General features: G+C 35.0%; 4 protein-coding genes and 1 long non-coding RNA gene across 6 annotated transcripts; all 5 read left to right on the forward strand.

Annotated features, from left to right (window-relative positions):
• The first annotated feature begins 11,040 nt into the window (after positions 1-11,040).
• LOC105443694 lies at positions 11,041-37,950 on the forward strand. The gene is made up of 13 exons (XM_011677192.2): positions 11,041-11,097; positions 17,877-18,014; positions 19,836-20,045; positions 20,647-20,973; positions 21,715-22,080; positions 22,258-22,374; positions 27,559-27,648; positions 29,682-29,756; positions 30,666-30,842; positions 33,252-33,416; positions 35,003-35,090; positions 35,897-35,967; positions 36,529-37,950. Exons 1-13 carry the CDS (start codon positions 11,076-11,078, stop codon positions 36,792-36,794), a joined length of 2,112 nt encoding a protein of 703 aa, XP_011675494.2. The 5' UTR covers positions 11,041-11,075; the 3' UTR covers positions 36,795-37,950.
• A 2,342-nt stretch (positions 37,951-40,292) lies between these two features.
• LOC105442268 lies at positions 40,293-41,271 on the forward strand. Its single transcript, XM_030983736.1, has 2 exons — positions 40,293-40,508; positions 40,555-41,271. Exons 1-2 carry the CDS (start codon positions 40,293-40,295, stop codon positions 41,269-41,271), a joined length of 933 nt encoding a protein of 310 aa, XP_030839596.1.
• A 7,769-nt stretch (positions 41,272-49,040) lies between these two features.
• On the forward strand, positions 49,041-57,381 carry LOC100893880. 2 transcript variants are annotated; one of them, XM_003723724.3, is made up of 7 exons: positions 49,041-49,369; positions 53,008-53,349; positions 53,770-53,946; positions 54,335-54,499; positions 55,000-55,081; positions 55,623-55,696; positions 55,907-57,381. In XM_003723724.3, exons 2-7 carry the CDS (start codon positions 53,028-53,030, stop codon positions 56,287-56,289), a joined length of 1,203 nt encoding a protein of 400 aa, XP_003723772.1. In that variant the 5' UTR covers positions 49,041-49,369; positions 53,008-53,027; the 3' UTR covers positions 56,290-57,381. The 2 variants fall into 2 exon arrangements, with proteins under 2 accessions (XP_003723772.1, XP_011675493.1); XM_011677191.2 differs by having other exon boundaries at positions 53,012-53,349.
• Positions 57,382-70,355: 12,974 nt separating this feature from the next.
• On the forward strand, positions 70,356-88,964 carry LOC105444508. Its single transcript, XM_030983723.1, has 7 exons — positions 70,356-70,625; positions 79,146-79,462; positions 84,984-85,175; positions 86,533-86,691; positions 87,350-87,440; positions 88,176-88,243; positions 88,516-88,964. Exons 2-7 carry the CDS (start codon positions 79,147-79,149, stop codon positions 88,749-88,751), a joined length of 1,062 nt encoding a protein of 353 aa, XP_030839583.1. The 5' UTR covers positions 70,356-70,625; position 79,146; the 3' UTR covers positions 88,752-88,964.
• Positions 88,965-120,250: 31,286 nt separating this feature from the next.
• On the forward strand, positions 120,251-134,850 carry LOC115923291. Its single transcript, XR_004063839.1, has 3 exons — positions 120,251-120,529; positions 128,955-129,271; positions 134,684-134,850. It is a non-coding gene; the product is annotated as an uncharacterized LOC115923291 (long non-coding RNA).
• The last annotated feature ends 4,287 nt before the right edge of the window (positions 134,851-139,137 follow it).

The following is a 139,137-nucleotide window of genomic DNA, read 5'->3' on the forward strand; positions in this document are numbered from 1 at the left end:
TTGAAACTGAAAGAAAAGATTATTAAACAAGTCTCCTCATTTAACTACCTCGGCAGCATGATCACCGAGGATGCCAGATGTGAGACAGAGATCAAGAGAAGGATAGCTCTCGCTAAGTCTGCATTTTCAAAGTTATGCAAAATTCTGAAAAATCGAACAATGAGTATGAGGACCAGAATAAGAGTTGTTACAGAATAATGAGATGTTACAGAATAATGAGTTGTTACATCTACCCAGTACTTATGTATGGTAGTGAAACATGGACTTTAGCCTCTGATACTAAAAGCGTATGGAAAGTTGCGAAATGTGGTTTTTAAGAAGAATGGTGAATATCCCCTGGACTGACAAATTTCTTACATGAGCTGGAGTGCGAAGGAAAATGATACATGAGATGTTGATTAGGCAGTTGAAGTTCATGGGTCACATACACGTAAAGAAGGCCTAGAGGAATCTTGCTTTGACAGGGAAAATTGTGGGAAGAAGGAGTAGAGGGGAAGAAGGAGGATAATTTGGATGGACAGTCTGTAGACATTGTTGGGAAGAGAGAGGAGTAAAAGAACCGGAAGGTACTAATACAGAAGGATAGGAGCCGAGGGTTGTGGAACAGCATGATCGCCAAAGTCAAACGATATGGCACTTAGAGAGAGAGGGGTCTTATTTCGTTCAAACTTGTACCCGTCGACTTCACTGATTATTTTGCTTTCCTCTTGAAGGATGGATTTCCTTTATTGAAAGGAATCGATTAATTTCAGAACTTGTTACAACAAGCAAAAGTTCGAGAAGAAACAATTTGTAGTGTGTATGAGCAATTCATTAAAACATAATTCAGTACACAAACGTATGCACATTGTTGATTTTTCGATATTGGTTGACAGACTGACCCTCAGTAAAGGAAGGGCTAAGGCTAGATAAACAAATAATTTTGTATTTGTTTTTACAATTTCTATTTGTCATATATGATGTAGGTATATATGTTTTAAAACACCTAAATTCTTTAATGATTCTCTTGATATACATCTTTAGGCTAATATTCAATACTTCACCAGGTTTTTCATACTACAAGGATTCAAAATAAATCGAAATAGATAATTAGAAAGCCATTGAATTAATTTGTTCTTTATAACAAATAGTTGTGTATGTTTCGTTTATGTAGGTCGTGACGCAATGGTTGTCGTCACTCATAAAGGACAACTGTATGGCGCTGCAGAAGCAGATGGAAGCGTGGAAGATGTAGAGCGTTTGATTAAAGATCAAGGTGGTGTTCGCAGGAATTACATATCGACATTCGAAAACTATACTGAAGATTGTCACGCTCACGATGCAATGAAAAGTATTGAATATTTGAAGTTTCTGTCCACGTGCTTGGATATAGGAGAGAGAAATATTAGATTTAAGTTGGAAAAAGATGCTGAGCAGCCAATGAAAAAAGAAAGCTTTTTCCACATCTCGCTGAAGCCTTAGTGCGAGTAGTATGTACAAGTAGTATGCGCCACTGTGCGAGATATTCATCTGTAAATGGATAGAAATATCTGATTTACAATGTCAGATTGCCATGCCTGTTCGTTTTCTATGTCCTTATTAATCCAATGTCATATTTCATTTGAGCATTGTTTGAAAGAGAAACAAAAATTTAAATCTATACCTAAATAGTTGATTTGATTAAGACTTGATAATAAACGTACCCAATGTAGACATGTTCATATTGTAATTGCTCATATAGTAAAACGGGCAATGGCATCTTGGTATACTATTCGGTAATCAAATAATGTTAAGATAATGAAATCACCTGATAAATCATAAACCGTGCATATTGTCTTTCTTGAGTCATGTTAGATCCTACCATTTAGCTGAATGCATTTACTATTTATAGATAACACTCTTCGAAGTACTTTTGGATTTTCCTGAATGTTTACATAGACAAGTAAAGTGTTCTGATTGATGACGGATCCAGGGGCACGGGAGCACATGCCCGGCTAATTCCAATGAAAAATATTGCAAGCATAACCAAAAAATGTGCCCCTCAACTGCTAATACACGTACTACTCCTACTCCAAAAAAGCGCACTCCCTCCCTAAAAATGTAATTATTTTTTTTTGTTGATATGTACTCCAAAGAAATGATTTTTTCTTTGCTTGTCAGAAAATTCAGAGGAGGAACGAGCTTGTTTTAATAATTAGTTTGTTTATGAGAAAATATTCAGAAATGTTCCTATCTGCCCCAAAATCCTGGATCCGCCATTACTGTTGCTATCTATAAGTCAGTTCGTAGATTATATCTTTTCCTGAGCATATAAAGGTAAGTTGTACAGAATTTCCTCCGCAATACAGCAAGCAATTATTTCTTAGTCTCAATTGTATACATTTACTGCATTAAACGTACCCTATTATGTATATTTCTCGTTTGGTAACATTTTAACTGGAATGAATTTGTAAAAAGGAAAGCATTTTTACTTGTATTTGCTGTTATCGTGTAAATAAATGAAATGAAAAGAAATAAAAATGAATTTGCTCTTTATAATATCAAGTAAAATGATTAAATATGATCATAATATGTCAAGCTGTAAATGTATTTATGTATATAGATCCTCACAGAGGATTGGGGAATGGTGATTGTAAAAGAGGTTGTAAACATCAAAATGAATCGTTTTATAGCGCTTCTTACTCAAGAATGGGGTGCTTGGGCAAACAAAAAATTATCACCTTTTTATGATGATTGAGGATGAATTTCGTAGATTGTGCCTGTCATTATGAGATTAAAGATTCATGAATAGACTATATTGGTGTCATTACAATGTTAAATCCAACATTCACGAACCGTCAAAGTGTTGATTAATATGAAACGAAAAACAGATGTGTTATTAACTGAATTAATTGTACGTCAATACCTATCGCAGGGATTTAAAATAAATTACCTGTATATTCTTTTTAATTGTATATATATTGTGTTCTATTAAATCCATTAGAACGAGGAAATATCCTAGGTACTTCATGTTTTTCAGTTTCAGTTTTACAATCAGAAGAGAGCAATATCTTTTTTCCGAGCACATGCCCCCATATAAATCCTATAAGATACATTGCAAGTAAATATCAAGTAAATTTGTGCAAGAAAAAATTATTTGAACTAAATGGACTGCAGTGTTAATACATGTGCATGTATACTGTATACAGCCTCAAATCAGAAAAACGGTCATGCCATATTTACCGTAATGTTTGTGCGTAGTGTTGTCATTGTTCAAATTGTACAAACCGTCTACTCCAGTTACAAAGGGAGTTTTGGGTTTTCCTGAACATCTTACATTTTGAAAAGGCAAGGTGACCTCATAAAACGTTTCTAGTGCAAAATACACAAATATTCGATCTCGAGTTGCAGATTATTTTACTAAAGCTAACGTTTCTTCCTGGTTCCTCAAATTCTTTCAGCACGTTTTGGGGTTTAGAAAAAGATGTGATTAGAATGTTAACATCAGTGCAACATTTCCATGTTACAACAGGAAAGCTGCAAGCAGTAATGCTTCATTGGTGTATTTAAAACTGGAAGGCGAGTCAAAGAGCACATCAAAGCGAATTTGTTTGCATTATTAACAAAAAGCAATGATTGACTCTTGGTAAATTCCAAGCCTTACGGAATGTTATGTCTGGAGAATCTTCTATTTTAAATAAATATATTATTACAGATGATGACATTAAAACAAAATAATGACATAAAATGATAACTATATGCGGTTCTTTCACAACATAGAGGTTTTCCTGTCAACCACTCATCAAGTTACAAAATATTGAATTTTATATAGCTTTGTTACAGAATGGCTTAGAAGATAATTATTTGATAATTGAAGCTCCTTGATTTTAGTTAAGCTAATTTTACTTTAACATTTTACCAACTTGATAGGAAACTCAACTGAAAGTATTTCATACTAAAATATAACTTGTGCCTATTTGATAAAAAAATCTCTTTAATACCGTTTTCTCCAAATTGAAATTTATCTGACATTGTATTCCTTAACGTTTGGAAATAACCTTTTCATTTGGTTTGACAAACTACTACTACTACTAGGAATAATGATGATAATGATATTAATGATAATAATAATTATTATTATAATAATTATGATAGCAATGACAATACTAACACTAACAATTAAGAAATATTCATATATATCTATATAAATACTTTCAAATGCAATTCAAAAACATTAAAACTGTTCCAAACCAATTGGACATTTGTGTTTTCTTTGTTGGTCCACTTGTCGAATTTCTCTCCCATGATTACTTTGCTGTTTAGTGGGTTCTTACTTGCTTTTTTCTTCTAGTATTTAACTTTTTTTCACTGATATTCTATTCGTTTTATTTCTATTTGATAGTAAGCAAATCAACCATTTTCAAAAGTGACATTTTAACATCATTGTACTAAATATTTCTCTGATTGATAAATTATTATCATGAGTCAATCGAACTCTCTTTTTGACAATTTCATAATTTTTATATTTGTCACTAACGCCAGAAAGACACCCACATTCCTTTTAATAGAGTTCCTTTTAATAATACAGTGAAGCAATAAGATATTTTACCTTTGCTTAAACAGCATTAATAAATATTGTTCTACCATTGATAACTTAGCAAAAATGAAAGTAGTTCAATTGTTGGCGAATAATTCCATGATACCTCTTTTCACTAAATGTTTATGAAAAATTGTACATCTTCTTAGAACTGTATTTATATATCTGAATACATATATATAAACTTTATAAGATATAAGATCGTATCGTCACAATAATTTCATGACAAATTCGTGTGCAAAAGTCTATATAATGTAATAGTGTATTATTATTAGTTTTATTATAATGAGAACATTATGCTTTGGCGAAATGTAAGAGGATGTTAAAGGTAATTCTTTGCACCTTTGGCTGCCTTATACGAAGATGACTGTGTGCCCAGAAGAACACTGATTATGAGAAAAGTGAGCAATGACTTATAATGGCGAAATGGGAAAAATAACCGGTTAGTTTTACTCTGATTTCAGGAACTTTTAGATTTACACCGTGGACCGCCACGTGTGACATCCTTTTAAGGCAATGTGACGTCCTTTTAAGGCACTACCGGGCACGGCCCAGTGCCTTAACACGATGTCACACGCGGCAGTCCACGCTCTCGTTGTGTAAATCTAAAAGTCCCTAATGGCACAACTTCTGACGTATATTCATTCTTCTAATTGGCTGCTTAGATCATGAGATGGCGCAATGTTATGTAGCACCAATGCAATTGATAGAGTTTGGCCAACCCGGTGCGAGTTGCGGACAATATGGCGAGTACTGTACACAACAAAAGAACCTACGCCATGTTGTTATCAACTGAAACCATATTGGCCAAACTCTCCGAAACTAGATGGTTCTTTGAAGCCTTGGCACATAATAGGTCTGAATTAAGGTGGCAAAAGACGTAAAACTGATTCTACTGATAATAATATAAATAATTATAATGATAATGGTAATACTGATGATAATAACACCAAAATAATGTATAATTATAATAATAATAAATAATATTTGATATTGTTATAGCGCAAATATCCACCATAAAAGGTGATCAAGGCACTCTAATGTTACCCCGGCTCTACTAGGCGACCTTTTTTGATGCTCATAGCATTCAAGAAATTCGTACCCATTTAACGTCTGTATGGGTGGAAGGTGGAAAGTGTATATTAATGTTGTCTTAAAAAAATATTCTTCAAAATAGCCTGTTTCATTGGTGCAATTAAATTCCTGCCAATCACTCCATATTTTACATAACTTATATTTCTACCGGGATTTAATAGAATGTTATCATAGTATAAGCTGGATATGTTCGCCGCCTTAATGATACCATATATGTGTAAGGGTATTTCCTATTTCGTCATTTACACAAACTGCAGTCTTTGAGACAGTTTCAGGCAAGTTTACCGTCTCCTTTTTTCTGAAGCTTCATTTATATTAAAAATAAAATCAGTAAGTGCCAATGTAGTCGAGTGCTTTTGTCTAAAACCAAATTGCTTTTCATTTAAAATATTGTTTTTGTCTAGAAAACACATAAGCCTATCATTTAAACATTTTTCAAATATCATTGCAAAACATGGCAGTAAAGATATTGGCCTATAATTATTGGGAAATATATTTTGGGGTCCGTTTTTGTGAATTGGAACAGCTTTCGAGATCTTGCAACTTTATGGATCTATGCCCTTTTGAAAACATATATTAATTATATAACACAATGTCTTACAAATATATGACTAACTTTCTTCACAATCTTATTGGTCATTAGATCTTACCCTGGTGGTTTATTATTATCTGATGCAGAGATGATATCAATGATTATTTTCTTGTTTAGTTATTGGTTTAAAAACAATGAGTGTGGATAAGACTCTTTCGTATATGTTTCATAAGATATATTACGAGAAACATTATTGTTTAAAGTGGCAAGATTTTGACCCACAATTACAAAATAATCTTTACAAGCATTTACTACATTGTTTCCGTCAGTCACCAACTCATTACCTACTTTAGAATAAATATTATTATGCATATTCAGATTATTTTTACTATTAAAAAGATTATTTATCAGTTTCCATGTTTGATTCATAATTCCTTTCGCCTTATACAATTTATTTGAGAGAGGGTTTTTTTTCGCTGACTTTACTACATTAACATATTTTTGTTAGCATGTTTACAAACAGATTTTCTATAATTCGTATATAGTCTCCTATACAGTTTTTTTTCTCATCTCCCTTGTATACCAAGGATTAAAATCGTATTCACTTTAAAAAAAATTCATTGGAAAGCAGTCTTCATACATTTCGGTTAGAAACTCCATTAAATTTTATCAGAAAGATTGTCTCCATCTTTTTCTGAATCAACATCAGTTTGGAAATGAAATTCGGCATTGCTAATTTCAAAAACAAATTATTTAGATTTATTTCATTAATTTGCCGCTGATGTTTATAAACAGGAAATGTTTGTAAAGGAAAAGAATAATCACACAGAGCAAATACAGGAAAATGATCAGATACATCGGCAATTATTGAACCAGAGAGTAGGTCACAGTTCTTGTTCACAAAAATATGGTCAATTAATGATTCAGTAGTGTTCGTAATTCATGTTTGTTAATGTGAAAAGAAAAAGGATTGAAATATTTCTAAAAATTCATTTACATATGTAAAAGAGTCAATTTTCTTGAGATCAATGTTGGAGTTCTTTCTTTTCAACACTAACCAATTTTAAATCCAAGTATTTTACTAGGTGGTCTATAAAACACACAAATAATCAAATTTTTTCTACTTTGAGGTATCTCAATGAAAATGACTTTCGCAAGTAACATACATTTTAATCTTGCCTATCTTTAGATTGTAGTTGATTATGTTTACAAAGAACTCCTCCACCTGTCCTATCACTTCTTTCTAATCATGTCCATTGGTAATCATTAGAATTAACATCAGGAGTATTTTCTTTATCTAACCAATCTTCTGAAAAAGCTAATATTTTAAACTTATGATTTAACATTTCTAATAATTTACCTGTCTCATCACCTTTTTTGTTTAAACTTCTGCAGACAGATGATAATTCTTGTGAATATGTTTTTAAGGCTCCAAAAGTTCACCGACCGAAAACTAGTTTAGATTGCTAATCATTATGATGTGAGTACTTTAAATAGAATATAAAGAGTATACATGTGATAGCTTATGAGGATATCTTAAGCACAATAATAGTTTTTAAAAAACATTGCTTGGTTAATGTGAAGATAGGTACCAAAAGAAAAAGCATATAAAGCATCAAGCGCAAACACCACGAGTACGGAATGAACAGAAAACATGTAAAATTGAAAAGAATACAATTCTAAATAATCTAAATGGAACCATCCGAGTTTCATAACAGAATCAATTGGAGAGCAGGATCAATATTCTGTTTGTAAGTGCCATGAAAGTTAAAAACGAATTCCTGATACATTAACTTTTAATTCACAAATAATGTATTATCTTGTACTCACATTTATGATTTAAAGACAATTTGCTCATTTATTTATTCTAAATATTTTTTTAGGACAACACTAAAATCATCAAGTTTTTTACAAGGTGGTGTATAAAACACACCAACAATCAAAGTCTTTCTATTTTGAGGTATCTCAATAAAATGACTTTCGAAAGAATCATTAAATACTTTTAAATCTTGTCTAATTTTAGATTGTAGTTGATTATGTATACAAAGACGAACTCCTTCACCTTTCCTATTATTTCGTCCTGATCATGTAAATTGGTAATCATTAGAATTTCAAATAATTTACCTTTTTCATCACTTTTTTTCTTGGAAGTTCTTAATATTACATGCAGTACAGATAATAAGTCTTTTAAATATGTTTTTGAGGTTCCACTAAGTTCACCTAAATAGAACTAGTTTAGATTACTATTCATTATAATGCGAGTACATTGAATAGAATATGAAGAGTATACATTAATAGCATATGAGGACATCTTGAGCACAATAATAGTCATAAATTCATTGCTTAGTCAAAGTGAAAAAAGGTACAGAAAGACAAAACATATAGAGCATTAAAGGGACTTGGTAACATTGTTCAGATGGGAGAAAATAGGTAGTGACTTTAATGTTAGATGTACAATTAAAGATAATCTGAAAGTTTGAGTGAAAACAGACCATGATTAATGATAAAAATTGGGGGAAAATGATATGATCGATTACTTTATTCTCCCAACTATATTATTACCATTTAATTACATTTTAGATGAATGCAAATCGTCACAAAACAATGATTGGGCTGTATATACCATTCCAGACATGTGTAAGTGTTAAAAGATTTTTAAAAGTCCGTCCCATCTCTTATTTTCATGGAAAAAAACGGTTCGGAAAATACAAAACTGGGTGGGATAATTTACTGTTTAGAGGGTTTCGCACAGTGACACCCTCAAGAAAACCATAAATATCCTTGTGGTTTGATTTTTTTTCAGGATTTTGTTGGCATGTTAGAAGGTTTGTACAGTAAACGGAATATTGATAATAAGTAACATTTCATACAAAAATGACGCAGTTTTTTCATCAACTTTCAACAATTCAATGTTACCGAGTCACTTTAAGCACAAACACCATGACTACAAAATGAACAAAATTAATTGGAGAGCCGAATCTCTGATGGGAGCATACTTTTATGGTTGTACCTGCTCTGATAATAGAATGAAATAAGTGGTACAGTAACATTTAATTTACAAATATTTACTTCTTCGGACTCACATTTGTGATGTCAGGGCAATTTACTCATTTATTTTGATGTGGTTTTAGTCTGCAGAACTGGTTTTGGTTTTGCAATGTTCAGGATGTCTCGTTTGCAGCAGATGAGTATTGTGGATCGTTTCCCGTCTGTAAGGCGATAACTATTACGTCACTTGTCTAGGCTTGGTTACGGATGGCCTGTTGAAAATATTGTTACTTGTTAGGTCATCCATCATGATAATGCCAGTTTTTTTCTTCAAGAAATGGTCAGGGTTGAGTCTGTCATGCTCATAAATAATCTTGTACACCTGAATGATGCCCTCTCTTTATCCTGTACTAAAGGGATGGCAAGTTCAGGCATTTAAGTCTCTCCGTGTAAGTTTTGTGTTTCATTGTGGAGATCATATTTGTTGCTCTCTCCTTCACTCTACTCACTGCCTTTGCATCTAAAAATGCACTATGGTGACCAGATTACATTTCCGTATTAAAGGAGGGGCGAACTATAAACGGCGTGGGAATGGTGGGTGTGTAATCAAATTGAAAGACACGTCTAATGCTAATCAGGTCTTCGTTCAACTGGAGTTGCCACTTTGAGGACTAGTCTGTCAATGAGCACAGGTCAGCTTGGAGAAGTTTGCGTTGGTCGGGAGTAGAGGCGCTGGAGAAAACTTGTGTGTCATCTGCGTAGATTCTCACAGTCGAGTCCAACACCTCAGAAATATCGTTAATGTGTAGAAAAAAAAGTGTCGGACCGAGTACGCTGCCCTAGGGCACACAGTTCTTCACCTTGCACCACTGCGATATGGCATTATTTACCACCACCTTCTGCGTTCGACCATGAAGGAAATCAGCAATCCATTTTTTGACGTTCCCTTGGATCTTGTAAGCATCAAGTTTGATGGGGCACGCTGACAAATGCCTTTGGAAAGTATACGTTGACAAAATCGTCCTTTTATCCTTGATCTAGCTACTCAGTCCATTCCTCAAGAGTGTGGAGCAGTTGTGTAACACATGATCTACATGGGACAAATCCATGCTGAGAATCACTGATAAGATCATAATGCCATCGGATGATCAACTATATTATCTCTGATGAGGGATTCTATGATATTACTGGGGACTGATGTCAGGCTTATTGGGCGGTAGTTGTTAGCATTCAACTTGCTCCCCTTCTTGTGCACAGGGACAACAGGGCTTATTTTCCATGCTGAAGGAAGTTGCCCGTTTTGTACAAGTTCTGGGTGGACTATGCACAGTGTCAATTCAAACTCAGTCGAGTTAAACGCCTACTGGTTGTTTTTATAGCCAGGCAGGGCTTCTCAAGTCAAATGCATACAAAAAGTACTCACTCTAGGGTCTATTAAGATACTTCATATTTGCTATTCAAGTCATTAGGGACTTTTAGATTTGCACGTCGACATAGTGGACTGCTACGTGTGGCATCCTTTTAAGTCAATGTGACGTCCTACTAAGGCACTGGCAGCGCCCGGCAGTGCCTTAAAATGACGTCAAATTGCCTTAAAAGGATGTCACACGTAGCAGTCTACTATGTCGGCGTGTAAATCTAAAAGTCCCTATTCATTCAAGTTCACTCACTGTGGCAAGGACAATTGAGCGTCCCTAGAAGCTTCCAAAATAGTTTCAATACACTCTGGTATTGTCAAACGTATTACGATTTTGTAGAATCGTCCACTTTGCTTGTCGTAATAGTCATTTAAAGCGATTTTCATAAATTCGGATAACTTACTTCTACCAGCAGAACGTCAAGTACTGTCTTGTAGCTATGGCAACGAAATGTTCTAACACCATCATCACATTGTTGGAATTGGTCATGTTGTTGACTTCTATCATGGGTAAGCGTTGACATTATTAACACACGAAAGTAATGGCGGGCACGGGCCCGGTCGAACTGCATTATGCCTTTGTCATGTATCATGAATTACATGTTGATTATGTTCCATGCTTCCTCCAATGTGCCGTTGTTGAAAGAGTCATACAATTGTGCAGAGTTCTACCCCCTAAAATGTCTAGAGAATATATATAACTTTTAAATATCATATTTATATGTGACGAGTAAATTTGTTTATAAAAAATGTTTTATCAAAACAAAAACAAATCTCGTCTCTCCTATTTCTATCTCTCTTTACTTTTACCGTTATCATATTCGTTTTGATTAGTTTGTATAGGTAATCATTTTCGAACAAGATCCTCGTCTTCTATGATTCCGCCCTTTGTTTGTATAATTGAAGATTTCAGGGGGGGGTTAAATGTCACTGAGTTTTAAAAAAAAAGTGGAAATTAAAAAATATGTACTAAACGAAAGTAAATGAAATTAAATATCTTTAATTTGTCCAAATGAATCAAACGGGAAACACCGAATACTGAAAAGAAAAGCGGATATGAGACATCATCTCTCGTAATGAAGCCCGTAAACTTTCCCTGCTGTAGACGGGGAAAGCAACGTTTGGTATATTTCAGGTGGTTGGAGGGGGCATTGGAGCTACGTCAGTGGGCTTTTTCTTTCAGATTATAAGCATTCCGGCAATTGCGGGTCATACAATCGGGCAACAAGAGGATATTTTTGTTAATCAAGGCATGGTCCTGTTGAAATCTTGATTAATATCAAAGGTATTATCAACAACGTCTTTAATTCAACCCTCACTCTTGTTCACATCGTATGTGCTTTAATTGTGTATTATCAACTGTCTTTTGGTAAACTTTTTGTATGAAGACTTTTAGTAAATTTGTATTCATGACAATATTGATCTATATTTCAATTTATGTTATATTTTATGTTTTACTGTTCGAATGGAAATAAATCTTAATTAAATTGAAAATACTCTAAAGTGATTCCACCATCTGAAGGCATCAATATTTCATTTTCTGATTAAGACCGGTACCCAGCCCCCCCCCCCTCCCCCCTCCCCCTCCCCCTCCCTCCTCCTCCCCTTGTCACCTCGATTAATGAAACACGCTTCTGAGTATTTGTCACAGTAAAGTGTCAACAATTTTGCTCACTGAACAGGCAAGCAGTTGGCGACAACCTCCTTCCCCCCCCCCCCCCCCCCCCCCCCCCCCCCCCCTCCTCTTCGTAATCGTTCTTGTATGCCCACGGTTAAAGCTCTATGTGATCAATTCTAACCTAAATAAAGTCATTCAGAAAATTCCATTGGTTTGTAGGCGTTAATCTGGTTCATTTAAAACAAAATGGGAGCTCTAAAACAGTTTATTATATTCAGTGATAGTATTCAATGATATGCATAGGACAGAAATATATATTTTAGCTTCGAATATTTAAATATCCTTTACCTCCAAGAACAAGCTGTTCCATGCTTTAACAGCATATGCCCATTTCAAAACACCTTGGTAAATACATAAGTGGCTCGCAAAAGTATACAAATAACAATCATTCTCATAAATTCCATGCACATGGTGATAAGTATGAAAAAACAAAGTTCGAAGTCCAAAGACTTCCTTTGCATGTGGCCATTAGAACCACGGTTATAATATTTATACAATATGAACACTGTGGAAACGTTATTGTGTGTCCGGAGTGTATTTGACGGGGGTAACAGTCGGCTCATCGACATGAAAAATCCATCGCTTTGAAATCTGTTTTTGGAAGAAAAAAAGTAGTCGGAACGTGTGTCAAGCTAGTTTGACTGAGAACAATGGTTCATTCGCTATTGACGTGGTAGTATATTGTAGTATGATGTAGCGCGGGAAACAGAGTGTAAATAGAATTGAGTCATCTATCAGTACATGTAGGGATCAAAGTTCACCTAAACTTTACAGGGTATCTCTAAAAAAAAAAGGGGGCAATGATATTTTGATTGGCGATAATATGTTATTTTTGTGATGTAACCAAATTTAGACCGAAGTGCCTCGATACGAATTATTTCATTAACCTGGGCCCCGTCTTACAAAGAGTTGATATCAATCGCGACTTATTTGCGATTGATATCAATCGCAACTATTAGACTTACGATTGATTTCGATCAATCGCAAGTCTTTGTAAGACGGGGCCCAGTAATGAATTTTAATATACAGAATGCATATTGCATATATAACGTGTTGTTAGGTGGGGCAGGCCATAATGGATGACCTACCTAGCAACAAATGATGTATGAAATGTGTATTCTGACTTTTGAGATACATTTATTCGTAACAGGTGAATTAAGTTATTCGTATTAAGGCGCTTCACAAAGGCATATGCATAAAATTGGGCAAATTACGAAAATTGCCTAATTAAAAGTACTCAATCGTCCTGAATGAAACTGCATTGCACTGTTAGTTATAGTGTTTGAGTAAATTTCATTAGAAATTTTACTAATATTACAAAGTAATGCTTTTTTTTAGTAAAACGTAGCATTTTTCAATTGTCACATTGATTGCACGTTCAAGAGATCGATGCATAGCTGTTGCTCCCTCATTGTATGACAAACCTTTCCATTGAAGTCTTTTTGACTCGCAATTTTTTGATGAAATCACCACTTACCCATTTTAGATTGATATTACATTCATAAAAATGTTCTGAATATGTTGCATTGAAGTGCGAGAAGAAAAATGAAATAATTAAGGATGCTCTTACTGTAAATTATGATTTACTTACTTCGCGAACTTATATATATATTTCCATCTTGATGACATTATAAAATACCGTAGGAAACGGCCAAAAAATCCTGTAAGAAAAAGAACTGTTTGACTTTTTAAACGCTTAGAATATCAATTTGAATTCGAGCAACAAAAACACCAAACATTATTTTTTTTTTTTTTTGAAAGAGCCACCCTGCCTCTATAAAAAAAATAGTGTCCTATAATTTTGTCTAGTGATAGTAATATTTATATAGGGTTTCCCGGCCAAATTCGCGAGTTTGTCATTCAAATTAATTTGTCTTGCGTTCAAATTCGACGGTTTTAGTGCAGTCAGGTATATCTCGGGTTTATATTCCCTTTTCTAGTTTTCAAATTTATGGAATTTTCGTTAGAATCTACGTATGTTTCATTCAAATTAATGAACAATGTGCTTCTTTCGCTATTTGGTCATTCGATTTGGCGCAACACGATTTTCTGACAACGCGACGGTGTACTTTAAGCATTCTAATTCATTTGTAGCATTCAAATTAGCACTTTGTGCACTTAAATTGATGGTCACTATACATTTCTCGTTTATTACACACTTTTTATAGCTTATTCTTTTTCTTTCAAGATTGTTTTTTCATGTGTATGTCATCATATTTCATTTTCTTGCATTTATACACTTATACTTATTAGATTTATCTGATTGTTAAGAAGAAAAAAAACGACTTGCATCTACGGACCTGATGGTCTCAGTATATTTATAAATGTTCATGTAAGGAAGTTGTTTGTCTGATGTTTCATCATAAATTTTATCATAATTTCATCATAATTTCATTATGGAAGAAGGGTACAATATTGTGACTGGGGTAGGGACTAGAGTCAACAATTTGAACATGATTCATTATTTAGCCATGTCTTTAGCCATCGATCTGCTGGTGGGCAAGTAAACTATGAAACTCTTTAAGAAAAACAGAGGGGTGTGCTGGGTATAAGAGTCGATGTGAATTACTTTTGTCAAATTCCGAGTCTGTAGTAAAAAGGGGCGATTGAGGGTACCCCCACCTTTCCCGGGTATATGAACATGTCCGTGCAGAAATGCCATATCCCATGATTCCGCCCCTTCTTTACTTTATGTCTGACTACACCCATCTGCATTGTCCTTAAAATAAATAAATGGAATAACAGCTTAGACCCCAATGGTAAATCATGCATTTTAACTGCATTATTTAAAAACTGTAAAAGTTTGTTAAAATTCTTCCTCCTAACATTCCTAACTTAAATAAAAAATATTACGAATACGAATGACAGGTGTTAATTTGAATGATACAAATTACGCTTCGACAAGTGAATACTAATTTGAAAGTTAGTTGAGCAGTTTCTAAATTGAATGACAGATCTATGAAACCCTTCGACCAAAATCCTAAATTAAATACAAAAACTAGAAAATTGAATGATAATTGGCATGGCAAAGCCGATCTGCGCTAACTTAAATGCAAAGTAAATGAATTCGAATGACAAATACGCGAATTTGGCCGGGAAATGCTATATTAACACCCAATATGTAACAAGAAGTAAAGTCAATTTGAACTTTGACACAAAGTGAAAAGAAATGGTGTTGTTATCAACTCAAACAAAGGGAAATGCTTACTTCAAGCAGAATATATAATATTCTCTTCGTTATGATGATTACAATCTTGACTACATTCTCATCTCTTGTTTGAGGTAACCCTTCTCAAAATGAATAAAGTTTAATTGGGATGTTATCTTTTTTATGAAAGTGTACTGTAGATTTATGATATACTTATCATCAAAGTGTTCTTGCTTGCATTTGGGTTTCGTAACCGAAACCGGTATTCGATTTAAACACCGTATGCTCTTTACACATTTTAAAGGCGCAGCGGGAGAACTTACATATCATGAGACAATAAATTAATAGGCTGTTTAAATTATAGGATTTCCTGGCCAAATTCGCGAGTTTGTCATTCAAATTAATTTGTCTTGCGTTCAAATTCGACGGTTTTAGTTTTTGGCCGCGAAATCCTATAATAAACAAATTATCGTATGGATTGAAACAAGATACTGTGAAAGCCATGCTACATTGAGTCATTTTAAACAATGAAGCACCAAATCATGAGGCAAAAATTAATTTTTTAACGGATTTAAAACCAAAGAAGCACATGCATATGGCCTGGAGACCCTGGTGTCACTCACCCGTGATAGAAATATTAAGAACAGGGTATCATTTGACAGCAAGATAAGATACTCTCTATCATGAAATACATTTCAAAGTCATATTGGTTATGATTTTTTAGTAAGGAGCTACCAAAGTTGAGTATATTTGTTTTTTGGGTACGCACTGTATTGTGCATGTTTTTTTCAATGCTTATACTTGTGTCGGGAAAAAAAGTAAATAAAAAATGAAAATTAAACAATACAGTCTTTCGTCTTGTGTGTGCATGGCTGTTCGTCAACGAAACAGAGTTAAGTCTTTTGTCAACTCTGTTTGTTGCTACGGCAGGTAGCCAGTGAAAACGAACTCGTTTGATCAAATTATGGAAATGCAAGCCTTACTTTAAACAAACAGAACTTTGTTATTCCTGGGTCATTTTTCCGGATTGAGGTGTCATGTTAATGGGCAGAATTTGAACTTACTAGAAATTTGATTTTCTTTTTAAAATTCAGATACCGCCCGCCAAATGACTTTTTTGTTTCCTCTCTTCAAATTGCTTTTAATCACTTATACGTGAGATATGAGTCACATAAGTTGCATCAAATGAAAGAAGATGATCTAAGTTTTCCAAATATGTGTCATTTGTTAAATATAATTGTGATTAAGTTATAATAAAACATCGATAATTCTCGGTTTCCTTTTTTCTGGGACGCACTGTATAAAAAAATACATGTTGTCAAAAGCTGTTGTTCGCTTTTGCGGTTTTTTTTGTATGATCATTTTTTTGGTAAACAAGTTATGATGTAAAATTGTGGTATGAATATATACGTTCACACATTTGTTTTGCTTTTTGGTGTTTGATCATCTTTTCGTAAACAAATAATTGTTGGTTTGACGATCCACACCTTCCGCATTCCAGTCGGCAGAACTGCAATTCGAATATGTTTTCTCTCTCACTTTTCCTCTCTCTCTCTCTCTTCGTGATCATTCTAGGTCTGTTCACACCTGTGAAGTTTCTTTCCTTTCTTTTTGTCCTTTCCCTTTTTAATGGTATTCTCTTATGAAAGCCATCGGTGGACATACATAAACAAATTTTGTCCGTCTGATCAGCTGATTAAATTTTGCTACTATAAGACTTGAATTAAAATGATTTGAATTTGGTTGAATTTGAATTTATTCTGCACTTTGATAATACAAACATGTAGTACAATTCCACGTTTAGCAGAACCCTGTATGAATATAAAATAACAACAAAATTCGATTTTACAAGAATAAGACACTTATCTGCATTTATCATGTATCAGTTATTTGCCAATGTCACAAATGTGTAAGGAGCACTTAAAGTCTTGATTTGATTCACAATCCATTAGGAAACCTTTAGGATTTTTTTATTTCACTTAAATGTTCAGAGTAAAATATGATACAAGCCCTTCAAATCACAATCAAAACCTTCAAAACGCATCGAGACGTATACAAGTAATGCAATTAGTATTCACTTATGTCTATACGGAACATCGTATGATATACATGTGGAAGTAGTCTTTCCAAGAGGGGGAAACAAAAAGGTATTCATCAAGCACCTCAAACGTTTTGGCAGTAATTTTTCTAAGATACACAATGTGGGACTTTTCTCCATGTTTAAAAGATCTGCACATATTTGGGGTTAATTGTCCAAATGCTATATCCAAAGTGGTCTATTGCTTCCAAGCAGTTTCTTATCAAACGAAACATCGAAACTACATGCAGTACACATCTTCGCAACATTCGCCTTCATCAACATTTTGTTTTTTTTAGATTAAAAGTCATGGCAAGAGCTCTCATATTCAGCTGACTACTTGAGACAAATGTCAAAAATATACTTGATGACCATTCTCGTTTCAGGTAACGTAAATGCTACCGATCAGGTTCCCGACAACCAAGTATGGACCCCTCCAACAGCAACATTCTTCTATGGCCAGCCAAAAGCTAACATCAGCTGCAAATTTCTCGGGACTCCATACGGTGTCTACTGGATGAAAGGTATTTAGTAGTGTATAGAAGGGGGAACACGGGCGTAGAGAGGGGGAGCCTGTGTAATAGTTAAAATTTCAATATTGCAGTGTTATTATCCTTTTGAAAAATGAGAAAACACTGATTTTGTTTGTAATGCATTTGATACTATATCAAAATTTCTCCTTATCCGAGTGAGGAAACTATTGTTGTTCTTTAGACAAACTAGTTATTGACCAAAAGGAATTTGTATCCTTTTATGGTCAATGACTAGTTTGTTTACTACCGAATCGATTCCCCAGTGGTCTACACCCTGCCAGTCTACTATCCGCATAGTCCAATAATCATTTTATCTAATTAATTGGTCTCATAACCATTCAGGCTAATATTCATCTGGTCGCTACCCATTTGGTCAAATCTCCAATAAGTCTGCTACCTATTTGGTATATCACTCATTTGGTCCAAATGCCGGTCGGTCTAATTTCCAGTCAGTCTAATGCCATTTTCGTCGACGATCCATAAGGTCTAATAACCAATTGATGATTTTTATTATTTAAAGGGACTTAATAACATTGTTCAGATGGGAGAAAAAGATGCTAAGGTATTGATTTCAATGCTTTATGTACAATTAAAGATAATCTAAACATTTGAGTGAAAACAGACCATTATTATTGATAAAAATTGGGCAAAAATTATCTGATCGATTCCTTAATTCTCCCAACTATATTATTCCAATCTAATTACATTTACATTACAATGGACTGGCTTGATATACCATTCCAGACACTTAATCGTTGAAAGATTTTTTTAAAGCCTGTTATATGTCTTTCGTTCATGGAAAAACGGTTGGAAAAATTCAAAAATGGTAGATGGAATTTACTGTAAAAGGGTATCGCGAAGTTACTCCTTCAGAGAAAACCATGAATATCTTTGTGGTTAGGGAATTTTTTCAGGATGTTTTGCATGTTAAAGGAGTAGTACAGTAAAGGAAAATAATAAATAACATTACATACACAAATTGAGCAGTGTTTTCATCAACCTTCAACAATGTTACCGAGTCACTTTAAGATTATTATACCATGTGGATAATAGAAGAAACGGCCATTAGACAAACTAGAAATTAGAACGGCTGGCAATTAGACCAAATGGCAATACAAAAAAAACGCGTAGTTAAGAATTGTGCCTCTGCCTCTGGCACAATATCCCTCAAGTGCAATGTTTCTCATCTAACATAACCGTTGACCTGGTGAACCCAAACCTCTTTAGATTGGTCGTTTCTTATGAGGTACATGAAAGGTTAAATAAAACTGTAGTAGATTATTTTTGAGATAATGACTGCAAATGGCAATGAACCTTTGACCTCATCTGCAAAGCTATAGAAAGAGCAGCAAATTGATATTCAAACCTCATACACTATGGTTATATCCTCAACAATAATCTGTTCGGTCGCAACCGTACGCGACCTGGAAAAAAAAACTGATTATGAAGTTAAAGGTAAGATTTGAAAACTAAAGCCCAATATTGCATTTGAACGTTACCACGTGAATTAGAATTACCATAAATATGCACATCAGTAAATCATTCACGGTAAACCAGTCACCAGTCTAAAATTACTATTTAGATTATACGTTTGAAAGATTGCCCCAATTGTGGACTGCTGGCTTTCCTTGCACTCAGATAACTTTGATACCACTATTTCTAGTGACGTTAGTATAAATTAAAAGTAACTAATATCGTAATTTAAAATTTAAAAAACTACAAACTTACAAGAAGTGGACAAAAGCGACATCATTCGCAAACATAAGCATTTTATTGGATTCAATATTTTCATCTATTGTCCTCTACTTTCAGGGAGTAGCCCGGCTACTGCAGACACGCTTCTATCTCTCACCAAAGGGGAAGTATCCGGACCAAAGTTTGACGATGGATCGCTTACTATTACTGAGGACTACTCTCTCGTCTTTAATAATGTTCAAGCTGGTGATGAAGGCAATTACATATGCAGAGTTTCAAATCATAACGGCTATCTGTTCGACAATAACACTGATGTCATGGTCTTAGGTGAGTTAAAATTATCATTTAGTATATTTCAATTTCAAATTAGGCGCCTTCTTTGAGGATCTAAACAAATATCAGCTATAAAAGGCGAATTCCAACAACTAGTTCTTTGTAACGACATGCACGTCACAAAATAATATGTTGAACGTTTTAACGGCGATTCCCTAGCCATGTATCAAATAGGAAAAATGCAGCCCGGTAAAACAATCATATCACCACACAGTTGATTTGGGTGTTTGTTTTTTTTTATATATATTTTTAAAAATAAAAATCATGTCCAGACACATAGGCACCAGCTTTTGATGACTTTATCATTAATATTACCAATAGATTAATGTGCTTTTAATATGCATTTTGTTGTCGTTGTTGTGGCTTAGGGACAACTATGCATTTTTATCATTTTTCTATTACTCTGTATGCTGTAGAATTGTATTACCTTTATACACAGATATACAACTCTGCGGCAACTTCCAACTAAAGTAAATGTTATGTTAATATCGACAGGACTTTCAATTGCTTTGCTATCGAAGTTACTAAATGATTTGTCATACAATGTACAAACAAACTGAATCGGTCCAAATTCTTTCAAATCTTGTACGTGTAGATCCGGCTCAAGTGAGCATTTTTACAGAACCGAGTATTACAGGATGGGCCGGGCATTCGGTCAATCTTCAGTGTGCTTTCAGAGGCACCCCTGAACGAGTCCTCTGGAACAGAGTCCAAGGGGAAGCTGAGTCTAAGAGCGTCGAAACTGTCCTGAGATACACGTCAGGTGGAAATGAGGTGCTGGGAGACAGGAGATATAGTTGGAGCGATAACTACGGACTGATCATAAGGGATCTACGGGTCTTGGACGAAGGGAATTTTACTTGTATGGTTTCCAAGACGGGTGGAACTGAGATTCAAAACACGACAGTCTTGGCCGTGCATGGTGAGGAATATATACCATTCGTTAGCAAACAAAATAAAATAAAAACATAGCTCAAATTCAAAAGCCATGTGCGTCAACTTCTAAAATGTGCAATTATGTAAATGGCATTGTAATGTTGAAATGATTTTCCAAGGTAATTCAAAGAACAGTATTGACATTGCCCTTAAGTTTATTTCTTGAAAGTCTTTGCTGTTCCAGAGGACTCGTTGCGGTAATATGAAGGCGACGATGTGTGATCGTTTTAATGGAATAACTTGAATAATTTATATCTATTCCAAATTTATCCAACCCATAGTATAGACTAGTATGGTGGTGTTTAAAACAGATAAAACTGTGTAATTCGTTACATTTGCTTTAATGTGATATAACATAATCATGCTGATAGATTAAATTATGTTGGGATTTCATTTATATTTTCAATTCATTCTCGTGTGCGTTTTTGAACTATGTTTTCAATTATATAAATGCTCAGGTTCTTTACGCTCTCTCTAAAAAAAATGATATAACTGGATAGCGTGAAAAAATTATATCTATGAAATGGCTTAAATAACATTAATATGTCGTATCCTTTAACCACGGTCACCTCTTTCAGACTTGGCTGAAAAGCCGCACCTCCCTATTTCGTATGATAGTCCCAACCTGGAGCGATTTATGGTAAATGACCTGAATATTATGTATTTACAAGTTTATTTTTGATAATAAATTCCGTAACTCCTTTTAATTTTCTGTTATTTCATTCAGCTCGTGCAGAAAAGCCGTACATCCAAATCGCGCAGTGTAAGTCTCAACCCGAAATAGCTACAAATGGCACAACTCCTGAGCCTTGTCAGTACAATGTGACTGAAGATAAGGATTCCTTTGAGCTGCAATGCTCGGTCATACGAGCCAAGCCACGTGTGGATATTCTCTGGCAGGAGGAGTCGCAGAACCTCACTGCATCGCAGATTGTCACTCAGAGGGGTGATGGTGCCTTTGACGTGACAGCAACCATAAGCAGAAGGACAAACCAATCCGATCAGTTCCATTTCAGGTGCATTGCTTCTGGTCTGGCTGTCAATGGAACCGCAGAACGCACTGTGATTGTTGAAATCATCAAACCTGTTCAAGGTAAATGTTGATTAATGACTGGATAGATCGGACTTATTGTCTCATTATAAATTGCGCATTTCACTATTTGAGAGTAGTTAGTACATATTCGCAAAATAGCATGATCTAATTTTTTTGTTTCCCAAATTCTAGCGCATTGATTGTAATTTGTTTTGTTGTGTTGTCATTTATCTTTAGGATCACTATCAGGATCCCTATCAGGTGGATACATCTTCCTTATTCTCCTTCTTGTCGTGGTTATTTCCGCTTTTTTGATCTTCGTCGTTTGTAGAGGGTGGAAGTATCACAAAACAGGTATTTTCTTCACGCTTTCTTCGGCTATCATGACGGAATAAGTTGTTTGTTTTTCTCCTCAAATTCAATGATTGAAATGCTCTCAAATGCTTTATTCACTAATGTATTTACATTTCATACATGTCCAAATGCCTACATACAAATACTCGAGTCGCTAAAATAATTATTTAAAATTACACCAAAGTTTTGATTCAATTTGAAATAAATAAAGAATAATTCTTTCTTGTAATCGAGTATGTAGTGTATAGTGCAGCGGTTTAGCAAGAAAATTGTGCACTTTTTGACAAAAGCATAAAAACTCTAGCATAGTTAGTTTAGACCATAAGATTTATTTTCAGATGTGGAGGGAAGTCGGATTTGACCTCTGATGACCCTGAGAGGTCAAATCCAAAATGGCCGCCAGTCCGTATGGTCTAATGTACAAACACACTTAACTTTTGAACCAAATAGTCCAGAAAAAACGTTTAAGGTGTCATTTCCAACTAACTTGGGGATGCCAATTCATTTGGTAATACTTTTGAGATCGCCTGAACTCAGGGTTTTGCATTTAGGTCAAGGTCAAGGTCAAAATTGACTTAAAATAGCAAGTTTTGAATGGTTACAAATGAGATTTGTCATTTGTTCTCAATTTTCTTTAGGAATGGTTCCCCTGCATAGTCTACCACCTTAATCATTTTCAGGTAGTTTATTTCACATTTTGTTTTGACCTCTAATGACCCTGAAAGGTCAAATCCAAAATGGCCGCCAGTCCGCATGGTCTAATGTACAAACGCGGTAACTTTTGAACCAAATAGTCCAGAAAAACGTTTAAGGTGTCATTTCCAACTAAATTGGGGATGCCAATTCATTTGGTAATACTTTTGAGATCGCCAGAGCTCAGGGTGTTGCATTTAGGTCAAGGTCAAGGTCGAAATTGACTAAAAAATAGCAAGTTTTGAATGGTTACAAAAACTTTTTCCCATTTATTTGTCATTTGTTCTCAAATCTATTAAGGAATGGTTCCCCTGCAGAGTCCTCCACCTTAACCCTTTTCAGTTAGTTTATTTCACAGTTTGATGTGACCTCCGATGACCATGAGAGGTTTTTAAGAACTGAGAACTTTTGAACCAAATAGTCTAGAAAAACGTTTAAGCTAGGTGTCATTTCCAACTAACTTGGGAATGCCAATTCATTACGCAATACTTTGAGAGCGCCAGAACTCAGGGATTTGCAATAAGGTCAAGTTCAAGGTTATATTAGGCTAACAAAAGTGTTGTTTTCTTTTTTTAAATAAACTTTGCCTCTATTTTGACACTTAAGGGGTCATTATTTAAAAAAATAAAATAAAAAACCCGTGTACCACCACTTTGACTATCCAGGGCCATATTTTATAGAGCTGCTTATCGGCTGGTTCTGTGCTTACGTATGAGTTTCTACTTCATAGCACTGCTAACCGTAAGCACACGAAAATGCATTAACCTAACGCTGCTTACTGGACGAAAATTAATTTTGTAACAATGCAAATCCATTGTGAACGTACAAGGTGGACGCCTTGTTTTCTTGCTAACCAAATTTGTCTGCTACAGTTATAGCACGAAAATTTGATTACCGGTAAGCAGCTTTAAGAAATTGGGCCCAGAAGACCAAAAAAGCTATTCCAAATACGACTAAAACCTGTTCATTACCCAATGAATTTAGCACTATCCACAACTTATGAATTATCCTAATGTAACGATCAAAATCTAACAGTCTCCAGAACAAGAGCACAGTTCAGTGCATCCTTTCTTGCAGCGACAGTGGATTATTCATGGCACAATTTTGATGCTTTCGGGAGAGTGATCCAAAGAGGCTGCCACCCAGTTGTTTCGTTTGTCCAGCCCAAGTCAGATGGCTCTGGCATCTCTGGATTCTTGGCCAATATCTGGTTCCAACAATTGGCCTGGTAGCAAGTGCGCTTGATGTGCTGCTTGAGTGCTGTCTGGGTTGGAGGAAAGTTCTCCACGTTTCTAGACTTCTGTGCGAAGAGCTGTTTCCTGGCATCATTCACTACCATGCTCTTACTGGTTCGGTCGTATCAGCACCACAAATCGCTCTGGCAGTAACATTGATCCTTCACTGACCTCCCTAGGCATGCACAGGAGTTCACTGAAGGAATCATTCACTTCTGGGAAAGACTTCTAAGTTTTTACTCTGGATGCAGAAACAGTCTGACACCCGGTGAACGCATGAAAGATTGGGAGAGTCATACATTTTGTCGGACTCATGGTGGCAACCATCATGATTTTGTGAAAAGCTATGTACCGAAAGCCTGATCTGACACCAAAAGCGATCCACAGCATCAGAAGCTGTCTTGCTGAATGAAGCCACAGCCAGTTCAACCGCATCAGTACCACCAGTACGTATGGTTACCCTTTTACACCCATGGGGCAAGGCCTACCAAGTGTGACTCAGCAGGGGAGCAGAGTACTCCACTTCCATTTGTTGCATATTATACAGTTCCTTGCCCTGTGGTAGAGGAAGATGAACGACATGACATGAAATTCAACAATTCGGGTTTTTTAGCAGCACAGTAGAAAGAGTCACCCTTTTCCTGGGGCCCTTTCCTGCCTTATTGAGGCTTTCAGGCTAGCAGGTAAGTATACACCCTAGCCAAGGTCGATGCGGATGCTTTTCTCGAGTTGAGCAAAGATGTATGGGGCAAACACTCTTTCTCCATACTCTTAAAATGTTCTTGATGTTCCATGATTGAGCATTTGAACCGCATTTGATTCCAGGCAGCGAAGTAGATCTGCTTTAACTCCTAACCGCATTTTCCTCCAGTTAACAAAGCTGGCGGGGCTGCCTGGTTTTCATGAGAGAAGAAATTGTCCATATCTCCATCCCTTGTCTGACACGAGATGTACATCCTCAAAAAGAGACCACAGTCCCTCTTAAGTGCTGCAATCTGTGCCTACTGTTTTAACATAACCTTCGCCGGCTGCCGACTGAAAAATGGCAACTTGTTCGTATAAAGTGTTTGTGTAACAGGTGTCGTACACTACCAATGACTAGTAGGTCTTGACTTTGTTCTAGAAATGGATTCCCCATCTCTTTCAGTACTGTCAGAAGTGCCCATCCCTCAGGAATGCTGCCTGCACTCCAGGTTGCTGGTCATGGTGATGTTGTCTAGTGTAAGGAGAACCGTTATTTTGCTTTATGGCCTGTTCCTTAAACTCTGTAGTGATCCTTTAAATTACTTAGCACCAAATAAAACACAAAGTAACTTAAAAAAAACATCTTACCAGTATTATTGAGCAGTAATGAAAAGGAGCAGTTTTCCTGACTTGAATCAAGGTTTTGCCGTATACTGCCTAGCTGCCCACTAACCATGCTATGCATATGGTCAGTTCCAAGACAAATGGTTTGGTGCTATAATTAGTAAAATAAACTAACTGATAGGGATTACGATGGAGACTATGCAGGGGAACCACTCCTACAGAAATGTGAGAACATTATATAGGGGGACAAATAAATGGAAAAACTGTATGTAACCATTCAAAACTTGCTAATTTTTTTTTCAATTTTGACCTTGACCTTGACTTAATGCAAAGCCCTGAGTTCTGGCGTACTCAAATGTATTCCCAATTAAAAAAGCATCCCCAAATTAGTTTGAAATGACACCTAAAACGTTTTTCTAGACTATTTGGTTCAAGAGTTATGCACGTTTGTACAATTATTAGACCATGCGGCGGACTGGCGGCCATTTTCTATTTGACCTCTCAGGGTCATCAGAGGTCAAATCAAAATGTGAAATAAACTTACTGAAATGGATTAAGGTGGGGGACTATGCAGGGGAACCATTCCTAAAGAAATTTGAGAACACAGGGGAGAACAAATGACAAATAAATGGGAAAACTTTTTGTAACCATTCAAAACTTGCTTTGTTTTAGTCAATTTTGACCTTGACCTTGACCTAAATGCTAAGCTCTGAGTTCTTGCGATCTCAAAAGTATTACCAAATGAATTGGCATCCCTAAGTTAGTTGGAAATGACATCTTAAACGTTTTTCTGGACTATTTGGTTCAAAAGTTACCGCGTTTGTACATTAGACCATGCGGACTGGCGGCCATTTTGAATTTGACCTCTCAGGGTCATCAGAGGTCAAATCAACATGTTAAATAAACTAACTGAAAGGGATTAAAGTGGGGGAATATGAAGGGGGACCATTCCTAAAGAAATTTGAGAACACAGGGGAGAACAAATGACAAATGAATGGGAAAACTTTTTGTAACCATTCAAAACTTGCTATTTTTTATTCAATTTCGACCTTGACCTTGACCTAAATGCAACACGCTGAGCTCTGGCGATCTCAAAAGTATTACCAAATGAATTGGCATCCCCAATTTAGTTGGAAATGACATCTTAAACGTTTTTTCTGGACTATTTGGTTCAAAAGTTACCGCGTTTGTACATTAGACCATGCGGACTGGCGGCCATTTTGAATTTGACCTTTCAGGATCATCAGAGGTCAAAACAAAATGTGAAATAAACTACCTGAAAAGGATTAAGGTGGAGGACTATGCAGGGGAACCATTTCTAAAGAAAATTGAGAACAAATGACAAATCTCATTTGTAACCATTCAAAACTTGCTATTTTAAGTCAATTTTGACCTTGACCTAAATGCAAAACCCTGAGTTCAGGCGATCTCAAAAGTATTACCAAATGAATTGGCATCCCCAAGTTAGTTGGAAATGACACCTTAAACGTTTTTCTGGACTATTTGGTTCAAAAGTTAAGCGTGTTTGTACATTAGACCATACGGACTGGCGGCCATTTTGGATTTGACCTCTCAGGGTCATCAGAGGTCAAATCCGACTTCCCTCCACATCTGAAAATAAATCTTATGGTCTAAACTAACTATGCTAGAGGTTTTTATGCTTTTGTCAAAAAGTGCACAATTTTCATTATATTGGGAGCTTATCCGCTGTACTAGTAGGCCTTATACTTGACATTCACCAATAATGCATGTCGCATCAATAAGTCTTTAGAGTTAAAGTTTTTAGAAAGCAGTAACAGTGAAGTTTAAAAAGTATTGTTTTTGCTAACTATCCTTGATTACATTATCCTTGACACGTCCTATACACGAGTTTTATTATGTGCAGAATTAGGAAAAAAACTTTTTTACAAAATGCAATTACCAATATTTTTTGCTTTATTTCATATAGAGTGCCCTCGTGTCAACTATGTCTCCGTTGAGTCTAAACAAAATGCAGACTCTGGGACGAGACGTGGGTTTAAATGGATCATGACGAGAGGTATTTTATGCACTATCTTTATATTCATTGTGGCCTCTATTGAAGAAGTTTCGTAATGACTGGTTTAATCACTTGGTTGGAAATGCAAAGGTCAAGGGTTCGAGCCTCGGCATTGCAGTTGGTATATGTTAGAGCAAGGCAGTTTTGTATACATTGCTTCTCTCAGCCCAGGAGGTAGATGTGTACCCGAAAGGGTGCTAACGTCATTGCGGTTGGATTAGCATGTGCACACTAGTTGGACCGCTCCCCATGGATTGTAGAGGTTTCGGGGTCGAGTGGATACGTCGCCGGACTGTCGATCACAAGGTCCGCGATTCGAGTCCCGCCGCGTCACTAATATCCTTTGGCAAGACATTGAACTACATTTGCCATACTCAACCCAGTTGATGTAAATGGGTACCTGGCAGGAATTAATTCCTTGAAATGCTGGAGCGCTGTAATGGCAGCTAGGCTAAAGCCGGGGTAATAATAAATGCGCCTCGAATTAGAATTTCTAGATAGATAGATAAATGGCGCTATAAAAATGCCTATTATTATTATTATTTGAAAATGTGTATTGTAATGTAAACAATAGTTACTAAATCCAGTGACCGGAGTAATAATAATACTGTAAGCGCTTTGATCAATTAATAGAAAAACAATTTTTTTTTTTTTTTTAAACAGAAATTTGTATTATTTGTATTTTTATTTTCATTATTATTATTATTTTCATCATTATTATTGTAATTATTGTAATTATTATAGATATCATCCGTTAAAGACTAAGTCCACTTCTACACTAATCTGCTTTCATAGATGCAGAAAAACATGAGAAACAGAGCAAAAAAGATTTTAGTAAATGGGATAACTAATAAGGAAGTCATGATTTATTTATCAGTATGTGATGCCATTGCCTCACTATTTATCAATTGCTTTATATATTTATATCCCATTAATTTCCCTTTTTATCCCCAAAAACTTGATTTACCCATGCCTTTGCCCAGGTTATATGACTTGTATCATTTTGCTTGCCTGACATTTTACAAAACGTGTTATGAACTTTGAAGAAGTGATACTATTTTCTAAATATTAAATATTCATAATCATTGCTTTTTATATAAATTGCTTATCAAAGTTCAATTTTTTTCATGATTTAACTGAAAACAAGTAATCTATGTGCATCCACACAAAAACATATTACTATCATTATAACTTAGATGCTGGTTTGAGGAAAAAATATATTTAGAGGGAAATCGGATTTTCAATATAAAGGAAACAATGTCGTCACATACTCATGAGTGAGTTGCCAATTTGTTTGGTGATTTTCAAAGTTTTTCATGTCATTAACTTTCTTATCGGTTATCCGATTTTGATCAAACTTTTTTGATTGTTTTGTCTGATTTTCTGCTTCTATTGAAAGTTAGTTTTTTTTTGGAGTGGACTTGTACCAATGATTTTGGAAACCATGATAAATCATAACGTAACACATTTTCAATCATCAAAAGCAAATTGAGCCCATAGACTTTGACCACTAATTTGACGATGTCAACATGGTTGATACTTTTTTATCAGATTATTGAACATTTTACCAATTAGGACTTTTCTCTTCCTTTAAATTTGCGTGTTTAAACGAAATATATATTTACAAAAAAACACGCTTTCGCATCACAGACTTGTCTATCCTCTCTTAAAGATATTTAATTCATCCCTCTTCACATGTTTTCACTTCTCCGAGATGTCAAATAAAGGGATTTTTCAAATTTTAGGTCAGAAAGGGCTGCAAGTAATAAGCACTTCAAAATGTATTACGAGTCAAGATATTCGTAATAGCATATCAGTTACAATGTTAAAAACATTTTGTAAATAGAATCTGTTTGATTCGGCAAGTATTTAATTTGCTCTTATTATTTTGAATGATCTTATATTATAATTATTATCATTATTATTTTTTCTTCCATATTTTTATCATTTTTGTTATCATTATTGTTATTAGTATTATTGTTATTATTATAATCATCATAATCATTATTATAATTGTTTTAATACTTCTTCAGATTGTGTTTGCTGGGTATTTTGTTGCAAGAAAAAGGAGGATAGAACTCACGAAAGTGTTGAAATACAATCACTGAGTAAGTATTTACGTTCCGTCTGTTGATTGATTCGTCATCTTTTGTGAGACGTTTTACATCTAAAGTGATAAATCAAGGTTGGAGGACGTCATCTGACACAAGATGGGGTTCCTTGATGCTACCTTGAATAATTACAATATAATTGCATTGTTTGATGTTGTGTGTTATTTGGAGTTAGAAGCCATTCGTATGATACATCTTATAAGGGTGATTGAATACCTAGAATGCAAAGATGCGAGCGGGGTAGCTGGCATAGAATTCCTACGATCAAGAACCTAATATGCCTAGGTGTGTACTCAGCTTCATTCAAAAGTAAGAATATATAGTCAGCCAGATGGGGAGACAGGGGTGGATATCGGTATAGGCTTGCGTCGGCAACGTCTGACAAAAATACACTATAACTAATGAGGTAAGATACAAGGGTACAGTAACTAAGTGTTTAATACAGTGAATAAATAACATTGATAGATGTTATTACTTGTTTAAAAGATATTTATTTTGAAAGAAAATGCTCGGAATCTATTATAACTGAAATCTTCATCCAAATAAAGTCGATTTCAATTGTCTAGCAAAAAATATATATTGTAAGTCACCAATTATAGATAATACCAAAACAATTGGATAGCTTGTTATGGTTGTGATATTGATTTGGCTCCCTTCTTGTTTTGCTGTGTCTACCTCTTTTGAGACATAAAGATGTGCGATGATGTATCAAGTCTGTTGCATAATGAAAATATAACCATTTATTCATGGGATTTAAAGATTGGAGTGTAATAGTGGATATTAATTTCAAATGCAGAAGCTAATATCCCTCATCCAAAATAAAAATAAATATTTAAAAATACCAATTGTCATTGTTCAACTACCGACGACTCTGTTTTTAATGCAATCTTTTTCAATGTTTGTCAGACGAGGAAGAGACTGAGTTGGGGAACCTTAGAGAGAAGCTGAAAAGTTACAGACCTGGAAAAGACACGGGAATGGCAGGTGTAGACATACCCGACTCGTCGATCCATATCGGCCTTTTCGGTGCCATGGGTGCAGGAAAATCATCCTTTATCAATTCACTGCACTTTGCTCTCAAGGGTAAGTAAAACCCTGGGCGACCCAGCACCAATAAACCATAAACCACCCAAAAATCGGCAGAAGTAATTGTTTAACCTTTTAAATGTGATTTTAAATGTAGAGATTTTCATCTTAAAAACAATATATAACTCATCTTATTTGCAATTTTTCGAGCTCGAATTAAAAAGGAAAAGAATGTCCAGTCCCAAATAATGTAGCTTAAGAGCACGATATAAATAAGGTTTGCAGTCTGTTTAAGCTTTCTGACTCTGGAGGCAATGTCCATGTGACAAAAGGAGGATTAGAACGTAATAAAAAAAGAAATTAGGTGAACGGTTATCCGATTGCCCTACAATTTAGCATGCAAAATAGGCAAATCCTGTTCTTTATATTCACCAGGTTTCAATGCAAAGTCTTACTCTGCTTTATACTTATAGGAGATCAAAAAGAGACCAGAAGTCAGGGTCATAAAGAAATTGAAACTATTCCAACAAACTCAATATGGACACATATAGGTCTACAACACTTTGTCAATAAATCACTTTTAGATTGTTTCGTGGTTCCAAATTTTAAAATAACATAGGAGAAGGTATACTCTATCAGGAAATGCTAAGAACTAACATTTGACCATATTGACCAAAAAACCTCTATTGAGCTCTAACTGAAAATCACACCATACGACTTTTTGGTAGTTTGTGGTGCCTGGTCAGTACATCACACTTCGTTTGTACCATTGAGGAGAATACCATCCTTGCACAAATTAATAACGACTAAACAACTTTCATGAACGTATCCAGGATCCGTCTCGATGGTATTTACATTTTTGTAGAAGTGACCTATATCTGCTCGTGCGCAGCTATTATCTACGAACTGCCTAATATCGGTATGCTTGTCTTACCACTATCCATGGTATAATATAACGTTCCATCATAGAAATGAGCTTAATTTTGATTTTTTTTTTTTTTTTTTTTTTTTTTTTTTTTTTGTTAATGGAGCTTTAAATTGATAAATGCCGTAGATATGGGGCACGTTTCCCTCTCCCAATACCTGGTACGACCCTCTCCCACAACCCTCCCCTCACTAGACGCTGTGTCCACTGTGTAATTCTAGAGTCCTAAGACTTCATTCAGACATGAGGCGGTTAACTGCGGTGGCTTCTTATGGTGACATAAGTGTAATACGCTTCTTGTTTCTCTATCTGTAAACACAGAGGTAAAAGATTGCGCGCGGACCTTTTTGTACGCATTTACGAATTATTCATATATACACTGTCGTTCATATAGTTGGAATATTTTTTGAACACCAATTTATGGAATTATTATGACAATTATTTATTCCTAATAGATCTAGATAATAGTATACATTCTCAGATTTTATTGAATAATAATTTACCAGTGTTTGTTTTGCGTAAATTCTAAAGCATGCGTATGCTACTATGCGTATCAACTAGGGGACCTACGCCCTTAAGTCATAAACGACAATAATGAGGATTAATGCCCCACGATAGGGCACTAATATGACACATCGACACGGTTTTGATCCTAGGGCCTCACAGTTGTGAGACCATTGCTTTGCTACTGAACTATGACTGTACGCAGCGGGGCCTAGGGTAGGGGGCAGTTCCCACAAATAAAAAAAGAAAGAAAACGCAATAAATTATCAATAATTCTTTGAATTTCTCCCCGGTCCCCAACATAAACAAATCCTCTGTACGACCATGCATTATGGTTTAAGGCATGGGCACACAGAAGATTACATATCCTAGCCCCCGCTGCGTACAGTCATGGTTCAGTGCAAAGCAATGGCCTCGTAACTGTGAGGCCCCAGGATCAAAACCGTGTCGATGTGCTATATTAGTGCCCTTTTGTGGGGCATTAATCCTCATTACTGTCGTTTATGACTTAAGGGCGTAGGTCCCCTAGTCCATAAGCATAGTAGCATACACATGCAGCAAACACTGGCAAATTATTATTCAATAAAATCTGAGAATGTATACTATTATCTAGATCCATTAGGAATAAATCATTGTCATAATATTTCCACAAATTGGGGTTAAAAAAAATATTCCAACTAAATGAGCGACAGCGTAAGAAGAAAAACGCAGCGTGTTTTTTTTGTCTTCCTTTCTTTCTTTCTTTTTTGCGGTTGATAGCTGAACAAGACTTTAGAATCCACGAACCGAGTAAGTAATTAGCCAGATACCTCGCAATTTACTCCCAGATCTTTTGGTAAGAATCAATTATTATATTGTAATTCTTATTCCTCTTTTAGAAGTGTTTGATCAAAACGAAATTTATTGTCTACATTTATATATATTTAACTGGAGTGGAATATCCCGTATCAATAATTGATTTATTATTTAATTAAAATCTAATATATTTCAAGATAATTATCTGATTTCCTTGTTAACTCCATATATTCCCACACCAGATGATTACAAAAATGTTGCCATCGAAGCCGGTAATGCAGCAGGTGGTGGTCAAACCAAGTTCAGGGAGACGGTACAGCTAACAGATCACATACACATTGTTGACAATCGAGGAATGAAGGACTTCTCGTCGGAACAAATTGAGAAACATTTGATGCCTCAGATTCGTGAGTAACGATTCGTATATGTTTGTACGTCGTGTATTTCTGCGTATTTAGACACCTACCCCCTGGACATGCACCCCGGATAACCACTCCCAATCAACTACCCCCTAGGACAACTACCCCCTAGAGCAACCACCCTCTAGGACGACGATCCCCGGGACACCTCCCCCGGACAACTACCCCCCCCCCCCAGACAACTAACCCCCTAGGACAACTAACCCCAACCAACTACCCACGGACGACCCCCCCCCCCCCCCCAGGACAACTAACCCCAATCAATTACGTCCCGGACAGCTATCCCCTAGGAAAGTTGTCCGGGGTAAGTCGTCCTAGAGGATGGTTGTCAAAAGGGGTAGTTTTCTGAAGGGGTAGTTGTCCGGGGGTAGTTGGCCTATGGGGTAGTTGTCCGGGGGTAATTGTCCGGGGGTAGTTGTCCCGGGGATAGTCGTCCTAGAGGGTGGTTACCCGAGGGGGTAGTTGTCCCAGGGTGTATTTGTCCTAGGAGATAGTTGACTATCCGGGGTGGATGTCCAGGGAGTAAGTGTCCTAGAACCGTTTTCTGAAGTGAAGACTTCGACATGCGTGCACCTATACACAGATACTGTTGCTTTACCTTGGTCGTTTTTCTTTTCACAAGCTTTGTTGGGCTTCGTGGCACCATTAAGATGTGTGATCTAATGTAAGTTAACATTTGATATTTCTTTAATCTATAGTATGTTGAATATTAATCTAAATTATTTGTATGCACCTTGAGCATCTCTAGAGATGGATATGCTGCGCTTTATAAATATTGTTATTATTATTATTATTATCATTATTCGTTTGATACATAAGATGACGTAGTCGAGTGGTTTAATAACTTGATTGGGAATACACAGGTCGGGGGTTCGATGCTTATCACCTTGAGCTAAACATTTTATCTACTTTGCTTCTCTCCTCCCAGGTGTTGAGTGGGTACCGTGTAGGTTGCAAACGTCCCTGTGGTTTGGATTAGCATGTGCACGCCCATACAAAATAAAGCGACTAGCTAGAATGCTCCTCTGACGAATGTGCATTGTAATGTGCAGAATCGTAATTGAATCTAATGACCGGAAACATAATAATCCTGTCAGTTAATGGTAAAGCGCTTCATAAGGAAGGAAGTAAAGGTGTCGTTTGTAAAGGTGTTATAGTAGAGTGGTTAGGTAAAGTGGAAAGGCATTAATATACATTTGTCACTCCACACCTATGAGCGAAAGGGGTACCTGATAGGATAAAAAAGCATTTGTGTTAGTAATTGCCATATGCTCTCACGGTGACCATATGGTAGGAATACTACACAGGGAGTGGAGATGGTGCACATTGTGCCCGAACAATTCATGTGGCCGGGTTATTAGTATTTGTAAAGATCTATATAAATCCCAATTATTATTGTTATCATTATTTTGCTCACTGAATTAGAATATTATGGTAGAATTTTCTAAAATAAATTCATCACGATTGGAAGTGAATTAAACTGATATAAATGCGATTTATCTTGGCCTGTTAGGACTTTCTCCATTCTAACATACATTTTACTCTCAGTTATCAATGTGATTTTTCTTATCCAGGGGGAGAACGAGGACTTGATCCCAAGGAAAAGGTTAAGAAAGGAACTGGAAAGCAGATCCACTGCCCTGTATTCGTGTGCAATCTAAGGTAACAAACGTAATATTTTTTTATAAAAGTTTTTTGTGAAATCCTGGTGAAAAAAAAAATTATTAACAGGCAATTATTACACAAAATGTAAGTTATCCGTCACCATAAAATAGATTTTATTTGTCACAATTGTTAAAACTTCTGAAGTTCAGTAAAGTTTGTGTTGTGCCCGTTAGTAGTCATAGTAGCAGTTTATTAGTAGAGGTAGTATAGTATGAGTAATAGTATTAGAAGTTGTAGTGGTAGTAGTAGTAGTAGTAGTAGTAGTAGTAGTAGTAGTATTAGTAGTAGTAGTAGTAGTAGTAGTAGTAGTAGTAGTAGTAGTAGTATAGTAATAGAAGTCGTGGTAGTAGAGGTGGTGGTAGTAGTAGTAGTAGTACTAGTAGTAGTAGTAGTAGTAGTAGTAGTAGTAGTAGTAGTAGTAGTAGTAGTAGTAGAAGTAGTAGTAGTAGAAGTAGTAGTAAGATTAAGAGTAATATAAGTAATAGTAATAGTAGTTGTAGTATCAAAATTAATATAATAATAACAATATAAGGGGTTACAGTATTAGTAGCAGTAGTAGTAGTAGGTGTAGTAGTCTCATGGTAATGGCAGTAAAAGAAGTTTAAGTCGCAGTGGTAATGATTATTATAGGAATAGCAATACAATTTTAGATTGAAGTTTGTCATCTATTTATTTACTCAATCAGTGATTCGTTGTGCAATGTGGTTTAACCCTATGAAGCCGTTATGAATATGCACTTAAAAGATTAAATTCAGTTTAATCTATAAACTTAAGGTCCTGTTTTCTTCTTTTTATTAATTCAGTCAACCAGTTGGTCGTGCGTCTACGCTAAAATTTATCACAGAATTTTCTGACAAAGTTAAGGGTCACTTTGGTAAGTTATAATTCAAATCTTGATCAGTACCATGGATATTATAATCAATAAACTTCAGAGCAGTAATATTGCTAGACTGACAAGTTCGAGATCTAATCGTTACTCGACATGCTAGCAGTCGCGTCTACTTCCAGCAATCACGGAAGTATCCCTCATGTTTAGAGATTAAAGGCAAATTGTCCTACTTGTAGCTACCTGCTCCCTCTATATAGAAAACTTCCCCAATCCGTGCCTGTTGGTCCCCCGTGATCCTTTTTTTCTTATGTTAAATGAGAGCTGAGTTAATGAGATAGCCACCTGTCACAGTGACATCGCTGGCTCGCTGGGTGGTCTAATCCCTTCTGGCTGAAGTAGTAAAGCCTGCCTTTAAGAGAGATGGATCTATAAAAAAAAAGCTAGCAGGCTACCGAGATTAAAGGTTACTTTATCCAAACTAATTGCACCACCCCTGTGCCATGTATGTTCTATTGGACACATGTATTTAAATCGTAATAGATAATTAGAAAGCCATTGAATTTCATTTGTTCTTAACAAAGTGTTATGTTTGTTTCGTTTTTACAGGTCGTAACGTAATGGTTGCCGTCACTCATAAAAGTAAACTGGATGGCTCTGCAGAAGCAGATGGAAGCTTGGAGGAAGTAGTGCGTTTGATTATAGATGACGGCGGTGTTCCAAGTAATTCCATACAGACATTCGAGAACTATACTGAAGATTGTCACGCTCACGATGCAATGAAAAGTATTGAATATTTGAAGTTTCTGTGCACGTGCTTGGAAATAGGAGAGATAAATATTAAAGCCAAAAAAAAAGAAAAAAAAAATTTCTAGGCATCGTGCTGAAGCCTTAGTACTGGCAGTATGTACTAGTATACAAATATTGACTGCTCATGAGGATGATGGTAGGAACTATCACTCCCAAGGTGGTGGTGATAAAAGGGCCGGTGTGAACACCACCGAGGGAGTGGTAGTTCCCACCACCATCCGATTACATAGCAGTCCATATTTGTTTTATATACCTCATCCTTTTTATTGATTCATGATTAGGTCTAGCTGTAGGTCTAGATCTAGCTTTTAAAAAAACAGGAAATGAGATCAAGAGGAATTAACCCACCAGAATAAGAAAAATCCAACATCAAGTCCAAGGCAAGAGTATTGAATTCCTACGCGCTGCGCGTAACCGCGCGATTGCGGTAGCCTAGCAACTCAAACAATTTGTGTGCTCAACTAAGTCGCGGGAGGGGTTAGGGGTCCTATCCCAGGGTTTGATAGTAGCTATCAAACCCTCTGACGTAATGATACTTGACAGATCGAAATGCTCCTTGACATGTGATATAGTTTTGACCAATCAGTGAATGACAATCTATGTATGAGGTATATAATAATATACGTCATTGTGCGAGGCATTCACTTTTACTAAACGGAATGAGGCTTCTTCTCTATAACGCCACTTTACAATGACAGATTGCAATGCCTGTTCGTTTCTATGTCTTTATTAATCCAATGTCATATTTCATTTGAGCATTGTTTGAAAGAGAAACAAAAATTGAAATCTATACCTTAATAGTTAATTTGATTAAGACTTGATAATAAACGTACCCAATGTAAACATGTACATATTGTAACGGCTCATATAGTAAACGGGCAATGGCATCTTGGTATACTATTCGGTAATCAAATAATGTTCAGATAATGAAATCACCTGTTAAATCATAAACCGTGCATATTGTCTTTATTAGGCGCATTTATACTGTCAAATACCTCATTTTGAAAAGTCGCGATGTTTCACGCAGCCGTTTACACTTGTGCGGAAACATCACCGACTGAAAAGCTCAGTGATGTTTTGGCGTGTTTCAGTTGGTAATGCGCATGCGCAGCACTCCGATGCAAACACTTTCCTCTTTCTATCTTTCCTTGTTATTCTTTGTTTTTCCTTCTATCACCTTCTCTTATGTTATTCTTTATCACTTCCTTCTATCACTTTCTCTTTCTGTGTTTCCTTATGTTATTCTTTATTTCTTCCTTTTATCACCTTCTCTTATGTTATTCTTTATCACTTCCTTCTATCACTTTCTCTTTCTGTGTTTCCTTATGTTATTCTTTATTTTTTCTTTTTTTCACCTTCTCTTATGTTATTCTTTGTTTTTTATCATTCTACCACTCCCTCTTTCTGTGTTTCCTTATGTTATTCTTTGTTTCTTCCTTCTATCACCTTCTCTTATGTTATTCTTTGTTTTTTATCATTCTACCACTCCCTCTTTCTGTGTTTCCTTATGTTATTCTTTGTTTCTTCCTTCTATCACCTTCTCTTATGTTATTCTTTGTTTTTTATCATTCTACCACTCCCTCTTTCTGTGTTTCCTTATGTTATTCTTTGTTTCTTCCTTCTATCACCTTCTCTTATGTTATTCTTTGTTTTTTATCATTCTATCACTCCCTCTTTCTGTGTTTCCTTATGTTATTCTTTGTTTCTTCCTTCTATCACCTTCTCTTTCTGTCTTTCCTTATGTTATTCTTTGTTTCTTCCTTCTATCACCTTCGCTTTCTGTCCTTCCTTATGTTATTCTTCGTTTCTTCCTTCTATCACCTTGTCTTATGTTATTCTTTGTTTCTTCCTTATATCACTTTCTCTTTCTGTCTTTCCTTATGTTATTCTTTATTTCTTCCTTTTATCACTTTCCTTATGTTATTCTTTATTTCTTCCTTCTATCACTTTCTGTTTCTGTCTTTCCTTATGTTATTCTTTATTTCGTCCTTCTATCACTTTCTCTTTCTGTCTTTCCTTATGTTATTCTTTGTTTCTTCCTTCTATCACTTTCTCTTTCTGTCTTTCCTTATGTTATTCTTTATTTCTTCCTTTTATCACCTTCTCTTATGTTATTCTTTGTTTTTTAATCATTCTATCACTTTCTCTTTCTGTCTTTCCTTATGTTATTCTTTGTTTCTTCCTTCTATTACTTTCTCTTTCTGTCTATCCTTATGTTATTCTTTGTTTCTTCCTTCTATCACTTTCTCTTTCTGTCTATCCTTATGTTATTCTTAGTTTCTTCCTTCTGTCACCTTCTCTTATGTTATTCTTTGTATTAATCGTTCTATCATTGTCTTCAAAAGGACGACATCTAGCCCCGCTCCTCAAGTCACTTTACCTAACATCGCGATGTTACAACTGCGAGCGTTTATACTTGCCACCCAATAAACAAAATCTCGTGAAAATCACGTCAATATCAAGGTATCGACTTGAGGAGAGTTACGTTCTTCAAACACCGGACATTTACGTAAATGTGTTAATACGTTTTTTGCATTAGGTAACTTAAAACACACGTACACTAAATCACGCAATTGTCACTGCAATATCACCATTATAATAACGTGATTATCCCTACCTTGGAGACCATGGTTTGTAAACCTAATACTCCCGTGTTTGTTTGGTTATGAAATTACATCTTCATACACGAAATTATCGCGTCACAGAAACACGTGAAGCCTTATGGCACAGTCACACGGCCACTTACGGTAGCTGCGGATGCTTACGGATAAAAGTCCGTAAGCATCCGCAAGGATCCGTATCATCCGTAAGCATCCGTATCCATCCGTAATTCAATCCGCAGGATCCGCAGACATACGCAGATCCGCAGCGGAATTTTGAAAATCTCAAAATTTTGCTGCGGATGAAATATACGTAAGCATCCGCAGAATATACGTTATCCATACGTAAAATACGTAACTCATACGTAAGATACGTAAACTCATCCGCAGGATACGTTAGATACGTAACTGATCCGCACACTTTGTCGGGTGTGCGGATGCCTGCGGATACATAGGGGTACGTAAACACTATTACGTAGGAGTTACGTATGTTTAACGTATTTTTGACATATATATTGCGGATCTTACGATAGGACTTGCGGTAATTGCGTATGCTTGCGGATGGGATACGAATATTACGGATGGGATACGGATGTTACGGATTGGATATGTATGTTACGGTTGAGATACGGATAATATGCGGAATTTTTACCTATGTCTTCTTTCATTTCGGCGGATGTCGCCCATGCCAAATGGTCTTCACTTGGGTATGCAACCCTGGATGCTGCCAGCATCCTCATCATTGTCAGTTCTTCAACTGTAGACTTTCACAGGTCACTCAAGATGGAGAGAGAACGCCGCCTTGTGTTGCTGGATTGTTTGATGGCCATCCAACACAATCAGATGCAGATGAAGATCCTGATGGCCAAGATGCAAGCCATTCTTGAAAGGAGAAAAGAGAGGATGTGTTGAGTTCGTCACTGGATCACATTGCTACCACACCAGGGTGCCTATGGTAACCTGATGCACCTGCTACGCAATGAGGATGTTCAGGGCTTCCGCAACTTCACCCGCATCACACCTGCCATGTTTGCCGAAATGGTCACCCGCCTCACTCCTCGCTTACAGAAGTATGATACCTGGTACAGGAAGGCCCTTCCAGTAGGCTTGAAGGTCGCCATCACCATGCGCTACCTTGCCAGTGGGGACTCCTACCACAGCCTGATGTACCTATTCTATGTACCCCCACAACACCATCTCACTCTTGGTGTTGGACGTGTGTCAGGCCATCTACGCTGAGTATGGCGAGGAGACCATCAGCAACCCATCTACTCCAGAGGGGTGGAAGGGCATTGCCCAGACCTTCTCCGACCGGTGGAACTTCCACCATTGCCTGGGAGCCTTAGATGGCAAGCACATCCGCATCAAGGCACCCGCGAACTGTGGCTCCCAGTTCTACAACTATAAGGGGTACAACTCGATTGTACTCCTTGCCCTGGTTGATGGCAACTACAAGTTCCGGTGGGTGGAGGTGGGAGCAGGTGGTGCGAGTTCTGATGCCCAGATTTGGAACACGTGCAGTCTGAAAGAGGCAATTGACGATGAGAACATTGGAATACCACCAGATGAGCCACTGCCTCATGATGATCGAGACATCCCTTATTTCGTGATTGCTGACGCTGCATTTGCACTACGCACCACCCTGATGAAGCCTTTTGGTGCCAAGCCACTGACCATGGAGGAGAGGATATTTAACTATAGACTTTCCAGAGCCAGGAGATGTGTGGAGAATGCCTTTGGCATTCTTGCAAACAGATTCCGGTGTCTTCTGAGTGCTATGGCACAGGTGCCTTCCACAGTGGAGACCATCGTCCTCGCCTGCCTGTGCATCCACAACCTCCTGAGAGACCAGGCATCCGCTGAGCAGGTTTTTCTGCTACTTCTTCTGCCAGACATGATGCACACGAAAGTCCAAAAAGATGGAGAAGAAACTGTTGAATAACTGGAACTAGATCTCAGACTTGATGAAATGCGACTGAAGCAAGCTCCGATCCACGTGGGTTTATATGCGGATGGTGCGGACGCCAGAGGAAGCCGACATGCGCAGACACGAGCGTAACTTATCCGTATCGTCCGTAAGTCATCCGTATCGTCCGTAAGTCATCCGTAAAATCCGTAAGTCATCCGTAAGTCGTCAGTAACATGTGTCAGCGGGTTGGCAGCGGATGGGTTCATCCGCAGGTTTTACCCGTAACATCCGTAATTCATACGTAACATCCGTAACTAATCCGTATCGTCCGCAGAATATAGGTAACTTTTGCTCAAATTTCCGTATTGGGGTTAAAAATTACGCATTTTCATTATCCAAATATACGCAGGCATCCGCAGGTCCGTAACATGGCCGTGTGACTGTAGTGATAGTTTTAGTCAAAATATCTGCGTGAAATTCACGTGAATATTACGAGGCTGACTTGAGATGAATCATGTTCTTCATTCACGTGAAATTTACGTCGAAGAGGAAGTATGTTACTGTAACCCGCGTTCAACCCAACAATTACGCAAATGTTACACAATAAATGAACTAAAATAATGACGTTCTCATCCCGTTTCTGAACATCGTGTCTTGATCTTCCATAATTACGTCCAGGCGCGCCGGAAGCAGTTTGGGATTAGAGGGGGTGGGTGGGGGGAGGGTGGGTGCAAACATCCCAGAAGAGAAAGCTAGTTGCAACTGGTCCAGTTGATGAACCATTTAATGCCAACTGGTAACCCTGGAAATTGAAATGGGCTAAATGATCCAGTTGATCCAGGCCAGTTATAATTCAACTGGTCTAGCTGAGCCATTAGAACCATTTGGTAAAACTTCCAACCAGTTGAACAGCAACAATACTTCAATACTGGTACGTCTTTATTTCCAATGTAAGGGCATTGGTAATAAGTAGACTTACATAATTGAATTAATCGAGAAAAAAAATCGTATACTTGTACTTTATTGAAATTATTTTAGTTCACAGTTAATGTTTCCCTTATTCATGTTTAACTATTTATACAAAGTAGCGAAATGTCCTAATAACTGGAAATTTATATTTGTAGTATTTTCGAAATGAATTGCATATAGTTAAATCATCAGTAATTAAGAAATATGCTGTAAATTCAGATAAATTGTTTAAAAAACATAGATCTGCACGCACCCCATATTCAATATGCAAATGAATTGGTGTCAGCTGGGTCAACTCGAAATATGCCGACGCTCAGTCATCAACTGGTGCAACTGGAAATATGCACAATCCAGTTATCAACTGGTGCAATGAAAATATGCCAACAGTCAGTTATCAACTGGTGAACATAGAAATATGCCAACAGTCACGGGATTATCACCACGGAACTTAAATGGTAACTGTGAAACCATCAAGACACCCCAGAATAACTCATTTTCACACATGGAAAACACGGAATACCCAGCTTATATTAATAATCCGTTTGAGTCACGCGATCATCACCGCGGAACTGCTGGCAACTTTGACTACGATTTAAATAGGTGTTTTAAGACACCTAATCATGACTAATTTTTCACACCTAAAAGTCACGTATGCCCAGCTTAGATTAATAATCCGTTTCAGTCACGATCGAGATCATCACCGCGGAACTTATGGCAACTTTGACTTCCATTTAAATAGGTGTTTTAATACACCTAATAATGACTAATTTTTCACACCTAAATATCACGGATTCACAGCTTAGATTAGTAATCAGTTTTAACTACGTGATCATCACCAAGAAAGTTGTGGTAACTTTGAAACCATTTAAATAGGTGTTTTAAGACACCTAATAATGACTAATTTTTCACCCCTAAAAGTCACGTATGACAAGCTTAGATCAATAATCCGTTTGAGTCACGAGATCATCACCGCGGAACTTATGGCAACTTTGACTACCATTTAAAAAGGTGTTTTAAAACACTTAATAATTACTAATTTTCACACCTACATATCACGTTTTCACAGCTTAGATTAGTAATCAGCTTGAGCCACGTGATCATAACCAAGAAATTTATGGTAACTTTGAAACCTTTTAAAGAGGTGTGTAAGACACCTCAGAATTACTAGTTGAATATAACCAGAGATTCACGGACAGAACAATAAGACGATTAGCCGGTGTAAGTAACGTGATTATTACCATCAACCTTGGATAACGTGTGAAACCAATCAATAAAGGTGCTTACAAGACCAAATAATTACGTATTTATCGCCACCATCGGTTAACTGACAAAAAACTCGTTGCTTGGTCAAGTGGTTATTTGGTCATAAACACTTGATTTACAGAGGTAAGTGGAATCACGTTACTCCAGTCGCGTGATAAACTGGTGGTTTTTAGGTTAGATGAAAACGTGAACAGGAGTACCGTTTTGTTTAAATGAAGGCACGTGTCGATAACGTTCAAATCTAGTTCAAAAGGCACTATACTTTAAAATCACTTAAAATACACTCCCAAAAGAGGTTACTTTTTGGTGTTCTGTTTATTGGGCAAACACGCCAAAACACGCCAAAACACGCCAAAAGATCACACTTCGTTTTGGAATGTTTGGGGCTTGGCGTTTCTGCCGGTAAAGCGTAGTTGCCCTTGGTAACATCGCGGCCAGGCTCCGGTTTGGCATTTTTTGGCGTGTTTGGAAGACAGTGTAAATGCCTCTATTGAGTCATCATAGATCCTACCATTTAGCTGAATGCATTAACTATTTATAGATAACACTCTTCCAAGTACTTTTCGGAGGTTTCTGAATGTGTACATAGTCATGTAAAGTGTTCTGATTGATGACGGATCCAGGGGTCACGGGAGCACATTCCCCGGCTAAATCCAATGAGAAATATTGCAAGTATAACAACAAAATGTGCCCTAAATGTGTGCCCCCCCCCCCCAGCTGCTCCTACATCTACGATTCCTACTCCAAAAAGCGAACTCCCTCCCCTAAAATTGAATTTTTGTTTGTTGTTCGGGGGATGTGTACTCTAACAATTCGATTGTTTCTTTGCTTGTCAGAAAATTCTGAGGAGAATGAAGCATGTTTTTATACTAAGTTGTTTATGAGAAAATATGCATAACTGTTTCTGCCTGCCCCAACAAATCCTGGATCCGCCATTATTGTTGCTCAAAAACAGAAAAAGGAGATAGTTTAAGCATTTCAAGTAGTACAATTAGAGCTGAACCTACACGTACTCGTAGCGGTAGGATAGTGAAACAGCCTACTTTTTTGTACTCTTAAGCTTGTAAATAGAATGCATTATATATACATTTTATTATTGTCGCTTTCTCCATTATATGTATACATTGTGTTTACTATTTGGTTACATTTTTCACGTTTGTACTTTCATACACTATATACCTAGTATCGTTTGTACCTTTTGTGTTAGTATCTATGTATAATGTATAAGAATTGTATTCACCAGTTCGTAGAATATGACTGCGCATTAGCAAATAAAGATAATTTGTACAAAATCGTACCCCCCCCCCCCGACACTGTATTTCATTGTATTCGTGACCCTGCCTCTTGTCATTTGATGAGGAAATATTTTTCTTCTTCTGCTAGAGGGCCTGGGTTATTCAAATGGACCATATTGTAAATAATAGTTTAATGTAAAGAGAAAAGACAAAGTTATTTCAACTTTATGCAAAGAGGTTATAATACATATTCAAGCACTTCTCAGTTGAAGAATTCAGCGAGATTTACTCGCCTCATTATATTGAAATTTTCTTAAAAACAGAGAAAGGAGATAATTCAAGCATTTCAGGTAGTACAATTAGAGCTGAACCTACACTTACTCGTAGCGGTAGGATAGTGAAACAGCATACTTTATTTACTCTTAAGCTTGTAGATAGACTGCATTATACTTATACATTTTATTATTGTCCCTATCTACATTGTGTATATATTGTGTTTACTATTTGGTTACATTTTTCACGTTTGTACTTTCACACACTATATACCTAATATCGTTTGTATTTTTGTGTTATTATCTATGTATAATGTATAAGAATTGTATTCACAAGTCGTGCATTGCTATTCAAACTTGTAGTGTTTGTTTGTTCACTCATACCCCGAGAGGGGGTCATAGAGTCAATACAATTCTAATCATGTATATATACAGCCTCAAATCAGTAGGCAAAAAAATAAACTCCGTTGACACTTTATTACATAGGTGAACAGATACTTTCGATAAATTAACTCAAGGTCATTCGATACCCTAATGTATAGCCTGTAGAAATTATGATTGCATTTTGTAATGGACCAGACATTCAAACCGCCTTCGGTTGATATTTGAAGAGTCTTTACAATTGCTTTCATAATAATAGTATGGTCATAATGACGGCGACTGCGAGTTATAAATGAATCGATTTTCATGGATATAATTTACTCCTTGTAAAGTAGAATCGTATATTATTATGTAGCGCTGAATTAACTCTGAAAAAGCTTACCTTCTGTCTTGGTACATGTAAATGGTAAATTACATTGAAGTCATAGTCATTTAATTTGCTCTTTGTGATAACAATTACAATGATTAGCTATTATCATAATATGTCAAGCTATAAATATGAACGTATATATACTCACGGAGGATTGGGGAATAGATATTGTAGGAGAGGTTACAGAAATCAAAAATAAATCGCCTCAATAGCGCTCCTTACTCAAGAATCTGGTGCTTTTTTAAATGTTTGTTTATAACCTTTTTATTATGCTTATGGATGAGTTTCGTAGATTTTAACTGCCATTATAAAATTAATAATTTAAGGAAAAAATGTATTAGTCTCTCTATATTGTTAATAAAAAAAACATTTAGGAAACCTCAGAGTGTTGATTAATATGACACAAAAAAGACGTGTTATTAACTGAATACATTGTACTTTGATACCTATCGAAGGGATGTAAAACAAATTTAACTTTATATTCTGTAATTGATTGTATATATTATGTTCTATCGATCCCATTCAAATGAGGGAATCTTTTTTCTTTTTTTTTAATAAAATCATCTTTATTCAATATTGCTTTCGACTTTACAAAACATAACAAACCATATATGAATATACATACATAATATAACCAATAGAATCAACAACAAGAATATAGCTGATTATACAAGATAATTTTTTATTTTAATTTTTTTTTTAAGCAACACAATGTTTTTTCCACCAATTATCAATCAATACAAATTTGTTATTTTTAACATAAATGTATTGTTCAAGAGAACGATAATAACTTAGAATTTAGTGAGAGTACGCTATGTTTGCATATGTTGGAAAATATTTAGTATTTGGCATATAAAATTAAAAAATTGAATTGAACTCCAACGTTTCCGTAAAACCTAAATATGAAATTAATTTTATTCAAAGTAATTTTATTCAAAATTAGGGAATCTGATAGTTACTTCATTTCGTAGTAAATCGTTCAGAACTTTGATATGCTGGCGTTATATATCGCTGAGCACATTCTTAACAAGAAATCGATGGCTAGGCCTCTTCTATATATTACATTATACAGTATATTTATATAATATTGGACGGCCGTAAGGGAGATATCAGAATATATTACCCGCAACAGAATCATATTGCCATGAGTTAAGAGGCGAAGGCAATATAGTTCTCCTGAAGCCATACCATACTAGAAGCACTACCGCAAAATCACCTCTAGCGCCATCTCAGGTCAGCTGTAGCAGTATATGGTCCAGTAAGTCGCTGCATTCCTGTCAGCCTCTCTGATTTCAAGGGCCCATGACATCGAAATACAAGTGTATTCCTGTTGGTGTGCAGTCCTACATACATCTCATATTTTAAAATGTAAATTTTGAAATGTAAACATAGCAAATTGTATGTTGCTATTGTATTACGTATTGTAACAGGTGGTCGACTTCGGCAAAGATACATACCACTTTCTCAAGTTAGCTCATTGATGACTGACACATGATGTCACAAGGGGAATGGATCTGGAGATTTTTGGGGTGGAGCTTAGCAAGTTTGAAAAACAAATGTTTCAAAAAATATTTGAAATTCTATGAAACAGATTCAGAAGATTACATATCAGATGTATGCAGGACTGCACACCAACAGGAATACACTTGTATTTCGATGTCATGAGCCCTTTCAGCTATCAGGCATGTTATTGAATCCGAGCACTTATTGCGTAGATTGTTTCCTTTGCGTATGAATAGATTTAAACCTATGATTCAAACGCGTTCTCATGCGAGCACGCACTTTGTAAATACTGCACATTGTAGGAACTTCCAAAGTTCCAGGAAAGTTTCAATCTGTGTTTACAGCTTCTTTAAAAGCAGTTTCTGAATGAAGATTTATTGTATCAAAGGCAACACAGTTGGCACGTACAGTTTAATATAAGCTAAAATCCTAAAAGATGTTGCTTAAGTATATACTAGTAAACATGCTCAGAGCTACTGAAAATCTGGTAACATAAACTCAAAGATATCAAAGAATTACTATTAGTTTGTGTGATTGGGGTTGTGTGTCCTGACACTTGACAACAATTGAGCCTTCCCTTTTATCTTCGCATTTAACAAAAGATATTCATCAATTAGCAGTAACCATCATAACATTTTGTCCATTATAATATTTCCCAACTTAAGTCTTAAAAGATTTATGAAAGATTTCTCGTTATCCCCGGTTGTAAACTTTTTTTCTTCACTTTACCAGTTTGGAAATCGTCCCGTCTGGATAACCAATCTGTCCGGACAAATTCTATAATATTGCTTAGAAAATGTGAATATGAGAGTACAATGCTCAAAACAAAGTATGAACCCTACCCATCTGATATGGAGAGAAATAAGTAGGCAGGCGCGGATCTACAGGGGCGGATCTAGAGGGGGTTACCCCTACCCCCCCCCCCCCCCACCCCCTTGGGCTGCCAAGTGAAAATGTGATGTGCGTAGAAAAACGCCATCATGTGTCCAGACTTTTTATGGTCTCCATTGTGTGAGCAGATGCCAGGAAAACATCACTTCAGAATAGCCCAAAAAATATCGCCTAGCCGCTACGCGGCTCGTTGACGATGCTCCACAAGAGGTTCAAAATAGAGCCACACAAATCGCCTCGCCGCTTCCTTCGCGGCTCGTGAACAATGCTGCATCGTCATTGGGTCACCACCCCCCCCCCCCCCCACCCCCCTTAGCAAAAAGCTAGATCCGCCACTATGAAGTTTGTACATTGTAAAACAGTTGGCAGAAGAAAGAGAAAATGCTAACAAAGTCAAAAGAACAGCCGCAACCCTAACATGGCACATCAGGACTTCACATTCTTTATCCAAAGGAGCCCGACCGTATTAACAAATTATATATTTAAAACATTATACTTTTTTTTTTCTTTGAGGTCGACTCCCTTATCTCTTCATATACGTATTAACAACATTGATATAAACAGTGGTATCTTGATATAGATTATCGGTTTTGAACCCAAAACATACAGAGTACACAATATTTTTTATGTAAAATCATATCAATTGCTTTTGCAAATTCTTCCTCAATCGGATCGCAGACAGTTCGTCTAGTGTGCGTTGGGCTTTTGTATACAGCAGGACACATTGTAAATACATCATGCTATGTTTATACATGCATTCCCTTCCTTTTTAGTAAGCCGAAAATGTATTTCCATTTGTAAGCCTATTCAAATTTAAATAAACTAGTTCGATGGTTTTCATTCAAATACTACTGCAATCATAAAATAAATACCAGTTAAAATCAAACCCCCAAACGTTGGCAGCATTTGTCTCTTCACGTGATATTCATCATGACCACCCATAAATGACCGTATAGTTTTGTGCGTAGAGTTGTCTTTGTTCAGCTTTTACAAACATGCTACTATAGTTGGTTAGTAAACAAAGGGAGACTTGGGTTTTTCCGAACATCGTACCTTTTGAAAAGGCCATGTGACCTCATCATAACACGTTTCTCGTGTGCAGTGCACAAATGTACGATCCCGAGTTGCAGATAATTCCACTAAAGCTAAATTTTCATCCTGGTTTCTCCAATTCTTTCAGCACGTCCATGAGCTTAGAAATAAGTGTGATTAGAAGTGAAACATCAGTTCAACACGGAATACAAGAGGTAAGCTGCTAGCATTAATGCTTCACTGATATATTTAAAACTGAACGGCGAGTCAGCAGGGCTCCCACTTAACCGAGTTGGAGCCTCGAGTTGTGGCGAGCTGGCTCGATCTTGTGGCAAGCCGTTTTATCATTAAAACATATTTCTTGATATCAAAAAATAATTTTCATTTCGGTTTAATAAAATTTGGAGTGGACTAAAAAAGATTATCATTATTAGTATTATTATTATTATATCAAGAATTGAATTCGTAATATCAAGAATTCGATTTCGTGATATCAAGAAATCTGTTTTAATGATAAAACTGCTTGCCATAAGATCGAGCCAGGTCGCCACAACTCGTGGCTCCAACTCGGCTAAGTATAAGCCCTGCTTTAGTGCACATCAGAACGTGTAGCGAGTACGCAGTGAAAAAAGAGAAAAAACAATGATTGACTTTTGGTAAATTCCAAGTGTAACGGAATAATATGTCCAAAGAATCTTCTATTTTTAATAGATATATTATAGAGTTGAGTTGAGTTGAGTTTGAGTTTGAAGTTTGTAATCCAAAAAAAAAAGTACATCAATAACATAACAATGAAATGTGAATGGTTAACATTGAAAGGATAAATGGGACCAGAAAGTAGCATTTAATGCTAATCGTGTCTTGTACCACTGACATACGAAAGTTTCACAGCAATGAATGAGAATGTAAGAGATAAATATGAATAACTATTGAATACATACTAAAGCTACAAGCTATTCTACATCTAGGATAAATATGTTGTGATTAAATACAAAGCTTTGGTATTTTACACTAAGTAAAAGATTAAGAATTATATAACATAATATTTACAAAAAAGGAAGGACAATGCCAAGGCAATGACATTTAAAAAATAATAATGAGATGATAAGATAAGGTTTCCTGTCTACCATTCATCAAATTCAATAATATCGAATTTTGTATAGCATTGTTACAGAATAGCTGATTATTTGATAATTAAAGCTAATTGAACTTAGTAAAGGTAAATGAACTTTAAATCTGATAAATGGTTGATAGGAAACTTAAGTGTTGTAAAAGTACTTCTTACTGGAAAATAGATTGTGCCTTTCTCTCTTTAATACTGTTTTTTCAAGATTGAGATTTTTCTGAAAATGTGATTCCTTAACGTAAGCAATTTCCCTTTTCAACTGATAAGGCATACTACTACTACTATTGATAATGATTATGATATTAATAATTATAATATTGATGATTATAATACTAACATTAAAGATATAATCATATTTATCTATATAAATATTTTTAAATCCAATTGTAAAAATATGAAAGCTGTTAAAAAACAATTAAACATTTTGATTTTCTTCAGTTGGTCAACTGGTCAAAATCCTCTTTCATTATTTATCTGCTGTTCAATGGGTTCTTACTTGCTATTTCACTTCCATTATGTAACTCTTTCCACTTATATTATATTCGTTCTTCATCCTATGTGCTGAAAATGTTCAGTTATTTAGAACTCTTGGTTCCATGAAATTACCTACTTTCATTGTCAGAGGCCAGAGGTGATAATAGTATTTCATGAAATTTGAGTCAATGAAGATCTACGCTGATGCAATTTGAAATACAAATAATTCAGGCCAAAAAACCTGAATGGCTATAAATAATGCCGATTATCCTATATACACACATTCCATATTGCAGTACTTTTCAAAAGTACTAAGAACGTTTCTTCATCAAGCATTCATTTTCCGAGGCTTTTTTGGAAAGTGACGTTTCAATATCGTTGCACTAAGTTTGACTTGATTAATTATTTATCATAATGCATTGAAATCTCTATTTGACAATGACAATACTACAATTTTTTGGGTCAAGATTGGTAAAAATAAAATCACGTGATAAAATTACTTCTAACATTTTACTTCTGACATTTTTAACCTCTGATATCTTTACCTATGACATTTTTGCCTGTAACATTCGTACCTCTGACATTTTTAAGTCTGACTTTTGTAAGTCTTACATGTTTACCTCTGTCATTTGTACCTTTGACATTTTTACTTCTGACATTTTTGCCTGTGAAAAAAAAATTGACATCCTTCCTCTGACACATAAACACCTGCTTTGTTTATATCTTACAAATCGGAAATGGGCTTTAAAAAAATGGAAAAAAGCCAGGTAAAATAATTTTTGACGGAGATTCCGAACATGACAATGATTTTTCTTAGAAATCATTAATAATTATAAAATCTAGCTTTAAATATGACGAATCAGAACGCTCAGAAAAAGGGCCCATTTTTTGGAGCTGTATTGCACAATAGCATATGAAGTCACTGCAGGCGCCTCTCCGGTGAAGAGGAGGGTGATTTAGACATTACGAGGCAAACTATGATATTAATTGAGGGGGGGAAAGAAATTTATCCGAAAAATAATATGCACTTAATAATTCCAATTTGGTTCATTTTTGAATTACAATGAGATTGTAAGATCCTTAGTTGTAGGACAAATCGGGCATGCCCGCAATGATGTCAAATGCGTCATCAAGGCCACGTAACCGTGTTACCCTTTTTCGAGGGGCGTAGCCCAGCAAGCATGAGAACTGTGAAAAATGGATGGTTATTATCATTTTGGGGGGTCAATACAGAGATTTTCTGAAAAATTAGAGGCTGAAATATTAAAAAGTATAGGTTTATTCATGTTTTAAAAGGCTTTATGTTGGTTGGGTTAGAGTGGCCCTTTAAATCGAATTATGTGCGCTCTACCACGTTTTCAACCGAAAGCACAAGGTATAATTTGATCTTGAAATTGTGTACATTGCAATTGGACTGTGCTGATTTCCTTTTTATAAGGACAAAAAGGAATGCAAGACTGAGCAAACATCGTTATCCCTGCCCCTGCTAAGTTTAAGCCATATTTACAGTCTTTTCCTAATGTTAGGCGTGCTATGGTAGACTGGTTCTCAAAGAAAAGAATTTCATTATTTATTATAACCGAGGGCACAAATAAACATTTCTGAAACCATTAATACTCTGTTAATTTAACAGAAAGCATGAAAATTATTTTAAATCAGTAATTGGCTGCAAGCTAGGCCCCAGCTGTGTAAAAACGAACAAAATTTGGTTCACAGCGAATGAAACGAATAGTAAAGAGCCTACTCTTTTTTTATTTCGTGCGTATAGGTATGGGCGCGCGCGTGTGTGTGTGCGTATATACTGAAATGACGTCATCCGTGCTAAAGACAATCTGGTCACAGCTGTAAGGATACAAACTGTTTTATAATTACCGTAATTGGACCCCAAAAAGCACGTTTTATCTAACTTCATGTATTTTCTAAACAATAACAACATGTTCAATGTCCAAACATACCAAAACGGCCAACTAATTTGCTTACTATATTTCCCAAATACAAATGTACACAATTTCAGTGGTAACAAATTATTTTTAAAGGAAGATTCCTTATGTTAAAATATTTTTCTAAACACAACCTTTATGTGGACAATAAGGTGAACTTATTCTCGACAAAAGGATTTCGGAAAGGCATTAACTCTAAATAAAAGTATATGAGATATCGGTCTTCTGGCTCTCAACATCTTTACTTGTTGAATATTCTATCTAAAAATTATATCCCTATATGTTTCATTTTACGTATGTGTTTCTTACATAGCTAGCATAATCCCAAAGAGGATGGATAATTTCGATGATATTCTGAAAGACATTGCTACAGAAACGAGCACAGATGAACAAATGGATAATTTAGGAGCAGCACTTGGAATGTCAGCTACTGATATCGCCGGCTACAAAGCAGCAAATACAGCTGATGCAAAGGACGAGGGAACATTAAGAATGCTCATCGCTTGGCGTGAAACACAGACGTCTTCAACGGAGAAAGCCGCCTTGAGTCATATCCTGAAGATGGCCGGCAGGAGTGACCTGTGTGATAGATATCTCCCAATGACTGACGTTGCTCAAGAAGAGGTGCAAGCCCAGCAGAGCGATGCATCGAGTGGTAAGTTTGAGCTTGGGCGCGAAATGGCACAAGAGTAATGGAATCTTCATTTTGTTGTATGTACAATGTATGGTTAAAAGTCTCATTCAAAGAACGATGCCGTCTTTGATGATATCAGGGTCCCATACATAGGCCGTGTGTGTCAGACTATCTATTTACATTCCCACACGAAAAATGCCCAAACACATGAGGTCGATTCCTTGACAACTGATTGACTTTTCATAGACAGAGAGAGAGAGAGAGAGAAAGAGAGAGGAAAAAAACAAGCGTTTTCTGTTTGTTTTATGAATTTAAATATTCAAATATTTAAATATTTCCTATTCAAATGCAGAATATTGTACATTAAGCTTTAAATATTGATACTTATTGTATACAATTTTACTATATTTTATGTGTTCACGTTGGCATTTAATTTTCCAGATGAAGACAGAACCGAGTTGAATAAACTAAGAGAGACGCTTAAGGACTATACACCTGGGAAAAGCACAGACACTGTATGGGATGAAACATTTCCCCCAGTGATTAATATCGGACTGTTTGGCGTTGCGGGTGTTGGAAAATCCGCTTTCATCAATTCACTCAAATTCGCTTTGAAAGGTTAGTAAATGGACAACTAATGCTGTGACCAACCAAAGAAATTGACAACCTTCATGGTCACATTTTCTGAAATGTCATGTTAAAGGTGATTACCTCACATTTACCTAAATAGATGTTCCGGACCTTTCTGATCGTGGTTAATCCCTCTCAAATCGGCTGTGCCAGGAATGTAGTAATAAACATAAATTAATACTGTAAAAGTAAGATAACTTTGTTTTGTTTTTTTCTTAATAGTACTTACTTCTGGGGAGATTTGGTGTTGCAATTAGTCATTGAAGTTTGTTATCAAATACAAATGATCTTTTTAATTAAAATTTGCTTTATTGATTTCAAATTTTGCTTGATTTTGACGATAGGAACAGTGTTGATTCTATTTTTTCTCACGCAGGTGAATACGAGACCGTTGCAGCTGAGGGTAGATATGATAATCAGGGAAGCAGAACCCGGTATAGAGATCCTGTGCGCCTCACCAATTGCATCCATGTCATGGACAATAGACCCATGAAAGACTATTCACTGGGGCAAATAAAAGGCAGTTTGATACCACAGATATGTAAGTACCATAGTAACAACAACAATGATAACGATGATAAGAATACAATTATTGATAATAATAATAATATCAATAATACATAATAATATGTATTATTCCAGTAAAATGGAATATAGATACAAGGAGTAAAATGATATTATAAAATGAAAACGAAACCTTATCAATCATAATAATCACACAGGTTAAACCATGAAGCTGAAAATTTTGTTTATAACGGGGTTCCATGTAAAAACGCAGTATTAATGATTTCTTCATCTAAAGATACAATGACAGTGAAAAATATCCAAAAAATGAGCTCAAACAAGATAACCTTTTAATCCTTTGAGACTTACAACTTAATTATAACAAATAGTAAATTAAGAAGAAAATAAATCGTTGAGAATTTGTCAAAGACGGCGACGAAAGAATATTCAGTAACAAGTACCTTATGTTTGCAAAGATGAATTGGTTCCTGAAGAAGCGAAAAAGAGCTATATCAAATTAATTATTTTATTTTTCAGGTGGCAAGCGTGGACTCGATCCCCATAAGAGGATAACGAACGGGAGAGTGGTGCACTGCCCTGTTTTCGTCTCCGATTTCACGTAATCGTAGAGCTTTTATCTCATTTTCATGTTGCAGTCCATGTATTTTGCAGATAGTGCTAAAGCTAGATATACAAATCCGTTTATTGATATGGCAATGTATGTTAAATTCCTCGTATCATAAGTTATTAGTCCTGACATACACGGATCCCTTCATTGCCTCTATAGGTATTGGTAATCCCACATGTGCTCCGGTGTCAATAAACCACGTCGGAGATAGCACTTTTACAAATGATGCCCAAATATTTACAAATTCTTTAAACATAAGAGAAGTCACACTTCGTGCTTCATAAAGACCTTTTGGGGGATAAAATCTGTATATGCCCATGCGCAGATAGTATCCCCTAAGTGGTTTACTGTTTCAGGCTTTAGTTAGGCTGCTATTGGGTTTTATGTTAGGTTTAAGATTAGGTTTAGGGTGAGGATGGGATATGTTCAGGGTTAAAGGAAAGCCCAACCATAATAGCAAAATACTCTAAAAAGATAGCAGATAAAAGATACAAAGATTCTTCTTCTTCTTCTCTTTTCATCTATTTTACAGTCACGGTCCTTGTTCACAAGTCCCCATGCAGGATTTTCTCCAACAGCTTTCAACTATAGGATATTCCCATGGTGGTAAGTTTTCGATAGAAAATTAGCTTTTCAGGTTACTATCTAGGGGTAAACTTATTGAACTGAATTGAATTCATTGTATTGATTCATCTTTCATTATAACAGAAATTATTCTTCTGGATTGTGGGATCCCCGAATCTACACTATTGTTATTACACACAAAACATAACTGTGCTGATTCTAACATACTCCTAATTCTTCTTCTTTTTCCAGACAGACAACTGATGATTGTGGCTACAAACAAGAAGTCTCAAAAGAGAGATTTCCAAACTCAGCTTGAGCTTCTTCATTCCCAGATTGGTTTCGCAGAAGAAAACATATGGGTCTTCGAAAACTACACCGAAAAGGATCATGAACATGATGATGCAAGAAGCATTGAGTATTTGAAATTTCTTTTGAAGTGTTTGGATGTCGCAGAAAGAAATATATTGTATGAAATGACAATATCGAAAGAGAGCTGTTCGTTATGGTCTAGAATAAAGCAAATGTTGAATGGCAAGACGGTTGCATGTTTACTCGCTGTCGCGTTCATTCACTTCATAGTCATGAGCCAAGACAGTCTGAAAAGATTGCCTTTCATCAATCATGAATCTTGAGTTCATCTATGAATGATGAACTTGAAATTAATGTTCAGTACTTGTCATGCGATATCCTTTTAAAGGAAATGTTCTAGCTGGATTCAGACTCAAAGAGATCGATTGTATATGTATATTACATAAGAATAATTTTTAGTGTAAATTGCGTGGTTTTATATTCCTAAACATCATAACGAAGTGAACAAAATTCTGTTTGTAAATCACATACACAGATATGGATATATTGGACTATACTTGTAACACAATTTAGTCCAAAGAGTTTATCTATTTGTATTCGTAATTAACATAATGAGGACATTCTAAGATCAATCCCTTCTCTTGGACATTACTTTTATTATCCGCCCCCCCCCCCTTTCCGTGAAAAAAGGTTATGGAGTTATCAGTATTTCACCATAAACAGAATTCATCCTCCTCAGTCTCTTAATAAACAGTTCGAAAGACGATATTGCATGATATATGTGACTTCATGATTATCCATTTCATCAAACTTAATGATAACTTTCATAACATTTATGATATAAACGAAACAACAAATAATGCTCTTATTCATTTCAGGAATAATGGTCTTTAAAAATAACTTTATTGTATACATCTGTTGTAAATTAGTGATTGACTATGGAAATCTTTTAATAGGCATACCCGGTAAAGCAGACAATTACTGCTTAAGGAATGGCAAGCATTGTCAAGGTACTTAAAGTAGCATACGTTTAGTGTATAATTTCACTCTAGATAACCCAGATTATGAACATAACGGCTCTAGTTAATGTAGGACCTATAAACTCATAAAACACAACCAGGCCAACCTAGAAAATAACGTGAATTCGGTCATTTCCGTTATATATTTAACCGCGTAACGATTGTTACTGTTTACAATGTATTTTATGACGAGAAAATACAAGTAAAATTAATAGCCTCTGTAGGGTTATGCATGTTATGTCTTTGAATATACGTCAGGAAAGTACTTCAAGAATAAGTCTTTGATATCTGATTGTTGGTTCGATCAACTGCATTAAACACATGGTTGTGCGTAAAATGGGGTTGATGTGTATTTGTGGTGAGTGGGTACTTTGGGTGTGTTTGTGTGGGTGTGTATGTGTGTATATACAGTGCGAGTCCAACAAAAAAAGTTTACACCTAGAAAATTGTTAATTATTTTAAAAATCATCTATGAACAGTAAATAATTATACATCTTATGAAAGAGTGTTTTATCCCAAATCATTTGGTATCATTTTTGTGTGGTATGTGTTCACGCTTGGATGAACATGTGGCATAGTTTGCGAGAGTGCAAAAATCGATTTGCGCCAAATTTGCTTGTGTGATGTTTGAATAAAACAATTTGGATTTGGGTATTAATTCGGTCTTTGCAGATCCAAATAACATCCCTAACATAATTAATCTTGTCACACATATCAAATATCAAAGAACATTTTTGCGCGTGTGTGTGTTTGTGTGTGACTTTGCTTATGCAAAAAGCATATGCCATGCATTTCATTTGATACCTTCAATTCATTCTCTCACTTCGCTGATCACAACATGATACATGATGTAGGCATCACTTTGGCGCAAGCCGATTGTTGCACTCTCGCAAACAATGCCTCATGTTCATCCAAGCGTGAACACATACCACATAATTTACTGTTCATAGATGATTTTTTTAAATAATTATCTATTTTCTAGGTGTAATTATTTTTTTGACTCACACGGTATATATAACCTTGTACCTGTGTACATAAAATAGTAGATTTTGTGAAAAAAAACAATAAATATGTATGCGGGACCGAAGAAAGACAAAAATTGTATCTAATTGTATTGACAGGGTTTCCTTGTTGAAGTTGAAATATAAATAAATCAAATTAAACCCCGTTATGATCCTAAAAGTTTCAATAAACTTAACATGTAAGCGGAACTGTTATATCTGTATTACCTATAGTGTATGTATATAACTGTGCACCTGTATATATAAAGTCTCGAAGTTAATTTTGTAACCGACAATAAACATGTATGCGGAGCCAAAGTAGGACACAAATGTTATTGTGTTTAATTGTATTGACAGGGTTTTCTTGTTGACGGAATATAAACTTGTAATTATATATTTGTATATATCAACCAGTCTCGTTTCTTTTACTTGTAATATTTTACACAAATCTTATTTAAAGGATTTGGAAACCCATCATGTATTTTTCAATCAACTTTATTTTAGGCTTTAGATAACGAGAGTCAGACTCGACTAGCACATGTGCTTCTTTTTACTCTACTCTACCATCGATCACAAATTCATTGTACAGTACATAGTAATTCATTGATTTACTCTTGACGATAAAATTACTTATAACTATTTTGGGGGGTATAATGTACATGTATATCGCTGCAGAACATGTATTTTTATAATTCATGTCATATATTTATGTTATAGTGACATTGTCATTGTACATTTATATATAACTTTTGTTTCAATGTTTCAATGGTGGTGAATAAATAAATTCAATTCAATTCAATTTAAGTTGAAATAGATCTAAATCAAATTAAACCCCGCCATGTTCTTAATGTTTTTAATATGCTTAGCATGATAGTGGAACAGTTATATATTTTCTTATGTTTCATCTTTATTACACTTATAACATGCGTAATGGTGGTCCGATAATTTTTTTTGAATAAAATTAATATCGAACGGCATTTCAATGTATTGTGTGGTATTTTAGTTGTCTACAAAGCACTGAAAAACCTGCTTAAGGCTTGAAGAGAATTTTAGTGAGGCTGTAAGGGTACGTTTATGGTCATCTTTTTTCTGGCCAGAATGAGGCATTTGTTACGCGTTTACTTCAAAACACGGTTGCGTCCTTTCTCATTTTTGTAGAATCACGGCGATCGTAATCGCCGATGGTAAACTCACAAAAAGGTGCGTTTTGGATCGGCGATTCTGGGGAAGCATAAACGCACAATCATTTGTAAACGCGTTTAAATGGGGTCAACGCACTGACCTCTACTGCAGACTGTGCACTGCACTTCTATGGCTCCTCCATGCATGATTTTGGCTCTGAGCCAGAATCATGCCTGGAGGAAGCAGAGAAGTGAGCATAAACAGTACACCGTGAGACTGCGATTACGATGAGCGTTTACGATGAGCGTTTCAAATCGCTCATTCTGCCTTCAAAATTGAGCATAAACGTACGAGGAACAGGATGATTGTATTGCTTTCATTTTTGATGAAGTATCATGCACTAATATACAGTATTCTTTGAACAAAAGTTACAACATGCTTTATACCAGCGCTTTTAACTGGCGTGCCGCGGCACTCTGGAGTTACACAGGACTTCTCTAGAAATACCGCGAGATGTTTTTCATTCATTATGAAATTAACGTCAATTTCGTGAAATCAAAATATTAGGAACTGCAATGTGTTTTAACGAAAAAATTAACAAGTAAAAAGCCATGAAGAGTCTTTTTTCTTTGCTCGCTTTGCTACCTCTTAAAAAACACCAAAAAAAGGGATGATTGTGGACAACAAGATTACCAAATATATTTATATATTTGTATATCGACATGACAGAATATATGACTTTAGTATTAATATATTGGGTAGTGAGGGGGCCACTTGCATAAAACCATGTCTTATCTATGTTCTTTCCTTCACAAAATAATATCTTACCATACTAAAAAATGTCTTCTCTTTCTTTTTCTTTTACTCGCTGGCAAAAATATAGAAACAAATGTGTTCTTTCGTGTGTCTACATGGCACTTGATGTGTATGAGAGTAATGAAAAGGATCGAAGCTTCTGTTATAGATTTGAGATTATTTTGACGCGAAAATTTGTTATTCGCAAATGTGCAGTGACTATAAAAAGGTTAATAAATTCTGCTTTATACGACAGAAGTAAGTAGTGTCGATTGTGAGGAAGGGCTACGGTGCACACGTGTAATGAGCCATGTTATATGAACATGAAGTTCAGCATCGAGTCTAAGGAAACTTGGAAATAATTCTACATACATTTTATACGGTGCGTATTCCGAAAAGTGTACCCAACTTTGGTAGCTCCTAATCTACTTCATGAGGAAGAGTACCTTGTTTTTTCGTCAAATGATACCATATTCAAATTATTTTTGCCACGGGTGACTGAACACTAGGGTCTTTAAAACGTGTAGTCGAAATCGCCTTGTACCAAGTTTAGGCTGATGGAAAAAATGTGGGTCAGGCAATATGAACGTGCTTCTTTGGTCTCAAATACTTTTAAAAGGAAATTTTTCCCCATGCTTTGTTGCTTTATTGTTTAAAATGATGCAATGTGTCTAAGCTTTCACAGAAACTTGCCTTAGTCCATAAGATAACCTTAAATTATGTTGAACAGCCTACTAACTCCTTGTCTCAGATATTCTCAGATGTTCTCTCTGCTCACTTGTCCATTGCGCCATTTCACATGCATAGCATAAGGTGTTTATTTCGAATAATGAATGAAAACACAAATGTCACTGAACCTAGGTTTGTCTACAAACCACCTTGTTGAATACGGGCCTCTGGCTTTTGATCTACATTCATTGCTGCAGCTTAAACTTGGTACGAGAGGATTTCGGCATTCCTTTTTGAAAAGCCTGCCGCTCAGTCAGCCTTGGCAGCATAATTATGAAAATGCTACCATTTGGCAGGGTTTTAATATTCTTTACCATGAGATATGATTCAAGGTCATATAGGCTATAACTTTTTAATTACAAGATAATAGAGTAGGGAACACATCGTGTACTCACTCTTTATCCAAGCTGATAATATTGCTAACTACTGAGTTTCATTGTTCAGTTTATATCCAGGTGCCCTTTTAGCACAGTTGGTTAATTCACAAAGCGTTTATACATGTTATAAACCGTGGACAAAAAATATAAAGTTCGAATAGGCTTACTTTAACCGCACATCAAATCATATTTCAAAACGAGTCCAGTTGCAGATTATTTTCTCTCTCATTGTTTACGTTGCTTTCAATCCCGGTGGAGATTCGTCCTCTTTCTTTATTCTGTGGACCTTGGATAAGGTGAACAGGTGAGATAAAAGTATTTCATAATATTCGTTAAAAGTCTAGCTAGTTGTAATTAATAGATTAGAAGAGAGTAATGGATAATCATTTGGTGCACTGGTGTGTCGTTATTTTGGAGCTAAACAAATATTCATGAAAAAACATAGTTAATGCCCTTAGCTCCAAAAGATGAAATTAGAATGGGGACCAAAGTGGATCTGCCGAGTCAGGTTTTAAACAAAAAATTAAAATATCACACTATTTTACACATTTCAAACATCATTATCAAGACTGAAGACGTAGGGAATGCCATGTTGGATACTAAATCTTCATATCACGAGAGAGCACAAGGACTCGGATAAAAATAGGCAATTATGATTCCCAGAACGTAATATTACACAAAAGAACACACACTGCAAACGATTTTCTATAACCCTATTATATATAAGGAGACTATGATGTAAATAACTCTGTTAATTGAGATTTACTGAAGATAGTCAAAACCGCGAAATGTCTTGGGTACTAATTGATGAAGAATTTAATTGTACCAAACACGTTGACAAAATGTCAAAAGTAGCGCTTAATAATGTCTGTTAAGTAAAAACGTGAATTGTTTAGTACTCTGAAATAGAAGCCAATTGAGCAGCGTTTCGAAATTCAACGCGCTATATGATGTACAAGTGCACACATAAATTAGCACTATACAAGAAGGTTTAATTAACTTAAGTGAAATTTATCAGTATCAATGGAGGCAGGCAGATGCAGGATTACTTTCTGTGCAAAATTATAAATCAAAATGTTTTAAACGTACCCACTCGTGTCTTCAATAACAGTTTTTAATCATTTGGACAAATCATTAAGAATGGCAAGCTCTGTGAACACCTTTAAATACATGTTGAAACGATCTTGTAATATCCGTTGCCAATAGTAAATACCAATAGGATTCAATTCCGTCTAAAGTTGAACTCTAACTTTAATTTATGCTCATATTTCAAAGCATTTATCTTGTATGAATCGCATAATTGATTTGTGTTGCGTTTCATAGTTCTCATAATGAAGGATGACATGTCGCTTTGCATATGGAATGAATGGCATAATTCGCTATCAGTATGAAATATATATGTTCATTCGAATTTAGCTCGTATATTTAAATGCTATATTAATAAACGTTTATTATTTTACAAGGATTTCATCTAATATATATGCTATGTAAATATGTATAGAAAACAACTTTTGGTATCTCAAGTGTGGATCTATTTTGAGCCAAGATCGTCTTTTTCCTTTCTTTATAGGCTTCAGAAACTATATGAGGTTATCAACAACAAAAAATGTTTAAAAAATGATGATTATATTATTCATTGATTTAAAAACAGATTAGATCTAAACATGTTATACGATATAACAAATATGCAACAGTATTTTTGTTGGACAATTCCACACTTATTTAAAAGATAAACAAAACATACAAATATACATGTTCAGACTTACTTTCTTCTGTGTTTTTTCTGATATTGTTTTTAGTTTATATTCACGATTTTTTAAGCATTTTTTGTTATCAAACATGGTCTCATGGAAGACCAACCCTGTATTAATGTCCGAAAAAAAATAATGAATACATCTGTAATAATTTCCAACATTTTTTTGTTATTGTGCAATATACGAAAAATAATTTTAAAATTGTATTCTCAAGATCTAAAGTAATAACAGAGTCATAATACAAAATCCCTCTGATGTACGTATCTTTAGGTGAATCTAACTTGACTTTAAAAGTATAAATATGGTATGAAATGGTGTTGATAATTTCTGCCAAGCCTTACTTTTTTAATGAATATACAAAGAGAGTATTGAAGTAAGTGTCCCTTTGTTATATATGTTAAAACTTTCAACAAACCGTGCTCGTTTATCTTATTTTTAATGTTCCTTTGGCAGATGTTCTCTTCTCCCACAAAATTTGACTGAATATGTTATTGTTGTTGTTTGGTATTATCGGCGTTTCATTCTTTTTTTATAATATTTACGCCTTTCACTTTATTTTATACTATTTGTAAATTTGTACTGTTCTAAATCATATTTTTGTGATAATATAATCTCAGATCCACCCCAGCCTTTATCCCCCCCCCCCTCTACCACCCAAACCCATCCCGTAAAGAATAAGGGTTTGTGATTTGAAGAAATATAACTCAAATCAATCCATTTCCCTGCTGCAAAAATGTGATTTGTACTAACTTAGTTTATCTAATCACAAAATGTAAACTATTATTTCACATAGTTTCTGCATTCATGAATATGACGAGTGTATATAAAGCAATTTTTCATCACTGTATCATTATATGGAAACAAATCTATTGGACAGTGACAATAGTTTGTTCTATAGACAATGAAGCTAGGACGAATGGTGTAACTACTGGACAAGGGCATCATGCATGCTACCATGCTACCCCTTTATTAAACTACAGTGGCTCCCGTTTGCTAAAAGAATCACTGGATAGTTGTCTAACTCTCAGATCTGTATAGACCTCACATTCGTTTTTACATCTCGTCTCTCTTCCAGGAACATTTACATCGGCTCCTCCCTTTCTCATTCCCGAATGCCCCAAACATGCGACCAATAAATTACTTTCAATCCTTTGCCCTATTGCTTTCGAACAACCTCCATTTTTCAAAATGTTGCTTTAAAACGAGGGACATCGTCATTAGAAAATGAGTAGTAAAAGTCGTAGAAGTTGTAGTTGTAGTAGTAGTGGTGGTGGTGGTAGTAGTATTAGTAGAAGAAGTAGTATAGAAGTAGTAGAATAGAAGTAGTAGTATAGTAGTATAGAAGTAGTAGTATAGAAGTAGTAGAATAGAAGTAGTAGTATAGTAGTAGTTGTAGTCGTAGTAATGGTGTCAGTGGGATGATGGTAGTAATAGAAGTTTAGTAGAAGTAGTATTGAAGTAGAAGTAGTAGTTGTGGTGGTGCTGCTGCTGGTGGTGCTAGTACTAGTAAAAAAAAAAATAGTCGTAGTAGCAGTTGTAGTAGCTGATATAATGGTAGGACGAGTTACATAAACAGGGTAGGCGATACAATTCAAAAGGAGAAAACAACAAACACATGAATCATGAATGCACTAGTTTTTATACCATTCAATCATTAATGCTGTTACAATGTAAGTACATAGTAGGGACCGATATGTACAAGTATATGAATAAAATGTGCAAAGTACAATATGTAGAAAACAATGTCAATACGAACAATTTAGATTTAAGCTATTAATACCGTTATCTGCATGACCAAATATATATGGAAATAACTATTTAGCCAAGCGTTAAGAAGTTTGGGAAGATTTGTTGACCTTTTTAATGCAGTCGTAACACGCAAACGACAAGCAATCAGTAACGGGTTGATTATACTATATGGTATTTAGATAATTAAAGTGATTTTTATCGGAGATTATCTTTTACTCATAAAAGGTATATCGAATGTGTTACAGTTGACAAAATAAAACTGATGATAAAATTTGACACAATTAACTCCAGGTTCAGTAAAGATTGACATTTGTGCGTGAAACGAGACTCCCCCCCCCGACCCCACCCCCCCCCCCCCCCTCCCCATATAAATGTGAAAAAAGAACCAAACATAAAGAGAAAAAGATAGAGGGGCAGCAAAAAGAGGGGAAAGTAGTTAAAAGGCAGAATTTCGCTACTTTTAGACAAATTACTATACAATTTAAAAATGTCTGTATTAATCTTAAATATTAGATAGGATCTATTTTGCAACATGATGAAAACTGTTCGAATGCCATTATAGTTGAAAATAGTCCACCTGCCTGCTTTGATAAAGAACGGTACGGCACATGTACTACACGCTTTATCGAAACTTCAGACCAAAACCCGCGTACTAACCTAATTTTACCAAAATGAAAAAGTAATTGAATAGGCTTTGTGTCAGTCCTGGATGGTTGAGCCTTGTAGGCCATGCATTCACAGCATGAAAGACGATTTTCTATTCAAAAAACCCTTTTATGATTAGAGGCCAGTTTGCCCCTTGTGGTAATAAACACAATTTTGTGTTTGCCATAAAAGTGAGAGAAAAGTGCTGAAATGAAAAATCAATATTTATTTGACTGATGAAAGAGAGGGAAAGAGATCAACAATGTGATCGATCTGATAACCCTAGTTAACTTCTTTGGTGTGATGACGAAAAATAAAGGACACAGATTGGTCATTTACTGAAGTGATAACAGCACACATTAATCAATTTATCTACTGATAATTTCATGATATTTCAATATATTTACAATGATAAGTAACTTGTCTTTTATATTTCATTCATGATCGTAGCCTTTATTCATTCGTAGAGGAGTACGAGTAATCGTTGAGAGGGGGGCTACACTGCCCCCCCCCTCAAATAAAATTGTTTCCCATGAGGGAAAGGCTACACTGCACCCCTTCAAAGAGCAGTGCTGCCATTCAGGGCCTTACAACATGTGAATATTTCATTTACAGAATAAGGACATTTTAAGATCAATCTTTTCTCTGTTGACACTTATTCTATTAACCTCCATTTTAGATAACCTAGTATCCTCACATTAGGGCAGCAAGATGCCCGAATATATCTTATAATTTTTATATCGAAATTACATTTTTACCACGCTCGTTTGCTCTTCTCTCTCAGAACATTTAAAAACAGGATGATTCTGGACAACGAGATGCCCGAACATCTCTATATTTTGTGTATCGAGGTGACCGAATGTATGACTTTTGTATTCATGTATCGGGTAAAGAGGTGCCTGCTTACATAATATTATATCTTATCTAGTGTGTTTTCTGGAGACAATAATATTGTATCATACTAGAAACTTCATTGTTGTGTTTTTGTTGCTCCTCGCTTTGCTCGATTAACAAATTTTAGAAACAAACTGTGTCCGTTCGTGTGAACATGGCACTTGATGTGTACCAGAGTAATGAAGGGGAAACGTTCTGTAATTAATTCGGGATTACGTCGACGTGAAACTCTTTATGTCCCCAAAAGGTGCCGTGACTATAACATGGTTGATAAATGCTGCTTTATACGACTGAAGTAGGTTGTGTCGATTGTGAGGAAGGGCTACAGCGCATCCGTGTAAAGAACTATGTTATATGAACATGTAGTCAAGCACCGAGTCTAAGGAAACTTGGAAACAATTCTACATACATTTTATACAGTGCGTATTCCGAAAAAGTGTACCCAAATTTGGTAGCTCCTGATCTACTTCATGAGGAAGAATACTTTGTTTTCCGTCAAATTATACCATATTCAAATTAGTTTTGCCACGTGTGACTGAACACTAGGGTCTTTAAAACGTGTAGTCGAAATCGCCTTGTACCAAGTTTAGGCTGATGGAAAGAATGTGAGTCAGGCAAAATGCATGTGCTTCTTTGGTCTGAAATACTTTTAAAAGTAAAAATATGCCTCGTGCTTCATTTCTTCATCGTTTAAGGTGCTTATCTCGAATAGTGAATAAAAACTCAAATGTTACTAAACCCAAATGCTAGTAAAACCACATTTGATGATAAGTATCTAGGAAATTGACAGTAGACTTTCATAAAAAAGACAACATCCCAAATGAGCTTTATTCATTTTGTATCACTCAATGAGAAGGGATATCTTAAACCAGGGGTGCGAATATTCATAATATATTCGTAATATTCATTTCTTTGAGTTTCAGTTGACATATTCAGTTGATATAAGAAGATTTTGACAATACTTTTTCAAAAGCCTGCTGCTTAGTCATCCGTGGCAGCACAATTATGAATATTGTATCTTTAGACAGGGTATAATTTATCATTAGCCATGAATAATGATTCAAAGTCACATAGATTATAACTCTTTTAATTAGAAGCTACTAAAGTTCGGTACACTTTTTCTTTACACACACTGTATATCCAAGTTGATAATATTGCTAACTACTGGGTTTCATTGTTCATTTTTTAGCACAGTTGGTTAAATCACAAAGCGGGAATACAAGTTATTTATCGACAGATAAATGATAAAGTTCGAATAGGCTTACGTTTACCGCAAATCAACTCATATTACAAAACGTGTCCAGCAGCAGACTATTTCCTTTTTTCCTGTTTACGTTGCCTTCAACCCCATCGAGATTCGTCCCCGTTCTTCATATTCCGTGGACCTTAAATATTAAGGTGAACAGGTGAGATAAAAGTATTTCATAATGTTCATTAAAATTCTAGTTAGTTGTGTTTACTAGATTATAAGAGAAAGATGGATATCCTTTGGTACACTAGTGTACCGTCTCTTTGGAGCCAAAAAATACGCCCTTTTTCTATTTAAAAAAAAATTGGAATGGGGATAATAGTAGAATTCTGCCGAGTAGAATTTTAAACAGAAAAGGAAAGTATAACACTATTTTACATATTTGAAACATCATAATCAAGACTGAAGACCTAGGGAAAGCTATCTTTGATACTAAATCAGCATATCACGAGAAACCGCAAGGACTCGGCTAAAAATACGCAATTAAGATTCCTAGAACGTAATATTGAATAGAAGAAAACCTCATTGTAAACAATTTTCGAGGCCGATATATAAAGAGGCTTTAATTTCAATGGCTCATTTAATGGAAATTTACTGCAGAGAGTCAATACCGCGAAATATATTGGTGTACTAATTGATGAAGAATTGAGTTGGTCCAGACACGTTGTCAAAACAATAAAAGGAAAGCAAAGAAATGTCGGTGTAATAAAACGGACAAAGGAATATTTACTAATAATATCTATAAAGTATCTGTATAATGCATTTATGGTGCCTCCCTTTCATTACTTTGTTTTTTGTTTACATGTTCGCCTTTTTTGAAAATATAATTTGCACTTATTAAACCGCATATCAACAAATCATAATGCGTTTTTTTTTTTAAATGGACCCATTATTTGGAATAACCACCCAACTAACCTCAAGAACAGTGAGACTGCAAAACAATTCAAACGATTAGTTAAAAAGCCGCTCTTGGACTCATAAATGATGAATATTTTGTTTGTATTTCCTTTTTTTTCTTCCTTGCCTTTTGAATTGAATTGAATTGAATTGAATTGAACTTTATTTCATTCATCATAAAAACATCATAACAAACATATAAAATACAAAACATAGCGTACATATTAAAGAGAAACATTTACAATACAAATACAACAACAAAAATATATATAAATGTGGAGACGGCTAGAAAAGCCAAAGGCTTTATTGGTGCTGCCAATTTGATGTTATGTTTTTCCTGTTATGATTTTTTTCTTACAATGTTAGATAGGTAATGTGTATACTTGTTAAGGGGTCATTTCCAATGAGCCAACTAGTGCTTTTTATGATCCTGCCACTTTTATTCATATGTATTTGTTATTGATGTGTAAATTGTTTTTAAAGTGGAAATAAATTGAATTGAATTGAATATTAAATATTAGTTTGTATCCTATCTTTGCGCCGAATGGTAAGCTAAGAGAAAATAGTCACGTTCCGAGTAATTAAGGTTCCTCTGTGTGTCAGAGAAAAAGATAGAGGGGCAGCAAAAAGAGGGAAAAGTAGTTAACAGGCAGAATTTCGCTACTTTTAGACAAATTACTATAATATTGAAAAACGTCTGTATTAACCTTTAATGTTAGATAGGATCTTCTTTGCAGCATGATACAAACTGTTCAAATGCTATAGATGAAAATAGTCCCCATGCCTGCTTTAGTATAGAACGATACGGCTCATACGTACTACACGCTTTGTCAAAACGTCAGACCAACACCCGCGTACTAACCTTAATTTTACCAAAATATAAAGTAATTCAATAGGCTTTGTGTCAGTCCTGGATGGATGAACCTTATTTACAAGGCCATGCATTCACAGCATGAAAGACGATTTTCTATTTTTTTTTAAAATCTATTATGATAAGAGGCCAGTTTGCCCCCTTGTGGTAATAAACACAATTCTGTGATTGTCATAGAGTGCTGAAAAGAAAAAGCAATAGTTCTTTGGCTGATGAAAGAGAGGGAAAGAGATCAACAATGTGATAAGCGATCTGATAACCCTAATTTACTTCTTTGGTGTGATGACAGAAAGATAAGGGACCCAGATTGGTCAATTACAAATATTTCCAACTCATTTTCAATAGATTTGGAAGGATTACAGCAAACTAAATCAATTTAAATAAAGATAATTCCTTAAGCTTTCAATATGTTCACATAAATCCGAAAAATGTACCCAAATTCGGTAGCTCCTAATCTACTTCGTAAGGAAGAGTACCTTGTTTTCCGTCAAATGATACCATATTCAAAATATTTTTTCAATGGGTGACTGAGTACTAGGGTCTTTAAGACGTGTGGTAGAAATTGCCTTGTACCAAGTTTAGGCTGACGGAAAGAATGTGAGTCAGGCAAAATGCATGTGCTTCTTTGGTCTGAAATACTTTTAAAAGTAAAATTATGCCTCGTGCTTCATTTCTTCATCGTTTAAAATGATGCAATGTTCTAGGCTTTCACAGAAACTAGGATAACCGTGAATATTTTGAACAGCCTACTAACTCCGTGTCTAATGATATTTAAGTTCTCTCTGCTCACTTGTCCATTCCGTCATTTCACATGGAGCATAAGGTGCTTATCTCGAATAGTGAATAAAAACTCAAATGTTACTAAACCCAAATGCTAGTAAAAACCACATTTGATGATAAGTATCTAGGAAGTTGACAGTAGTCTTTCATAAAAAAAAGACAACATCCCAAATGAGCTTTATTCCTTTTGTATCACTCAATGAGAAGGAATATCTTAAACCAGGGGTGCGAATATTCGTAATATATTCGTAATATTCATTTCTTTGAGTTTCAGTTGACATATACAATTGATATAAGAAGATTTTGACAATACTTTTTTTTAAAAAGCCTGCTGCTCAGTCATCCGTTGCAGCACATTTATGAATATTGTATCTTTAGATAGGGAATAATTTATCATAAGCCATGAATAATGATTCAAAGACACATAGATTATAACTTTTTTAATTAGAAGCTACCAAAGTTCGGTACACTTTTTTCTTTATACGCACTGTATATCTAAGTTGATAATATTGCTAACTACTGGGGTTCATTGTTCAGTTTTCATCCAGGTGCCCTTTCGGCACAGTTGGTTAAATCACAAAGCGGGAATACAAGCTATTTGTCGACAGATAAATGATAAAGTTCGAATAGGCTTACTTTTACCGCAAATCAACTCATATTACAAAACGTGTCCCGCAGCAGACTATTTCCTATTTCCCTGTTTACGTTGCCTTCAACCCCATCGAGATTCGTCCTCGTTCTCCATATTTTGTGGACCTTGAATATTAAGGTGAACAGGTGAGACAAAAGTATTTCATAATATTCATTAAGATTCTAGTTAGTTGTGTTTACTAGATTATAAGAGAGTGATGGATATCCTTTGGTACACTGGTGTATCGTCTTTTTGGAGACAAACAAATATTCATGAAAAAACATAGTTAATGCCCTTAGCTCCAAAAGATGAAATTAGAATGGAGACCAAAGTTGATCTGCCGAGTCTTGTTTTAAACAAAAAATGAAAATATCACACTATTTTACACATTTCAAACATCATTATCAAGGCTGAAGACCTAGGGAATGCCATGTTGGATACTAAATCTTCATATCACGAGAGACCACAAGGACTCGGATAAAAATTGCCAATTATGATTCCCAGAACGTAATTTTAAACAAAAGAAAACACACTGCAAACGATTTTCTAGAACCCTATTATATATGAGGACTATGATGTCAATAACTCTGTTAATAGAGATTTACTGAAGATAGTCAAAACCGCGAAATGTCTTGGGTACTAATTGATGAAGAATTTAATTGTACCAAACACGTTGACAAAATGTCAAAAGTAGCGCTTAATAATGTCTGTTTAGTAAAAACGGGCAAAGGAATATTTACCATTAATATCTAAAATGTAGATGTATAATGCATTTGTGTTGCCTTCCTTTCATTATTTTTATTTTAAATCCTATCACTGCACCGGATGAAATGCTAAGGTAAATAAAAAGTCACATTGCGAGTCAGGTTCCTCTGAATGGTCAGTTCAATATTAGGAACACAAATTAACTCCAGAAAGCCCAAAAGGGAGCTGCGAGAATTTTAAAGCAAGGCTACGAGACCCAATGATGTGCATTGTTTAGTACTCTAAAATGGATGCCAATCGATCAGCGTTTCGAATTTCAACGCGCTATATGATGTACAAGTGCACACATACATTGGCACTATACAAGAAGGTTAAATTAACTTAAGTGAAATTTATTAGAATTATTCGCGGCAGGCAGATGCAGGATTACTTTCAGTGCCAAATTATAAATCAAAATGTTTTAAACGTACCCACTCGTGTCTTCAATAACAGTTTTTAATCATTTGGACAAATCGTTAAGAATAGCAAGCTCTGTGAACACATTTTAATACATGTTCAAACGATCTTGTAATATCCGTTCCCAATAGTAAATACCAATAGGATTCAATTCCGTCTAAAGTTGAACTCTAACTTTAATTTATGCTCATATTTCAAAGCATTTATCTTGTATGAATCGCATAATTGATTTGTGTTGCGTTTCATAGTTCTCATAATGAAGGATGACATGTCGCTTTGCATATGGAATGAATGGCATAATTCGCTATCAGTATGAAATATATATGTTCATTCGAATTTAGCTCGTATATTTAAATGCTATATTAATAAACGTTTATTATTTTACAAGGATTTCATCTAATATATATGCTATGTAAATATGTATAGAAAACAACTTTTGGTATCTCAAGTGTGGATCTTTTTTGAGCCAAGATCGTCTTTTTGCTTTCTTTATTGGCTTCAGAAACTATATGAGGTTATCAACAACAAAAAATGTTTAAAAAAATGATGATTATATTATTCATTGATTTAAAAACAGATTAGATCTAAACATGTTATACGATATGACAAATATGCAACAGTACTTTTGTTGGACAATTCCACACTTATTTAAAAGATAAACAAAACATACAAATATACATGTTTAGACTTACTTTCTTCTGTGTTTTTTCTGATATTGTTTTTAGTTTATATTCACGATTTTTTAAGCATTTTTTGTTATCAAACATGGTCTCATGATAGACCAACCCTGTATTAATGTCCGAAAAAAATAATGAATACATCTGTAATAATTTCCAACATTTTTTGTTTTATTGTGCAATATAAGAAAAATAATTTTAAAATTGTATTCTCAAGATCTAAAGTAATAACAGAGTCATAATACAAAATCCCTCTGATGTACGTATCTTTAGGTGAATCTAACTTGACTTTAAAAGTACAAATCTGGTATGAAATGGTGTTGATATTTTCTGCCAAGCCTTACTTTTTTAATGAATATACAAAGAGAGTATTGAAGTAAGTGTCCTTTTGTTATATATGTTAAAACTTTCAACAAACCGTGCTCGTTTATCTTATTTTTAATGTTCCTTTGGCAGATGTTCTCTTCTCCCACAAAATTTGACTGAATATGTTATTGTTGTTGTTTGGTATTATCGGCGTTTCATTCTTTTTTTATAATATTTACGCCTTTCACTTTATTTTATACTATTTGTAAATTTGTAATGTTCTAAATCATATTTTTGTGATAATATAATCTCAGATCCACCCCAGCCTTTTTCTCCCCCCCCCCCCCCCCCCCCCTCTACCACCCAAACCCATCCCGTAAAGAATAAGGGTTTGTGATATGAAGAAATATAACTCAAAATCAATCCATTTCCCTGCTACAAAAATGTGATTTGTACTAACTTAGTTTATCTAATCACAAAATGTAAACTATTATTTCACATAGTTTCTGCATTCATGAATATGACGAGTGTATATAAAGCAATTTTTCATTACTGTATCATTATATGGAAACAAATCTATTGGACAGTGACAATAGTTTGTCCTATAGACAATGAAGTTAGGACGAATGGTGTAACTACTGGACAAGGGCATCATGCATGCTACCATGCTACCCCTTTATTAAACTACAGTGGCTCCCGTTTGCTAACAGAATCACTGGATAGTTGTCTAACTCTCAGATCTGTATAGCCCTCACATTCGTTTTTACATCTCGTCTCTCTTCCAGGAACATTTACATCGGCTCCTCCCTTTCTCATTCCCGAATGCCCCAAACATGCGACCAATAAATTACTTTCAATCCTTTGCCCTATTGCTTTCGAACAACCTCCATTTTTCAAAATTTTGCTTTAAAACGAGGGACATCGTCATTAGAAAATGAGTAGTAAAAGTCGTAGAAGTTGTAGTTGTAGTAGTAGTGGTGGTGGTGGTAGTAGTATTAGTAGAAGAAGTAGTATAGAAGTAGTAGAATAGAAGTAGTAGTATAGTAGTAGTAGTAGTAGTATAGTAGTAGTATTAGTAGTAGTAGTAGTTGTAGTCGTAGTAATGGTGTCAGTGGGATGATGGTAGTAATAGAAGTTTAGTAGAAGTAGTATTGAAGTAGAAGTAGTAGTTGTGGTGGTGCTGCTGCTGGTGGTAGTGTTAGTACTAGTATAAAAAGGAGTCGTAGTAGCAGTTGAAGTAGCTGACATAATGGTAGGACGAGTTACATAAACAGGGTAGGCGATACAATTCAAACAAAAAACAAAAAACAAACCCATGAATCATGAATACACTAGTTTTATACCATTCAATCATTAATGCCGTTACAATGTAAGTACATAGGATGGACCGATAGGTACAAGTTTATGAATAAAATGTGCAAAGTACAATATACTGAAAACAATGCTAATACGAACAATTTAGATTTAAGCTATTAATACTAAAATCTTTGTTACCAAATATATATGGAAATCAATATTTAGCCCAGAGGTAGAAAGATTGGGAAGATTTTTGACTTGTGTAATGCAGTCATAACACGCAAACGACAAGAAATCAGTGTCGGGTTATTTATACTATATGATATTTAAATAATTAGAGTGATTTATCGGAGATTGTCTTTTACTCTTAAAGGTGTATCGAACGTGTAACAGTTGAAAAAAAAAACTGATGATAAAATATGACTCAATTAACTCCAGATTTAGTAAAGATTGGCAGTTTTGGGTGAAAAGAGACCCCCCCCCCCCCATATAAATGTGGAAAAAGAAAAAACTTAAAGAGAAAAGATAGAGAGGCAGCAACAAGAGGGGGAAGTAGTTTAAAGGCAGAACTTTGCTACTTTTAGACAAATTACTATAAAATTGAAAAGCGTCTGTATTAATCTGAAATATTAGCAAGGATCTATCCTACAGCATGATGAAAACTGTTCAATGCCATACTCGAAAATAATCCACTCGCCTGCTCGGCTAAAGAAGGGTAGGGCTCATATACTACACGCTTTAGAAAAACTTCAGACCAAAATCCGGCGTACTAACCTAATTTTACCAAAATATAAAGCAATTCAATAGGCTTTGTGTCAGTCCTGGATGGTTGAACCTTATTTACAAAAAACCGTGCATTCACAGCATGAAAGACGTTTTTCTATTTAAAAACACAATCTATTATGGTAAGAGGCCAGTTTGCCCCCTCGCGGTAATAACCCCAAGTTTGTGTTTCCCATAACAATGACAGAGGGCTGAAATGAAAAAGCAATATTTCTTTGACTGATGAAAGCGAGGGAAAGCGATCAACAACGTGATATGAAATCTGATAACCCTAATTTACACGTTTGATGTGATGACGGAAATAAGAGACACAGATTATTCATTTACCGAAGTGATTACAGCAAAATGAAAACAATTTATATACTGATAATTCCATGATCTTTCAATATATTTATGATGATACGTAACTTTTCATTTATGTTTCATTTATGACCGTAGCCTTTGATTATTCCTGGAGAAGTACGAGTAATCGTTGAGAGGGGGGCTACACTGCATCCTCCCCTCCCCCTCAAATAAAATTGTTTTTCATGAGGGAAAGGCTACACTGCACCCCCCCCCCCCCCCTTCAAAGAGCGGTGCTGTCATTCAGGCCTTACAACCTGTGAATATTTAATTTGCATAATGAGGACATTTTAAGATCTATCCTTTCTATGTTGACACTTCCCGTGAAAAAGTGATAGAGTTCTCAGTATTTCACCTTTACAAGAATTCGTCCTCCTCAGTCTATAAATAAACAGTTAGTAAAACGATATTACATGCTATCTGTGACTTTCATTAAAATCCATTTCATCTAACCTAATGATAACTTCCATAACAATTATGACACAAATAAAAGAAATAATATTGCTCTCATTCATTACTTAAAAATGGCCTTAATAAAGTACTTTATTGTGTACAACTGTTGTCAATTCAAGTATGGAAATGATTGCACTTTTAATGGGCAAACCCTGTAAAGCAGTCAATTGCTGCTTAAGAATGGCAAGCATCGTCACCGTGCCCAAAAGTAGTATTCGTTCAATGTATAATTTCACTCTTGTTAAACATTATGTACCTAACGGCTGTACTTGTTAAAGGACCTAAACACTCATAAAAGACAACCAGTCCACTCTACTAAATTTTAAACCGGGTTGAAATTGTTCCTTTTTACATAAACTTAATGAAGAAAAAATAAATTGATAGCCTCTGTATATAGGATATTGCATGATATTTCTTTCAACATCAAAGTACTTCAAGAAAAAGCCTTTTATATTTAATTGTTGCTTCAACTATACATAACAAATCTGGTTGTGCGTGTGTGGGTGGGCGTAAAATGGTGGTGATATGTCTATGTATTGTGTGTGTACTTTGATTTTTCAGGAGAAGATAAATGAGTAGGGGTGTTAATGTGGTGTGGGTGTGGGTGTGTATTTTTAAACTGATAATATATTATATTAATATAACTAGGCTCTCACAGAAACTTGTTTTAATCCATAAGATATCATTTTAGTCTACAAGATAACCTTAAATTATGTTGAACAGACTACTAACTCCTTGTCTAATGATATTCAAGTTCTCTCTGCTCGCCTGTCCATTGTGCCATTTCACACGAACAACATAAGGTGTTTATCTCGATTAGTGAATGAAAACACAAATGTTACTAAATAACAGTAATAATATTAAATTTGTATATAGCGCTTAACACAAATGTCACTAAGCGCTTTACAAATATACTAAACCCAAATGCAAGAAGAAAAGAACATGTGATGGTATCAAAGAAATTGACAGTAGACTTTCAAAAATAAAAGATAAAGCTTAGATTTAAGCTATTAATACCGGAATCTACATGACCAAATATGTAAAAATTGACTCAATTAACTCCAGGTTCCGTAAAGATTGGTGGATGTGCGTGAAACGGACTACCCCCGCCCCACCCACATTAATGTGGAAAAAGAACCAAACATGAAGAGAAAAAGACAGAGGGGCAGCAAAAAGTTGGGAAAGTAGTTTAAAGGCAGAATTTTGCTACATTTAGACAAATTAATATATAATTGAAAAACGTCTGTATCAATATTAAATATTAGCTAGGATCTATTTTGCAGCATGATGACAGCTGTTCAATGCCATAGTTGAAAATAGTCCCCATGTCTGCTATGGTATAGAACGGTACGGCTCATGTACTACACGCTTTGTCAAAAATTCAGTCCAAAATCCGACGTACTAACCTAATTTTACCAAAATGAAAAAGTAATTCAATAGGCTTTGTGTCAGTCCTGGATGGATGAACCTTATTTACAAGGTCATGCATTCACAGCATAAAAGACGATTTTTTTTTTATTTTTTTTTTTAAATCTATTATAATAAGAGGCCAGTTGCCCCCTCGTAATAATAACCCCAGGTTTGTGTTTCCCATAACAATGACAGAGTGCTGAAATGAAAAGGCAATATTTCTTTGACTGATGAAAGAGAGGGAAAGAGATCAACAACATGATATGAAATTTGTTAACCCTAATCTGATAACCCTAATTTACTTGTTTGGTGTAATGACAGGACTCAGAATTTTAAAAACATATAATTTCCAACTCATTTTCATTAGACTTTGAAATGACTACAGCAACCTAAATCAAATTTAATACAGATAATTCTTTAATCTTTTAATATGTTTACATGAATACGTAACTTTGCTTTTATGTTTTATTTGTTACCACGACCTGTAAAACATTCCCGGAGGAGTACGAGTACTCATTGAGAGGGGACTACACTGCAGCCCCCCCCCCCCCCTCATAAAATAGCATTGTTGCCCATAAGGGAAGGGCTACACTGCACTTCTGTAATGGGTAGAGATGTCATCCAAGGCCTTAGTTTCAACCTGTGAATAATTGTTAATAATTTTATACCCAAGTCGACTTTTTCATTAATCCTTTTCGTTTCTGAAAGTTTGAAGCCACCTTGTCACACTCGATTAAGTGACAAAAGCGGGAATAGATTATAGTCCACGCATCTGTATCTATATTCAATATATCATATGGTATCACTTTATTAATATCTCCTGCACTACATTACATGCAAGAATTTCGCCTTTTTTCCTGCTAGAGGTTCTCTTTATTTTACAGAGCTGTTTGACCTCGCGAAGGTGAACAAGTGAGAGCAAATTTGTCATAACAATTGTTACATGGAGATAAAGTTAAGATCAATCGACAAAGAATAGAGCACAGTAGAAGGTGGGCCATAGTTAGCATGCGAGTGAAAAGTTGAAAAGAGGATCTGTTTACCCTTGCTGATAATTTTGCCATCACTACGTAAATTATAATAATAATCAAAATTTCATTAAAACGTTTACTTGTTAAACTCATCTATCTGGATAATGTCAAAACACTTTTAACTTAGAGAGGATTTATTTTCTGCCCTTTTTTATGTATGCTGCTCAATAATTTTTATATCAAAACTGAGATATGTTTGAGTTTGATAGGCAAAGTGTAAATAATAATACTAACAGTAATAATAGGCATTCCTATAGCGCCGTCATACCAAAAGACGTTAAAAGACGGGAGTTTCTGCTACCTTGTTTGGCGTTCAACAATAAGGGATAGAGCAACGTCGATCTGGCGCTGCTCAGTGGCTGCCGGGCTCACGATCAATTGCGCAAAAAGAATTTCGATTTCCGGTTTAACTTAATAAATTACCATTTACCTCACCACAAATCCAAGAGTTGATTAATCTTCATTTGCCACTCTCAACCCAGGTATAATAATAATAATAATAATAATAATCCGGTTTTTTATATAGCGCTCAATACACCGATCCAACGATGTACCTAAGCGCTTTACAGATATATTATATAAATGTGTACCTGAAAGTTGATGGGATAAAGATAACTGCGGGGTCACAAAGAGAAGCAGTGATGATACTGATGCGGCTACTGAGGATAAATATCGAGGAGTGAAATTTAATTTTACACTTAAATCAGACTCGTTCGGGGTTTTTCTCGATCTTATTCATAAAAATGATGTCGAATTAATAGAAATAAGAAAAGGAAGGGGTGATCGAGATTCACCAAGTCGCAGTTTTTTTGAGAGTCTAAAAAGAACTGTTGGTCTTCGCCTATAGAAAAGCCCTGAAAAAAAAACTTTCCAAGTTTACGGTATTGATCCAATAAATGTGTTAATCTGTCTCAACCCATATTAAATAATATGCTTTGGTCATCGTTAGGAGATGAAAGAAAACAAGTTACATGTACCTAACTTTCTTATATCAAATTTCAAATTTCGAATACTTCCTGATAATATGTTCTTCAGCATCCAATATTGTAAAGGTATATAGAGTATAGAGTATTTTACCAAACCCAGTACTTTTATATAACCTGAATATGGTTTATAAATCTCAAAGCTAAAATAATGACAGCTTATTGATGTAGTTCCTGAATAAGTAAGTAAGATTGTATGTACGTACTTCTTATTCATCATCTAGCATGTCCTCAATGAGTGAACAAGATTTCTGGCGTGTTTTGACACACATTGCTGAAAATATGAAGACAGATGAGGAAACTGGCAAACTAGGATTGGAACTGGGAATCCCACAATACGATATCGATGGCTCCAAGGTCGCAAACCGACACGGTATAGTTTACGAAGGGACCTTTAATATGCTCAAAAAATGGTCGAGGCTACAACATCAGGAAACGAGCTTAAGGATCTTAAGACAAGCCTTGGAGAGGGTCGGCAGGATAGACCTATGTGAAAGCATGGACCGCGGTGAGAGTACTTCTTCAATACCTGACGTTGCTGGTAAGTATTGTGTAGAGGTGTCGTGCTATAGTGGTTTGTTCACTTGACTCTAAATCCAAGGATTGGGGGTTCGAATTCCTAACCGGCAATAACGTGTAATGTGGTAAGGCATTGATCCACATTTGCCACTCTCCACCCAGGTGTAAATGGGTATCCGACATGCCCCAGCGTTACATATATAGAAGCACGGCGTGATGGACATGTGCGTGTTATAGAAAGTCATCATTAGTTATCATTATTATTACAAGCCATGTACTTCTCTAGGGCAAGATAGTGGTTGATCTATTTACAGTGCACATGTATGCAATAGCGAACCTAATAATAACAAGTGTTCTTTCCGTTGAAGTAGTTTGTCGATATATGATTTTACGTGGTCCTTGAACAATTTCAGTTCTGATGGCCGAGGGGCAATTTGTTGGCAATACATTTGTCTATTAAACGCCCAAATGACGCCTGGTAGGCATATGAAAACAAATGTTGAACTAACTGTCCAAACCTCTTATGTGATACCTGTGTTTAGGAGTTCCGAGGGGCATAGAATCCTTTTTTTTAATGTGACCTTTGCAATTTAAATATATGTTACATTAAAGTGACTCGGTAACATCGTTGAAGGTTGATGAAAAAACTGCGTAATTTGTGTATGAAATGTTACTTATCATATTCCTCTTACATGCAAACAATCCTGAAAACATTCTCAAACCACAAACATATTTATGATTTTTATTTTCTAAGGCGCCACTGTGTGACACCCTCTAACAGTAAATTCTACCAACCATTTATGAATTTTCCCAACCGTTTTTCCATGAAAATAAGACATATGACAAGCTTTGTAAACAAAAATTACATCTAGCATTGAAGTCATTACCATCTTATCTCATCTGAACAATGTTACCAAGTCCTTACATTATTGTTTTGATGTGAATGAAGGAGTTTGGAGAGTGTCGAACAGACTTTCATAAATGATCGGTGCTTTATATTGCTCACCCACAAAGATGTCATTCTAAAATTATTATTCTTTCGAATCCCAGTAATTTTGCGTGCAGTGGATCTGCCGCTGGCGCAGTAGCGGCTCGCTGGCAAACTTCCATCCCGCCAGCTCCCTTACACAGAAGGTGCGTGTTCCGCGGAAAGTGTGGTGGAAGGTTTGTGTGCGAGATGCGATTTCGGTTTGGGATTTCCGATTTTCGTGAAATTTACGATTTATTTATTTATTTTCTCATCAGTATTTTTATTTACATTGAGTTTGAGTTTGAGTTTAGTTTCTTTATTTCACATAAAAAAAACAATACATTAACAAAACATAGCATATTTACAAAATTTTGTTTGTTTTGCATTTACACTAAATAATTTCGAAATTACATGTGAAAAAAGGAACTTACATGTAATAAAGAGCAGGCACGTACGCAAGGGGGATTTCGGTTTAACCCCCCCCCCCCCCCCCCCTTTGATATTTTTTTTATTTTTTTTTTAAATCCTAATGGATGACCTAAAAAAGGTAACCTTACCCTCCCCCCTCCTCAACGAACGTAATGCCTATCAGTCAAATGTTAAAATTTCGGGACCCCCCAAAAAAAATCTTCCCCCCCCCCGCTTATTCAGCGGCTGGCTGAGTCGTTGCGAAATTTTTGTGACCAAAAAAAAAAATATATGTCCTCTTACCACCCCCACCCCCCCCCCCCACTTATTCAGCGGCTGGCTGAGTCGTTGCGAAATTTTTGGCCCGATTCCAAAATGTTAAACCCCCCCCCCCCCCCTTTAAAAAAATCATGCGTACGCCACTGATAAAGAGAATATACACTGTAAAAAGAAAAATGGGCAGATGCTACTGGGTAATATCGATTTTGGAAAAATCTTGTCCGAAAATTGGCTCATTTTCCCCCAACCATTCGCTATAAGAAGTTACCTATTAAAAGGTTAAAAAATTGGTTGGGTCGGTGTTACTTGGCAAATCGATGTTGGGCAAATGTTGTCCAATAATTGGGTTATTTTCTACCAACCATGTATTTACCGATGAAATAATTGTTATTGGGAAAATTAAAGTTGGGCCATTTTTGTCCAACAATTGAGTTATCTTTTCTACATGTAAAGTTAGCCAATTAAATGTTCCAAACTAAATGGGCACTATTGTCCTTCGATATATATCATGTATAATATTTTATCAAACGTATTTGCCCAACTAGTGTCTAATATGCTACACATTATGGTGAGAATCGGGTGAATTTCTGATTCGGTATATTTTTGTTGGTTAAAAGTTGGGTATTTTCTTTTTATCCAACAGTGGGTAAATCATGCAAAATCTTTAATTTACCCAACAGTTGGTTGGACACATAATCGCCTTCATGTTGGGTAAAAATTGGGCAATTTTTTGCCCAACATTTTTCTAGAGTGTAGCTTGTAAAATTTAAGTTCCTCGAAATAATTTTGACACAGTGTCATTTATAATGAGGTAGAAGTATAATAATTAAAAGCAAAGTATACAGACAAAAACAATGAAATGATTTGGATGATGGATGCAAGAAAAAAAGAAAAATAGGAAGAGAAAGTAAAGAATGGGAGTCAGAAGAAGAATGAGAAGAGAGAGAAAGAAGTATAGTTGTGCATACACGTACGAATTCAATAATAACAATTTAAAATGTTTTTTGAAGCTGCCGTAGATTTTTAAGCTGTTTGAGATTAAGATCAATGTTTAAGATCAATGTATTTTGGTTCTGTGTATGAAATTTTTTGGGGGGCAAAAACTGTCCTGGTTAGAGGAAGATGGTAGTTTGCACGTGTAGCATGTCGTGTTTGGTATGTGTGGACAGTGTAATTTGTTGTAAGGACTTCAATCGTGGCTGATGGAAGTTCTTGGCGAGACAACTGAAATTTGATTTTTATTAAACTTTAACATGTCAAAGTTTGCCTTCCGAAAAAAAAAAAGGTTCAGTGTATGCGCAATAGTAAGCATTATTTATCACGTTTATGTAAAAGAAGGATTCTATTAATATATGTGATGTCTGGATTACCCAAAGGAAGATTTCGATAATGTAAATACGACAGTATTAGCGTTGAGTAAAGAGTAAGGGAATTGAAGTCTAAATTTGTTTATAACACCAACATTTCGTGAAACAAGTCGGCAGAGTACATCGATGTGTGTTTTCCTGCATGATAGTTGTCAATGTATATTCCAAGAAATTTTGTAGATTTAACAGTCAAGGGCTGCTTCACTAATAAATACTTCTCCCGGAAGTGAGTCAATAATATTGCTAAACAACATGTAATTGGTTCTGTTCTGTTAATATTCAAGGAGAGTTTGTTTGTCTGGATCCATTCATAAATTAAAGTGAGTTCATAGTTAACATTTTTAGTAATAGTTGTGGGTCAACATGAGATAAAAATATGTTAGTGTCATCTGCAAATAAGATTAATGATAAAGTGGTAGATGCGCTTTTAATATCATTTATATATAAAATAAAGAGCAGCGGGCCGATTAACGAAGTTTGTGGTACACCACATGTAATAGGTCTGACAGTTAATTCGCAATTATTGACCGAGACAAATTGGGGCCTGTCTTGTAAGTAGTTCCTGAACCACTCCAAGGCCTTTCCTCTCACACCATAGTGCGAGAGTTTATATAATAACATTTCGTGATCTATAGTGTCGAAGGCCTTGATAATTCCATGAATATTCCAATGGTGTGTGAATAATCATCAATTGCTTGAGCGACTTTACTTATAAATATTAGCATTGCGTGAGCTGTATGGTTTTTGCGAAAACCGAATTGAGAATCAAAAAGTAAGCCACATTCTGTTAAGAATTTAATGGTGCGCGTATAAATATTCGTTTCTAAGATTTTGTAAAATGTTGTTAAAAGGGATATTGGTCTATAGTTTCCGCAGTAACGTGTATCTCCTTTTTTTTGTATATGGGTATAACCTATGCGTTCTTCATATGTGAGGGAACGAACTCATTTATATGCGATAAGATAAAAATGTGAGTTAATGGGATTACAATTTCTGAGATTACATGTTTTAAAATACTGTTCGTGATTCCATCATAGCCAGGACTCTGTGGTAGATTGTTTACTATGTCAATTATCTCTGTTTCTTGCACTGGGATTTAAAAAAATATGGATTTTGGATTTGGATTTTGAAGAAAAAATCGTGGGTGGAATAGCTCTAGCATTAAAATACTGTTTCATGTGCAAGTTGATGTTCTTAATCGTAATGACAATCTTTCTCGTTGATCTTGTCAAGATTAGGAAGTTATTAAGTTGATCGCATTCGCATTATGAAATTAACATTGTAAGTTCTAGCCTATTTAACTTGTTTAATTGGTTGTAATTATCTGTTTTTGGAAACTTCCCCATGGTTCTGGATTAATCCACGTGAACCAGGGTCAACTTTTAAAAATAAATTTCCCCTGGTTCGTAGCCGTCTTTTTTAAGGCTTAATCAACAATTATATTTTTGGTATGGAATAGTACTTTTAGGTCTAAGTATGAAGATAAAAGAACTATATCATTTATTTATGAACAAAACGAAAATCGATAATCTCCCCAAATAAATATACAAATGTTTTCAGGATATTTTCACACCTGCTTGGTAAGGTAATAGGTAAGGGTTTCTTCCATCGAATGACACCAACATTTTTGACGACGTGTTATGTTTGAGTGAAGAAAAAGATGCCAAATTCAGATAAGACAGGAATATTTGTTCTGGCTCGTATCAGCAAATGTGAGAGTTTTGTAGGTGGAAAAGAAATGACAAGAAACTGTATAATTCTTTTATCATCGAAGTATGTGTTGACATGTCAATATTATTATTCTATGGCTTTACAGGTGAGGCTATAAAGATCAACAACAGATCGTATATTACTGGTTTAATCTATGTTGTCCTGAATACAACATAACATGGTGCTACATATTTTAATAGTAAAGAGATGGTGACGACGTTTACAAGCTTGCCGTTATTTTCAAGTTTAAACTCAGTGGTGCCTTTAATTGATATTGATTGATCGGTTAACTGTTTGCTTAGTTGATTTTAATAATCTATTGATTGATTTTTATTTCTTCATCAACTATTTCTTGTGATATTCTATTTCCATCATAAAGTTATACTTCACTACACACAAGAAATCAGTTATTTGCTCACTCTAGCATAACATTTTCATAGGACATGTCCAGACATCAAGCGAAAAATGTTTTTTGTTTCATAACTTGTCTTTTAATGATCATGATGGTTATGACAGTTCCTAAGCAATTTCAAGATACACGATTTCAAATTTATCAGCCAGACTAATTATAAATTCTGGTCAAGTCAGGATTTTTCATCCTTTCTTAAAAGAAACTTTTATTTTACCAACCGATTTCTTTGATTATTCTGCTTTCAAACGATTTAAATTGTAACATTGCCCGCTAAAATTAAATCTTTTTTTTTTAAAGAATTAAACAATAAATAGAATGCATGTTTTAATGATTTTATATTTTTCGAAAACGTTCTACCCACTATCTTTTCTTTTCCTGTTGGCTTATACTTTTGCAGAAACAGAGTCAAGTGCGCTGAAAAACCACAGAGAGGAGCTGGATAAACTCAAAGATTATCTGCAAAATTATAGACAGATAGAATGCATAAACAACGATAAGGCGAGGCCAGAAGTAGTTCATATTGGACTGTATGGCGAAAAAGGTTCTGGAAAATCGGCTTTAGCTAATTCTCTTAAGTTTGCTTTCACTGGTAGGTAAAGCAGCTTAATACCATTTTACAAGCACAACTGTTGTTTTTTAAAAAGGCATTTAATCATGATAAAATAGTAATAATAAAAATAACATCAATAATAACGATAATAATGTTGACAATGATCATTATAATTATAATAAATGGAGGGAGGACAGCGAATTAAATCAATTAACGATTTAGAAAATGACTTGCTGTAATCAGTACAAAAACTGACGACCATAGATATCTGCATGAAGTTCGGATCCTGTTTTATCTACCAACTGAATATTAGGTTTTTTTAAATAATTGATAGTAATAGATAATACGAAAAAAATAAAAACAATATGTCTTTATACTGTTGTCCCTAAGGGTCTTGTAATAATACTATCACTACAGCTCCAGGATGTCGTATTTCTATACTACTCATCATTAAATTCGTACTCTAGATCAGAATTTCACTTGTTAAGCGTATGAATCCAAATGTCTCACTAAAAAGTGATATTTTGATCACGATCAGAATCTCATTGGTGTTGTGACTTTTTATCAAAATCTAACCAATCCTAACTATAATGGCCGTGTTATTTAAACATCGATATTTTCTACCCAACAATTTATGCACAACGTTTGAATGTTGGAGAGAGATAGTCACGTCACCCGAATGTGCTTCTGAATGGTCAAGCATTTCACCAAGTTGTAAAATACATGTAGTCGTACCATACGAAATGCACTTGATTTGTCCTTACCTAAAAATGAGAACTTTGAGGTACCAAAATTGTCCTATCCCATCTTTCACTCGCTCCTTCAATAATAAATAGAGGCTTATGTAATATCAGTACGTTATATGTACATGTATTTCAGCAATATAATTAATATGTGCAATATTAATTGTCATGGTGCTTGGCACAGCAGGTTCTTCCATTCATTCTTCTTTTGATATTGCATGTACTTTTATCCTTCCTCTCACTTTCTCATCCCTTTTCTCTTTTTGAACTTTCTACTTTTCAAATTTCCTTTTCTCTTCTCAATCTTTATTAATCTCTATTTATATACTTCACTCCCATCTCCTCTCTCGTTATTTCTCTCTCTCTTTATATATATCTCTCTCCCTCTCTCTCTCTTCCTCTTTCTTCCTTCGTCCCTCCCTCCTCTCTGTTTCTCTCTCTCTCTCTATCTATATATATATATATATATATATATAGATATATATTTATATATCTCCCTCCTCCTCTCCACCTCTTTCTTTTCATGGTAGTTCACCGTTTCCTTAAACTATTATTTACAAAATACTTTTTTTTTCATGGTTGAATGCCCGTGAGAATGCTCCTAATGTATTGAAATTAGCTTCTTCGATTCTTTGAAATTTTTCTCTACGCAGGTACATACGATGATTGCGCCAACGAGATGCCAATGCACCTCGAGGGAACAAGGTATAAACAGCGCATCCGCATTACAGAGCATATACACATCATTGACAGTAGAGGAATGAGAGACATTGATGTGAGGCAAATAAGTGACGATATAATACCCCAGATTTGTAAGTGTTCTTTACATCAAACTAATATTCTTATATTAAATAAGGACAGGAAATTGTGTTCGAATACAGGAACCTAGCCATGGGTTAGCAGTAAAATTCATCAGTTAAAGCGCAACCTCACAAAAATAAGATAATATTAAGTTACCTAAAATGTCATGAAAATGCGAAAAAATGCACGAAAAAATGATGCTTCCCTCCCCCTACCCTCCCTCCCCCTCCCCCCCCCCCCCCCCAGTCCCCAACTGAAAGGCAAAAACCAACAACTTCGATTTACTAGTCATTTGTGTATTTTAGACTTTATTCATATGTTATGTTTTTTATAACAATATCTACCAAGGTCAGGTTGCAGTGGAGTAGTATAGTGTGCAGTGGGCTTTAACAAATTCGAATTGAATCGTAATTGTCATCGTGCAAATGTGGGGCGTAGCTTAGGATTCAACATACCTGTTGGCAAATTGGGGTGTCACTCCTCAAAATCTGTCGGCAAATCTGGGTGTTAGCCCTTCACCCTTTCTACGTGTTCTAGCGACGCCCCTGAACATATCAACCATAATTACCTACCGTTCATTTTTTAACTTGTAAGTGGAAAATAAGAACATGGAGTCACAATTTGTGCAATTGTTGCTAAAAAAGAAGAACAAATTATTTTGCTTTGCAGGTGGCAAGCGTGGAGTCGATTTTCACAACAGGGTTACAGGAGGAATAGTGATACACTGCCCTGTTTTTGTCTGGAAATTTGCAAAGACAAGGTAAGATATATAGAACCGGAGTTCTAGCGTCATATTCGCTCTTCATCCATGTTACTGGTTCTAAACAACGAGCATGATTATGAGGTTCACCGCGAAATCATTCAAGCAACGGCCTGGAGCAGGGCAAATTTAGTGTTTGGGGCTGGGGTGACCCGTCCACCCCTGTTTAGCAATCAATTGTTTGGAACCAGCGAAAAATTGTCCAGTATGAAGTCAAACTTCGTTTAGTATAAGGGATACTTTACCATTTGTGTCCACTATACGATTCGCTGTAAACAGATAGTTAACAACCATGACATGGCGAGCGTTTTGGTGTCAACATTACTCTAAAATTCAAATGTCAATTCAACAGTCGAAGGGAAAACAAGTAACAACATTATCGAAATGGTTAATATACACTTTTAACACGCTGGATCCAATACTTCAAAGGTTTAATTTAGCTTTAGGGTAGATGACTGCTCGCATCACTTAGTGCTTCTCTGAAGGCAGACTTAACGTCATATTTCAGAGGTTTCCATTCATGTGGATCTATCATCTATCAATGAATTAATCAATCAATCAGGCGGAAAATATGATTTTTTTTTTTTTTAATTCAAGTCTTAGAAATTTTGGGACGTACATTTCCATAGAATAGCCTAATAAGTGTATTCTGCATTCTCGGGGTATGACGTGCACGATTTTGTTTCAAGTCATTGGCATTATTATATTTTCTTCGATTCGTTTATGTGATTGCAGCTATTGTCCCAAAGGTGCAATGGCGGAGTTTATTATAAACCTTGACAGTGCCGTACTTGATCACTACGGTAAGTTGATAACTTATTAAACCGCTTTTTCGTAGGAATTAAATATCGATACTCCCCAATACTAGTTTATTTCATGGATAAAATATGACATGCTAAACGATATGACCATTTTGGGGCTTGTCATTTTCCAAATTTGTTACGATCAACGCTAAACAAAAATTATCATGTCCATTATAGACATAAAAATGAGCTGTTGAAGTTGACATAAACCAATTTTGTTGATAACTGTGAACATAAATTCGAATCAGAGCATTTATCTTTATCTTGTCCAGGTCGACATTTGATGGTAGCGATTATTCATGAGAAGGAACTGCAACCGCGTGAAGACTTCCCAGCTGTAAGCGCGCTTCTTCCGAAAGACCATGTATGGATGTTTGAAAACTACACTCTGGATAACCACGAACATAATGACGAAAAAAGTATTGCTATTCTCAAATTCCTCAAGAAATGCGTGAACGTGGGAGAAAGGAATATTGACTTTGAAATGGAGATACGTGTCGAAAAGTAACGCTGTTAGGTCGAATGTTGAGTTGGTACTACTCATAATCAGATGCATTTCCATGAATATTACTTTTTTTCTTTTAAGGAGTGGTGTAGGCAAATGCCACTTGGATAAGTGACTGTTTTCAAAGGCAGGATATTCTACTGACATGACTTCAGATTTACGTATACTGCCATCTGCTGTACATGATACATGAGTACAAAGTTTATAATACTGAATATTATTTATTTGAAATCATCTAGATCAACATATTTTATTCTGTTAAAGTGCAACAGCGTGAATCATACGCTCATGCTGCTTTTTACAGGAAAGCCATCTCAGCTGTACTTGAATATTTACAACATTACCAGCCCATATACAAGAGGTTTAACTTGGAGGATACATAGTTTTATAAGGGTGGGAATGGCACAATCGTTAGGTCTAGAATAAACTGGGTTTAATATGGAGAAACATATACCAAATTCTTGTCAAACTTGGAAAAGGCAAATAAAGCCCGTACAACGATTTGCAGATTAAACAATTGTGATTAAATTCTGATTGACGCTTAAAGGGATAGTTGAGTTCTGTTGCAGAGGGCGCTACACAAAATAATTATTTTTGTGAGATAATGAAAAAATGAGTGTCAAATTTGAAATAACATACAATTTAAATGACAAAATCATCTTAGTTTGATCAAACGGCTGAAATATTCATAAATATAACAATTTCTAATATTTGCGTATTACCACAAATATTAGATATTTTCCAGCCAATGCCGATGATGGCTTTTGTAGTTATAATACGCACCAACCAGCCGGCCAATGTATTGTTATTATAATTAATTACTTAGCTGACAGTGACCGTATTTTTGTTTAAAGTAAAACTAAGTAGGTATGATCGTATTCGCTGAATTTCACACATTTTGGGGTCTAGAATTATGTACTTTCATAGCAATTTTAGGTCATAAAAAAGGCACTAGAAATGTCATGAATAAGAGCAATGCTATTTGATTCTGCCATGTTTCAAATTGTGTTAAACTGGCCAATTGTAATATACGTAATATTCGGGCAATTAGGCAATATCTTTCACCTCAATCCACCCAGCAGTTAGTACATGCTTTCGTTACTTCGCACCTTGATAATTGTAATTCATTACTCTTTCGACTACCCGCCAACCAAATTAACCGATTGCAAAAAGTTCAGAATGCTGCTGCTCGTCTTGTAACTAACTCTATAAGATCATCACATATCACTCCTATCTTGAAATCTCTGCACTGGCTCCCTGTTAAACAGCGTGTAATCTACACATTTCTATTCTTAGCCTATCGTGCACTAAATGATCTAGCTCCAGAATATATTTCATCCCTTCTGTCACCCCACTCCGCATGTCGTTCTGGTTTACTCTCATCACATCACAATATTAGGCTTAAAGAAATACGTACCAAAAGAAATTGGGGGATAGAGCATTTGCATCAACAGCTCCTTCTTTGTGGAATAAGTTACCTTTCTCTTTTCAGACGGCCAACACTCTTTCTACTTCAAAAAATGGGCTTAAAACTCACCTGATGCTCAATAAAAATTGTTAAATTTCAATGTTCTTTTTATACAATACAATACAATGCCTTGAGCATCTCTAGAGATGGATATGTTACGCTTCATAAATATTGTTATTATCATTATTATTAACCATGCAATTTTAAGGCATTCGTGGTCTGAAACAAGAACTCAACTATCCTTTTAAGTGATAAACAAGCATATTAAATCTTTTGCTCAGACTTGTACAAAAAAGAAGAACCTAGAGGTCTTACTAACTGTACGTTTTTTTAACCAAATGTCCTCACCAATGTCCTCTCTGGACCTCTAGGAAGAATAGAGCCATTTTAATAATGGCTCTGAATAGAGCTTTCCAGCCGTTTTTTAATTCTTGATTTGTATTATTTGTAAATTGTATTCTTGTATGTATTGAATTTTTATACGGAAAATAAAACCAAACCAAACCAAACCAAACCAAGATTATCCTCCAACCAACAAAATGTATGTAAAAAGGAGTTATCTCTTGAAGAATGTACAGCTTCCTCATTCTCTATTGCGAAAGAAAATCAGCTTTAAACTTGGACCCTTCTGGTAGATACTCTAAATTTCAGTTTCAGGGAAGGAAAGTTGTCTATATAACAGCGCCAAGGCATCATCACTTTAATATAAAAATGTGCAAGGATAAAATGTTTATAAAAAAAAACTACAAACCCATACCAGCTTTAAATGTTGATGTCAATATAGGTTCTTAAGCCCTGGCACACAGACTCAAAACTATTTCACCATTGATAATGAATCCAGATCAAGTTGCCTTTGTAAGATAGATACATCGGTGAGGCTATTGGAACAGTGATATAGACCCTTTTTTTTTTTACTCTGGAATATACAAATTCCCGAAAATGTATCAAGTAACGACTTTAGAAAAGCTTTTGATTCGGTTAAATCATCAATTTTTGATAGAAGCGTTGATGTGCTTTAATTTCGGAAATATTTTTTTGCAACTGCGTTAGTGTTTATTTAAATGAATTGTCATATGTTAGTTGTGTGTTTTTTCAGTAGGAAAAGGGACGAGACAAGAAGACCCTCTATCTCCCTGTTGCTATATATTATTAGCAATCGAAACTTTAGCTACAAGTAACAGAATGGACCCAAATATCGAAGGCTCAAGGTTAAATGCTTCTCAGGAAATTAAACTCCCTTTGAATGCAAAAGAAATTACTGTATTTTTGTCGAATTCCGAATCATATTCTCTTCCAAGAGCTTTGTTTGATGAAATTCTGAAATGTCCGTTACTTTATTTGAATTATTACGAGACAAGGAGCAATTTTAATCTACGGAATCCACCACGCATAATAAACCACGAATTTCGTAAATGTTCTTAAAATTCTTGGAATTCACCTTGAAATATTGACATATCCTACAGTTTTGAAGATAGAATCGCACAACTCCAAAAAAAATTATCAAACCTGTAGATAGCTAGAAATGTCTTACTGTACGGAAAATTCAAATAATAAAAAAAACTTTTGCTGTATCTCAATCATTATATGTAGCCAGTATAGTTTCAATTCCTGATTCTTGTATATTTTAAATTGATAAAGTGTTATACGAATTCGTATGTGGAGGTCCAGGGTCCAGACAACATAAAACGTGGAATGTTGGTGAAAGATTATAAAGAGGGAGGTCTAAACATTTTTCAAAAAAGAGGGAGGTCTAAAGATGATTTGTATTACATCAATTTTGCAACCTAAGAAAAATAAAAGGTTAACAAGGTTAGATCAAGGTATACAGGTTGGAGATCCAAATGTTGATCAATCCCTTATCTTTTCACATTGATTCTATTATCTGTCCCCACCCCATGGCGTTTCAGTATTCCACCTTCAAATGAATTTATCCTCCTCAGTCTCTAAATACACAGTTCGAAAGACGATATTACATAGATATTACATAGACTTCCATGATTATCCATTTAATCATCAACCTTAATGACAACTTCAGTAACATGTATGACACAAACAAAACAACCAATATTACTCCTATTCATTCTTTAAATAATGGTCATTATAAAGTAGTGTACAACTGATGTAAATTATTGATTGAGTATGAAAATGACTGATCCTTTTCTATTCAGACCATGTAAAGCAGTCAATTGCTGCTTATGAATGGCAAGCCATGTCTCGGTGCCAAAAGTAGCATCCGTTTAATGTATAATTTCACTCTTGATAAACAAAAATTGTACCTAACGGCTGAACTTGTTAAAGGACCTATACACTCAACAAGGCTACTCTGGGAAATAACGTCAAGTCAGTTATTTTCATGTATTTTCGTTTAAATCTTTAATCGTCTTATGATTGTTCATTCTGACATGTACTTTATGACGAAAGTATAAGTTTATAGCCTCTGTAGGATTATGCATGTTATGCCTTTGAACATGAAAGTAGTTCAAGAATAAGCCTTTGATATTTGATTGTTGGTTCAACTGCATAAAACATATGGCTGTGCGTGTGTGTGTGGGTGTAAAATGGAGGTGTTGTGTATATGCGGTGGGTGTGGGTACTTTGAGTTTTTAGAAGAGGGTAAATGATTGGGAGTGCTAATGTCGTGTGGTTGTGTATGTGTGTACTAATTATAGTATATTTATTGACGGGGTTTACTTGCTGAAGTTGAAATAAAACCAAATCAAATTAAACCCGCTATGTTCCTAATATTTGTACTTAACATGTATGCGTAACTGTTATATTTGTATTACTTAAAGTGTATGTACATAGCTGTGTACATGTATGAAAAAACAAGAATTCGATTTTATACACGACAATAAACATGTATGCGGGGCCAAAGGAAAACAGAAATTGTGTTTAATTGTATTGAAAGGGTTTCCTTGTTGAAGTTGAAATAAAACTTATCAAATTAAACCCACTATATTCCTTATGTTTGTAATATACTTAATATGTATGCGAAACTGTTGTATATTTTCTTATGTTTCATCTTTTTGACTCTTTTAACGTGCATATTGGTGGTTTGATAATTTTTTTTGAATAAATTCAATATCGAACGACATTTTAATGTATTGTGCTGTATTTGAGTTATCTACAAAACACTGAACAATATCTGCCTTAGGCTTTAAAAGGGTTTTTAGTGAGGCTAAGAGGAACAGGATGATTTTATCACTTTCATTATTGATAAGGTATCATGCACTAATATTCCTTTAACATGTTGAACTTCAGATTTATAATATGCTTCATACCAGCGACTTTTCAACCGGGGTGCTGTGGCACCCTTGAGTGCCGCGAGAGAAATATTTTGCATCCATTATGAAATTAACGTCAACTTCGTGAGAAAAAAAAAATTTGAAACCGCAATGTATTTTCACGCTAAATTAACATTTTAAGAAGCATGAGGTGTCTTTTTTCCTCGCTCGCATCGCTACCTCGCTATAAATAGTACCTGAGTACCCACATAATTAGTCAACGAGGTGCACAAATATCTCTTTGACTGCGAGATAACCGAGTTTCGTCTCATTTGGGCAGCAAGGTGCCATATAATTTTCATACCGAAATTACATTTTTACCAACGCTCGTTTGTTTCACTCGCTCGGAACATTTGTATTCATGTATTGGGTAGAGAGGTGCCCGCTCAAATAATATCATATTTGATCTAGTGTGTTTTCTTTACAAAATAATACCATATTAAAAATGTCATTGTTGTTATTTTTTAATTCGCTGGCAAATTCTAGAAACAAAATATATCCGATCTTATGTATATGGCACTTGATGTGTACCAGAGTAATTGAAAGGAAATCTTTTGTAATAATTTTGAGATTAAAGATACGCGAACCTTTTTATTTGCAAAAAGGGTGCCGTCACTATCAAAATGTTGATAAATGCTGCTTTATACGACTGAAGTAGGTTGTGTCAACTTTGGGAAAGGGCTACGGTGCATCCGTGTAAAGAGCCATGTTATATGAACATGTAGTCAAGCACCGAGTCTTAAAGGTAATACAAAGTTTTGGGAAATTTTGAAAATTTGATAGAAGTGATTCTTTACAATTTTGATGTATTTGGATGCCCCTGTGGATGTATTATAACCACAAGAAAATTTAGCCCCTAAAACACTTCTGCTTTCAAGAAAAATTAAATACATAAATTTACCCGTGCTCCCGGTAAATTTTGATAAATTTCAAATAGCGCCTACGGCCGTACAATGGTAGCTGCGACCATGAAAATCTCAGAGTATGTAGTTGTGATATATAATTTCCAAACGGGAATAGCTAATCGGTCGATTTTAGTCAAGAAACACTGTTTCATAGCTTAATTAATATCTTGACCTTGAGAGGGAGCTATACAACATAAAGAGTTTATTATTTACAATTACATAACTTTAGATTCGATTTCAACGCGACAAAGATCACTGAATATTGTACGATCGCATATGCTTCCAATATGTTCATTTGAACCAAATTTATGAACCCATACTAAAACTTTGTATTACCTTTAAGGAAACTTCAGTTCAGTTCAGTTCATTTATTTCAATCATAAAACCATAACATAATATATATATACAAAAGTAACATGAAACAATCATAATCTTACAATTCTGGAATTAAGAAATCGGAGACTAAAAAGGAAGTTTGAAAAACTTGTAAGAATAATAGTCCCCTGACATAAATAATAAATAATGAGATTACATGTTTGTACACGTTACTAACAAAATAACAATATATAAATAAGATACTACACATTATAGATACACACTGATGAACACACACACACGCCCACACCATACACACACATACACACACACACAAATGCATGGTACACTGCAAAGTAGAACAGGTTAAAACAAAGAGTTAAGGGAAATAAGAAGAGACCAACTGTCTCTTCAATAGAACTTTAAACTTGGAAACAATTTATATCTACTATATACAGTGCGTATTCCAATTGGTGTACAAAATTTGGTGGCTCCTAATCAAAAATTCATAACCAATATAACTACAAAATCTACCTCATGATGAAGAGTGATTTGTTTACTGTCAAATGATACCGTGTTCCAAATATTTCTGCCACGGGTCACTAAAAACTAGATTCTTTGAAAAGTGTGGTCAAAATCACCTTGTACCAAGATTAGGCTGATGGAAAGAATTTGGGTAAGCCAAAATATATGTGCTTCTTAGGTCTTTAAGCGGGACTGCACTACTTGTAGGTAGTTGCGCCCTCTATATAGCCAACAATGCCTAAGCGGTACCCGTTGATCCCCCATGGTCCTTTTTTCTTATGTTACTCGAGAGCTGATTTTATGAGATAACCACCTGCAAGTGACCACGCAGGGAAATCTAATCCCTCCTGGCCAAATTAGTGCAGATAGGCTTTAAATACTTTTAAAAGGACGATTTTGCTGTAGGTCAGGCAATATGCATGTGCTTTTTTGGTCTTAAATACTTAAAAAGGTAAAATTATGCCTCGTACTTTATTATTTAAAATAATGCAACGAATGTAGGCTTTCACAGAAACTTGTTTTAATCCATAGGTTTAATTATTTTGAACACCCTACTAACTCCTTGTCTCATGATATATAAGTGCTCTCTGCTCACTTGTCCGTTGCGCCATTTCACACGCATAGCATAATGCAAAGAAAGTACACATTTGATGCTAAGTATCAAAGAAATTGACAGTAGACTTTCATTAAAAAAGTATAACATCCCAATTAAACTTTATCCATTTTGCATCCCTCAATGAGAAGGGTTATCTTAAACAAAGGGTGCGAATGAAATCAAGATTGTGATCATGTCGAAGAGAATATCATAAATTCTGCTCGTAATAAGCATTTCCTTGAGCTTCAGTAAATATAATCACCTTTTCTTTTTAAGTTCCAGATAGTCAATATAAATATAAGTGTGCAATCGTTTTTGGAGTGAGATAAAACAAACATAATGGATTTTGACCCGTGCATTCATTGCTTCAGCCCAAACTTGGTACAAGAGGATTTTGACAATCCTTTTTGAAAAGCCTGCTGCTCAGTTATCCGTGGCAGCACAATTATGAATATGGTATATTTAAACTGGATATAAGTTATCCTTAACCATGGATAATGATTCAAGGTCACATGGATTAAAACTTTTTTAACTAGAAGCTACCAAAGTTCGGTACTCTTTTTCTTTACACGCACTGTATATCCAAGTTGATAATATTGCTAACTACTGGGTTTCATTGTTCAGTTTTTATCCAGGCGCCCTTTTGGTACAGTTGGTTAATTCACAAAGCGGGAATACATGCTATTTATCGAAAAATATACGATCAAATTTGAATAGGCTTACTTTTACCGCAAATCAACTCATATTACAAAACGTGTCCAGCAGCAGACTATTTCCTATTTCCCTGTTTACGTTGCCTTCAATCCCGTCGAGATTCGTCCTCGTTCTCCATATTCTGTGGACCTTGAATATTAAGGTGAACAGGTGAGATAAAAGTATTTCATAATGTTCATTAAAATTCTAGTTAGTGTTGTTTACTACATTATAAGAGAGAGATGGATATCCTTTGCTTCACTGGTGTACCGTCTGTTTGGAGCAAAAAAATACACCCTTTTTCTATTAAAAAAAATAAGATTGGAATGGAATGGGGATGATAGTAGAATTCTGCCGAGTAGAATTTTAAACAAAAAAAGGACAATATAACACTATTTTACATATTTAAAACATCATTATGAAGACTGAAGACCTAGGGAATGCAATGTTGGATACTAAATCAGCATATCACGAGAAACCGCAAAGACTCGGCTAAAAATACGCAATTAAGATTCCTAGAACGTAATATTGAATAGAAGAAAACTCATTGTTAACAATTTTGGAGAACCCCGAAATATGGAAAAATGGAAACTTACTGTAAAGAGTTAATACCGCGAAATGCCTTGGTGTACTAATTGATAAATCATTGAATTGGCCTAGACACGTTGTCAAAATAATGAAGGAAACGCAAAGAAATGACGGTGTGATAAAACGGGCAAAGGAATATTTACCATTAATATCTATAAAGTATCTGTATAATGCATTTATGGCGTCTCCCTTTCATTACTTTGTTTTTTGTTTACATGTTCGCCTTTTTTGATAATATAATTTGCACTTATTAAACCACATATCAAGAAATCAGAATTTGTTTTTTTACAATGGACCAATTATTTGGAATAACCACCCAACTAACCTCAAAAACAGTAAGACTGCAAAACAAATCAAACGATTATTTAAAGAGCACCTCTTGGACTCATAAATGATGAATATTTTGTTTGTATTTCCTTTTTTTTTTTTTTGGCGCTGCCTGCCTTTCATTATTACCTCTTTTTTTTTTTAAATGATCACCTTTTTGTTAATAAACCTACATATATTAAACCGCATATCAACAACTCGGAATTCAAGATTTTACAATGGATCAATTATTTAGAATAACGTCCTTTCTAATCTCAAGAGTAGTAAGACTGCAAAACAGTTCAAACGATCAGTTACAAAACACCTCTTGAACTCATAAATGATGAATATTTTGTTTATATTTCCTATTTTTTCTTCCTGATCATTTTTTGTTTGTATTTGATGTTAAGTTTTTCCTGTTATAATTGTTGATATTTTCTTACAATGTATTATATGTTATGTGTATACTTGTTAAGGGGTCAATAAGCCAACCAGTGCTTTTCACGATCCTGCCACTAATATTCATATGTATTTGTTATTGATTTGTAAATTGTTTTTAAATTGGAAATAAATTGAATTGAATGTCCAAAAAGTAGTTTTCATCCTTCGGCCGAATGGAAAATAGTAAAATAGTCACGTCGCGAGCAGCGTTCTTCTGTGAGGTCAGTTCAAATAAAGTCAACAAAGCCCAAAAGGGAGCTTCGAGATTAATTTCAAAGCAAATCCTCGAGACTCCGTCAAGTGATTTGTTTAGTACTATGAAATGGATCCCAATTGAAAAGCGTTGCGGATTTCAACTCGCTACTATGATGTACAAGTGTGCATATGAAAATTCTATTCAATTAACTCCAGGTTCAGTAAAGATTGGTGGATGTGCGTGAAACGAGAATACACCCCCCCCCCCCCCACCCATATTAATGTGGGAAAAGAACAAAGCATAAAGAGAAATAGACAGAGAGGCAGCAAAAAGTGGGGAAAATAGTTTAAAGGCGGAATTTTGCTACTAGACAAATTACTATAAAATTGAAAAACGTCTGTATTAATATTAAATATTAGCAAGGATCTATTTTGCAGCATGATGAAAGCTATTCAATGCCATAGTTGGGAATCATCCCCATGTCTGCTGTGGTATAGAACGGTACGGCTCATTTACTACACGCTTTGTCAAAACTTCAGTCCAAAACCCGGCGTACTAACCTAATTTTACCAAAATATAAAGTAATTCAATAGGCTTTGTGTCAGTCCTGGATGGTTGAACTTTATTTACAAAAAAACATGCATTCACAGCATGAAAGACAATTTTCTATTTAACATAATGTATTATGATACGAGGCCAGTTTGCCCCCTCGTGGTCATAAACACAATTTTGTGTTTGTCATACCAGTAAGAGAGTGCTGAAATGAAAAGGCAATAGTTCTTTGACTGATGAAAGAGAGGGAAAGAGATCAACAGTGTGATAAGTGATCTGATAACCCTAGTTTACTTCTTTGGTGTGATGGCAGAAAGATAAGGGACCCAGATTGGTCAATTACAAATATTTCCAACTCATTTTCAGTAGATTTGGAAGGATTACAGCAAACTAAATCAATATAAATCAAGATAATTTCTTAAGCTTTCAATATGTTTACATGAATACGTAACTTCTCATTTATGTTTCAGTTATGACCATAACTTTTAAATATTCATGAAGGAGTACGAGTAATCATTGAAAGGGGGCTACACAGCACCCCCCCCCCCCCTGAAATAACATTATGTCCCATTAAGGAAGGGCTACACTGCACCCCTTCAAAAGCAGTGCTGCCATTCAGAGCTTTTCGACCTGTGAATATTTATTTACATAATGAGGACCTTCCGAAATCGATTCTTTCTCTTTCGGCATTACTTCCATTATCTCCCCCCCCCCCCCCTTCATGTGGAAAAGTGATGGAGTTCTCAGTATTTCACCTTCACCAAAATTCATCCTCCTCCGTCTCTAAATAAACAGTTCGATATTACATGCTCTCTTTGATTTTTGTTATTATCCATTTCATCAAATTTGAGTATGAAAATGACTGATCTTTACTAGGCAAGCCCGTTAAAGCAGTCAATTGCTGCTTAAGAATGGCAAACATAATCACCGTGCCCAAAAGTAGCATTCGTTCAATGTATAATTTCACTCTTGTTATACATTATGTATATAACGGCTGTACTTGTTATAGGACCCATACACTCATAAAAGACCACAAACCACATTGGAAAATAACCTGCATTTGGTTTAATATTTCATGTATGTTCCGTACATTTTTTTAACAGTGTTACAATTATTCTTTCTTAAATTTACTTTATGACGGAACAATAAAGTCAAAGCCTCTGTAGGATTATGTAGGTTATGTCTTTGAAAATGACAGTAGTTCAAGAATAAGCCTTTGATATTTGATTGTTGGTTCAACTGCATGAAACATATGGTTGTGCGTGTGTAGGTAGACATAAAATGGGGGTGTTGTGTATATCTGGTGTGTGGGTTCTTTGAGTGTTTAGTAGAGGGTAAATGAGTGGTGGGTGTTAATGTGGTGTGGGTTTGTACGTGTGTATTACTTATCGTGTATGTATATAGCTGTGTACCTGCATAAAAAGAAAACACGAATTCAATTTTGTACACGACAATAAACATGTATACTAGTCTTTATGCGGGGCCAAAAAAAGACAAAAATTGTGTTTAATTGTACTCAGGATTCCCTTGTGAATTTGAAATAAAACTAAATCAAATGAGAACCCCGCTCTCTTCCTAATGTTTTTAATATACTTACCATGTATGCGGAAATGTTATATATTTTCTTATGTTATATCTTTATGGCACTTTTAACATGCGTATTCAATCCCTGCTTTAGGCTTGAAGAGGGTTTTTAAAGAGGCTGTATGAGGAAAAGGATGATTTTATCATTCTCATTATTAATGAAGCATTAGGCACTTTTGTACAGTATTCATTGAACATGATGAACTATAAAAGTTAAAACATGCTTTATACCAGCGTTTTTTCCACCGGGGTGTCGCGAAAGAAATATTTTGTATCCATTGTGAAACTAACGTTAATTTCGTGAAAAACAAAATATTAGAAACCCCACTGTGTTTTCACGAAAAGTTAACATTTAAAACTCTTTTTTTCCCAAAGGAGGGTGGCGTGACTTTAAAAAGGTTAATAAATGCTGCTTTATACGACTAAAGTAAGTAGTGTAGTTGTGTAGATTTTGTGTAAGGGCTACAGTGCATCCGTGTAAAGAGCCGTGTTATATGAACATGAGGTTCAGCACCGAGTCTGGGAAACTTGGAAATAATTTTAAATACAATTTATACAGTGCGTATGCCGAAAAGTGTACCCACATTTCGTTGAACTATTTAATAAGTCATAACCAATAACCAACTTTGAAATCTACTTCATGATAAAAAAGTAACTTGTTCTCTGTCAAATGGAACCATATTCATAATATACATGTAATGGGTGACTGAACACTAGGGTCTTTCAAACGTGTTGTCAAAATCGCCTTGTACCAAGTTTAGGCTGATGGAGAGAATGTGGGTCAGGCAATATGCATGTGCTTTTTGGGTCTTTAATACTTTTGAAAATAAAAATATGCCTCGTGCTTCATTGCTGCATTGTTTAAACTGATGCAATATAACTAGGCTCCCATAGAAACTTGTTTTAATCCATAAGATAACCTTTTAGTCTATAAGATAACCTTAAATTATGTTGATCAGCCTACTAATTCCTTGTCTCATGATATTCAATTTCTCTCTGCTCACATATCCGTTGTGCCATTTCACACGAACAGCATAAGGTGTTATTCTCGAATAGTGAATGAAAACACAAATGTTACTACATAATAATAATAATATTTTAATTCTATATAGCGCTTAATACAAATGTCACTAAGCGCTTTACAAGTATACTAAACCCAAATGCACGAAGAAAAAAAACATTTGATGGTATCAAAGAAATTGACAGTAGACTTTTAAAAAAAAAAGATAACATTAGATTTAAGCTATTAATACTGGAATCTTCATGACCAAATAAAACTGAGGGTAAAATTTGACTCAATTAACTCCAGGTTAATTTAAGATTGGTGGATGTGCGTAAAACGAGACACTCCGCCCCCCCCCCCCCCCCAATATAAATGTGAAAAAAGAACCAAACATTAAGAGAAAAATATAGAGGGACAGCAAAAAGAGAGGAAAGTAGTTTAAAGGCAGAATATTGCTACTTTTAGACAAATTACTATAAAATTGAAAAACGTCTGTATTAATCTTAAATATTAGCTAGGATCTATTTTGCAACATGATAAAAACTGTTCAACGCCATAGTTTAACATGGACCCCATATCTGCTCGGGTATAGAACTGTACGGCTCATGTACTACCCCTTTTGTCAAAACAAAACTTCAGACCAAAACCGGCGTACTAACCCAATTTTTACCAAAATATAAAGCAATTCAATAGGCTTTGTGTCAGTCCGGGATGGTTGAACTTTATTTACAAAAAACCGTGCATTCACAGCATGAAAGATGTTTTTCTATTTAAAAACAAAATCTATTATGGTAAGAGGCCAGTTTGCCCCCTCGCAGTAATAACCCCAAGTTTGTGTTTCCCATAACAATGACAGAGGGCTGAAATAAAAAAGCAATATTTCTTTGACTGATGAAAGCGAGGGAAAGCAATCAACAACGTGATATGAAATCTGATAACCCTAATTTACACGTTTGGTGTGATAACAGGAAATAAAGGAACAGATAAGCCATCTACTGAAGTGATTACAGCAAACTAAATCAATTTATATACTGATAATTCCATGATCTTTCAATATATTTACAATGATACATAACTTTTCTTTTATGTTGTCATTTACGACTATATCCTTTAAAGATGAAGTTGAGTTCTGGTCATGCGATTGCATTGTGAAAGAAACGGTGTGGAACCGACCAGAAAAGGTTAATCATCTAGCATATAAGAATTTGTGTGTATTGCAAGGTTCTGGAATCATCAAAATGATAAGAAATTTGGCCAAGTCTTGGTAAAGTTACAAACACTTGCACAGAAAGATGTATATGAGACTACACGAACACGTGGCGTAAAAAGCCGGCCCCCCCCCCCCGATTTTTACGATTTTACATGCATATTTAGATACGCGAACCTTTTTATTTGCAAAAAGGGTGCCGTCACTATCAAAATTTTGATAAATGCTGCTTTATACGACTGAAGTAGGTTGTGTCAACTTTGGGAAAGGGCTACGGTGTATCCGTGTAAAGAGCCATGTTATATGAACATGTAGTCAAGCACCGAGTCTTAAAGGTAATACAAAGTTTTGGGAAATTTTGAAAATTTGATAGAAGTGATTCTTTACAATGTTGATGTATTTGGATGCCCCTGTGGATGCATTATAACCACAAGAAAATTTAGCCCCTAAAACATTTCTGCTTTCAAGAAAAATTAAATACAAAAATTTACCGGTGCTCCCTGTAAATTTTGATAAATTTCAACTACGGCCGTACAATGGTAGCTGCGACCATTAAAATCTCAGAGTATGTAGTTGTGATATATAATTTCCAAACGGGAATAGCTAATCGGTCGATTTAAGTCAAGAAACACTGTTTCATAGCTTAATTAATATCTTGACCTTTAGAGGGAGCTATACAACATAAAGAGTTTATTATTTACAATTTCATAACTTTAGATTCGATTTCAAACGCGACAACAATCACTGAATATTGTACAATCGCATATGCTTCCGATATGTTCATTTGAACCAAATTTATGAACCCATACTAAAACTTTGTATTACCTTTAAGGAAACTTCAGTTCAGTTCAGTTCATTTATTTCAATCATAAAACCATAACATAATATATATATACAAAAGTAACATGAAACAATCATAATCTTATAATTCTGGAATTAAGAAATCGGAGACTAAAAAGGAAGTTTGAAAAACTTGTAAGTATAATAGTCCCCTGACATAAATAATAAATAATGAGATTACATGTTTGTACACGTTACTAAAAAAATAACAATATATAAATAAGATACTACACATTACAGATACATACTGATGAACACACACACACACACCCACACTATACACACACATACACACACACACATGCATGGTACACTGCAAAGTAGAACAAGTTAAAAGAAAGAGTTAAGGGAAATAAGAAGAGACCAACTGTCTCTTCAATAGAACTTTAAACTTGGAAAAAATTTATATCTACTATATACAGTGCGTATTCCAATTGGTGTACAAAATTTGGTGGCTCCTAATCAAAAATTCATAACCAATATAACTACAAAATCTACCTCATGATGAAGAGTGATTTGTTTACTGTCAAATGATACCGTGTTCCAAATATTTCTGCCACGGGTCACTAAAAACTAGATTCTTTGAAACGTGTGGTCAAAATCACCTTGTACCAAGATTAGGCTGATGGAAAGAATTTGGGTAAGCCAAAATATATGTGCTTCTTAGGTCTTTAAGCGGGACTGCACTATTTGTAGGTAGTTGCGCCCTCTATATAGCCAACAATGCCTAAGCGGTACCCGTTGATCCCCCATGGTCCTTTTTTCTTATGTTACTCGAGAGCTGATTTTATGAGATAACCACCTGCAAGTGACCACGCAGGGAAATCTAATCCCTCCTGGCCAAATTAGTGCAGATAGGCTTTAAATGCTTTTAAAAGGACGATTTTGCTGTAGGTCAGGCAATATGCATGTGCTTTTTTGGTCTTAAATACTTAAAAAGGTAAAATTATGCCTCGTACTTTATTATTTAAAATAATGCAACGAATGTAGGCTTTCACAGAAACTTGTTTTAATCCATAGGTTTAATTATTTTGAACACCCTACTAACTCCTTGTCTCATGATATATAAGTGCTCTCCGCTCACTTGTCCGTTGCGCCATTTCACACGCAAAGCATAATGCAAAGAAAGTACACATTTGATGCTAAGTATCAAAGAAATTGACAGTAGACTTTCATTAAAAAAATATAACATCCCAATTAAACTTTATCCATTTTGCATCCCTCAAAATGAGAAGGGTTATCTTAAACAAAGGGTGCGAATGAAATCAAGATTGTGATCATGTCGAAGAGAATATCATAAATTCTGCTCGTAATAAGCATTTCCTTGAGCTTCAGTAAATATAATCACCTTTTCTTTTTAAGTTCCAGATAGTCAATATAAATATAAGTGTGCAATCGTTTTTGGAGTGAGATAAAACAAACATAATGGATTTTGACCCGTGCATTCATTGCTTCAGCCCAAACTTGGTACAAGAGGATTTTGACAATCCTTTTTGAAAAGCCTGCTGCTCAGTTATCCGTGGCAGCACAATTATGAATATCGTATATTTAAACTGGATATAAGTTATCCTTAACCATGGATAATGATTCAAGGTCACATGGATTAAAACTTTTTTAACTAGAAGCTACCAAAGTTCGGTACTCTTTTTCTTTACACGCACTGTATATCCAAGTTGATAATATTGCTAACTACTGGGTTTCATTGTTCAGTTTTTATCCAGGCGCCCTTTTGGTACAGTTGGTTAATTCACAAAGCGGGAATACATGCTATTTATCGAAAAATATACGATCAAATTTGAATAGGCTTACTTTTACCGCAAATCAACTCATAATACAAAACGTGTCCAGCAGCAGACTATTTCCTATTTCCCTGTTTACGTTGCCTTCAATCCCGTCGAGATTCGTCCTCGTTCTCCATATTCTGTGGACCTTGAATATTAAGGTGAACAGGTGAGATAAAAGTATTTCATAATGTTCATTAAAATTTTAGTTAGTGTTGTTTACTACATTATAAGAGAGAGATGGATATCCTTTGCTTCACTGGTGTACCGTCTGTTTGGAGCAAAAAAATACACCCTTTTTCTATTAAAAAAAATAAGATTGGAATGGAATGGGGATGATAGTAGAATTCTGCCGAGTAGAATTTTAAACAAAAAAGGGACAATATAACACTATTTTACATATTTAAAACATCATTCGCCTTTTTTGATAATATAATTTGCACTTATTAAACCGCATATCAAGAAATCAGAATTCGTCTTTTTACAATGGACCAATTATTTGGAATAACCACCCAACTAACCTCAAAAACAGTAAGACTGCAAAACAAATCAAACGATTATTTAAAGAGCACCTCTTGGACTCATAAATGATGAATATTTTGTTTGTATTTCCTTTTTTTTTTTTTTTTGGCGCTGCCTGCCTTTCATTATTACCTCTTTTTTTTTTTAAATGATCACCTTTTTGTTAATAAACCTACATATATTAAACCGCATATCAACAACTCGGAATTCAAGATTTTACAATGGATCAATTATTTAGAAAAACGTCCTTTCTAATCTCAAGAGTAGTAAGACTGCAAAACAGTTCAAACGATCAGTTACAAAACACCTCTTGAACTCATAAATGATGAATATTTTGTTTATATTTCCTATTTTTTCTTCCTGATCATTTTTTGTTTGTATTTGATGTTAAGTTTTTCCTGTTATAATTGTTGATATTTTCTTACAATGTATTATATGTTATGTGTATACTTGTTAAGGGGTCAATAAGCCAACCAGTGCTTTTCATGATCCTGCCACTAATATTCATATGTATTTGTTATTGATTTGTAAATTGTTTTTAAATTGGAAATAAATTGAATTGAATGTCCAAAAAGTAGTTTTCATCCTTCGGCCGAATGGAAAATAGTAAAATAGTCACGTCGCGAGCAGCGTTCTTCTGTGAGGTCAGTTCAAATAAAGTCAACAAAGCCCAAAAGGGAGCTTCGAGATTAATTTCAAAGCAAATCCTCGAGACTCCGTCAAGTGATTTGTTTAGTACTATGAAATGGATCCCAATTGAAAAGCGTTGCGGATTTCAACTCGCTACTATGATGTACAAGTGTGCACATGAATTGACACCATCCTATTTAAAAGAAGGTTTAATTAACGTAAGTGACATTTATCAGTATCAAACGAGGCAGGTTCGTTTAAATTCCGTGCTAAAGTATAAATCAAAATGTTTTAAACATACACCATCGTGTCTTCAACCTTTGAAAAATGGCAAGCTCTGTGAACACATTTAAATATATGTTTAAACGATCTTGTAATATCCGTTCCCAACAGTGAATGCCGAGAGTAGAAAGTAGGAGTAGAAGAAGTAGTAATAGTAGTAGCAGTGGTAGTAGTAGTGGTTGTTGTTGCTGTTGTAGTAGTAGTAGCTTTAGCAGTATTAGTAACAGTAGTAGTAGTAGTAGTAGTACTAGTAGTAGTAGTAGTAGCTGCTATAATGGTAGGAAGAGTTACATAAACCGGGTAGCAAATACAATTCAAAAAGAAAAACAACAAAGCCATGAATCGTGAATACACCAGTTGTAAACGATTCATTAATGCTAGTACAATGTAAGTGCATAATAGTGATCCGTACGTACAAGTAGCTAATAACATGTGCGAACTATAATATACAAAAAGCAATATTAATACAAACAATTTATATTTAGGCTGTTAAAACTGAAATCTTCGTGTCCAAATGTATATGGAAATAAATATTTAATCAAGCGGAACAAAGTTACCTGTGTAATACAGTCATAACACGCAAACGACAAGAAATCAGTGACGGATTGATTATACTTTATGATATTTAGCTAATTAGAGTGATTTCTCTGAGATTGTCTTTTACTCTTAAAAGTGTATCGAATGTGTAAGAGTTGAAAAACTAAAACTGATGAAAACATTTGACTCAATTGACCCTTGGTTCAGTCAAGATTGGCAGTTGTTCGTGAAAGTAGACCCCCCCCCCCCATACGAATGTGAAAAGATAACCAAACATAAAGAGAAAAGATATAGGGCAGCAAAAAGAGGGGAAAGTAGTTTAAAGGAAGAATTCTGCTACATTTAGACAAATTACTTTAAAATTGAAAAACGCCTGTATTAATCTTAAATATTAACAAGAATCTATTTTGCAACATGATGAAAACAGGTTAAAGCTATAGTTGTAAATAGTCCTCATGCCTGCTCTGGTATAGAACGTTTCGGCTCCTGTACTACACACTTTGTCACAATTTTAGACAAAACCCGCGTACTAACCTAATTTTAACAAAATGAAAAAGTAATTCAATAGGCTTTGTGTCAGTCCTGGATGGATGAAATTTATTTACAAGGCCATGCATTCACAGCATAAAAGACGATTTTCTATTTAAAAAAACCTTTAATGATTAGAGGCCAGTTTGCCCCCTCGTGGTAATAAACACAATTTTGTGTTTGTCATACCAGTAAGAGAGTGCTGAAATGAAAAGGCAATAGTTCTTTGACTGATGAAAGCGCGGGGAAGAGATCAACAATGTGATAAGCAATCTGATAACCCTAATTAACTTCTTTGGTGTGATGACGGGAAAGATAAGGGACCCAGATTGGTCAATTACAAATATTTCCAACTCATTTTCAGTAGATTTGGAAGGATTACAGCAAACTAAATCAATATAAATCAAGATAATTCCTTAAGCTTTCAATATGTTTACATGAATGCGTAACTTCTCATTTATGTTTCAGTTATGACCATAACTTTTAAATATTCATGAAGGAGTACGAGTAATCATTGAAAGGGGGCTACACTGCACCCCCCCCCCCCCCTGAAATAACATTATGGCCCATTAAGGAAGGGCTACACTGCACCCCTTCAAAAGCAGTGCTGCCATTCAGAGCTTTTCGACCTGTGAATATTTATTTACATAATGAGGACCTTCCGAAATCGATTCTTTCTCTTTCGGCATTACTTCCATTATTTCCCCCCCCCCCCCCCCTTCATGTGGAAAAGTGATGGAGTTCTCAGTATTTCACCTTCACCAAAATTCATCCTCCTCCGTCTCTAAATAAACAGTTCGAAGGACGATATTACATGCTCTCTTTGATTTGTATTATTATCCATTTCATCAAATTTGAGTATGAAAATGCCTTATCTTTTACTAGGCAAGCCCGTTAAAGCAGTCCATTGCTGCTTAAGAATGGCAAGCATCGTCACCGTGCCCAAAAGTAGCATTCGTTCAATGTATAATTTCACTCTTGTTAAACATTATGTACCTAACGGCTGTACTGTAGTTTTGGGGACCTATACACTCATAAAAGACCACAAGGCCACATTGGAAAAGAGCCTGCATTCGGTTTAAATCTTTAACCGTGTTACGATTGTTCTTTCTTAAATGCACTTTATGACGGAAAAATAAAGTCAAAGCCTCTGTAGGATTATGTAGGTTATGTCTTTGAAAATGACAGTAGTTCAAGAATAAGCCTTTGATATTTGATTGTTGGTTCAACTGCATAAAACATATGGTTGTGTGTGTGTGGGCGGGCGTAAAATGAGGGTGCTGTGTATATCTGGTGTGTGGGTACTTTGGGTGTTTAGTAGAGGGTAAAAGAGTGGGGAGTGTTAATGTTATGTGCGTGTGTATGTGTGTATTACTTATCGTTTATGTATATAGCTGTGCACCTGCATATAAAGAAAACACGAATTCGATTTTGTACATGAAAATAAACACGTATACCAGTCTTTATGCGGGGCCAAAAAAGACAAAAATTGTGTATAATTGTATTGACAGGATTCCCTTGTGAATTTGAATTAAAACTAAATCAAATGAGAACCCCGCTCTCTTCCAAATGTTTTTAATATACTTACCATGTATGCGGAACCGTTATACATTTTATCATGTTATATCTTTATGGCACTTTTAACAAGCGTATTCAATCCCTGCTTTAGGCTTGAAGAGGCTGTAAGAGGGAAAGGATGATTTTATCATTCTCATTATTGATGAGGCATTAGGCACTTTGTACAGTATTCATTGAACATGATGAACTATAAAAGTTAAAACATGCTTTATACCAGCGTTTTTTCAAGCGGGGTGCCGCGAGGGAAATATTTTGCATCCATTGTGAAACTAACGTCAATTTCGTGAAAACTAAATATTAAAAACCTCACTGTGTTTTCACGAAAAGTTAACATTTAAAACTCTTTATTTCCGAAAAGAGTGTGCCGTGACTATCACAAGGTTTTAATAAGTGCTGCTTTATACGACTGAAGTTTGTTGTGTCGATTTTGTGGAAGGGCTACAGTGCATCCGTGTAAAGAGCCGTGTTATATGAACATGTAGTCAAGCACCGAGTCTTAAGGAAACTTGGAAATAATTCTACATACATTTTATACAGTTCGTATGCCGAAAAGTGTATCCACATTTCGTTGACCTATTTAATAAGTCATAACCAATAACCAACTTTGAAATCTAATTCATGATGAAGAATAACTTGTTCTCCGTCAAATGGAACCATATTCATGATATATCTGTAACGGGTGACTGAATACTAGATTCTTGGAAACGTGTGTTAAAATCAGCTTGTACCAATATTAGGCTGACGAAAATAATGTGGGTCGGGCACTATGCATGTGCTTCTTTGGTCTGAAATACTTTTAAAAGTAAAATTATGCCTCGTGCTTCATTTCTTCATCGTTTAAAATGATGCAATGTGTCTAGGCTTTCACAGAAACTAGGATAACCGTGAATATTTTGAACAGCCTACTTACTCCGTGTCTCATGATATTTAAGTTCTCTCTGCTCACTTGTCCATTCCGTCATTTCACATGCATAAGGAGCATAAGGTGCTTATCTCGAATAGTGAATAAAAACTCAAATGTTACTGAACCCAAATGCTAGTAAAACCACATTTGATGTAGGAAATTGACAGTAGACTTTCATAAAAAGGACAACATCCCAAATGAGCTTTATTCATTTTGTATTACCAGGGGTGCGAATATTCATAATATATTCGTAATATTCATTTCTTTGAGTTTCAGTTGACATATTCAGTTGATATCAGACGATTTTGACAATACTTTTTTTAAAGCCTGCTGCTCAGTCATCCGTGGCAGCACAAATATGATTATTGTATCTTTAGACAGGGTATAATTTATCATTAGCCATGAATAATGATTCAAAGTCACATAGATAATAACTCTTTTAATTAGAAGCTACCAAAGTTCGGTACACTTTTTCTTTATACACACTGTATATCTAAGTTGATAATATTGCTAACTACTGGGTTTCATTGTTCAGTTTTTATCCAGGTGCCCTTTCGGCACAGTTGGTTAAATCACAAAGCGGGAATACAAGCTATTTATCGACAGATAAATGATAAAGTTCGAATAGGCTAACTTTTACCGCAAATCAACTCATATTACAAAACGTGTCCAGCAGCAGACTATTTCCTATTTCCCTGTTTACGTTGCCTTCTTCCCCGTCGAGATTCGTCCTCGTTCTCCATATTTTGTGGACCTTGAATATTAAGGTGAACAGGTGAGATAAAAGTATTTCATAATATTCATTACAATTCTAGTTAGTTGTGTTTACTACATTATAAGAGAGAGATGAATATTCTTTGGTGCACTGGTGTATCGGCTTTTTTGAGCCAAACAAATATTCATGAAAAAGCATAGTTAAAGCCCTTTTAGCTCCTAAAGATGAAATAAGAATGGGGGCTAAGTGGATCTGCCGAGTCATGTTTTAAACAAAAAATGAAGATATCACACTATTTTAGATATTTCAATCATCATTATCAAGACTGAAGACCTGGGGAATGCCATGTTGTATACTAGATCATCATATCACGAGAGACCACAGAGACTCGGATAAAAAAAGGCAATTATGATTCCCAGAACGTAATATTAAACAACAAAAAACACACTGCAAACGATTTTCTAAAACCCTGTTATATAAGGAGACTGTGATGTCAATAACTCTGTTAATAGAGTCAAAACCGCGAAACGTCTCGGGTACTAATTGATGAAGAATTTAATTGTACCAATCACGTTGACAAAATGTCAAAAGTAGCGCTTAATAATGTCTGCTTAATAAAAAGGGCATAGGATTATTTACCACTAATATCTAAAATGTAGATGTATAATGCATTTGTGTTGCCTCCCTTTCATTTCTCTTTGTTTTAATCCTATTACCGCACCGGATGGAATGCTAATGTAAATACAAAAAAACGTTGCGTGTAAGGTTCCTTCGTGTGGTCAGTTTAATAACAGGAACACAACTTAACTCCAGAAAGCCCAAAAGGGAGCTGCGATAATAATTTCAAAGCAAAGCTACGAGACCGATTCACGTGAACTGTTTAGTACCCTGAAATGGATGCCAATTGAGCAGCGTTTCGAATTTCAACGCGCTATATATATTGGCACTATACCAGAAGGTTTAATTAATATATAATAAGTGAACATTTTCAGTATCGTTCGAGGCAAGCAAATGCAGGATTACTTTCTGTGCCAAATTATAAATCAAAATGTTTTAAACTTACCCACTCGTGTCTTCAATAACAGTTTTTAATCATTTGGACAAATCATTGAGAATGGCAAGCTCTGTGAACACATTTTAATACATGTTGAAACGATCTTGTAATATCCGTTGCCAATAGTAAATATGGATAGGATTCTATTCCGTCTCAAGTTGAACTCTAACTTTTATTTATCTTCATATTTCAAAGCATTTATCTTGTATGAATCACATAATTGATTTGTGATGCGTTTCATAGTTCTCATAATGACGGATGACATGTCGCTATCAGTATGAAATATATAGTTTATATGTATATATATATATATATATATATACATATATATATATATATGTATATATATTCATTCGAATTTAGCTCGTATATTTATATGCTATATTAATTTACGATTACTAGTTTACAAGGATTTAATTTAATATATATGCTATGTAAATATGTATATAAAAACTTTTGGTATCTCAAGAGTGGATCTATTTTGAGCCAAGATCGTCTGTCTACTTTTTTATGAGCTTCAGAAACTATATGAGGTTATTAAAAAAAAAAATGTCTAAAAGGTAATGATTATATTTCAAAAAAATTAAAAGCAGATTAGATCTAAACATGTTATACGATATAACAAATATGGAACATGATTTTGTTGGAAAATTCCACACTTATTTAAAAGATAAACAAAATTTATATACATGTTTATACTTACTTTCTTCTGTGTTTTTTCTGATATTGTTTTTAGTTTATATTCACGATTTTAAAAGACCAACCCTGTTTAAATGTCAGAACAAATTAATGAATACATAAATATGATCGAAATTTAAAAAATATAGGGACAGATGTTTAATCTGTAATAAGTTCCAAAATTTCTTTTTGATTGTGCAATATATGAAGAATAATTTTTAAATCTTTTTCTCAAGATCTAAAGTATTAACAGAGTCATTTTACACCATCATTCTCATGTGCGCATCTTTAGATGAATCTAACGTGACTTTAAAAGTACAAATCTGGTATGAAATGGTATTCATATTCTCTGCCGAGCCTTACTTTTTTTTGAATATACAAAGAGAGTATTGAAGTAAAATGTCCCTTTGTTATAGATGTTTAAACCTATGTTAAAGGTTTTATAAATGTAATGCTTCCTGGGAGAAATTTCAATTATTTAAACATATGTGTGGCTTACACCCAGTAAATAAGATCGATTGATCGATCTGTATTGAAAAACAAGTCAGAAATAATCCCGCTGGTTCCATCAATCGATCTCATTTACTGGGTGTAAGCCATAAATATGTTTAAATAATATATTAAAGGGATTTAAACTTTCAACAAAACCGTGCTCGTTTATCTTCTTTTTAATGTTCCTTTGGCAGATGTTCTATTCTCCCACAAAATGTGACTGAATATTTCACCACCCTAGCCTTTATTTCCCCCCCCCCCCCCTCCACCCCAACCCCTCCCGTAAAAAATAAGGGTTTGTGATATGCAGAAATATAAATGAAAATCAATCCATGTCCCTGCTGCAAAAGTGTGAATTTTACTAAATTAGTTTATCTAATCACAAAATGTAAATTAGTATTTCATGTAGGTTCTGCATGCATGGATATAACGAGTGTATAAGCAACTGGTGTTCATCACTGTATCAATGTATGGAAACAAATCTATTGGACAGTGACATTAGTTTGTCGCATAGACATTAAAGCTAGGACGAATGGTGCAACTACTGGACAAGGGCATCATGCATGCTACCATGCTACGCCTTTATTAAACTGCAGTAGCTCCCGTTGGCTAATAGAATCACTGGATAGTCGTCTAACTCTCAGATCTGTATTAACCTCACATTCGTTTTACATCTCGTCTCTCTTCCAGGAACATTTACATCAGCTCCTTCCTTTCTCATTCCCGAATGCCCCAAACATGCGACCAATAAATTACTTTCAATCCTTTGCCCTACTGCTTTCGAACAAACTCCATTTGTTCACAAATTTGTTTTAAATCGAGGCACATCGTCATTGGAAAATGAGTAGTAATAACCGTAAAGGTTATAGTAGTAGTGGTGGTAGTAGTATTAGTAGGAGAAGTAGTAGAATGGTAGTAGTAGTAGTAGCAGTTGTTTTATTCGTAGTAATGGTGTCAGTGGGATGATGGCATTATTAGAAGTGTAGTAGAAGTAGTAGTGAAGTAGAAGTAGTAGTGTAGTAGAAGTAGTGAAGTGTAGTAGAATAGTAGTGAAGTAGAAGTAGAAGTAAAAGGAGTAGTAGTGTAGTAGAATAGAAATGTAGTAGAAGTAGCAGTGAAGTGTAGTAGAATAGAAGTGTAGTAGAATAGTATTGTAGTAGAAGTAGTAGTGAAGTGTAGTAGAAGCAGTAGGTGTGGTGGTGCTGCTACTGGTGGTGCTAGTACTAGTAAAAAAAAATAGTCGTAGTAGCAGTTGTAGTAGCTGATATAGTGGTAGGACGAGTTACATAAACAGGGTAGGCGATACAATTCAAAAGGAGAAAACATGTAAAACATATAAATCATGAATACACTAGTTTTTTTATACAATTCAATCATTAATGCTGTTACAATGTAAGTACATAGTAGGGACCGATATGTACAAGTATATGAATAAAATGTGCAAAGTACAATATGTAGAAAACAATGTCAATACGAACAATTTAGATGTAAGCTATTAATACCGTTATCTGCATGACCAATATATATGGAAATAACTATTTAGCCAAGAGGTAAGAAGTTTGGGAAGATTTGTTGACCTTTTTAATGCAGTCATAACACGCAAACGACAAGAAATCAGTAACAGGTTGAGTATACTATATGGTATTTAGATAATTAAAGTGATTTTTCTCGGAGATTATCTTTTACTCATAAAAGGTGTATCGAATGTGTTACAGTTGACAAAATAAAACTGATGATAAAATTTGACATAATTAACTCCAGGTTCAGTAAAGAAACGAGAAACGAGACTCCCACCCCCCCCCCCGACCCCACCCTCCCCCCCCCCCCCTCCCCATATAAATGTGAAAAAAGAACCAAACATAAAGAGAAAAAGAAAGAGGGGCAGCAAAAAGAGGGGAAAGTAGTTAAAAGGCAGAATTTCGCTACTTTTAGACAAATTACTATACAATTTAAAGATGTCTGTATTAATCTTAAATATTAGATAGGATCTATTTTGCAACATGATGAAAGCTGTTCGAATGCCATTATAGTTGAAAATAGTCCACCTGCCTGCTTTGATAAAGAACGGTACGGCACATGTACTACACGCTTTATCGAAACTTCAGACCAAAACCCGCGTACTAACCTAATTTTACCAAAATGAAAAAGTAATTCAATAGGCTTTGTGTCAGTCCTGGATGGTTGAGCCTTGTAGGCCATGCATTCACAGCATGAAAGACGATTTCTATTCAAAAAACCCTTTTATGATTAGAGGCCAGTTTGCCCCTTGTGGTAATAAACACAATTTTGTGTTTGCCATAAAAGTGAGAGAAAAGTGCTGAAATGAAAAGGCAATATTTATTTGACTGATGAAAGAGAGGGAAAGAGATCAACAATGTGATCGATCTGATAACCCTAGTTTACTTCTTTGGTGTGATGACGAAAAATAAAGGACACAGATTCGTCATTTACTGAAGTGATAACAGCACACTAAATCAATTTATCTACTGATAATTTCATGATATTTCAATATATTTACAATGATAAGTAACTTGTCTGTCATATTTCATTCATGATCGTAGCCTTTATTCATTCGTAGAGGAGTACGAGTAATCGTTGAGAGGGGGGCTACACTGCCCCCCCCCCCCAAATAAAATTGTTTCCCATGAGGGAAAGGCTACACTGCACCCCTTCAAAGAGCAGTGCTGCCATTCAGGGCCTTACAACATGTGAATATTTCATTTACAGAATAAGGACATTTTAAGATCAATCTTTTCTCTGTTGACACTTATGCTATTAACCTCCATTTTAGATAACGTAGTTTCGTCACATTAGGGCAGCAAGGTGCCCGAATATATCTTATAATTTTTATATCGAAATTACATTTTTACCACGCTCGTTTGCTCTTCTCTCTCAGAACATTTAAAAACAGGATGATTCTGGACAACGAGATGCCCGAATATCTCTATATTTTGTGTATCGAGGTGACCGAATGTATGAATTTTGTATTCATGTATCGGGTAAAGAGGTGCCTGCTTACATAATATTATATCTTATCTAGTGTGTTTTCTGGAGACAATAATATTGTATCATACTAGAAACTTCATTGTTGTGTTTTTGTTGCTCCTCGCTTTGCTCGATTAACACATTTTTAGAAACAAACTGTGTCCGTTCGTGTGAACATGGCACTTGATGTGTACCAGAGTAATGAAGGGGAAACGTTCTGTAATTAATTCGGGATTAAGTCGACGTGAAACTCTTTATGTCCCCAAAAGGTGCCGTGACTATAACATGGTTGATAAATGCTGCTTTATACGACTGAAGTAGGTTGTGTCGATTTTGAGGAAGGGCTACAGCGCATCCGTGTAAAGAACTATGTTATATGAACATGTAGTCAAGCACCGAGTCTAAGGAAACTTGGAAACAATTCTACATACATTTTATACAGTGCGTACTCCGAAAAAGTGTACCCAAATTTGGTAGCTCCTGATCTACTTCATGAGGAAGAATACTTTGTTTTCCGTCAAATTATACCACATTCAAATTATTTTTGCCACGTGTGACTGAACACTAGGGTCTTTAAAACGTGTAGTCGAAATCGCCTTGTACCAAGTTTAGGCTGATGGAAAGAATATGAGTCAGGCACAATGCATGTGCTTCTTTGGTCTGAAATACTTTTAAAAGTAAAAATATGCCTCGTGCTTCATTTCTTCATCGTTTAAGGTGCTTATCTCGAATAGTGAATAAAAACTCAAATGTTGCTAAACCCAAATGCTAGTAAAACCACATTTGATGATAAGTATCTAGGAAATTAACAGTAGACTTTCATAAAAAAGACAACATCCCAAATGAGCTTTATTCATTTTCTATCACTCAATGAGAAGGGATATCTTAAACCAGGGGTGCGAATATTCATAATATATTCGTAATATTCATTTCTTTGAGTTTCAGTTGACATATTCAGTTGATATAAGAAGATTTTGACAATACTTTTTCAAAAGCCTGCTGCTTAGTCATCCGTGGCAGCACAATTATGAATATTGTATCTTTAGACAGGGTATAATTTATCATTAGCCATGAATAATGATTCAAAGTCACATAGATTATAACTCTTTTAATTAGAAGCTACTAAAGTTCGGTACACTTTTTCTTTACACACACTGTATATCCAAGTTGATAATATTGCTAACTACTGGGTTTCATTGTTCATTTTTTAGCACAGTTGGTTAAATCACAAAGCGGGAATACAAGTTATTTATCGACAGATAAATGATAAAGTTCGAATAGGCTTACTTTTACCGCAAATCAACTCATATTACAAAACGTGTCCAGCAGCAGACTATTTCCTTTTTTCCTGTTTACGTTGCCTTCAACCCCATCGAGATTCGTCCCCGTTCTTCATATTCCGTGGACCTTAAATATTAAGGTGAACAGGTGAGATAAAAGTATTTCATAATGTTCATTAAAATTCTAGTTAGTTGTGTTTACTAGATTATAAGAGAAAGATGGATATCCTTTGGTACACTAGTGTACCGTCTCTTTGGAGCCAAAAAATACGCCCTTTTTCTATTTAAAAAAAAATTGGAATGGGGATAATAGTAGAATTCTGCCGAGTAGAATTTTAAACAAAAAAGGAAAGTATAACACTATTTTACATATTTGAAACATCATAATCAAGACTGAAGACCTAGGGAAAGCTATCTTTGATACTAAATCAGCATATCACGAGAAACCGCAAGGACTCGGCTAAAAATACGCAATTAAGATTCCTAGAACGTAATATTGAATAGAAGAAAACCTCATTGTAAACAATTTTCGAGGCCGATATATAAAGAGGCTTTAATTTCAATGGCTCATTTAATGGAAATTTACTGCAGAGAGTCAATACCGCGAAATATATTGGTGTACTAATTGATGAAGAATTGAGTTGGTCCAGACACGTTGTCAAAACAATAAAAGGAAAGCAAAGAAATGTCGGTGTAATAAAACGGACAAAGGAATATTTACTAATAATATCTATAAAGTATCTGTATAATGCATTTATGGTGCCTCCCTTTCATTACTTTGTTTTTTGTTTACATGTTCGCCTTTTTTGAAAATATAATTTGCACTTATTAAACCGCATATCAACAAATCATAATGCGTTTTTTTTTTAAATGGACCCATTATTTGGAATAACCACCCAACTAACCTCAAGAACAGTGAGACTGCAAAACAATTCAAACGATTAGTTAAAAAGCCGCTCTTGGACTCATAAATGATGAATATTTTGTTTGTATTTCCTTTTTTTTCTTCCTTGCCTTTTGAATTGAATTGAATTGAATTGAATTGAACTTTATTTCATTCATCATAAAAACATCATAACAAACATATAAAATACAAAACATAGCGTACATATTAAAGAGAAACATTTACAATACAAATACAACAACAAAAATATATATGAATGTGGAGACGGCTAGAAAAGCCAAAAGCTTTATTGGTGCTGCCAATTTGATGTTATGTTTTTCCTGTTATGATTTTTTTCTTACAATGTTAGATAGGTAATGTGTATACTTGTTAAGGGGTCATTTCCAATGAGCCAACTAGTGCTTTTTATGATCCTGCCACTTTTATTCATATGTATTTGTTATTGATGTGTAAATTGTTTTTAAAGTGGAAATAAATTGAATTGAATTGAATATTAAATATTAGTTTGTATCCTATCTTTGCGCCGAATGGTAAGCTAAGAGAAAATAGTCACGTTCCGAGTAATTAAGGTTCCTCTGTGTGTCAGAGAAAAAGATAGAGGGGCAGCAAAAAGAGGGAAAAGTAGTTAACAGGCAGAATTTCGCTACTTTTAGACAAATTACTATAATATTGAAAAACGTCTGTATTAACCTTTAATGTTAGATAGGATCTTCTTTGCAGCATGATACAAACTGTTCAAATGCTATAGTTGAAAATAGTCCCCATGCCTGCTTTAGTATAGAACGATACGGCTCATACGTACTACACGCTTTGTCAAAACGTCAGACCAACACCCGCGTACTAACCTTAATTTTACCAAAATATAAAGTAATTCAATAGGCTTTGTGTCAGTCCTGGATGGATGAACCTTATTTACAAGGTCATGCATTCACAGCATGAAAGACGATTTTCTATTTTTTTTTAAAATCTATTATGATAAGAGGCCAGTTTGCCCCCTTGTGGTAATAAACACAATTCTGTGATTGTCATAGAGTGCTGAAAAGAAAAAGCAATAGTTCTTTGGCTGATGAAAGAGAGGGAAAGAGATCAACAATGTGATAAGCGATCTGATAACCCTAATTTACTTCTTTGGTGTGATGACAGAAAGATAAGGGACCCAGATTGGTCAATTACAAATATTTCCAACTCATTTTCAATAGATTTGGAAGGATTACAGCAAACTAAATCAATTTAAATAAAGATAATTCCTTAAGCTTTCAATATGTTCACATAAATCCGAAAAATGTACCCAAATTCGGTAGCTCCTAATCTACTTCGTAAGGAAGAGTACCTTGTTTTCCGTCAAATGATACCATATTCAAAATATTTTTGCAATGGGTGACTGAGTACTAGGGTCTTTAAGACGTGTGGTAGAAATTGCCTTGTACCAAGTTTAGGCTGACGAAAAGAATGTGAGTCAGGCAAAATGCATGTGCTTCTTTGGTCTGAAATACTTTTAAAAGTAAAAGTATGCCTCGTGCTTCATTTCTTCATCGTTTAAAATGATGCAATGTTCTAGGCTTTCACAGAAACTAGGATAACCGTGAATATTTTGAACAGCCTACTAACTCCGTGTCTAATGATATTTAAGTTCTCTCTGCTCACTTGTCCATTCCGTCATTTCACATGGAGCATAAGGTGCTTATCTCGAATAGTAAATAAAAACTCAAATGTTACTAAACCCAAATGCTAGTAAAAACCACATTTGATGATAAGTATCTAGGAAGTTGACAGTAGTCTTTCATAAAAAAAGACAACATCCCAAATGAGCTTTATTCCTTTTGTATCACTCAATGAGAAGGAATATCTTAAACCAGGGGTGCGAATATTCGTAATATATTCGTAATATTCATTTCTTTGAGTTTCAGTTGACATATACAATTGATATAAGAAGATTTTGACAATACTTTTTTTTAAAAGCCTGCTGCTCAGTCATCCGTTGCAGCACATTTATGAATATTGTATCTTTAGATAGGGAATAATTTATCATAAGCCATGAATAATGATTCAAAGACACATAGATTATAACTTTTTTAATTAGAAGCTACCAAAGTTCGGTACACTTTTTTCTTTATACGCACTGTATATCTAAGTTGATAATATTGCTAACTACTGGGGTTCATTGTTCAGTTTTCATCCAGGTGCCCTTTCGGCACAGTTGGTTAAATCACAAAGCGGGAATACAAGCTATTTGTCGACAGATAAATGATAAAGTTCGAATAGGCTTACTTTTACCGCAAATCAACTCATATTACAAAACGTGTCCCGCAGCAGACTATTTCCTATTTCCCTGTTTACGTTGCCTTTAACCCCATCGAGATTCGTCCTCGTTCTCCATATTTTGTGGACCTTGAATATTAAGGTGAACAGGTGAGACAAAAGTATTTCATAATATTCATTAAGATTCTAGTTAGTTGTGTTTACTAGATTATAAGAGAGTGATGGATATCCTTTGGTACACTGGTGTATCGTCTTTTTGGAGACAAACAAATATTCATGAAAAAACATAGTTAATGCCCTTAGCTCCAAAAGATGAAATTAGAATGGAGACCAAAGTTGATCTGCCGAGTCTTGTTTTAAACAAAAAATGAAAATATCACACTATTTTACACATTTCAAACATCATTATCAAGACTGAAGACCTAGGGAATGCCATGTTGGATACTAAATCTTCATATCACGAGAGACCACAAGGACTCGGATAAAAATTGCCAATTATGATTCCCAGAACGTAATTTTAAACAAAAGAAAACACACTGCAAACGATTTTCTAGAACCCTATTATATATGAGGACTATGATGTCAATAACTCTGTTAATAGAGATTTACTGAAGATAGTCAAAACCGCGAAATGTCTTGGGTACTAATTGATGAAGAATTTAATTGTACCAAACACGTTGACAAAATGTCAAAAGTAGCGCTTAATAATGTCTGTTTAGTAAAAACGGGCAAAGGAATATTTACCATTAATATCTAAAATGTAGATGTATAATGCATTTGTGTTGCCTTCCTTTCATTATTTTTATTTTAAATCCTATCACTGCACCGGATGGAATGCTAAGGTAAATAAAAAGTCACGTTGCGAGTCAGGTTCCTCTGAATGGTCAGTTCAATATTAGGAACACAAATTAACTCCAGAAAGCCCAAAAGGGAGCTGCGAGAATTTTAAAGCAAGGCTACGAGACCCAATGATGTGCATTGTTTAGTACTCTAAAATGGATGCCAATCGATCAGCGTTTCGAATTTCAACGCGCTATATGATGTACAAGTGCACACATACATTGGCACTATACAAGAAGGTTAAATTAACTTAAGTGAAATTTATTAGAATTATTCGCGGCAGGCAGATGCAGGATTACTTTCTGTGCCAAATTATAAATCAAAATGTTTTAAACGTACCCACTCGTGTCTTCAATAACAGTTTTTAATCATTTGGACAAATCGTTAAGAATAGCAAGCTCTGTGAACACATTTTAATACATGTTGAAACGATCTTGTAATATCCGTTCCCAATAGTAAATACCAATAGGATTCAATTCCGTCTAAAGTTGAACTCTAACTTTAATTTATGCTCATATTTCAAAGCATTTATCTTGTATGAATCGCATAATTGATTTGTGTTGCGTTTCATAGTTCTCATAATGAAGGATGACATGTCGCTTTTCATATGGAATGAATGGCATAATTCGCTATCAGTATGAAATATATATGTTCATTCGAATTTAGCTCGTATATTTAAATGCTATATTAATAAACGTTTATTATTTTACAAGGATTTCATCTAATATATATGCTATGTAAATATGTATAGAAAACAACTTTTGGTATCTCAAGTGTGGATCTATTTTGAGCCAAGATCGTCTTTTTGCTTTCTTTATAGGCTTCAGAAACTATATGAGGTTATCAACAACAAAAAATGTTTAAAAAATGATGATTATATTATTCATTGATTTAAAAACAGATTAGATCTAAACATGTTATACGATATGACAAATATGCAACAGTATTTTTGTTGGACAATTCCACACTTATTTAAAAGATAAACAAAACATACAAATATACATGTTTAGACTTACTTTCTTCTGTGTTTTTTCTGATATTGTTTTTAGTTTATATTTACGATTTTTTAAGCATTTTTTGTTATCAAACATGGTCTCATGGAAGATCAACCCTGTATTAATGTCCAAAAAAATAATGAATACATCTGTAATAATTTCCAACATTTTTTTTTTATTGTGCAATATAAGAAAAATAATTTTAAAATTGTATTCTCAAGATCTAAAGTAATAACAGAGTCATAATACAAAATCCCTCTGATGTACGTATCTTTAGGTGAATCTAACTTGACTTTAAAAGTACAAATCTGGTATGAAATGGTGTTGATATTTTCTGCCAAGCCTTACTTTTTTAATGAATATACAAAGAGAGTATTGAAGTAAGTGTCCCTTTGTTATATATGTTAAAACTTTCAACAAACCGTGCTCGTTTATCTTATTTTTAATGTTCCTTTGGCAGATGTTCTCTTCTCCTACAAAATTTGACTGAATATGTTATTGTTGTTGTTTGGTATTATCGGCGTTTCATTCTTTTTTTTATAATATTTACGCCTTTCACTTTATTGTATACTATTTGTAAATTTGTAATGTTCTAAATCATATGTTTGTGATAATATAATCTCAGATCCACCCCAGCCTTTCCCCCCCCCCCCCCCCTCTACCACCCAAACCCATCCCGTAAAGAATAAGGGTTTGTGATATGAAGAAATATAACTCAAAATCAATCCATTTCCCTGCTGCAAAAATGTGATTTGTACTAACTTAGTTTATCTAATCACAAAATGTAAACTATTATTTCACATAGTTTCTGCATTCATGAATATGACGAGTGTATATAAAGCAATTTTTTATCACTGTATCATTATATGGAAACAAATCTATTGGACAGTGACAATAGTTTGTCCTATAGACAATGAAGCTAGGACGAATGGTGTAACTACTGGACAAGGGCATCATGCATGCTACCATGCTACCCCTTTATTAAACTACAGTGGCTCCCGTTTGCTAACAGAATCACTGGATAGTTGTCTAACTCTCAGATCTGTATAGACCTCACATTCGTTTTTACATCTCGTCTCTCTTCCAGGAACATTTACATCGGCTCCTCCCTTTCTCATTCCCGAATGCCCCAAACATGGGACCAATAAATTACTTTCAATCCTTTGCCCTATTGCTTTCGAACAACCTCCATTTTTCAAAATTTTGCTTTAAAACGAGGGACATCGTCATTAGAAAATGAGTAGTAAAAGTCGTAGAAGTTGTAGTTGTAGTAGTAGTGGTGGTGGTGGTAGTAGTATTAGTAGAAGAAGTAGTATAGAAGTAGTAGAATAGAAGTAGTAGTATAGTAGTAGTAGTAGTAGTAGTAGTATAGTAGTAGTATTAGTAGTAGTAGTAGTTGTAGTCGTAGTAATGGTGTCAGTGGGATGATGGTAGTAATAGAAGTTTAGTAGAAGTAGTATTGAAGTAGAAGTAGTAGTTGTGGTGGTGGTGCTGCTGGTAGTGTTAGTACTAGTATAAAAAGGAGTCGTAGTAGCAGTTGTAGTAGCTGACATAATGGTAGGACGAGTTACATAAACAGGGTAGGCGATACAATTCAAACAAAAAAGAAAAAACAAACCCATGAATCATGAATACACTAGTTTTATACCATTCAATCATTAATGCCGTTACAATGTAAGTACATAGGAGGGACCGATAGGTACAAGTTTATGAATAAAATGTGCAAAGTACAATATACTGAAAACAATGCTAATACGAACAATTTAGATTTAAGCTATTAATACTAAAATCTTTGTAACCAAATATATATGGAAATCAATATTTAGCCCAGAGGTAGAAAGATTGGGAAGATTTTTGACCTGTGTAATGCAGTCATAACACGCAAACGACAAGAAATCAGTGTCGGGTTATTTATACTATATGATATTTAAATAATTAGAGTGATTTCTCGGAGATTGTCTTTTACTCTTAAAGGTGTATCGAATGTGTAACAGTTGAAAAAAAAAACTGATGATAAAATATGACTCAATTAACTCCAGATTTAGTAAAGATTGGCAGTTTTGCGTGAAAAGAGACCCCCCCCCCCCCATATATAAATGTGGAAAAAGAACAAACTTAAAGAGAAAAGATAGAGAGGCAGCAACAAGAGGGGGAAGTAGTTTAAAGGCAGAACTTTGCTACTTTTAGACAAATTACTATAAAATTGAAAAGCGTCTGTATTAATCTGAAATATTAGCAAGGATCTATCCTACAGCATAATGAAAACTGTTCAATGCCATACTCGAAAATAATCCACTCGCCTGCTCGGCTAAAGAAGGGTAGGGCTCATATACTACACGCTTTAGAAAAACTTCAGACCAAAATCCGGCGTACTAACCTAATTTTACCAAAATATAAAGCAATTCAATAGGCTTTGTGTCAGTCCTGGATGGTTGAACCTTATTTACAAAAAACCGTGCATTCACAGCATGAAAGACGTTTTTCTATTTAAAAACACAATCTATTATGGTAAGAGGCCAGTTTGCCCCCTCGCGGTAATAACCCCAAGTTTGTGTTTCCCATAACAATGACAGAGGGCTGAAATGAAAAAGCAATATTTCTTTGACTGATGAAAGCGAGGGAAAGCGATCAACAACGTGATATGAAATCTGATAACCCTAATTTACACGTTTAATGTGATGACGGAAATAAGAGACACAGATTTGTCATTTACCGAAGTGATTACAGCAAAATGAAAACAATTTATATACTGATAATTCCATGATCTTTCAATATATTTATGATGATACGTAACTTTTCATTTATGTTTCATTTATGACCGTAGCCTTTGATTATTCCTGGAGAAGTACGAGTAATCGTTGAGAGGGGGGCTACACTGCATCCTCCCCTCCCCCTCAAATAAAATTGTTTTTCATGAGGGAAAGGCTACACTGCACCCCCCCCCCCCCCACCCTTCAAAGAGCGGTGCTGTCATTCAGGCCTTACAACCTGTGAATATTTAATTTGCATAATGAGGACATTTTGAGATCTATCCTTTCTATGTTGACACTTCCCGTGAAAAAGTGATAGAGTTCTCAGTATTTCACCTTTACAAGAATTCGTCCTCCTCAGTCTATAAATAAACAGTTAGTAAAACGATATTACATGCTATCTGTGACTTTCATTAAAATCCATTTCATCTAACCTAATGATAACTTCCATAACAATTATGACACAAATAAAAGAAATAATATTGCTCTCATTCATTACTTAAAAATGGCCTTAATAAAGTACTTTATTGTGTACAACTGTTGTCAATTCAAGTATGGAAATGATTGCACTTTTAATGGGCAAACCCTGTAAAGCAGTCAGTTGCTGCTTAAGAATGGCAAGCATCGTCACCGTGCCCGAAAGTAGTATTCGTTCAATGTATAATTTCACTCTTGTTATACATTATGTACCTAACGGCTGTACTTGTTAAAGGACCTAAACACTCATAAAAGACAACCAGTCCACTCTACTAAATTTTAAACCGGGTTGAAATTGTTCCTTTTTACATAAACTTAATGAAGGAAAAATAAATTGATAGCCTCTGTATATAGGATATTGCATGATATTTCTTTTAACATCAAAGTACTTCAAGAAAAAGCCTTTTATATTTAATTGTTGCTTCAACTATACATAACAAATCTGGTTGTGCGTGTGTGGGTGGGCGTAAAATGGTGGTGATATGTCTATGTATTGTGTGTGTACTTTGATTTTTCAGGAGAAGATAAATGAGTAGGGGTGTTAATGTGGTGTGGGTGTGGGTGTGTATTTTTAAACTGATAATAATATATTATATTAATATAACTAGGCTCTCACAGAAACTTGTTTTAATCCATAAGATATCATTTTAGTCTACAAGATAACCTTAAATTATGTTGAACAGACTACTAACTCCTTGTCTAATGATATTCAAGTTCTCTCTGCTCGCCTGTCCATTGTGCCATTTCACACGAACAGCATAAGGTGTTTATCTCGATTAGTGAATGAAAACACAAATGTTACTAAATAATAGTAATAATATTAAATTTGTATATAGCGCTTAACACAAATGTCACTAAGCGCTTTACAAATATACTAAACCCAAATGCAAGAAGAAAAGAACATGTGATGGTATCAAAGAAATTGACAGTAGACTTTCAAAAATAAAAGATAAAGCTTAGATTTAAGCTATTAATACCGGAATCTACATGACCAAATATGTAAAATTTGACTCAATTAACTCCAGGTTCCGTAAAGATTGGTGGATGTGCGTGAAACGGACTACCCCCGCCCCACCCACATTAATGTGGAAAAAGAACCAAACATGAAGAGAAAAAGACAGAGGGGCAGCAAAAAGTTGGGAAAGTAGTTTAAAGGCAGAATTTTGCTACATTTAGACAAATTAATATATAATTGAAAAACGTCTGTATCAATATTAAATATTAGCTAGGATCTATTTTGCAGCATGATGACAGCTGTTCAATGCCATAGTTGAAAATAGTCCCCATGTCTGCTATGGTATAGAACGGTACGGCTCATGTACTACACGCTTTGTCAAAAATTCAGTCCAAAATCCGACGTACTAACCTAATTTTACCAAAATGAAAAAGTAATTCAATAGGCTTTGTGTCAGTCCTGGATGGATGAACCTTATTTACAAGGTCATGCATTCACAGCATAAAAGACGATTTTTTTTTATTTTTTTTTTTAAATCTATTATAATAAGAGGCCAGTTGCCCCCTCGTAATAATAACCCCAGGTTTGTGTTTCCCATAACAATGACAGAGTGCTGAAATGAAAAGGCAATATTTCTTTGACTGATGAAAGAGAGGGAAAGAGATCAACAACATGATATGAAATCTGTTAACCCTAATCTGATAACCCTAATCTGATAACCCTAATTTACTTGTTTGGTGTAATGACAGGACTCAGAATTTTAAAAACATATAATTTCCAACTCATTTTCATTAGACTTTGAAATGACTACAGCAACCTAAATCAAATTTAATACAGATAATTCTTTAAGCTTTTAATATGTTTACATGAATACGTAACTTTGCTTTTATGTTTTATTTGTTACCACGACCTGTAAAACATTCCCGGAGGAGTACGAGTACTCATTGAGAGGGGACTACACTGCAGCCCCCCCCCCCCTCATAAAATAGCATTGTTGCCCATAAGGGAAGGGCTACACTGCACTTCTGTAATGGGTAGAGATGTCATCCAAGGCCTTAGTTTCAACCTGTGAATAATTGTTAATAATTTTATACCCAAGTCGACTTTATCATTAATCCTTTTCGTTTCTGAAAGTTTGAAGCCACCTTGTCACACTCGATTAAGTGACAAAAGCGGGAATAGATTATAGTCCACGCATCTGTATCTATATTCAATATATCATATGGTATCACTTTATTAATATCTCCTGCACTACATTACATGCAAGAATTTCGCCTTTTTTCCTGCTAGAGGTTCTCTTTATTTTACAGAGCTGTTTGACCTCGCGAAGGTGAACAAGTGAGAGCAAATTTGTCATAACAATTGTTACATGGAGATAAAGTTAAGATCAATCGACAAAGAATAGAGCACAGTAGAAGGTGGGCCATAGTTAGCATGCGAGTGAAAAGTTGAAAAGAGGATCTGTTTACCCTTGCTGATAATTTTGCCATCACTACGTAAATTATAATAATAATCAAAATTTCATTAAAACGTTTACTTGTTAAACTCATCTATCTGGATAATGTCAAAACACTTTTAACTTAGAGAGGATTTATTTTCTGCCCTTTTTTATGTATGCTGCTCAATAATTTTTATATCAAAACTGAGATATGTTTGAGTTTGATAGGCAAAGTGTAAATAATAATACTAACAGTAATAATAGGCATTTCTATAGCGCCGTCATACCAAAAGACGTTAAAAGACGGGAGTTTCTGCTACCTTGTTTGGCGTTCAACAATAAGGGATAGAGCAACGTCGATCTGGCGCTGCTCAGTGGCTACCGGGCTCACGATCAATTGCGCAAAAAGAATTTCGATTTCCGGTTTAACTTAATAAATTACCATTTACCTCACCACAAATCCAAGAGTTGATTAATCTTCATTTGCTACTCTCAACCCAGGTATAAATGTGTACCTGAAAGTTGATGGGATAAAGATAACAGCGGGGTCACAAAGAGAAGCAGTGATAATACTGATGCGGCTACTGAGGATAAATATCGCGGAGTGAAATTTAATTTTACACTTAAATCAGACTCGTTCGGGGTTTTTCTCGATCTTATTCATAAAAATGATGTCGAATTAATAGAAATAAGAAAAGGAAGTGGTGATCGAGATTCAGCAAGTCGCAGTTTTTTTGAGAGTCTAAAAAGAACTGTTGGTCTTCGCCTATAGAAAAGCCCTGAAAAAAAACTTTCCAAGTTTACGGTATTGATCCAATAAATGTGTTAATCTGTCTCAACCCATATTAAATAATATGCTTTGGTCATCGTTAGGAGATGAAAGAAAACAAGTTACATGTACCTAACTTTCTTATATCAAATTTCAAATTTCGAATACTTCCTGATAACATGTTCTTCAGCATCCAATATTGTAAAGGTATAGAGTATTTTACCAAAACACAGTGCTTTTATATAACCTGAACATGGTTCATAAATCTCAAAGCTAAAATAATGGCAGCTTGTTGATGTAGTTCCTGAATAAGTTAGTAAGATTGTCTGTACGTACTTCTTATTCATCTAGCATGTCCCCGAGGAGTGAACAAGATTTCTGGCGTGTTTTGACACACATTGCTGAAAATATGAAGACAGATGAGGAAACTGAAAAACTAGGATTGGAACTGGGAATCCCACAATACGATATCGATGGCTCCAGGGTCGCAAACCGACACGGTATAGTTTACGAAGGGACCTTTAATATGCTCAAAAAATGGTCGAGGCTACAACATCAGGAAACGAGCTTAAGGATCTTAAGACAAGCCTTGGAGAGGGTCGGCAGGATAGACCTATGTGAAAGCATGGACCGTGGTGAGAGTACTTCTTCAATACCTGACGTTGCTGGTAAGTATCGTGTAGAGGTGTCGTGCTACAGTGGTTTGTTCACTTGACTATAAATCCAACGATTGGGGGTTCGAATTCCTAACCGGCAATAACGTGTAATGTGGTAAGGCATTGATCCACATTTGCCACTCTCCACCCAGGTGTAAATGGGTATCCGACATGCCCCAGCGTTACATATATCGCAGCACGGCGTGATGGACATGTGCGTGTTATAGAAATGTACCATTATTTATCATTATTATTACAAGCCATGTACTTCTCTAGGGCAAGATAGTGGTTGATCTATTTACAGTGCACATGTATGCAATAGCGAACCTAATAATAACAAGTGTTCTTTCCGTTGAAGTAGTTTGTCGATATATGATTTTACGTGGTCCTTGAACAATTTCAGTTCTGATGGCCGAGGGGCAATTTGTTGGCAATACATTTGTCTATTAAACGCCCAAATGACGCCTGGTAGGCATATGAAAACAAATGTTGAACTAACTGTCCAAACCTCTTATGTGATACCTGTGTTTAGGAGTTCCGAGGGGCATAGAATCCTTTTTTTAAATGTGACCTTTGCAATTTAAATATATGTTACATTAAAGTGACTCGGTAACATCGTTGAAGGTTGATGAAAAAACTGCGTAATTTGTGTATGAAATGTTACTTATCATATTCCTCTTACATGCAAACAATCCTGAAAACATTCTCAAACCACAAACATATTTATGATTTTTATTTTCTAAGGCGCCACTGTGTGACACCCTCTAACAGTAAATTCTACCAACCATTTATGAATTTTCCCAACCGTTTTTCCATGAAAATAAGACATATGACAAGCTTTGTAAACAAAAATTACATCTAGCATTGAAGTCATTACCATCTTATCTCATCTGAACAATGTTACCAAGTCCTTACATTATTGTTTTGATGTGAATGAAGGAGTTTGGAGAGTGTCGAACAGACTTTCATAAATGATCGGTGCTTTATATTGCTCACCCACAAAGATGTCATTCTAAAATTATTATTCTTTCGAGTCCCAGTAATTTTGCGTGCAGTGGATCTGCCGCTGGCGCAGTAGCGGCTCGCTGGCAAACTTCCATCCCGCCAGCTCCCTTACACAGAAGGTGCGTGTTCCGCGGAAAGTGTGGTGGAAGGTTTGTGTGCGAGATGCGATTTCGGTTTGGGATTTCCGATTTTCGTGAAATTTACGATTTATTTATTTATTTTCTCATCAGTATTTTTATTTACATTGAGTTTGAGTTTGAGTTTAGTTTCTTTATTTCACATAAAAAACAATACATTAACAAAACATAGCATATTTACAAAATTTTGTTTGTTTTGCATTTACACTAAATAATTTCGAAATTACATGTGAAAAAAGGAACTTACATGTAAAAAAGAGCAGGCACGTACGCAAGGGGGATTTCGGTTTAAACCCCCCCCCCCCCCCTTTGATATTTTTTTTATTTTTTTTTTAATCCTAATGGATGACCTAAAAAAGGTGACCTTACCCTCCCCCCTCCTCAACGAACGTAATGCCTATCAGTCAAATGTTAAAATTTCGGGACCCCCGAAAAAAATCTTCCCCCCCCCCCCCGCTTATTCAGCGGCTGGCTGAGTCGTTGCGAAATTTTTGTGACCCAAAAAAAAAAAAATATGTCCTCTTACCACCCCCCCCCCCCCACTTATTCAGCGGCTGGCTGAGTCGTTGCGAAATTTTTGGCCCGATTCCAAAATGTTAAACCCCCCCCCCCCCTTTAAAAAAATTATGCGTACGCCACTGATAAAGAGAATATACACTGTAAAAAGAAAAATGGGCAGATGCTACTGGGTAATATCGATTTTGGAAAAATCTTGTCCGAAAATTGGCTCATTTTTCCCCAACCATTCGCTATAAGAAGTTACCTATTAAAAGGTTAAAAAATCGGTTGGGTCGGTGTTACTTGGCAAATCGATGTTGGGCAAATGTTGTCCAATAATTGGGTTTTTTTCTACCAACCATGTATTTACCGATGAAATAATTGTTATTGGGAAAATTAAAGTTGGGCCATTTTTGTCCAACAATTGAGTTATCTTTTCTACATGTCAAGTTAGCCAATTAAATGTTCCAAACTAAATGGGCACTATTGTCCTTCGATATATATCATGTATGATATTTTATCAAACGTATTTGCCCAACTAGTGTCTAATATGCTACACATTATGGTGAGAATCGGGTGAATTTCTGATTCGGTATATTTTTGTTGGTTCAAAGTTGGGTATTTTCTTTTTATCCAACAGTGGGTAAATCATGCAAAATCTTTAATTTACCCAACAGTTGGTTGGACACATAATCGCCTTCATGTTGGGTAAAAATTGGGCAATTTTTTGCCCAACATTTTTCTAGAGTGTAGCTTGTAAAATTTAAGTTCCTCGAAATAATTTTGACACAGTGTCATTTATAATGAGGTAGAAGTATAATAATTAAAAGCAAAGTATACAGACAAAAACAATGAAATGATTTGGATGATGGATGCAAGAAAAAAAGAAAAATAGGAAGAGAAAGTAAAGAATGGGAGTCAGAAGAAGAATGAGAAGAGAGAAAAAGAAGTATAGTTGTGCATTACACGTACGAATTCAATAATAACAATTTAAAATGTTTTTTGAAGCTGCCGTAGATTTTTAAGCTGTTTGAGATTAAGATCAATGTTTAAGATCAATGTATTTTGGTTCTGTGTATAAAATTTTGGGGGGGGCAAAAACTGTCCTGGTTAGAGGAAGATGGTAGTTTGCACGTGTAGCATGTCGTGTTTGGTATGTGTGGACAGTGTAATTTGTTGTAAGGACTTCAATCGTGGCTGATGGAAGTTCTTGGCGAGACAACTGAAATTTGATTTTTATTAAACTTTAACATGTCACAGTTTGCCTTCCGAAAAAAAAAAAGGTTCAGTGTATGCGCAATAGTAGGCATTATTTATCACGTTTATGTAAAAGAAGGATTCTATTAATATATGTGATGTCTGGATTACCCAAAGGAAGATTTCGATAATGTAAATACGACAGTATTAGCGTTGAGTAAAGAGTAAGGGAATTGAAGGGAAATTTTGTAGATTTAACAGTCAAGGGCTGCTTCACTAATAAATACTTCACCCGGAAGTGAGTCAATAATATTGCTAAACAACATGTAATTGGTTCTGTTAATATTCAAGGAGAGTTTGTTTGTCTGGATCCATTCATAAATTAAAGTGAGTTCATAGTTAACATATTTAGTAATAGTTGTGGGTCAAGATGAGATAAAAATATGTCAGTGTCATCTGCAAATAAGATTAATGATAAAGTGGTAGATGCGCTTTTAATATCATTTATATATAAAATAAAGAGCAGCGGGCCGATTAACGAAGTTTGTGGTACACCACATGTAATAGGTCTGACAGTTAATTCGCAATTATTGACCGAGACAAATTGGGGCCTGTCTTGTAAGTAGTTCCTGAACCACCCCAAGGCCTTTCCTCTCACACCATAGTGCGAGAGTTTATATAATAACATTTCGTGATCTATAGTGTCGAAGGCCTTGATAATTCCATGAATATTCCAATGGTGTGTGAATAATCATCAATTGCTTGAGCGACTTTACTTATAAATATTAGCATTGCGTGAGCTGTATGGTTTTTGCGAAAACCGAATTGAGAATCAAAAAGTAAGCCACATTCTGTTAAGAATTTAATGGTGCGCGTATAAATATTCGTTTCTAAGATTTTGTAAAATGTTGTTAAAAGGGATATTGGTCTATAGTTTCCGCAGTAACGTGTATCTCCTTTTTTTTGTATATGGGTATAACCTATGCGTTCTTCATATGTGAGGGAACGAACTCATTTATATGCGATAAGATAAAAATGTGAGTTAATGGGATTACAATTTCTGAGATTACATGTTTTAAAATACTGTTCGTGATTCCATCATAGCCAGGACTCTGTGGTAGATTGTTTACTATGTCAATTATCTCTGTTTCTTGCACTGGGATTTAAAAAAATATGGATTTTGGATTTGGATTTTGAAGAAAAAATCGTGGGTGGAATAGCTCTAGCATTAAAATACTGTTTCATGTGCAAGTTGATGTTCTTAATCGTAATGACAATCTTTCTCGTTGATCTTGTCAAGATTAGAAAGTTATTAAGTTGATCGCATTCGCATTATGAAATTAACATTGTAGGTTCTAGCCTATTTAACTTGTTTAATTGGTTGTAATTATCTGTTTTTGGAAACTTCCCCATGGTTCTGGATTAATCCACGTGAACCAGGGTCAACTTTTAAAAATAAATTTCCCCTGGTTCGTAGCCGTCTTTTTTAAGGCTTAATCAACACTTATATTTTTGGTATGGAATAGTACTTTTAGGTCTAAGTATGAAGATAAAAGAACTATATCATTTATTTATGAACAAAACGAAAATCGATAATCTCCCCAAATAAATATACAAATGTTTTCAGGATATTTTCACACCTGCTTGGTAAGGTAATAGGTAAGGGTTTCTTCCATCGAATGACACCAACATTTTTGACGACGTGTTATGTTTGAGTGAAGAAAAAGATGCCAAATTCAGATAAGACAGGAATATTTGTTCTGGCTCGTATCAGCAAATGTGAGAGTTTTGTAGGTGGAAAAGAAATGACAAGAAACTGTATAATTCTTTTATTATCGAAGTATGTGTTGACATGTCAATATTATTATTCTATGGCTTTACAGGTGAGGCTATAAAGATCAACAACAGATCGTATATTACTGGTTTAATCTATGTTGTCCTGAATACAACATAACATGGTGCTACATATCTTAATAGTAAAGAGATGGTGACGACGTTTACAAGCTTGCCGTTATTTTCAAGTTTAAACTCAGTGGTGCCTTTAATTGATATTGATTGATCGGTTAACTGTTTGCTTAGTTGATTTTAATAATATATTGATTGATTTTTATTTCTTCATCAACTATTCCTTGTGATATTCTATTTCCATCATAAAGTTATACTTCACTACACACAAGAAATCAGTTATTTGCTCACTCCAGCATAACATTTTCATAGGACATGTCCAGACATCAAGCGAAAAATGTTTTTTTGTTTCATAACTTGTCTTTTAATGATCATGATGGTTACGACAGTTCCTAAGCAATTTCAAGATACACGATTTCAAATTTATCAGCCAGACTAATTATAAATTCTGGTCAAGTCAGGATTTTTCATCCTTTCTTAAAAGAAACTTTTATTTTACCAACCGATTTCTTTGATTATTCTGCTTTCAAACGATTCAAATTGTAGCATTGCCCGCTAAAATTAAATCTTTTTTTTTTAAAGAATTAAACAATAAATAGAATGCATGTTTTAATGATTTTATATTTTTCGAAAACGTTCTACCCACTATCTTTTCTTTTCCTGTTGGCTTATACTTTTGCAGAAACAGAGTCAAGTGCGCTGAAAAACCACAGAGAGGAGCTGGATAAACTCAAAGATTATCTGCAAAATTATAGACAGATAGAATGCATAAACAACGATAAGGCGAGGCCAGAAGTAGTTCATATTGGACTGTATGGCGAAAAAGGTTCTGGAAAATCGGCTTTAGCTAATTCTCTAAGTTTGCTTTCACTGGTAGGTAAAGCAGCTTAATACCATTTTACAAGCACAACTGTTGTTTTTTAATATGGCATTTAATCATGATAAAATAGTAATAATAAAAATAACATCAATAATAACGATAATAATGTTGACAATGATCATTATAATTATAATAAATGGAGGGAGGACAGCGAATTAAATCAATTAACGATTTAGAAAATGACTTGCTGTAATCAGTACAAAAACTGACGACCATAGATATCTGCATGAAGTTCGGCTCCTGTTTTATCTACCAACTGAATATTAGGTTTTGAAAATAATTGATAATAATAGATAACAATACCAAAACAATAAAAACAATATGTCTTTATACTGTTGTCCCTAAGGGTCTTGTAATAATACTATCGCTACAGCTCCAGGATGTCGTATTTCTATACTACTCATCATTAAATTCGTACTCTAGATCAGAATCTCACTTGTTAAGCGTATGAATCCAAATGTCTCACTAAAAAGTGATATTTTGATCACGATCAGAATCTCATTGGTGTTGTGACTTTTTATCCAAATCTTACCAATCCTAACTATAATGGCCGTGTTATTTAAACATCGATATTTTCTACCCAACAATTTATGCACAACGTTTGAATGTTAGAGAGAGATAGTCACGTCACCCGAATATGCTTCTGAATGGTCAAGCATTTCACCAAGTTGTAAAATACATGTAGTCGTACCATACGAAATGCACTTGATTTGTCCTTACCTAAAAATGAGAACTTTGAGGTACCAAAATTGTCCAATCCCATCTTTCACTCGCTCCTTCAATAATAAATAGAGGCTTATGTAATATCAGTACGTTATATGTACATGTATTTCAGCAATATAATTAATATGTGCAATATTAATTGTCATGGTGCTTGGCACAGCAGGTTCTTCCATTCATTCTTCTTTTGATATTGCATGTACTTTTATCCTTCCTCTCACTTTCTCATCCCTTTTCTCTATTTGAACTTTCTACTTTTCAAATTTCCTTTTCTCTTCTCAATCTCTATTAATCTCTATTTATATACTTCACTCCCATCTCCTCTCTCGTTATTCTCTCTCTCTCTCTCTGTCTCTTTATATATATCTCTCTCCCTCTCTGTCTGTCTCCCGCTCTTTCTCTCTCTCTCTCTCTCTCTCTCAGCTCTCTCTGACTCTCTCTCTCTTCTCTTTCTTCCTTCGTCCCTCCCTCCTCTCTGTTTCTCTCTCTCTCTATATATATATATATATATATATATATATAGATATATTTTATATATCTCCCTCCTCCTCTCCACCTCTTTCTTTTCATGGTATTCACACCGTTTCCTTAAACTATTATTTACAAAATACTTTTTTTTTTCATGGTTGAATGCCCGTGAGAATGCTCCTAATGTATTGAAATTAGCTTCTTCGATTCTTTGAAATTTTTCCCTACGCAGGTACATACGATGATTGCGCCAACGAGATGCCAATGCACCTCGAGGCAACAAGGTATAACAGCGCATCCGCATTACAGAGCATATACACATCATTGACAGTAGAGAAATGAGAGACGTTGACGTGAGGCAAATAAGTGACGATATAATACCCCAGATTTGTAAGTGTTCTTTACATCAAACTAATATTCTTATATTAAATAAGGACAGGAAATTGTGTTCGAATACAGGAACCTAGCCATGGGTTAGCAGTAAAATTCATCAGTTAAAGCGCAACCTCACAAAAATAAGATAATATTAAGTTACCTAAAATGTCATGAAAATGCGAAAAAATGCACGAAAAATGATGCTTCTCTCTCCCCCTACCCTCCCTCCCCCTCCCCCCCCCCCCCCCTCCCAGTCCCCAACTGAAAGGCAATAACCAACAACGTCGATTTACTAGTCATTTGTGTATTTTAGACTTTATTCATATGTTATGGTTTTTATAACAATATCTACCAAGGTCAGGTTGCAGTGGAGTAGTATAGTGTGCAGTGGGCTTTAAAAACAATTCGAATTGAATCGTAATTGTCATCGTGCAAATGTGGGGCGTAGCTTAGGATTCAACATACCTGTTGGCAAATTGGGGTGTCACTCCTCGAAATCTGTCGGCAAATCTAGGTGTTAGCCCTTCACCCTTTCTACATGTTCTAGCGACGCCCCTGAACATATCAACCATAATTACCTACCGTTCATGAAATAATCCAGTTCATTTTTTAACTTGTAAGTGGAAAAATAAGAACATGGAGTCACAATTTGTGCAATTGTTGCTAAAAAGAAAAAAAAAATATTTTGCTTTGCAGGTGGCAAGCGTGGAGTCGATGATCACAACAGGGTTACAGGAGGAATAGTGATACACTGCCCTGTTTTTGTTTGGAACTTTGCAAAGCCAAGGTAAGATATATAGAACCGGAGTTCTAGCGTCATATTCGCTCTTCATCCATGCTACTGTTTCTAAACAACGAGCATGATTATGAGGTTCACCGCGAAATTATTCAAGCAACGGCCTGGAGCAGGGCAAATTCAGTGTTTGGGGCTGGGTGACCCTCCCACCCCTGTTAAGCAAACTTAAAAATTGTCCAGTATGAAGTCAAACTTCGTTTAGTAAAAGGGATATTTTACCATTTGTGTTTACTATACGATTCGCTGTAATCAGATATTTAACAACCATGTCATGGCGAGCGTTTTGGTGTCAACATTACTCTAAAATCCAATGTCAATCCAACAGTCGAAGGAAAAACAAGTAACAACATTATCGAAATGGTTAATATACACTTTTAAGACGCTGGATCCAATACTTTAAAGGTTTAATCTAGCTTGTTAAAAGTGTTAAAAGAACATTTTGGTTAATGGAAGAAAAACCCATTGTGAAATTTGTTAAAGGGCACAGAGAAGTGTTACTCTCAAGTAAGGGTAAGGGTTTGAGAGCCCGCAAAGGTATCCAATGCTCAATAGAGTCAAGATGACTGCTCGCATCACTTAGTGCTTCTCTGAAGGCAGACTTAACGTCATATTTCAGAGGTTGCCATTCATGTGGATCTATCATCTATCAATGAATTAATCATCAATCAGGCGGAAAATATGATTTTTTTTTTTTTTTTTAATTCAAGTCTTAGAAATTTTGGGACGTACATTTCCATAGAATAGCCTAATAAGTGTATTCTGCATTCTCGGGGTATGACGTGCACGATTTTGTTTCAAGTCATTGGCATTATTATTTTTTCTTCGATTCGTTTATGTGATTGCAGCTTTTGTCCCCAAGAAGCAATGACGGAGTTTATTATAAATCTTGACAGTGCCGTACTTGATCACTACGGTAAGTTTTTTTTTTTGTAAAATAACCATTTGGTCTTCTTTATTTTTTTCTTCATAATAATATAAACATATTCACATTTTAGCATTTGCCTCCATTTTCTGGAGGGATATACATGGTTTTCTAATATTTTCTTCTATTTGTAAACGATAAATTAATAGGTAAATAAAAATATGAAGAAGTCTCTTTTTAGTTGTTTTCTTTTTAGATTCTTTCCAACAAAACTTTTGTAAATAGTAAAAAGTGCATAATTCAAAATAATTCAACATCTTTTTCCTTCTTTGAATTAAAATCAATACCAAACAATACATGACTGGTTTGAAATTAAAATCAGACATGAAATATTTCTTTATAGTCCTTTCAACTTCATTCCAAAACATACTGACTTCGTTACAAAAAAAGAACATGTGCATACAATCACCTGTCTGATTACAATAATAACATTTATCATTGGCATTAACTTTCCATTTAAAAAATATGGTATTGCTAAAATATTATACATGAATTTGAAATTGAAATTAATTAGTAAGCTGTCTTTTATACTTTTTAACTTAAATAACCAAACATCCGACCATACAGGTATGTATTCAACTTCCAAAGTATTACGCCAAAATTCTTCTGCTCTAGATTACGGTAAGTTGATAACTTATTAAACCGGTTTTTCGTAGGAGATAGATATCGATACTCCCCAATACTAGTTTTATTTCATGGATAAAATATGACATGCTATAAAACAATATGACCATTTTGGGGCTTGTCATTTTCCAAATTTGTTACGATCAACACTAAACAAAAATTATCATGTCCATCATAGACATAAAATGAGCTGTTGAAGTTGACATAAACCACAATTGTTGATAACTGTGAACATAAATTCGAATCAGAGCATTTATCTTTATCTTGTCCAGGTCGACATTTGATGGTAGCGATTATTCATGAGAAGGAACTGCAACCGCGTGAAGACTTCCCAGCTGTAAGCGCGCTTCT

The sequence above is a fragment of the Strongylocentrotus purpuratus genome, unplaced genomic scaffold (genome assembly GCF_000002235.5).
Source record: "Strongylocentrotus purpuratus isolate Spur 01 unplaced genomic scaffold, Spur_5.0 spur5_contig_830, whole genome shotgun sequence".
In the NCBI taxonomy this organism is placed as follows: domain Eukaryota; kingdom Metazoa; phylum Echinodermata; class Echinoidea; order Camarodonta; family Strongylocentrotidae; genus Strongylocentrotus; species Strongylocentrotus purpuratus.

Excerpts from the sequence above, each read along its gene's own strand:
- LOC105443694 (XM_011677192.2), top strand. The coding sequence starts at position 11,076 with ATGTTGTTGACTTCTATCATGG. Across the intron at positions 20,974-21,714 it reads GACAGTCTTGGCCGTGCATG|CTCGTGCAGAAAAGCCGTAC; the intron begins GTGAGGAATATA and ends TATTTCATTCAG. Across the intron at positions 35,091-35,896 it reads GTATTCGTGTGCAATCTAAG|TCAACCAGTTGGTCGTGCGT; the intron begins GTAACAAACGTA and ends TTATTAATTCAG.
- LOC105444508 (XM_030983723.1), top strand. The coding sequence starts at position 79,147 with ATGTCCTCAATGAGTGAACAAGATTTCTGGCGTGTTTTGACACACATT. Across the intron at positions 79,463-84,983 it reads TTCAATACCTGACGTTGCTG|AAACAGAGTCAAGTGCGCTG; the intron begins GTAAGTATTGTG and ends ATACTTTTGCAG. Across the intron at positions 86,692-87,349 it reads CGATATAATACCCCAGATTT|GTGGCAAGCGTGGAGTCGAT; the intron begins GTAAGTGTTCTT and ends TTTGCTTTGCAG.
- LOC100893880 (XM_003723724.3), top strand. The coding sequence starts at position 53,028 with ATGGATAATTTCGATGATATTCTGAAAGACATTGCTACAGAAACGAGC. Across the intron at positions 55,082-55,622 it reads GTTTTCGTCTCCGATTTCAC|TCACGGTCCTTGTTCACAAG; the intron begins GTAATCGTAGAG and ends TCTATTTTACAG. Across the intron at positions 55,697-55,906 it reads TATAGGATATTCCCATGGTG|ACAGACAACTGATGATTGTG; the intron begins GTAAGTTTTCGA and ends TTCTTTTTCCAG.
- LOC105442268 (XM_030983736.1), top strand. The coding sequence starts at position 40,293 with ATGCACCTGCTACGCAATGAGGATGTTCAGGGCTTCCGCAACTTCACC. Across the intron at positions 40,509-40,554 it reads GCCTGATGTACCTATTCTAT|GCCATCTACGCTGAGTATGG; the intron begins GTACCCCCACAA and ends GACGTGTGTCAG.